General features: G+C 36.3%; 3 protein-coding genes and 1 pseudogene across 5 annotated transcripts; 3 read left to right on the top strand and 1 right to left on the bottom strand.

The window, feature by feature from the left end:
- The first annotated feature begins 62298 nt into the window (after positions 1-62298).
- LOC113053075 (serine/arginine repetitive matrix protein 2-like) lies at positions 62299-71469 on the top strand. Its single transcript, XM_026217740.1, has 8 exons — positions 62299-62430; positions 63999-64099; positions 64551-64743; positions 64835-64905; positions 65036-67504; positions 67607-68043; positions 69324-69410; positions 69636-71469. The coding sequence occupies exons 2-8, from the start codon at positions 64072-64074 to the stop codon at positions 69636-69638; spliced, it is 3288 nt and encodes a 1095-aa protein (XP_026073525.1). The 5' UTR covers positions 62299-62430; positions 63999-64071; the 3' UTR covers positions 69639-71469.
- Positions 71470-72100: 631 nt separating this feature from the next.
- Positions 72101-94941, top strand: LOC113053073 (calcipressin-1-like). 3 transcript variants are annotated; one of them, XM_026217739.1, is made up of 5 exons: positions 72402-72534; positions 91703-91995; positions 92935-93108; positions 93449-93608; positions 93745-94941. In XM_026217739.1, the coding sequence occupies exons 2-5, from the start codon at positions 91909-91911 to the stop codon at positions 93918-93920; spliced, it is 597 nt and encodes a 198-aa protein (XP_026073524.1). In that variant the 5' UTR covers positions 72402-72534; positions 91703-91908; the 3' UTR covers positions 93921-94941. The 3 variants fall into 3 exon arrangements, with proteins under 3 accessions (XP_026073522.1, XP_026073524.1, XP_026073523.1); XM_026217737.1 differs by lacking the exon at positions 91703-91995 and having other exon boundaries at positions 72101-72534; XM_026217738.1 differs by lacking the exon at positions 72402-72534 and having other exon boundaries at positions 91527-91995.
- A 2241-nt stretch (positions 94942-97182) lies between these two features.
- Positions 97183-105137, bottom strand: LOC113053731 (dnaJ homolog subfamily C member 28-like; annotated as a pseudogene).
- Positions 105138-112161: 7024 nt separating this feature from the next.
- atp1a1b (ATPase Na+/K+ transporting subunit alpha 1b) lies at positions 112162-122812 on the top strand. The gene is made up of 22 exons (XM_026217736.1): positions 112162-112316; positions 114337-114450; positions 114534-114593; positions 114683-114886; positions 114982-115095; positions 115245-115379; positions 115489-115606; positions 117133-117401; positions 117482-117790; positions 118078-118212; positions 118414-118609; positions 118699-118874; positions 118965-119101; positions 119186-119336; positions 120211-120379; positions 120451-120605; positions 120710-120833; positions 121128-121273; positions 121924-122054; positions 122157-122258; positions 122344-122435; positions 122591-122812. Exons 1-22 carry the CDS (start codon positions 112305-112307, stop codon positions 122617-122619), a joined length of 3078 nt encoding a protein of 1025 aa, XP_026073521.1. The 5' UTR covers positions 112162-112304; the 3' UTR covers positions 122620-122812.
- Positions 122813-144179: the final 21367 nt, after the last annotated feature.

The raw sequence follows: 144179 nt of genomic DNA, 5'->3' as shown, positions 1-144179 counted from the left end.
AAGTCCTCTCTGGGAAGCCATCAACATCTGAAAAGCTTTCATCTGCACTTTGGTCAAAGCTTCAACACCACCTTTTTTCTTGTTGTTGTGCGAGTGTTCAAGCACAGCATCTTTCGTTGGTCTCAGATAGACTTCAAGGCAAATCTCAATGTTGGTGAGCAAACACTCTAATATGGTTCATGGCCCTCAGCATCAAAGGTGTTAACTGCATATTTATACCACAGCATGGTTGAATGCTAAATTCTGATTGAAAAGAGGCCAAGCAAATTAGGTAATATGACAATCTGATCTTTTTTCCCTCAAGAAGAAGAAGAAGAAGAAGAAGAAGAAGAAGAAGAAGAAGAAGCAATATCCATGAAAAGCATCTCCCTCATGGCCACCTAGAGTGTACATTAATTTTAAATAGTGGTCCATCATCGATTATTCCTTGCACACTAAAGCAAACGATACTGAACAGCACAACAAATCAGTATTTACAAAGCAAACTACAATTGATGACAAACACAACACAATCAAATTAGCCCAAACCACAACTGAATTACCCCATAATATAATTTACCCACAATGCAATTGAATTTAACTGTGGCAATGATTTAACCGAGGTCAGCTATTTGTTGCCTTGCAACAACCATGTGCATCAATGATTTTGAGCAGACGTACTGATATAATAAATAAAAATGATCTACCAAGGTCTAAATCTAAATCTCACATATCAAAATGTCATCTTTAAAATAGTAGACAACAGATATTTATATATAATAAAAAGTAACCAAAAAGTAAATAAAATATTTGCATTAGAAAATATTTCGGAAAAAAAATTATACAATAATGATAATGCTTAATTTATCCATATTATAACATTTAATAAATAAAACTAAAAACCTAACTTACCTTAATATTAAATAAAAATAACTAAAATCCTAAAATATTCAGATGAATATTATTAATATGACAATAATAATAAATAATTTAATTAAAAATGAATAAATTAATAAGTAAAAAAAAAAGAACAGCGCTAGAAGAGCAATGCAGAGTTTTCTTGAATGTAACGTTCATTGTTAATTTAATTTCAGTCATACAACATGTTTAGCATCACTTTAATTTTTGAGAGCTGCATTAGATGCCTATACAAATAAGAGCTGAGCCACACAAGTGCAAGACTTGATTAACACTCACTGACTCTTCATTAAGCTATTCATAGAAATTTATGCAAAGATGCAGAATAACAACTCAAACCATAATCATTTCTAAATGACGAACTCTAAACGGGCCACAGATGCTATTCATAGTGAGATTAACTTTGCTGTTATAATTTTATTCATAACAGGACTAACAGCTACCTACAGTATACACACAGTTCAAAACTTAACTTCACTGTCAGCAAAAGTTTCTACTGTGAACACAGGTCAAAAACCAGCACGTCCTCATTCAAGTTCACTGAAAGCGATTTTCATTGTACATCCTGCACCCTCACTTCTGAAATCCCACAAAGCTTTGCACTTGGGCTGTGTCTAGTTCAGGGGCACAATACCAACATATATCAGCGCAATGTCAAAGACACACGGCATATGAAGACCAGCCTGATTTATTTGATTTCTTGCGTGCAAGAATGAGTAAAACCAGCCTCTTCCCTCTCTCCTAAACCAATTCCTAGTTTAACTACATTGCAAATCACTCCTCGCCGCCTCGAATCCTCTGTATGACCCCTTGCGCATATGCAAAACACTGCTGAAGGATTTCTGATGCCATTACACAGCAAGAAGTTAATCAGCAATTCAACTCCCTGTAGATACCTGTGAGCTGCCTTTCTATTACCAATGAAAATCTGGTGAATATTCAAGTGTTATGTTCCTGTAAACAGCAAAACATCACCAGCTAGGTGTCTGTGTACAATGCATTGATATAATCTTAGATGTTATACTAAAAATTAAGAACAGATGGGATGACAGGAGACAGATGTTGAATGCAAGATATTGCACACATTTTCCTTATCTTGCAGATTGGTTAAGCTTGCAATAACACAAGTCTATAAAGTTTAATTTCTGCTTTAATTAGTAATGGTCAGTGTTAATGCAGGGTTATTCAAATTGTATTGAAAAGCATTCAGAATAGGTCAGGACAACGATGTAGCAGTTTAGTAGCAGTTTTAGCAAAATGTAAGCCAGCTTTCACTAACAATTTGCACTTTGTGAATAAAAATAATAATAAATAATAAAATAAATATATATAAATAATAATAAAAATCTGGTTAGAGTCCTCAAATGTGTGACACTGGCAGGTTCTTATATCCAAGTTAAAGGGTTAGTTCACCCAAATAGCAAAATTATGTCATTAAAAACTTACCCTCATTTTGTTCCAAACCCGTAAGACCTCCATTTATCTTTGGAACACAGTTTAAGATATTTTAGATCTAGTCTGAGAGCTCTCAGTCCCTCCACTGAAACTGTGTGTACAGTATACTGCCCATGTCCAGAAAGGTAAGAAAAACATCATCAAAGTAGTCCATGTGACACCAGAGGGTCAGTTAGAATTTTTTGAAGCATCGAAAATTCATTTTGGCCCAAAAATAGCAAAAACTACTACTTTATTCAGCATTGTCTTCTCTTCCGTTTCTGTTGTAAGACAGTTAAAAACAAAGCAGTCTGGCTATCCGGTTCGAGAACGAATCATTCGATGTAACCGGATCTTCTTGAACCAGTTCACCAAATCGAACTGAATCTTTTTAAACGGTTCGCATCTCCAATACGCATTAATGCACAAATGACTTAAGCTGTTCACTTTTTTAATGTGGCTGACACTCCCTCTGAGTTAAAACAAAGCGATATCCCGGATTAATTCATTTACTCAAACAGTACACTGACTGAACTGATGTGAAGAGAGAACTGAAGATGAACACAGAGCCGAGCCAGATACTGAATTCATTTGGGTGAAATAACCCTTTAAAGGACTGAATTATGTTATTTTAATTAGGAAATTTGCTATAGAATAAGAAACTACAACAAATAGGTTTATTTATGTGCCCTGGCCATACATGCCTGTGGAATGTAACACAAAAGACGACTGCTTTTCAGAAGTTTATTTTGGTGTCTTCATGCTTTTCCAATTTTGTAACCTTTTGTACTTTTTTATTTTACTGAATTCATACTGATTAAGTAAACATATGAGCAATACAGTTAAATCAGCATTTTTTTACCAATAAGCAGAACCACTATTTCAACAAGAGAGCCAATCTGATTAAAAACTAATCAAGGCATGCCTTTCATTAAATGAACATAAGGAAGATAGGCTATTTAATGATTTTATTTTTATTTTTATGCACAAAAATATACAATTATCAAATAAGCAGTATTTACATGCATATAATTTCTTTAAAATACATGGAAAATATCACACAGGGACTTACTAAAACTGCAAATAAATCTTAATTTAACATGTTTATGCAATATCTGAAATCATTCAGGGATTTTCTATATAAATAATAATTATGTGATTATATGCAGTTAATCTAATGTACTATGAATTAATTATTGTATGCTGTTTAATTTATTTACATTCCTAGGTACTATAATTTTATTTATTAGATGAAGCTGTACAGTTGCCGATGCCTAAAAGGTACACAATGTCTGAGGTCACTGTCACTTGTATTTTACTCTCTGTGCATGCTCTGTGATAATTTTGTATCCTGTGTAAGATCTTGTCTTTTTTTTATTGATTATTTATTTTTACTTTGGTGCTTTACCCGTAAAAATTTGTTATGACGGAGTCTCTGCTACCCAATAAGCGAACCGGTTTCCTATAAACGCTGGGTGAATTGAATTGTTGATTCTTTTTGTTTGTTTATTATATGCTGCCAGAGATGAGTTTACTGCAAGCATAAAAAAATCGACTGGTCCTGTCCAACCCATGTAGAAATGTCGCTGGAAACAACAATCTCAAGGCAACAACAGTACTGAAGTTTCATTTTTGAATTAATCAGCTTGACTTGGATGAATGATTCAATGATTCATTTGACGCGTGTGGGCGTGGAGCGAATAGCGTTTTTGAATGAATCTCATAAACAGCTAGGACTACTTCACTGATTTCTGGAAGAATCTGAATTTTGAATGAATCACCTGAAAGTATGATGACTCAATAAAAATAGCCACTTGATAAATTCCCAAAAGAATCAGAGTTTTTGAACAAATCGATTGAATGAATGATCAGCCACTTGTCGCCGTCTACTGGAGTAACAATGTAACTTGCAGAAAGAGTCAATAATACTAATTTTGTAACCTAAATCTACCCTATAAATAATAATTAAAAAAATATATATATATATATTCTATCTACTTTGTATTGGGCATTCTATCAGTGATAGAAGGCATAACTTTTAGTGGCTGTGGTTCGTAATCCTGACACAAACAGATACACTTGGCACTCGAGCTGAAGACTGAAAACGTCAGTGCCCAATGGTTTCCTCTCCTCACAACCTCTCATTAACACAGGTCAGGTGTGGTGTGTCTGTGATCGGTGGTCCTGCATCCTTCGGTCCTTTTTATTCATTCTTCTCCGAGTCCCAGCTCTCCGGTTCCCCAGCCAGTGACATTTGTGGTTTCCAAAGCAGCTGTTGCTAATAACCGAGGTCACACACCTTCTGGAGAAAGCCCAGATCCTGACATTTCCTCCGCTGAATGTAATATCCTATCATACTGTCTCCAATAACACACAGGTCACCACCTACATTATTAAACAGGCTCTTAGCTTTTGTTACAAGCTCTCTTCTCAGAGAATCTGATTTTCAATAAAGATTTGTTTGCTATAAGAAGTGACCTGGGAAATGAGATGGCTGAGATGGTTAAAGGGAGGAGAAAGTTTAGTGTCCTTTTTTTTATAAACCATAAATCTATAACTATAAGAAAGTCATTATTGGACTAAATGAGCTAGAAATCATATAAAGATAAGTTATTATGATATTAGCATAAAAATGCAATTTTTAATGGGCTGTAGCATGCATTCAACCCAAATGTCAGCACTGTTAAGAACTCAATATTCAAATCAGTGGTTAAACGGCTTATCTGTGACATGTTCAGTTTAGATGTCGAGCTGTCAAGCACACCCACGCGCACACACACTGCAAAAATTTAAATCATGTTGCTTTCAGAAAGGTTAACTAGTTCTCTGTCCCCATCAATATTCAGCAGCTAGTCCGGCCCCTTAGATTAAACTCATCTGTCACTCAATGACCTGAGAAGAACAACCAAAAGTGCTGCTCCCTATACTAATCACACACATACAGAATGTAGAACTACTGTCAACATGTCCACAGTCCCCATAATTGGCATTATTATAAGTGGTTCTTCTCAGTACTTACCTTGATTAATGACCGCTGTTATGACCTCAGACCTTTGTTTCGAACTGCACTCTAATGCCGTGCGTAGTTATTTTAGTGCCCAAATGCACAGTTTGCAGCATTCACACTTTCCATGCAAACAGCATAGTAAATGTAGCTGCAAGATGCATTCTGATGCTGAGCCTGTTTTTATTGTGTTCGATCTATGTCAATATGTCTGTATTTCACATTTCAGCATATATCCAAATGTACACTATACTCTTCAAAAGTTCTTAAAAGTATCTTATGCTCATCAAGGCTGCATGTATTTGATTAAACATACAGTAAGAACAATGATGTTATATACAATAATGAAATATTACAATATAAAATAACTGTCTTCTATTTTAATATATTTAAAAATGTAATTTATTGCTGTGGTGGCAAAGCTGAATTTTCAGTAGCCATTACTCCAGTCTTCAGTGTCACATGATCCTTCAGAAAACCTTCTAATACGTTGGTTTAGTAATATAAAAAAAAAAGGAAATATAAATAAATAAATCAATACATAGAAATCCTGTGTAACAATGCAAAAATCTTCACTGTCAATTTTAATCAATTGAACACATTCTTACTAAATATAAAGTATCAATTCCTTTAAAAGGAAATATGCATCACTTTACAATAGGTTCTGAATTGTTAATATTAGTTAATTCATTAACTAACAATGAACAATATATATTTTACAACATTTATTTAAAATTATGTTAGTTAACTACAATATTCATGTCCATATTAGTTTATAGTACATTAACTAATGTTAACAGATATAACTTTTGATTTTAAAATTCCCACAAATTCTAATGAGAATAATATTTAAATTAATGCTTTTTAGAGGCCGTAAAAGACAAGTGAAGTGTGCTAAACATTTTCAAGATATAAGCTGTATATCGGTGCCACACTGATTATTGCACACCTGCACCCATTAAAACATTAATATTCACCATTGACATCATAATATGCACTGTTATGGACATTTTTAGTTTTGTTAATTTTGCATTGATTGCATTAATCCCATTTAAGTAACCTTTTTAACTTACAATGATCAAGGTAGCATATAAAGTCCATAGGGACATTGAGTTATTTTATATAACTTGTGCAAGTAACTGCTTTAGGTTGTAAAACAACATTTGGGGGGAGGCTGTGTGCCAGGTACGGGCAGTTTTGGGAGTAACCAGACATCTTCCATGAAATGTGCATGTGTTATGGGGTGATGTGCACTGAGCAACATGATTGGCTCAAAGGTCCTAATCTGTCCTTCAATGTATCTTTTTACATACCATAAAAAGTGGGCAGTGTGTCTGTGTGTTATCTCTTTGCACACAGACTCAAGCTGTGTGTAAACCAGATCATTCTCTGCAGAGAATTAAAGCAATACAAAGACAAAACTCTGTTTGTTTGTTTTTTCATTCATATATCCAGTTTACCAAGAAATTCTTATACGGATACCAATTCCTCAATCATATCAAAACATATTAAAAGCCACATAAAGTATACACTACAGTTTAGTTTTGAATATGCTCTGAATGTTCTGAAATGCTGGTTGATGTTTTGTATGCACCTGAACATGAATGAATAATTAAAAATGACTTGTGCATGTCAAAACAAGGGCTGTCACGATGGACTTGTCATTTACAGCAAACCTGTTTATAAGTAATTAGATAACACCTTCTCATGTAATCTCACAGGAAACATGCTGAAATGGAACCAGGGTGGCAGTACATGGAGACTGCACATAAATTATGTAAATTGGGTTAAATTGGGTTTGTCAAATAAACTTAAACAAATTCTTGTTCTGTTGTCACTGGATCAACATTTATATGTTTCTGTACCTCAACTGATACAAGCTAGCAATACAAAGTCATAAGTTCAACAAATCAACATAAAAATTGCATATATTGGACGTGCTGTGTATCACTTTGCATAAAACCGCCTGCAGTAAAAAATATTGTGTTGTACTGGCTGAGCATCTGGTATCAGTTTTAATGTGATGTTTGGAAAAAAAGAACAATTTATTTTGTCAGTGTAAAGTGATGAAATCAGACCGACAGTAGCCTCATCTTTCTGGCAGCCTGAACCCACTGTAAAGCTGACAGTCTGATGGGTGCATAACCATGCTGACCCTCTCCACCTGATACACTGACAAGCCAGCTGAAGCTGTCAGAGTCTCTCGCCCCGCTCTGACAATGAAAGCAGTGATTTTCACATAAGGAAACAAATATGTGTGCTTCGAAGGGAAAGGAAATGATAGGCAGTCAAATAAATCCCTCCATGGCCATCCATATTCAAACTCCAAGACTCTGTCCTAAAGTTTTGTGCACTGTCTATAAAAAATAAATAAATAAACATTTAAAGCATTAAAGACATGCTTTTGATGTAAAGGCACCTTATTTTGACTAAATGCTATGTATCCTTAGTGGAGCATGGAATTGTGACGGTTGGGTTTAGGAGAAACACAAGGAGAGGGTAGGATCCAAATGCAAGTATGGTTTATTGTAAAAAAGGTTAAATACAAAGTAAACAGTCATGAGAAACAAACTAAACCAAAACAAAAGAGGAAACCGGATGAAACGGGAACTCGGAGGAAGCGAGAAGGTAAGGGGAAGTCTCAGGAGACGAGAACAATTCACACATAGGGTAAGGACTCCATACAGACAACAGAGAAGGACAGCTCTATATAGGGAGACTAATGACAAAGGATTGTCAGCACCTGTGCGATTTAATTGGAGTGCAATTACTGTGAAGACATGACCAGACTAGAGGAATTAAAGTGCCTGTGATGAAGTGCCTAAGGAGAAGTGAGCCCACTAGGGGACACCCAGGAAAACAGAGACTGACAGCGTGACAGGAATCTCATAATAATTTGCAAAGTTCAGTGGAGAAAATTGAGGAAAGAGTGGGAGAAAAATACTATAAATGTCTCAGAAAAATGTACCAAATAGCATAATAATAAATAATAATTTTTAATAATGTTAAAATACCAATACAACATTTTTTTATATTTATATATTACCAATAATATAGTTTTTTTTTTTTTTTTTTTTTTTGAGAGAGAAAATAACACTTTTATTCAATAAGGGAGCATTAAATTGATCCAAAGTGAATGCAAAGACTTTCCAATAATTCTAAGAAAATGTTATTTTATGGAAAGAGCAGATTGCAAATGTATATGTCAGTTAGATGTGGAAATGTTGTTAATTGACAAATGTATTCTTATCCGACTCAAATGTTTTGTAACATTGGAAATGTTTAAATTAAGTAAACAATTAGATTAAGTAAATGAAATGACTGACAATGGGAGTTTGAAAAATGGTTATTATTGATTACAAAGGAAACCTAAACAAATAAATAATAATAATAATTATCATATATATATATATATATATATATATATTTGTGTGTGTGTGTGTGCGAGAGAGTGAGAGAGAGAGAGAGAGAGAGAGAGAGAGAGAGAGAGAGAGAGAGCTTTTAGCAATCAATATACTTCAATGGGAACAGCAAAACCTCTTATTATTAATTTTTTTTTTTTTTACATAAGCAAACAGTTTTCATTACATTTAGTTTGCTATATCTTATATACACCCTCCAACACACTCAAGCATGCAACACAAGCCAAATTGACCTTGATGCAGCATTAGCACTGAACCTTGACGGTTTGATGAATAATGATGATTGCAACTAACAAACTGCCAGTTTCAAGTAACATGATGATCTTTTTAAGATGAGAAGAGTTTCTCTCTATTTCTCTCTTTCTTCACACTATCTTTCACTTCTCCCCTTTTCTCACTTTCTGACCCATGCAAGACTTAAGTAACTTGTTACAGCGTTCATTTGAAGCTCTCACTGTTCCTGTAACTGAGAACATGATTATTGATTCTCTGTCTGGCATCTAAATCTATTGCTGAAGTAATCCTTTCCTATGTCTCCCCATATTGCATGCTGTGGGAATGAATCAACACAGAATCTTCTGATCATTGCCTCAGCATCTTTGCTGTCCTTTTAAAATTAATCTTTATAATCCTTTAAGCATTGTACTTAAGATTTGTTTTTCTGCTAATTACTCACTTTATTTTCCTTTAAATTAGATGTTATAAGACCAGTCTAAACTAAAATATTTATTAAAAATCAAGGATTTTTAAGTCTACAAAGTGAGGTAAGAAACAGTGTGAGGAGGAGGATAAGGACAACTCTTTAAAAAAAAAAAAAATGCTTAATATGGTAGATAGGAATGCAAGGCTCAACTTGCAGTTAAAAGACCCAATCACTATTTTGATAGAGGCCTGTTTATTTTTTTATTTTCTGAATTCTAAAAATCCTTAAAAAATGTTGTCACTTCAGTAAGAAAAATACACTGAAATTAAAGATGCATTTTCTGAAAAAAGTCTTATGCAGTGCTGCTTCTCAAGTAAATATATCTTGTTGGAATTATTTTTAGATATTGGACAACTGGAGAAAAATTATTATAGAACAGGACTTTAAGTATGCCATTCAAAATAGCATGGACGTTTCTGCAAACGGTTGTACAGAATATATATGAAAATGACTCACTGGTCAAATTAAATGAATGGATCAATGGAATATAGCTCAGAAAACAATGTGGAACATACGTTACGTGCATTGAGTGTTTGTCAAAAAATTATACTTATACAACTTCATTTCCACAGGAACTGATAAAGTTGTGTAAGACCAGGCAGATTAGTCATATAGTAGAGCTTGCCAGATAGAGAAAGTGCCTGCCAGTTTTGCATCAGACAGTTAGTGAACAGTCTGTGGGTGTGCCGTCTGAAACCCAGACAGACTGCACCAACTCTGACTGACTTGTATTTTGGTACCAATGACATGACTGATGTCAAGACAGGCCATTGGCTACTCTCTCTCATCCTCGTAAATCACAAAGCCATACTAAAATTAACGTCACGTTTTGCGGTTCATGGTGAGAGGAAACGATGAAAGTCACAATTTCCAGTGACATGGGCAGATTTACAGGCTGTGGGTTCAAAACTTTGCTTTTGAGTGCAGGCAAATACCATAACCTTCCCCTTATGGCATTGTTAAGGACTATAGCCGCCCGTTATATCATTTTGTTTATGGGTCTAAACATTTCCTTAATGGTGCGTTTGGCAGATGTGAAGGCCATCAGTCTTCTCATAGCCATCCTCATTTTGACAAAGTGCTTTGTGTGAGTGGAACAGCCTGGTTGAGTGTGCATTAACAGCATCACATCACATCACTGGTAAACATCCAGATGAAATGAGATGCGAGGCAAGGCTATGCATGTTTATAGCAAATGGAAGACTTTTAGTCTCAATGACATTGAGATGGTTTTGTTACCAAAGAGATCTTTATTCTCGAAGCAGTACAACAAAATAAACTAAATCTAGAACTACTTGACTTTTACTGTGACATGGGACTTTGCAATTAATTGCTATTCCACTAAGCAATCATTTCATTTCGTTTATGACTTTGGAAAGACCGATTCATCTTTCAGGCTTGAGGAATGATTGCTGGATTCATTTGTGAGTGGCTATAAATTGACGATCAAGACTTTTTCAGTCCAGCTATCTTAGCGGATCAGTGAAAAGAGCTGCTTTTATGCAAATGCAAATGGTCTCTGGAATAAGGAGGACCATTTGTTCCTCACTCATGAAGGTACACTTAAATATTGGATTTCAAAGAAATAATAATGATGAATCACTGTGTTCATTCATCCGGCCATTCTTGCTAAAAGCATCTTCACTGTCATCTCTGCTGCCCTACAGTCAAAGTCCATATTCTAGTTATTGCCATTTTTTGTATGTATTCCCTGTATTCTTTGTTTGTAAAAAAAAGATTTTCTTTTAAACTCTTTATACCTAACTTTATTTAAATAAAGTAAGATGGAAAAAAGAAAGGATTTTTTTTACATCAAACTCTAATATGGAAATAAATGGCAATTACAGAATTTATTAATTTACGTATTTATTGCTTGTTTTCACCATTAAAATGATTTCACCTAATGTTAAATAAAAGCACACACCAACAAAACATTTTCTCTGCTAATTGTGGAGGAAAATCTATGCAAACAGATACATAATGGATTTAGATAAAGTACAAGGTGTAAAACAGAGTTGAAATTACTCTTATTGTTAGCTGTAACTAGAAAAAAAAAATATGAATGAGATTTCTGTAAACAGATTTCTGCAAGTATTAGGATTAAGGAATGCATGAAGAATATAAACAAGACAAATATGTGTTTATCAATGTATTTGTAAAGTTCAAAACTATTTGATTTGATTTTACCAAGCACATTCTTAGACTTATATCTCTAATATTTAGACTTATTATATGTCTGTGCCCCAAAGTCTTTTATTTTATTTTTTTAAGCTAAATTAAGAAGGAAATATCAGTCTCACTCAAACAGAGTTAATAATCACATAATCCTTAATGCTTTAAGACATCTTCATGATAATTCTCTTTTAGGTACCACTGATTAAATTGAAATAATAAAACTATATTTTACAGGTATTTATTTATTTGTTTATTTTGCCTTTGCAAGTTAACATCAAAGATCTTGCTTCTCTGTAAAAAGCCATGAACTCTGCACAATTTCACAATGGTTTAAGATCCACCATTTTCTCTTAGAAATCATTTATATACAAAGGTCATATGAAATCATACAGAAATGCAAACGATGACAGAAACTGAAAACAGTCTGGTGAGATATTATTTTCCACTGCTAAACGATAACATAGGAATTGGATCAATGTTTGACCTTAAGGCATTTGATGAAATCATCATTAATTGCTTTTTCGAACAAAGATAAATTGTTTTCTTCCAACAAGCTCTCACTGTGATTTCCTGTCAGCTTTGGACACCAAAAATGGTTAAGAACTGACTTGCTTAAATTAGTTGTTGTAATCGCTGAAAAAAAGAAAAAAAGAAAAAAAAGAGCTCTGTGCTGGTAATCTCTCTATCTCATTTATTTTTTCCTGCTCTAGCTCTCTGTTAAAGTGTGTGAAAATATCAGAAAAGACTATTTTATAAACAATATTATTTTCAGTTCCATTTGGTTTCCCCTGTTACCAAAAAATGACACACTTACAATGATAAAAGCTAACATCTCATCCTCCTTCTGTCTCATCCTTATCCTCGCTCTCTCTCATTCTTTATATATTATTGTTGTTGTTATTATTATTATTATTCAATTTTAGATGCCATAAACAAACAAATAAATAAATAAATGTAATGAACTGCTCTGTACATGAAAGAAGTATATTATCATAGTTTAATAAGTGAACTCAAGGACAATCCAAAGTCAACCTTTTTATCCCTTTATAGTAAAATGTCAAGATTGTTGACATAACTGTATACAGTAAATAACTAATAACAGAAAGCATGAAAACAGTTTTTTATCTTTATAAGATGCATTTAAAAGTTTCACAACCTTGAGAACAAGTCTTGTAACTAAACTAAAGGCACAATTATATCCCACCGTGTATTTATTTAGCCTTAGAGGGCACACTACGCTTAACACCTACATCTCAACACATTGTTAGTTTGATTCAAAGCTTATTAAGATCTTTGATTATCATTGACTAAACATCTTTTTAACGAAATGGAAAAGGTGCCCAGTTCATAGAATGACCTGGAGGAGTACAGTACCACTGCAATCATTTCAAAAGAAAATTAAACCAACTTTTCAAATCTCAGTTTCAGAACAGTTGCTTGCCTGTATATTTCACACTTGAAGGTTTCCCCTGTTTCACTGCAAAGTAAATCAGTGGGGGAGAGAGACTGCATCTGAAATGAACCTCTTCCTAAAGCAGCAGCAAGTCATGAGAACACGGTGTGAGTGGCTTTTGGTGTTGCAGCCCCTGCTGAATAACACAGAAAGCTGAGAAGAGAAAAAGATTGGTGCTTTAATGTAACATCTTGAGCAGTGCCTCACTGACCCATCCCATCATGCACTTACACTAAGACACTCTCTAGAGAATCCTCCAGCCTCCCTCTGCCTCCCAAAGGCCTCTCCTGCCCTTGAATATAAATTGATGACAAGTATATTTAAAGCAGTTACATTATTAACGCCTCACATTTCACACTTCCATCCTTTTTTGACTCTATAGATGGCAAACCTGAGTCAGAGGAATGCCACGTCCTCCATGCCTCCGCATTTCAAAGGCAGTTTTTCTCATGAAACCTGCTGATCTACCGCCAAAGCTTCTGACTTCAAAGGCAGTGAGCAGCGCTGGCCTTCGGATTGGCCCGGATCCTCTGCTTCTGTGCAGCGATAAGAGGCCAGAGGCACAAAGGTGAGATCCAGCAGAAAGACTCAACGATAACGGTTTTGCAGGATAACCGGATGAGCTAGAGAAAAAACAAAGAATTCAGCAAATGACTGATCCCCATGACAGCACATGAAACATCTGTACATTAAGCAATCTGTTCTACTTTCATCCAAGAGCTGCTGACACTGGATAATCCTTATGCAAACATAATGTGTGTGTGTGTGTGTGTTCTTATCACACACATATACATGCATACTGGCTCATATGTAACCTTGAAATGAAGCTTCAGTAAGTGATTTTTTTTCCCTGTTGAAAATCTATGCCATATTAGTGACTCATTCAACAACACACACCTCTAGATAGCAAATCTTTCGGAACAAATTTCCTCCTCCTCAAAATAAAGAAATGCGAGAGAGTTAAAGATTTTTTTTTTTAATGTAATTAATGATATTATAATTAAAATATTAATTTGAATTAAAAAATATATATATATATATATATATATATATATATATATATATATATATATATATATATATATATATTTTTTTTTTTTTTTTATTGGCTGTTGTTGAGCATATAACTGGAAGATTGAATTGACTGTAAGGAAAAGACACATTCAGTAGTATAAAGAGTTTTATCTTATAAATGATTAATGATATTCTAAATGAAAACAATTGTCAATCATTTTACAAAAATGTTATTGGCTATTGTTGGAAATATGTGGTCCAATCTTGAAATGTCTGTAAAGAAAACTTTTGAAAATATTTGGTGATATATTGGAGCCATTGTACTTTTTTGGTCAAGCAGACTAAAATATTCTTATAAAACATTTTAATAAATGCAACTACGACCTTAGTTTATGTTACATAAATCAGGAGATCATAAAAAAACCTGTAAGATGTTCCTACATAACCATTTTTTGTTTATTTCTTTATAATGTCATGATTCTGCCTTCATGTCCTGACTGTCCTCTAGTCTTGAGGCAGGATCATGACAGACCAGTGTTTTGTGTACAAGCACATGGCCTTGTCTTTGGGCCATGTGCTTGTGTTGTCTCGTTCCCTTGCCCCGCCCCCCTTGTTATCCTAGTTTTGTCGTGATTGCCTTACCTGTGCCACCTGTTGTGTCTTGATTAGCTTTCCTATTTATATCCCCTAGTTGACTCTGTCTTGTGCGGTTCATTTTTTCTACATATGTGTTTCTACATGTTAGCTTGTGAGATATTGTATCATTGTTACCCCTTGAACAAGTTGTTGTATTACCTGTGAGTGTTTGTTTGTAGTTAGTGTTCTAGTGTTTAGAGTCTTTGTTTATCATGTCAACCTAGTCTTGTTTAGTTAATTAGTTTCGGCCCAAGTCATTGTTTTCCCCCTCGTGGGTTTTGTTTTCCCCTTTTTCCCTTAATAAATCCTGTGTTTTGTGCATTCCTGTCTGCGCTTGAGTTCATCCCAACCCCCCCCACATAACATATAAACTAGCTCAAAACTATCTTCTTTGATGCATGCCGGATCATTTGTTTGTTCTTTGACAAGTAAGGTGTAATCGATGCACGTCCTGATTTTGCCAAGTCCGATGTGTTCCTAGGTCAACATATTTTGTTGACCCTGGAACAACATTTTACACCAAAAATATATTCTTAACCATATCCCTACACCTAAACCTAACCTTAACCATGAGTAATCCCTAAAATCAGAGGAAATGATAGATGAATGACACTGATGTACAAGCACCAAACACTGATTTTAAGCATAAACTTCACAAAATCTATAAACTGGTTCTTCAAATCTGATTGGTTAATCACAATGTTGTTCCACGGACAACAACGATGTTGTCCCAGGAACATGTCTCACTTGGTAAAATCAGGTTAGGCGTAATCGATGTGGTGATTAAGATCTCATTTGGTGCAAGACTAACAGGTCGTGACTGAGCAGAGCGACAGATTAGTCCAGATCTGTTTTATCAAAGCCTGTTCCTGCTCAGATTGCTTCTCATTCCTCAGTCCCTGGCCAGGCTATGCCACTGTTTGATCAGTCCTGTCAACACCCAACACTCTGTCTAGCTAAAAAAAAAAAAAAAGCACATCCTTTTCCAGATATCTTCACAACTATCTTCAGCATACAAACTATGTGACAACTAACCCCATTTTCTGTAAATAGTGCAGAAGTATGTGAACTGGTACAGACCGATATTTGCTCCCTAATGGGTTCTTAATAGCTTCATAATGTCTGCATACTCACAGTGACACGTGAAGACATCATGCAGTCCTCATACACACTTTGTGACTCTCAATTCCTGTGAACTGTGAAAGGTTAATTGCCACTGTTAATTCCACCTAATGACTGTCTGAATGCTGTGAAGGTCATGGGGAGCTGCAGGAAAGATTTGGTCAGAGAGAATGATGGAAATTCCCATTTGTTGGCTGGTGACGGCACCTAAAAGCTCAGCCAGGCATTGTTAAGATGCAAGGAGAGGAGTATAAAGAATAACCTGCAGGAGCACAAGTCAGCTCTCCCACTACAGGACGGGGGCATCAATATTTTATCATATTGGCCTCTTCCTTTATTAATATGTTAGTGGATGTGACTAAAATAAACAGCTCTTTCATTTCCACTTTCTTTCTCTGGGGACAGAGTGTTTGTTGTTGTTTGTCATTGGTCGCAGATCGGAAGCTAGATTTGTTTATTTGCGCCGCAGCACTAACAGGGACTTGAACATCTGATGGTTAGTAGATGGTGATCCTCTTCTGATGACTCTTCATCCATGAATAATAGAGCAAGAACTCTGAGAGAGAAACTCAACAGGAGAGATGAGCAGGCAGACAGCTGTGAACCTCAGAGTCACACTGATATAGATAGAAACTCATCCTGTGCAAAACGCTTCTCAGTGTAAAAAAGAAAGCCTACGGAATTATTTGCACATGTGCATAAAAAATTCATACTTCTGTCAGTTCTTCCTCTGATGTTTTTGCGCATGCACATGCATTATTATACTGTATATATTCCTAGTATATTGCTCTCTTGAGATGTATGTACATGTCATAGAATATCTATAATTACATATTCATTAGTTTTTTTCTCAGTGTTCTATAAAGTATTGTCCTCTGGGGCCTCAAATTGTTCATCCACACATGCTTAGAATGTGTTGTAATATATATATATATATATATATATAAAGGTTCAACAAAAAATATTTTGTTTGATAAAATCTATTACCTATACTCTTTATGTGGTTTTATTAACAAAGTTCGGGAGAAGCACAATCAGATAATCATCCAATTTGGCACAGGTGCATCTCGTTTAGCTAATCATCTTAAATAGCACGCAAGCGTATATATATCCAGTCTTCCTACCTACTGTCCCACGACAGTTTTTCGGCAACCCTCCTCCACCCCAACTCCTCACTTCTAATCTATTTATCCCAAATTAGGGATAGGGGGAGTTATTTAGGTTCGGGCTATGCTCCGGGCCCGGACCCCTCCCCCAGGACAGCACGCCAAAATATGCCTACTATTTGCCTTCAGATTAGATGTAAGGGTGAACTCGTGAATGGACCATGCGAGTAAATGATGAAAGAATTGTCATTTTTGGTCATTTTGAACTATTTGTATGTATTGTATGTAACTTTAATAATTGATTTTCTTAATGTCATTATTATTATTACTATGAAAAAATTAAATGATTTCTTTAATGAAATGACACTCTAAATAATAAACTAAAACTGCCAGTAGGTGGTAGTAAATATCTTAATGATTAAGTCATCGAGTCATTTATTCATTCATTTGATTCGTTTAAATGGCTGATTAATTCAGGAGTAAATCAGAGAAGTAAATGGTTCTTTATGAATGGTTCATTGAATCATTAGGCTTGTTTGACTTGAAACCGGTCATTCCCATCAGACCGATCGGTGTGTGACATCAAAGTACAGTAAGAGCTTTAGAGAGCAGATGACTCCTTGTGCTTTTGAATCGCTCTCGCGGTATTTTGATGTAATATTGGCCTGTGCAGCGCTGCTTCAAATCCAACGCGACTATGGCCAATGGTTCAATGTGCCAAATGGTTCACCCAGTTTGTTCAAAACGTGGATTAAGAACGGAAATGCCACTGTGGGTTGCTTGGAGATTAACAGTTTTTTATCTTCTGGTTAAAAAAAATTGTGCAAAACAGACAACACTGTGTCTAAAATAACACAATATTAACTTCTTAATGAACTTTTGTATAAGATGAGGATCACATTTGCACTTGTGTGATATTGCACTTTCTGTAATATGTGATGTAAATATTAGACAAAATTTCAAACAGAGGCATTTTGCCCCATATGTTGAATTTTAGGGACATTCTCTAGGCTCCATCACGCAATAAGCTGTTGATCTGCCTCATATTAGTCATCAATTGACTGTATGAAATGGCAGATGATCCACAGAGGTCTGGGGCGGAGCAAGTGCGTTAAAGGCATGAATAATTTTAACAAGTCATTTTCTCCATAATTAATTAATCTTATTAACCATTAAATTACCAGCCCTAATATATGTATATATTTACATACACACACACACACACACACACACACACATATATATATATATATATATATATATATATATATATATATATATATATATATATATATATATATATATATATATATATAAATGTAACATATAAAAATCTAAACATTAAAAACTAAAAATCCAAATCAATATTTTAATTCAATGGTGCCATAGAATTTAAAAATCACTTTTATAAGGTGTTTGAACACAGTTGTGTGGCCGCAGTGTGTGAAAATAACCAGTCTATAATGGTAAAAATCCACGCACTCATTGTTTTATAATCCCAATAAGTCATAAACAATATCTCCACACTAGCAGTTCCAGGTTTCTCACTACAATGACAAAAGTCCCGACCATTTGTGATACTCTTTGCCCTATTAGCATATACACAGACCTGAGTGAGAAGCTGCGGTCCACCATTACTGTTCTCTTGTTGTAGCTGCTGTAGATACAATGTCAGTGCCATAGAGACATTGCAAGTGTTGTGTTTTGAGATGCACCAATTAACATAGGAGTCTCCGGTGAGGACACGTTGGTTAAATTTCTTTTTGTAAAGGAAATGTCCCAAGAAAAAGAAAAAAAAAACACAGAAGTCTTATAGGTTTGTGCTAACATTTTACACCGAACTGCCTCTCAAAAAAGGGCCAGTTCAACACAGGGAGTTGTACAAAGATTGCTTCTGAAAGCGGGATCAATACCAAGACTCCATGTGCAAACATCCAGACTTCAGACAAAGTAAGCAACACGTGTCATATTCTTTTTTCCAAAATAGCTTATTGGCTCTATATAAGGCTAATGTTGCAAAAGCTACCATTGTCTCTGCCTGTTTTCACTAATGCTACCTTTACGTGTTGAATGTGGTAGTTAAAAATTATTATTAAAGAAGCAATGTAAGGTCTGTAACACGGTCACCACCAGTTAAACTGTAACACTAGTATGCCCGCGAGCATGATTTCTTGAAACACTACACACTCTTCTGAAAAGGGAGGCGGGAGCACCAGCTCATTATCATTTAAAGTAGACAAACACAAAAAAAAAATACTGTGCGTTTTGGCTCATATCCTAAAAGTGGCAATTTCAACATGCTATAAAAATTATCTGGGGGTATTGTGACATAAAACTTTACATACACACTCTGGAGACATCAGAGAACAATTAAAAATATTGTATAAATCAGGGCTCCGAACCGGTTCAAGGAACGAAAACGAAAACCGGAAACGAACAAAATTTTGACATGAACAGAACCAGAAACAGAAACGAAATAAAATTTTATAGTTCCGAACAGAATCGAAAACTTGAAATGGCCGATAACCGGTTAATAACGTTATTTTATCGTTCCATTTGATATTTGAAATTTGCTGTCAACCAATCACAAATTCCATGTGAAGCTGAAGCCAGCGAGTAAAATGTCTGCTCAGCAGAGAACTCATCATAGGCCTCAATGACAATGAACCGCCTTCAGGGCCAGATTAAGACCAGATTAGGCCTAATGACGCAGTGCAAAAAGGGCCTTTTTTCTCGGCATTGGTGCATGTGCATTCGACACTCAAGCACCAGCATGCTTAGCCTTTCCTGCCCAACTGAGGGCCGCAGCTCTCTTTTGATTATTCCAAACTTTTAGAAGCTCCGCTCAACGGGGGCATTGGACATCATCATGCACAGATAGATGCGCTAACCAATTTCGACATTTGGAAACGTCTGAGAAAGATTCAACGATGACAAAAGCTCATATAAGCTCTGCTGATTCGTTCACAGTCACCGGTTTCTGAGTATGCATGAATGCAGCAAACTGTACCAGCTAATTTTGACCAGTTAATTATCAGTTAAACGGTTTAAAAGAGAAAAAAAAATATTTATTTCAGAAATGGACATAATGCAGACACAAAATGTTTACAAATAAACACTAGGCTATTTTGTATATTCATTTGTCATTTAAATGCATCGTGAATTCGTGAAGTTAAGTAGTTTTAGTTTGTCGTTAATATTAGTATAGCTTCTTATATTTGTAATTCTTGTTCTTTTCTAAATACTGTTAATTGAAATGATTTGTTGTGGGGGGATGGGAACTAAAATAGCCTAGCGGAGCTTCTCAAATTTCCCGGAAGCTGAACAGTTTTCATTTGCAATATTAACCTCAAATTAATTATTAGAATGAAATTTGGAGTCCAACTGTTTGGTTTTAACAGCGTTACTTATTATACATTTACCATTATTCTATATTATTTAGATTAAATAAAATGTTTGCATCCAGATTCATCGGGAACATGTAAACATTTGGATTCGTGCCGAAAGAGAGGTAGCATTCAGCTCACCTTAGATGAATTTGTTTTTGGATTGACGTTTTTATAGCCTAAACTAATAACTGTTTTTATAATGTTTTTAACATTTTGCTTTAGACTACAGGCATTTTAGCCTTTATTATTTCGAAAGTAATAGGGCTAATAAAATGCAACGTGAGCCGCAACTTTTTCTTTTTTTTTTACTCTCAAAACGCAATCTTTTAATGTTTTTTTTATTATTATTTTAACAATGCAGAAAACATTTTTAAATATCTTAAAAAAGATTAAATTCAACAGTGTTATAAAATTATTCATATTTTTAAATATTAACTTTTAGAGAGTGTTAGATAATCAAAATGTAAAAATAGAGAAAATAAACATGCACAAATGAATATTCAATATCAATCAATACTAATTAAACTGATGATGCCAATATAATGTGTATCTTTTATTATAAATGATTCTGTGCTATATATCCATGTTTTATTTTTTATGCTTATTTTCATCCCTTCAGTTAATCATGCCTCCTCTGAGAAAACTGTGCTGTAGCAGTATGTCTTAAGTATGCTGACACCACAGATGCACACATGCCAATTATCACTAAGATCACAGCAAGGAAAACATTGCAGGGCATGCCACATATCATCAGCGAAGTTCATAATGAGCTGTTAATACAGCTGATGTGTTTGTAAAACCACCGGGGTAAGACCTTGTTTCTGTGTGTTTACTGACATATTAAAACAATGTAAAGTATTAAAACAGCAAACAGCTGTCTAACTGCCCCCCTTAAACTTATATTTAAAGGTCAAACCACAATTCAACCAATCGGAGCCCAGATCTAAAGGTTAATTGTCCACCCCAATTGCCTTTTTTTTCTAAGCTTGTAGATGCAATCAGAGGAAGCCCACTGAGGCTGAGTCGCTCGCTTACATTGGAACCTTTCATGAGTCCATTAAGCAAGACCAAAAATAGCTCAGGCCACATCTCCATAAGTGACAAAAGGCTTCTTTCTTCGTAACAGAGCCTCTCTTTAAATAGTGTGCAGACTTTTTGTGGTGGCTGTCTAATGTTCTGTTTTGAATGACATTTATGAATCTTTCATGCCTACAATATAAACCTTCCTTGATGTCATCTCCTCATGCATCATTAATGCAATAAACCAGACTATGAGACAGATGCTATAGTGTACAGAAGGTGTAATTGCTAGTCTCTGAGGAATAATCATTGTGAGGTGTATGGTTTGCCACCGAGGAAGGAGACTGATTCTGGCTCCTGGCCTGAACGCATTGATTTTTTTGCATCCAGACTATGTTTCTTGCTATTTGTTCATATTTATTTACTCAACGTTGACAACGTCTACACATATTCAACAAAACCGCATAAACTGTTGGCTAAGTGATCACAGTATAAAATATTCATGTTGCCCCCCTTAGAATCTTTAATGTGTTTAGAGATAGGATAACTGCTTCGCTTCTGTTGGCTACCAGAGGCCATTGAGTTGTAACAAAATGTGGCAAAATAATAAAAAAAAGAACATCTGAGAATCATATATGTTATTCTACCTCAAACAGCGAATATTTTGGACAGTCTGAAAGCATCAGGTACATTTCTGAACGTCAGATTCAAAGTAGTTTCGAGTGACATTCTGTGCTATTAATTAACTCAGCCCAAGGTTTCTTAAAAGCTGTCCTTGGAACTGAACGATTTTCAGTAACTGGCATGTTTGACTGCCTTTAGAATTCATTGGCCATATCTGACTTAATTGTTGGTACAGTATATGCCGTAGGTAAAGTTACTAAAGTCATAGAAGTACCATTGAAATGCCAATGGCTATACACTGGTTATTTTTCATTTATTAAATCCAATTATGCAAAGATGATGGTAAGTGTTTGGTAGTCAAGGACCTCTTTCATTCAACTGAATGCTGTGTTCCTTTAAAAAGAATGTGTTATAATTCAATGAAGCAAAAGCTTGTATTCAATACTCAGAGATGCTTATTTCATTATGTGATCAACCCAGGCCATTACACCTCCACTGACACTTGAAAAGGAGAAACAAAGAAAGTTCACCCTTGTTATTGTTTGAAGCAAAGAGTGCTTTAACGCAGATATGAATAACCTTAAAGGATTAGCTCACTTTCAAATAAAAATGTCCTGATAATTTACTCATCCTCATGTCATCCAAGATCTTTACGTCTTTCATTCATCAGCTGAGAATAAACTATGGATTTGATTAAAACATTCCAGGATTATTCTCCTTATAGTGGACTTCAACAGCTACCAAATGGTTTGAAGGTAAAAATGACAGTTTCAGTGCAGCTTCAAAGGCTCTAAATGATACTGGTCACCGTGATTTTGCCAAGCAAGACATGTTCCTGGATAAACATCTTTTGATGATCCTGGATCAACATAACTGTCCAAAATATAGACTTAACGCAATCCCTACACTTAAACCTAACCCTATACCCACAAATTATTCCTAAAATAAGTGGGAAATGATAGCTGATTAACAAGGGTATAGAAGCACCTAACCCTGACTGTAAGCCTAAAAAGATATTTCCTGAAAAGTTATATCTCTATTCTGATTGGTTAACTGCAAGGATGTTCCAGGATCAACATGGATGTCGATCCAGGAACATGATGTACTTGGTGAAATCACACTCACCGCATGATACCAGATGAGAAATACGCTTTTCATCTATCAAAATGATATTTTTTCCTTTCTTTTTTTCTTTTTTTGGAAAACATTCTCCAGTGATCAAAACATTTCACATAATAATAATAATAATAATAATAATAATAACAACAAAATATAAAATATATATTAATTTATAAATTAATATATATTATTAATATATTATTATTTATTTATTTTTTTTACATCTAGGTCTCAAAAATTTGTTTTGGTGTGAGACGCCGCTGCAGATGATTTAATGTCCAAATGAATCAAACTGAATTGCAAACAATCCCAGACCTTTTTGCAAACCTATTTCACAACTGATTTGAAAAAGAGTGATTCCTTTGCATATCTGGTGCAAAGATTTCAGCAGAGAACAGAATGTACAAGGATTTATCAGTAATATTTTATTGGGGCATAGTGGTATTTTGCAATAGGCTTCTGCTCCAGTAAAAAGGGTTTAGTGATGCCCCTGCTCCGAATAAGGTGAGAGGGCATGAGCTAGCTCACAGTGAGAAAAAGTAGTGCAAAAGTATCTCAATCATGTTATTTTCCATGGAATGAAACAATGCAAGTGCACAAGTTACAATGACTTATTACTGCAACAAGTTTTGACCTTGATAAATCACCTTTGCTAAACCTACAGGAGCACAAATCTGTCATCCAGTGTCCAATCAAATATAAAATTCTGTATATTCAGTCTGACCTCATTGATAAACCCACGATGAAGTGCTTTTAGGCTGCTGGCATCTTCTTCTCTGGCTCTCCTCTCGAGGGATACCATAGCTTAGTTGCATGCCAACTCTGAGGATTTCAGAAACCACGCCGACGCTCAACACATCTCATGTGAATAATGCAGGTTGCTGACAGCACCAGACTGGAATTGAAACACTAATGACACCAGCCAACACATTTCCACATTTTTATAAAACCCCATAATGCAGTGAAGAGCTATGGCCTGTGTGCAACTGTGGCATTTTAGAACAGCTCAAGCACTGAGACAGGCAGCTATGAAGAGGTTTTAATTGAGTGCCCTGCTACCTCAAACTGCTTGAGAGACAGAACTGCTGCTGGCAGAAAGAAGCAGTTCGATGTCTGCTTTGTAAAGAGAAAGAATGCCTGAGAGGCACTTTAAAGAGCTCAGTGTTGGAAATGATGCATTTTATCAAAGTTGGATGAAGAGTGCCCATTGGTAAAAAGGAAAAGTTTCAATGAGCACGTTTGAGAACTGCCCCTGCTTTTATTGGATCCATCAGTTTTTTATCAGTCTGAAGCTTTTAGATAATATTCTCAGTCAAAATAGGGTTATCAAAGCTATACAGCAGGGATAGGCAACTCCGGTCCTGGAGGGCCACTATCCTGCAGAGTTTAGCTTCAGCCCTCATAAAAACTCACCTGCCTGTATCTATGGCCTCGTCCACACGGAGACGGAGCTTACCCCAATCCAATCTTTTTTTCCTCGTCTCAAGAAATATCCGCGTCCACACGAAACCGCAAAATGATGTAGAATACATGCCAGACCAGTATGTGGCGCTGTAATTCTGCCGCAGAGATACACTAAAACCAGAGAAGAAGACTTGGACTATGCTCGTAAACCTTGCGCGTGTTACACACGAACATGGAACAATACATTTATTAATCAGTGTTAATGTTAGTTAATAAAAAGACAATCGTTCAGTGTTTGTTCATGTTTTTGTTACTGTTACATGACGTAGAGGTGTCTGACTAGGGGGGAGACGTGAGCTGATGACGTCATCGTTTCAGAAAATATATGGATTAGCCGTCCAGACGAAAACGCAAAGACGGCGTTTTCAAATTTATCCACTCTGGGACCTGGTTTCACCTTGCGAAAACGCCGGATCCGTGTGGACTAAACGCCTATCCGATAAAATATTTGTGCGTATTCACAGAAACGCGTCTCCGTGTGGACGGGGCCTATCTAGTAATCCTAAAAAACACTGATTGCCTTGTTCAGGTGTGTTTAATTAGGGTTGGAGCTAAACTCTGCAGGATAGTGGCCCTCCAGGACCGGAGTTGCCTATCCCTGCTATACAGTTTTGTACAAAAATGTACATTCTCCCAAGTTCATTCTTAGTATAGAATATTACGCATCAGTTAACAAGTTATACTTAATCATTATATATATCTCTTGCTTTCCATACTGCACTTTTGCTTCGATTTCAATTATCCGCCCACATCAGTTATCACCTTAAAATATATAAAGCACCCTTAAAAAGAAATAAAAATACGACAGATGCTTTGCAAAAAAAAAAAAAAAAGGGGATGCTAGTGCGGGAATGTGAATTAATTTACATGTAAATGAGTAATGAGGGATTGTGTAGGTCATAAATAGTGTTTCACATGAATGATAAAGTGCTCTGCGCATTTCCATTGTATTAATGTCAAACTGGAAGACAGAGAAAGGTCTCTGGTAAAATAGAATCAGGGGTCTCTCCAGGGTCATTGAACGCGGAAATCAGGTCGTACATATTTAAAACTTTGAAGGCCAAGCATGGATGAAGGACTCTGGCAGTCTAAAGGGAGGAATGTAAACTCCAAAACTGCAGGCAGAGATCTACTGAGGGTCTAGAGTCATTAGATACTAATGGCTGGTTGGTCCACTTAGCTTTGGCTCTACCTCAAGTCCAAGTCGGTTTCAGACTTTTAATTGATGCTGAATATTAAATATGTACTGATGCTGTGTTGTCATTGGCAGATTAACCATATGACTAATTGGGCAAGTGCCCAGAGGCGCTATGTCCAGGGAGGCACCATGCATATTTTAACAGTCTCTACAAAGGAGACTGATGTCAGTGGACACACTGATATTAATCTACTGTATTGGCAGATTCAAATGTGCTGCATGAGGATCGCATTTTTAGTTTGCACCCTACAAATACATTCAAACTGGAAGTGTATCTCAATGGATCTATCGATCACTGAAAGTTTCTCATGATATACTTTTCCTTTCTAATTAAATTTTAGTTTAAATTATAATTCAAATTACATTTAGATTCTCCTTTATTATGTTCAAATCAATGCAATTTTTATATCATTAATTTTTGTTAATAATTAAAATTGTATATATTATATATTTATTTATATTTTTACAATTTAGAAATGCAGTTTTAACTTTATTTATTTTTTATTTTCTGTTGTTAAATATGTCTAAACAGCTTTTTATAACTAAAACTCGATTATGTTAGTTTATTTAGTTTTAGCTATTTTAGTACTCAAACTAAATTAAACTGCTAAATGTTGCCTTCGGAAATGCTGAATTAAAATTGTTTGACATTTTTTTAAGTTTTATTTGAATTTAATTCATGTTGATTATATGTCAAATAAAGACATGTTATGGTTTTAGTTTTAGTTAACAATAATAACACTTATAATCTGAATTATAATTTTGTATTCTTTTTGATTCACAAATTCACATTCTCAGTTCAATTCTGAGTGGTGCACAGCCCTGTTAACCAGAATAAACCAGCCTTGACTAGCATTTAAATGTTTGCTGTTTTAAATCTTTTCAGTTGGTGTATTAGCCCACTGCACCCTAACATACCCTCTGTCCTACACCACTCAACCCTGCCCCCTGCCCCCTGCCCCCTGCCCTAATGAGGACTACACTACTCAAGAAAGTACCCAATAATCCTCCTTTCTGCTTGTGTCAGGGCACCGGATCATGTGCAACTAAGAAGCAGAGTCTACAAACCCACAAAGGCGATTATGGATTTATCCAATTTTACCTCCATCCCTGACTCAGACCCCTATCCACCCCCCAAAAAGATGATTTGATTGAGTCAGTGAGGCAGTAAATTTGATAGAGTTTTGAAAGCCGGTAATCTTCTGATCTAGGTTGGATGAATAACAGGCAGTGACCATGTTTAGAGTAAATAAGACAAACACATTGTGAAGTCTGCGAACTCAGTGGGGGATTGCTGTGTTATGAGGGACTTTGCTGCTAGTTGGGTCAAGGTGACCCAAACCGCTGTGCTGTACGCCACAGACTCATATATCCCAGGGGTCTACATGCTCTCCACACTTCTTCCAGGCAGCAGATAGGAGGTTTTGATCTTGATTTTAAAGTGTGACCGACATTCTATTGGGATTACAAGCATCATGCATCTAGTGATCCGACACATAAGTAAAAAAATAAAAATGTCAAACTCCCAGTTGTGTTAGTAGTAGGCCTAACATACTAAAAGAAGCAACAGTACTAACGTAACTACATTTTTTATGCATTTGGAAGGTGCCTTTATCCAGAGACATGTGGTGTGGCTAGAATGAAAAGACTTCAAGGTTCTAACTATTTCTAAAGATTGAACCCCCAAGGGTCAACTTACCAGGCGACAACCACGTTCTAGCACGCCGAACGATCACGCTTCCTTATTGTTTGGTATAGTTTGAATCCCAAAGCCTCCGGCTACATTATGGAGCCAGAAGAGTCTCAATAAAGATAAATGCACACAATACAGTCACATATGCACACATAGGATTCATACATGCACACACATAATTCATAAATACACACACAGGATACACAAATGCACACAAAATTCACAAATGCACACACAAAATTTAAAAAGCACAGAAGATTCACAAATGCATACAAAATTCAGAAATGCACACAAAATTCAGAAATACACACACAATTTAGAAATGCAAACAACATTTACAAATGCACTCAAGATTCACAAATGCACAGGACAAGATTCAGAAATGTATTTCTGATGCACACACACATATATCTTGATTTACAAACTGCTTGTGGTCTGTGAACTTCACTGCATTTGTGTGTGAATTTTGAGACTCCCTTGACTTGGCTCGACACACAAATGCCTTTTTTTTAAACAGGGAGTGATCTGCAACCAATCAGATATCTCCCTTGTTTTAGCCAATCACAAGAATGCACCCCACGTGGGGGATTGTTTACTTATAAGCCAATCAGCGAACGACTCACTTTCCTCACGCAGCGAACGACTCACTTACCTCACACAGCCGGCGACTCACTTTGCGCAGCCAGCGACCCACTTTGCGCAGCGAACGACTCACTATCCTCATGAGTCACGCAGCGAACGACTCACTTTCCTCACCCAGCGAGCGACTCACTTTCCTCATCGAACGATTCACTTTCCTCACGAGTCACGCAGCGAACGACTCACTTTCCTCACCCAGCGAGCGACTCACTTTCCTCAGCGAACGATTCACTTTCCTCAAGCAGCGAAGTTGAGCGAACGATTCACTTTCCTCACGCAGCGATCAACTCACTTTCCTAAGCGAACGACAGCCGGAGACCCACTTTTCGCAGCCAGAGAGCCACTTTCCTCTCGCAGCGGACCACTGACTCTCTCTTCATGTAGGGACTGAATATTATAATTAAAGTGACTTCTATATTGCATCCAAAAGAATATTTAGATATATTTAAATATTCAAAAAGGTTTAAACATTTTTTTTTTTTTTTACTTTCATTAAAATATTTCAATAAAATGAAATAATTGCCTATTGCAAATTTATGAATCCATGGTTAACTTTTTTTCTGCAGTCACTGGGCTATATGTATTGAGACATTTTTAAATTTATATTTAGTAAAAAAATAATAAAAAATAAACCTGAATTGTAATCTAAACATCTGTATTTTCATACAATTTAATACAATTGCTGTGTGAACACGTTCATGTGATTGGCTTATAAGTAAACAATCCCCCACATGGGGTGCATTCTTGTGATTGGCTAAAAGAAGGGAGACATCTGATTGGTTGCTGATCATTCCCTGTTTAAAAAAAAGCATTTGTGTGTCGAGCCAAGTCAGGGGAGTCTCAAAATTCACACACAAATGCAGTGAAGTTCACAGACCGCAAGCAGTTTGTGAATCAAGATATATGTGTGTGTGCATCAGAAATACATTTCTGAATCTTGTCCTGTGCATTTGTGAATCTTGTCCTGTGCATTTGTGAATCTTGAGTGCATTTGTAAATGTTGTTTGCATTTCTGAATTGTGTGTGTATTTCTGATTTTTGTGTGCATTTCTGAATTTTGTATGCATTTGTGAATCTTCTGTGCTTTTTAAATTTTGTGTGTGCATTTGTGAATTTTGTGCGCATTTGTGCATCTTGTGTGTGTATTTATGAATCATGTGTGTGCATCTATGAATCCTGTGTGTGCAAATGTGAATGTAGTGTGTGCATTTATCTTTATTGAGACTCTTCTGGCTCCATACTACATCCATTGCATATACCTGAAATATGCTAAAACGATATCCACACTAAGAAAATGATAACACCCACAATATATCAAGCCTTAAAATAAAACCAGAGAGAATCGGCATTAAAACAAATATATATATATATATATATATATAAGGCTTGATATATTGTGGGTGTTATCATTTTCTTAGTGTATATATATATATATATATATATATATATATATATATATATATATATATATATATATATATATATATATATATATATATATACACTAAGAAAATGATAACACCCAAAATATATCCAGCCCCCACAATATATCCAGCCTTATATATATATATATATATATATATATATATATATATATATATATATATATATAAATAAATAAAAAGCACAGTCCGAGTGAAGTCGAGAATGACAAAACGTACATGGGATTCAATCAAGTAAATCAGTTTGTCATAAAATAATAGTAGTTAACAATTGCAAAGATTTGTGAGATACAATGTGAGATAAAGTCACACTTGTGTGGGGGGGGGTTGTTAAAAAACCTGTGCCACACATTGTGTTTGTAAAAATGCAAAAATCCACCTTTATGTAGTATGTTGTTCCTTGGTGTTTTTACTAGTCTAATTTCTACAGATCTGACCAAGGTACCAGAGCTCTATCAACCAACAGCAGTGGATGTGAAGCTGCAGTAAATGATGCTATTATATGGTGCTTCACATTGAATTAACTCCCCCAATGGATTTACAGCTCCTAGCATAATGAAGCCTGAGAGCAGACTCTCCTGCACAGTAAAACACCTGATCTAATCGCTCACTCTCTCTCTCTCTCTCTCCTTCCACAGTGTTCATTCACTCCTTCTTTTTCATTCACCACACTTGCCTGGTGATGTTTTGTGTGGCTTGCTCTTTGACCAGAATTTGCTGGCAATCACCATTGTGATTTTTAATACACAGTTATGATTGATTGAAGTGCTCTTTTATTGAGCAAGTGTGCAAGTCTGTTCAGAATAAGAATGACTATTTGCTCAGATGAGAATCTCTCTCATTCAAACCAACCTTTGCAGCCTCCTGCTTTTGTCAAAATAGTCAATAAAGGATTTCAGAATAATGATGTTAACTTTGACTAATGATCAGTTAGAAGGTGGGGTGACGTGACGGAGCATACGTGAACCGAAAAATATGTAAACCAATCTTCCAGCACAGCACTTACGGAAAGTCTGAGTGACTTTATGATGAAGTCATTCAAATTAACCTTGAATAAAAGCAATAGCACAAAAGCATACTAAAAAAACTGCTTCTTTGTTTGAAAAATTGACTCTGTGTCCTCTCTTAATTTCAGTCCATAAAGGCAATGTGAAAGGACACTCTAAAAGTAGATGATCAGGGGTCTTGAGCATATGGACCACATCTGTAGGTTCATAACAGCAGTCACTCATGACCATTGAGCGCAAATAGCAGTAAAGTGCTATTGACACACACTGTGAATAGCATGATGTGACCATTTTCAGTTAGAGTGAAAAACATGATTATAGAGAATTAATTTTGTTCAAATAGTTTCTGCCTGTTCATTTTCATTTTGGGCTCTCTGTGCTGTAAAAAAGGTACATTAGGCCAACTATGTGTAGCAGAAATGAGTCAAATCAGACAAATCAAAGAGTCTATCAGAGCTGTGTGCATTGAAACATGAGCTGAATTCCTCAGGAAGTCATAAATCAGTTCTAGTGCCACAAGAACCAAGCAAGATAACCAACCAACCAACTTGTTCACACAACAGCTTTCAACATTAACACCAATAGAACAATTATTGACAATTTTAATTCGAAGAAGAGATTGTCAAATTTATTGTTCGTGATTGGAATGACGCTGGACATCACATGTAAACCCAGGAGATCAAGTTAAATACTTGCATTGACTTCCCCCCCCCAGCCAGTGAAACCAGACTGAAATTCCTAAGGGGGAAGGGCTTTAAACCTTTGTCTTCACAGAAAAGTCCCTTTGCCAGAGAATGGCAAAGAAACTGCTTTTTATACATTATATATGGACCAGAATGAACTCAAAAAAGACTTATGAATGAATCATTCCATTGCTTAACTCCATATTCATTTACGTGTAACCCACACATTTGACTATCATGTATAATCACTTATTGTGTATGTCTTTTGATAACTATAGGATACCTAGTCATGTCTAGTATTCAAATAATCACATTTTCTTGCTTGATATTGTCCTGACAATAATTTATTTGTAAAATATATCATAATCATGTTATAGGAATCATGTCCAAAATTAGACCCTGTGAGGCAAGAACCACATGCTTGGTAAGATAAACAATGATTTATGATACCCCAGACCCCAGGACCATATCTGATTGGTCAAGGCAACATTTGAGGGGTGGCCAACAAGGAAGTTTAAAAACTTTGGACACGATTAAATCTTGCTTTTAGTTCTAGTCTAGCTGCTGCTATTAGCCATGTCGGCTTTTAGTTCCAGCCTTGCTCGTGCTATCAGTCATGCCTGCTCTTAGCTTGTAGCTTTGCTACCTAGCTTTAGCTTGTAGCATCTAGCCATGCGGTTAGTCATCATGGTTCTTTGAGCGCGGTTCCAGCGTGCCTGCCTGCTGCTACTTATGCCACAATGAGAAGGAACACAACCTAGTCTCGTCAAACTTTATTTCTTTCCTTTTCCGTTTGAGAGTTTCGTGTTCTGAGTTAAGTTTTGTAACGTCCATTCAACTTCAACCAGCGTACACGACTCTGCACTTTCAGCCAACGCCCAACAACCACGGGCTTCCCAAGACGTCACTTCACTACTGAACTTCAAGCCAATCAGCGACACCGGGATACCCCTTTCAACTGGAGTCCCTTTCACAGCAAACTAAGGCAACGTATTCCCAGATATTTGTTGTGCTGGTGTATCTAATATAATTTTAACCCCATTGAGGAACTCAATGCGAGTGCTAATTACGTGATTGATGGTTGTTCATGTCTATGCAATTTAACGTATTGCTGTAAACTTGGGATTCCATATTTCCATTCTCTTAAACTCATCTTTCCTTAACTTTCGACCTTCCTGCAACTTGTGTGAATGTGTGTGTGCGTGCCTTTATGTGTTAGATTAGTTTATATGTCTTAGATTTATCTAATAAAGCCTTATTCATATTGAAAAGAGAAGTATCTTGTGTTTTGTGCTTACAAGTTAATGTCTTAAACTGCCGATCTTGTTACTGTGCTAATTGATAGTGTTTTCACTATAGTTTGGATATTAGTATCCAGCGCAGATTTGATGTTAAACGGCTCGTTCACTGAACCGCAGGCGCGTCTCCGTGAACAGCCATGAAACAGTGATTCTGTTCAAATTCCCTTTAAAATCTTAAATGATTCCCTTTGAGCTAAATTGACCTGTTTCGCTTACATATGTGAAGCCATGAAAATAATAATATATTATGCGTCTCTTATTTTATTTTTAAGTGTGCATTTGCAAACTGTATTGTAAGAATGACCTCGTGTAAATGTGCTTTTTCTGATTTGTAACTATAATCTTGCAATTTACAACATTACACAATAGCTTTCTTAAAAAGCAATGCTCAAACTTTAACCTTCATTATGACCCAAAATAAAGAGATTTATTGTGGTCTCTTTTTTTTTTAATGAAAATGTGCGTGTGAAATGTTTTGAATTGAATTATTGACATCTTTAATAGACAACATTGTTAAAATTCAGCGACTAAAAATGCAAGCCCTGAAAATTCAAGGCATAAAAATGCAAGCACTGTTAATGCATTGCATTATTTTTTCAGTTAGTGTAATTCAACATGCTTTTTTTTCAAAGGTATTTATCATTATTTTTCTTCCATAGATTTGATGGATGAAATCACGCATCATTTGAACTTTTTTCATGTCAAAAGTGATAAGACTTTGGATGTCACCATATTTTCTGCTCTGAATTTTACCTGGTTAAGGACAATGTAACTTGTATACTTGTGTTTGTAATATAAGTAAGATGTTCACATAGCAATGAAGTCCTGTATCTTCGTAACCCATAGGCACTTTTTAAGAAAGAAGAAGAGGCTCAAATTTGGCTTATTTGTGACATATATGAGGCTCTCATTCGGTCAGCAAAATCTTTCAACTTTCTGTTCCATACAGTAAAAATGCCAGAGAACATAACACAGATGGTATGCCATCTCTTCTCTCTTCCCATTTCTGCTTCTAACTCTTTTCCAACAGATGGATGGTAGATTTGACATTCTTCAAAATACTTTTAAGTTTATTTGAAGATAACTGCTCAAGCTTACTGCTCATCACTGTTTGCTTCTGTAGACACAGCACCATTTACCTCAGAGCACTTTACTGTTTATACTGTTTATATCAGCAAAATCACATACTAGTGTGCAACTACCTGGAAAAGCTGTGCATATTACTGCCAAATATCACATATTCTGTATTATTATAGAAAAGTTCATATTTATGAAGAATTCCAGTGCTTTAAAAAGCAGTTTCCTTTGAAATAATACAAATAATAATTTAAAGATGTATTTTCATTATTGTATTCATCTTTGAATCTAAATCTTTAATTGTCTTTATTCCAGGATTTTTCACAGAAAATAAATAAATAAAATGAATAAATACAATGATACAAAATAATAATGTATGCAAATAATGAAATTAATTGGGATTTCATAAAATTTATTTAATGAGCATTTTAATTGAATGGCAGCCTGCAATTTAATTTTTTCACTCTGAAATCTCACTGAAGCTGAAATACAGGTAGAATGTTGATGTAGGTAATGTAAGGCTGTCAGTTTAACACAGTAATTTACTGTGACATATTGTAAAATAAGAATAATATATTTTAAAATGTATTTACAATTATTTAAAATATTATGAAAATATATAATCTAAAATATATTATATCATGTCATTTTTTATATCATATTATACATTTTTGTAATGATTTCACCTTTGAATTTTCTCTGTAAATGTTTCATGTTCAAAAATAAAATTTCTCTGATTGACTAATTTGCTGCATGTATAATTCAGAATGTTTAGTGTCCATGGTATGAAAATAATCACTGTGAGACACTTCTGAAGTGAACGAGTCTTCAGAGAGCTGTGAGCGACAGTGTGAGACGCAGCCTCCGTGTTACCATATCCAGCTATTGTAAGCAGTTTATGACTCATTTTTTCAATTGATTTGACACTTTAGAAAGTTAAAAAATATGAAATAATTTAAATAATTTAGGTTTATTTTATTTATTTATATTTTTTTGTTTATTTTAATAGCAATATCTGGCAACATTGCATCGCCGGCATTAACCTGGCAGTAATCAAAAAAGGCAGCGGCTATTTACACTAAGTGCAAATAGCAGCATTTTTTTACAAAAGTACAAATAGCTATACATGTTAAAATAGCATGGATTTTCTGATTTTTATAATACCTATTGAAAATAGTGCCTATTATCTGTACCTCAGTATTGTAGTACATTATAAAACAGTATGCAATAATTAATGAGTGTAAATTTTTATTTAATAATAATTTTAATTCTAATTATTAAATGGATGCCACCTTATTGGGACAATAGACCCCTCCCTACACCTACCCTTACCCTACCCAATACATTACTTTCAACTTTTTGATTATTTACTTGATTTTCATTGAAAATAAATGCTTTTCTGATGTTATTTGAAAAGGGACAAAAAAGTTGTCCAAAAGGTGGATTCGATCCTTTCTAAATATATATGACACACGGTTTATATTCCGCACCACTAGAGGCGATGATCAGTGATGGTCTAAAAAAACTCCAGTGACAGGGACATGGCTGACAGTTATGACATTTGGTAAAGGAAAAAATTATGTATTACTTGTCACAAATGTTATCATCTCTATCAAAACGCTGTCTAACACTAGTGCAGGGATCTGTAGAACAAATAACTTGAAATACGCAAACACTAGCCATTGAGAAGTCAATGCTATGTCATTCAGTATAGTAGTTAACCTTTCAAAAATCATGCTATAAACATTCATAAGAGCACTAGACAAAGTTATCAGCTATATATATAATGGTTATAAATAAAAACAATAACAGCAATAATAAACAATTGATAAAATTATCCACCGCTCCTCTTATGATCAGCGGGACCAGGGGCGAAAATCTCATCTAAATGTTGGGGGGGCAATAAACATAACCTTTCTCATGAGCAAGTTTTGAAGGGGACACCAATAAAACAGGCAAAATTGTACTTAAGGAAATGTGTACAGAGAGGAAAGCCTTACTATTGCATGGAGAGTGTTCCATTATCCTTCTTGTCAACGTTTATTTATTGTTCAATGAAAAAGCTGACTAAATTGACGAAAACATTCTTCAGCCACCAAAATAAAATGGAATTTGAACTTAACTTCAACTTTTATTTATTTATATAGCACATTTAATAGCAATGTTGTTGCTTTACAGTTATAATTAAAACATGCATACTGTATATAAAAATATTTGCCATGCCTAGCAAAATTAAGGCATACACAATCTTAGACATACACCCTCACACAACTGTATAGTGAGATCGGTATAGACGTGAAAGACGGGAAAAAAATTAAAAATAATTATTATTTATTACGTCAATGACTGATTTGTTCAAAAAGTGGATTCAATCAGTTAGGAAACACCTCCTCAGTGTGTTTCTCAAAGACACAATTAGTGCTATAACTGCTGTAGCTTAGTTTTCAACTTTTTTCGTTGGTGAAATAGAGCTAAAACAGGCAATATGGTGCCTAAAATGCACTTAATATTAACTTCTTGCTTATTCAATTTTTATAAAAATCTAAATCAAATTTGTTATGCTAATATCTGGAGAACAACTGCGCTCTTAGTATGATGTTAAATTAGAATTATATTAAATTAAATAAACCGACCAGTGGCGGCTCGTGAATTTTAAAATAGAGGAGGCAAACTAATTGTTTTGGTCTGGGGATCCCTGCCAATTGTTATTATTATTATTTGCTTAACCACTTTAAAATGGCTTTTTGGCAGCTTTTAGTCAGAAACCATAAAGAAAATCTATTAAATATCGCTACTCATTATAAATACTTGGTAAATTATCAGCCCAGCCGCTCCGGGAGATGTTCAAACCATAGACTGTATAAAATCAGGTTCAAACTAATAGCACTTAATTTACGTCTCTATGATGGACGTAAATAAATGAACGCGGGAAAATCTAAATGCGCACCCGCACTAGTCTAATCTAACATACAAGACTTGTATATGCGTAGGCTACACTATGGGTGTTTGTAAGACGTTATTAAACAAGCTAGGTAAACGCCTGTATAAAAAGCGTTATAATCGCAAACAGACTTATGGAGTTCCACAACAACTAAAACACGTTGTTTTCTCGCACCCGACCGGACTGTGTGTATGTCAGTAGTGTAGAGGTAAAAGGGGAGCAGGCAGTGGACCAAAGCAATGTGAGGCAAAGCAGGGGGAACTCGAGATGTTTACAACTTTTTTTTGTTGTTGCTCAGTTTGCATTTGTATTGTTTTACTACTTACACAATTAGTTTAATTATGTATCATTATATTATTTACAATACACATATTTCAATTATATTTTAGGGGGGCGACAACCCTCAGATAGGGGGGGTCCGGACCCCCCCCCCCCCCCCGACCCCCCCGCGATTTCTGCCTATGAGCGGGACCCCTGTGGAGAGGGTGAGCAGCTTAAAGTACCTTGGTGTAAACATCTCCGAGGACCTGACTTGGACTACTCACATTCAAACACAGGTTAATAAAGCCAGGCAAAGACTGTACCATCTGCGACAGCTGAGGAAATTCAGGGTCTCACCAGCAATCCTGAAAACTTTCTATTCTGGGGCTATAGAAAGTGTATTGACTCAGTGTATCTCAGTGTGGTATGGGAATAGCCCTGGGTCTGCTCTCCCCTCTCTGCAGGACATCTACCTCAAACGCTCCAGAAGTAGCGCTGCTAAAATCATCAAAGACTCCACCCACCCCAGTAACCATCTTTTCACTTTGCTGCCATCTGGTAAGCACTTCCGTAGCTTGATGGCAAAAACCGAGAGACATAGGAGGAGTTTCTTCCCCCAGGCCATCAGGCTCCTAAACTTAAACCAGCCTCTTAACATCCTCATGCCTCCACTTAATGTACACTCTATCAGTAAGATATTCATCATTCACTGCCTCACATTGACACACTGACAGTGTCACCCTGTTTGCACATCTGCTTCTTGTACATTCCTGTATATCTTTATATTTAAGACTACAGTTTACTTTCATGCACATTATTTTACATTCTATATTTAATTCTACAATATACATCTTTTTTATATTTTATTCTTATATTTTTATTGTTTACTTTTATTTCATTCTTACATAGCTATATATTTGTGTATATTTTCATCTTTGTTGTTTTCTTTAATAATTGCACTGTCCCTGGAGTGGACCTGACTCACATTTCACTGCTGGTTATATATGATCTATATAATTGTGTATGTGACGAATAAAAATCATGAATCTTGAATCTTGACAAAAAGTATTAACAAACTTTGATGCCATCAATAGGGTATGTTTTAAAAATGAGCATCCCTCCAAAAACATCTACATTTCTGTTTCTTTTCAAATGTTAGTGTATATAATTTGTTGTATTTATAGGGGTTATTATGACATAATTCTATAATAAGAGGGTTATTATAGAAACCCCCTGGACCACTAATTTTCAAAGCCTGGCTATGGCCATGTATACAAGCAGTGTCTTTCTCTCTCTGGCAGTCTCTCACCCTGCCTATTTTCCCCTTGGGTGGTAGCAGAGGGAGAACACACACTGAAACACTGTGTTCTGAGCAAAGTGAGACTGACAGCTGCTGCAGCTCACCTTAAACACACTTTAATTGAATTACCAGCCAAGCACATAGCCAGACACACTGTATGCACTGACTGAAAATGTGGGGGACAATTTCTAATTTCATTTCCTAAGCGGCACAGAAAGCTCTGCCTGATGAATTTCATGAGCCATGAGTTCCTCATATACATTGCATTCAAGTAAGTAGACTTCTTAGGACTTGAAAATCACTTTCTCCACTGAAATTATTACCTTGTTCCCTGAGTGTGCCATGTATTTAATATAACAGCAGTTTTGTAATGACTACTGCACCTGCAGACTCGCACACACTTCAGAAGGTCTGTAAAAATTATATATGTTCTGTTAAGCATTTTATAATGCTGTGTGGTAATGGAAATGATTAGTTATTATGTTAATGCCATAGTTACACATTCCAAAGTGTTAACTTGCTTGTTAAAATAGACATCTGTTTTATGTATGTACCATGTGGTTCATTATCTGTGTTTTGCAGTGAAATTGCTTTATCTAATACTCTGAACTTAGCTGAACACTTAAATGTATCACTTTATTTACCTCTGATGAAGGGGGATAATGTTCTTAAATGAAAATTCATAATGATCTGAAAAGTTTTATCTACTACTCTAAACAAAAAGCTGCATTAATTCAATAAAACTGCTATTAAGTGAAAAATCTGTTAAGACAGCATTTTGAACAGATTCCAGATATTGCACAGTGAATAAAATAGACTTGCCGAAATGTCACAGTTTTCACACTTGTGCAGTATCTGTGTTCAAACTGCCTATACCGTATAACATTGCATTATTACCAAATAATGCAAGACAACTTGACTTCATTCTTTCAATCTTAATTTCAAAATTTAAATGAAACAAGAAGTTTCCTTCATAATTACTGAGTCCAAACGATTGGGCTGCTGACTTGTTGCCTTGCTGCCCTATCAATGACTTTGCAGGCGTTGTTTATGCACAAACATGCCTGCAGAAACTGATTTCTGTCAGATTTCTGAAGCAGCGTAATAATGGTCTATGACAAAATAAAGTGCTTTAATGGTAACTGAATACAAATTTAATTACTACAATGCTGATTTCTCACTAGAGATGAAAAACATTTACACACCAACCACTAAATTTCAGAGAATTTATTTTTCAGCTCAACTGTCATTCAATGCACAGCATAGTGGGATATCATAAGGATACATAAAAAATGTTTCACATGAAAGCATCGCAGCAGACAGGATATTACACAATCGCTGGATTCAGACATGCCTTGTTGCCTTCCTAACTCTGTTTCTCAGCCTTCAGATGCAGCCAATGTTTTCCACTTTTTTTTTCTTTTTTTTTCTTTTTTTATAGCTGTACCCTTCCTTATTTGTTCACTGGAATTTATCATTACTCTGATGAAAGGGGAGTACTCTAATTAGATGTTCTCAAATGCAAATTCGTAATTATCAGAAAACGTGTTTATTATTTTTACCTGTCAGAAATTAGGTATTTCATTTTGGTGCCTATTAACTGAAATTATGCTTATTATCAAAACTAAACAAAGTACACTCCATAGTTCTCAAATGCAGACATCATATTACCCAAAATGATGGTTGGCAAATTACACAGCTTTCTTTAAACAACTTGGTCAACAATTATCACACATATATAATACAGGTGCATCTCAATAAATTAGAATGTCGTGGAAAAGTTCATTTATTTCAGTAATTCAAATTGTGAAACTAGTGTATTAAATCAATTCAGTGCACACAGACTGAAGTAGTTTAAGTATTTGGTTCTTTTATTTGTGATGATTTTGGCTCACATTTAACAAAAACACACCAATTCACTATTTAAAAAAAAAAATTGCTTAACAAAATTTATCCATGTCTTGATTGGACAGTCTCACCTCTCACTGTGGCCTCATCACCAGACCATTCCCTGTGTTGCAAATGGAGAAAGCCCCTACAGCAATTCTGCAATCCTTTTTCTATACGTATATGTGTCAACCATCAAGCCGAATGACTGCATCAGCCACCGGTGACTCATGTGTCTTCTAAAAAATATCTGCCCTAAAGAAGACTATAAGAAACATATCCTGTCAACACAAGTTATGTTGTGCCGAGTTTGAAACTCTGAGGAAGATGCTTTTTTTAATGCCCCTACTCTTTGGAAGTGTATCAGGCCAATTCTGCAGCACATAAGTCAGACCACTGCCTGGAAAGAGAGACCACCAAAGCTTTCTGGGCTTCTAGACAGAGACGCATCAAAAAGGTAACTGTGAAACAAACTAGATGTCACAGAAAAACAAAACAAAACTAAAAATATATATAATTTTTTTAGCATATATTAAGAATGACCAATTAATTTGTGATGTCAGTTTAATGTAAATGTAACGTACATTCACAAAAAAAAATAATAATAATAATAAAAAAATATATGTAGCTAACACATTAATCTCTTAATTTAATCTCTGTGAGTTTTAGGAAAATATGTGTGGACAAAAATGATCTGATTTCACAATAACTGACAAACCAAGAATGTCTAAAGGGATAAAAATGAAGATTCTTTCATCATTTACTCACCCTCATGTTCCAAACCCCCTTTATTTTTCATTAAATTTCTTTCTTCTGCAGAACTTAAAAGATATGTTAACTCTTGTGCTATGCTGCACATCCTTTCAATTTTGTGTTCCTGGCCTCCCTTTAGCAGCAATTACATCCACCAAACAATTTTTGTCATTTCATTACAGTTTCAGTTCAGCAAGACAGATATACTTTTGTAAACTCTTCCAACTGTATGCAAGTCAACAATTCTCAGTCTTGGGTGTTATTAGGTGTTTTGATCAAAGCATAGCTCATATGAGGCAGTGCTTTCCGTGAATAGCAAATTCAAAATGTCATAGTGTTTTAGTGCACAGCACACCTTACCAACACCTCAGATCTCCTCTCACTGATTGGACTCTATGTTAGTAGACTTCTGACTCCAAGTTCTAGGAGAAGTTTTTACCCAGTGATTCACATTTCCACCATGCACCTATTTCTATTTTATGAGCATCTAATGCATAACTTGTCACATACTTTTCCCTGCAGTGAAGTGATGTTGACTGTTGTTGAGAAAAAATTATTTGTTTTTTATGTTCAATATTTTCTCATTTCACAGGTATGGTTTTGTTTTCAGTAAATGCATAGAATTTGGCCACATTTAATATAAGAGGAGCATTGAGCACGTTACAACTGTTCTCTCAGACACAGTGCTGAAGATCACATCGGAATTTATCCTTTCATCTGAAACGGTTTGATTTCAAAGCTGGTCTGCAGATTATTTCTGCAAACCTCTGAGTTGTCTAGGACGTTGGTAGCAAAACCTGAAGCAAATTTTGTATGTTTTGAATGATTTTTGAAAATTCTCTCTAGACATTGCTGCAGGCTGCTTCAAAAATATGATTATGGCCTCTTAACTTTGAAATTCTGACCTGCTATTGTCTGAAATTACATTTTACCACCTCTCTGGACCAGATGTTATTGGATTAAATGTAAGTAGATTTATCGGTTCAATCTTCTCAAAAACAAACAATGTGGCTGGTCCACATTTTTTGTTGACATGTAGGCACAAATAAATCACAGTAAATTAATTGAAGCTCAAAATAAGATGACCTTGTCTTAAGAGAGACAGGGATTGATCAATACCTAAACTAGAAGGTCACCTCCTACTTTAAGTCACCTGGGCACCATCTCTTCAGGGATGTGTGCTGTACATCTTAATGAGTGGAGCATGTGCTTTCCCATAGAACTAATGACATCAGCTTCAAAAATATCTCCCTTGAAACAATCCGTCACAGCTGGGGCTGAGCACAGTTCAATCTGCATCCCGGTTTAGAAGTTTATTTCTGCTCTGGCTCATACACCCTGGTGACTATATGACTGGCATTGAGCGTTCAGCACAGCTATCAATCAAATATGTGCATAGAGAGACCAGCACATCTGTCAATAAGCGGAGAGCTGCACTAGTCTATCAGTTCTCTTCTAATGACCCCAACCTGGTGTAAACATAGAGACTGACTCGACTTGCTCCATCTGGTTCTCTAATGGTGTGGACACTGGCCAGCTCAGTGGCATTCCATTAGAAGTGCATTGCACCTTCAGCTTTCATCCATCTAAAAGGCTTCCAGTTGAAAACATCTAACATCATGCAATAATAAAAAAAATTAATAACAATAAAAAATGCCATAGCGAATGTACATGGGTAAATCCACAAATATCAGTACTTCAGCTCAAACTTACTGGTGGTTTCCGAAAGATGAAAACTGCTGTAAACAGAATTAGAAAGGCAACAAGACACATCTGAATCCAATGTGTGCCTCCCACCGTCTACTAAGATGACTTCAACTGGATTTTAAAAGCACAGATCTTTTGCTGCCTATGATATACCACAATCCTGTGTATGAGGCTCTGTGATTGGTGGAAATAATAAAACAGCAATGTATTAAACAGATAAAAAAAAAAATTACAACTATTGATCATATATTTATGTATTTAAACATTATATGAAAACCACGATTCAAATGTCTGAGGTTGGTAAGATGTTTTATTTATTTATTTATCTTTATTTATTAAGTCTCTCATGCTCACCGGGTCTGCATTTATTTGGTTAAAAAAAATAAAAAATACTGTAAAAACCATAATAATGTGAACGATTATTATAATTTAAAATAACTTGTTTCTAATTTTATATATTTTCAAATGTCATTTATTCTTATGATTAATTTTCAGCATCATTACTCCAGTCTTCAGTGTCACTTGATCCTTCAGAAATCATTCTAGCTGATTTGCTACTCCAGAAACATATCTGAATATAATCAATGATTAAAACTTTTTTTTCTTTCTTTTTTTTTTTCGTAAACTTTGATATTTATTGTTTGTTTGTTAATTTGTTGATGAATTGAACTTTAATTAAAAAAAAGCCTTTAATATTTAAATAGATCAATTTAAATCTTCATACTTTCATAACTTTCAACCACTTTCATAACTTTCAACCACACACAAACTTTTCCCTGCTAAGTCACTGACACAGTCTTTTGTTAAATGCCTAATCGCCCAAAGATAAAATTATTAATTTATTTTTCTTTTTGCTCTATATTTTCTGGTATAAAAGTTAACTTCTTTTTCTGATCAAAGTGACAGCAAAAAGTAAAGAGAAAGTCTATTTTACTATTACTTGATCAATTACTCAGTGATCTAGAGTGCTTTCAAAAGAGCTAAACGGATCAGTACATTAGCATCAGAATGAGGTTTCTCACCAGTATTGATACACAAACACTTTATATTGCCTAATAAAAGTCATCATACTTCCCTTCATCACATCATCTGCCCACACTATCCACAAACAGTCCTAACTTCCTAAAGACTTTCGTAACCAGCAGCAAATGCTGCATTCAAAAAACAATAGGACATTTTGTTGAGCACCAATTTCAGTTCAGGCACAGTGCTATACATGCTGTGGACATAAAAACCATTATACAAGTCACATTATCTGACATTAAAATTGTCAGCTTTATCACTGAAGAGGCGTCACATCGCAGTTTAGTATAGCAATTCAAAATATGTCACAGTATGCACCGCTCCATGTTATTTCCAAAAGGCCTGGGCTTTACACAATTCAGAGTCTCCATTAATGTCCATTAAAATACAGCCAGCCAAGAGAGGGTGGTGGAGAGATTGATGGATCTGTTCATTAACCACGCTGCGGTGTTAAAAGCATGCTGGCAAGAATAGTGACAACATTGCTTGTTTAAACAAATGCCTCGCCATTCTTGTTTTCCACTTCTATTAAGAACAATAAGGGCCAAGGCATTTAAAAAAATAAATTGAAAAAAGACACATATGTGAGGCAGAAACAGTAGCAGCATCTCTTCTTCTTCAACACATTTGTCTCTCTAGAATCAATCAGCTATGCTGTTGTGACATGACTACACAGGTCACTGAGGGAAAGATTATTTTTAAGAAAGCTTGTTTCTTATATTCTCTCTTCCTCTCTACATAAAGTTTAACTCGGCAAGGGACGCAGCTCTGAAAACAAAAGCAACATCTGGTGTATTCCCACTTTTGACCTTTGCTTCCCATCATTAATCAAAGATGCAGCTTGGGCCTTTTAATGCAGGAAACAACACACTCTGTACAACTCTGCACTGTGGAGAAAATAATAATAACAATAATAAAAATACAGTTCTGTCTAGCTAAAAAAGTGTGTGGTTGCATCTAAAATTTCTAGTTGACTTGTTAAAATGGTGTAAATATCAAGATGGATGTTATTACCTGGTGATTCATGTATTGCTTTTATACAAAAGTTCTAGAACAAGAACCAAATATCAAATTCCTCGTGCTTTTGCTTGTGTGATATTGTTTAATTTTACATTTGAGGCATATCTAAAGCAACTTTTAAGGTATCACATCCGTATGTAAGATTGTAAGTCGCTTTGGATAAAAGCGTCAGCTAAATGAATAAATATAAAATGTAAATGTAAGATGATAAGAGTAAATCTGAATGTTGCATCTCATATTTTCTGTGACACATGCTCTTTAGGTTCCACATATGCAGCAAATATAGATTGTTGTGCTGAAATCATTAACAGGCTTACTCACAGTAATTTTAACGAACTAAAATTACCAAAAAAATATATAAAGGGTTCCCACAGTTTTTGACCAATAGATATCCATGACTTTTTCATTGTATTTTTGTGGTTCCCTGATAAGGTATTTATTTATTAGTTTGTTTGTTTGTTTACATTTAGACTTGTTCAATAAAGATTTATTAAAACCTTGAAAAGAAATAATGTGAAACAAACTGATTTAAAATAACTTTTTAAAATATATATAAAACTACTACTAGTACTACTAATATTGTTAATAATAATAATAATAATAATAATAATAATAATAATAATAATAATAATAAAAACAACGGATTAAAAAAGACAAACCAATACACTCACTCCAACAAAGCTATTTAAACTATGAGACCAGTGTTTAGCTAATTAAATGTTTTCAATTATGTTAGTTTAATTTTTGAGTATATCATAACTAAAAGGACTGCTGGCTATATTCATTTAAAAAAAAATAATAATAATAATTCATATTTGTATATTATTCATAGCGAAAAACCTTGAAATAGAGGTTTTCAGCCAGGTCATTGTTTCTTTCACAGAACAACACATTGGATGCTAACCAGTCATGTTTCAGAAGTGGCCATTCAACTGAGACTGTGCTACTGTCAGTCACGGAAGCCCTGCGGATTGTAAAAGCTGATTCCAAATCATCAGTTCTTATTCTGCTGGATTTATCTGCTGCTTTTGACACATCAGATCCTCCTGTCTGCCCTCGCATAACTGGGCATCACAGGGATTCCACTTCGCTGGTTTGAATCCTATCTCACTAGGTAGGTAGTTCTTTCAGTGTGGCTTGGGGAGGGGAGCTATCCAAAGCACATCAATTAGTCACTGAGGTTCCTCAGGGTTCAGTTTTAGGACCCCTCCTCTTCTCCATATACACAACGTCACTGGGTCCCATCATACAGGCACATGCCTTCTCCTACCCTTGATATGCTGATGACACACATCTCAATCTTTCATTTCAAGCAGATGATCCAGTGATAGCTGCATGGATCTAAGACTGCCTGGCGGACATCTCGGCTTGGATGAAAGAATATCACCTACAGCTCAACCTGGCAAAACTGAGCTTCTTGTCTTTTCTGCCACTCCAACTCTACAGCATGATTTCACCATCCAACTCGAACCTACAATTACCTCATCAACTTCATTGAGAAATCTTGGTGCATCTTTTGATGACCAGCTGACCTTCAAAGACCACATTGCAAAGACTGCTCGATCTTGCAGGTTTGCATTGCACAACATCAGAAAGATCAGGCCCTTTCTAACCGAGCATGCTGCACAACTTCTTGTTCAGGCCTTTGTCATTCCTAGGCTGGACTACTGCAATGCTCTTCTGGCTGGACTTCCATTAAGCAAAATCAAACCTCTACAAGTGATTTAGAATGCAGCACAAGACCAGTCTTCAGTGAGCCCAAAAGAGCCCATGTTACACCTCTCTTTATCTCCGTGCACTGGGTAAAGGTTGTGGCTTGCATCAAGTTCAAGAGATTGATGCTTGCATATAGAACAGCCGCAGGCTCAGCACCCACCTACTTCCACTTACTATTACGAATCTATATACCCTCCAGAAGACTGAGATCCACTAGTGAGCGACGCCTCGTGGTACAATCACAGAGAGGATCAAAATCACTTTCCAAAACATTCTCGTTTACCATTCCTGCCCGGGGGAATGATATTACCACCCCTATCCGGAATTCTGAATCCCTGGCAATTTTCGTGCGCCAGCTGAAAACTCATCTCTTTTGAAAAAAAGTATTTCTCTTTATTTATTCCATCTCTTTCTTGCTTGTACTTATTTGAACAAATGCCTAAAACCCGGTATTACAAGCACTTCCTGTGTTTGTTTGCTTCTTTATTCATTTTATGTATCCCCCAGTTGTAACTCTTTGGATAAAAGGGTCTGTAAAAAGACTAAATGGAAAGATAAATCTAAATGTATTACTTTGTCAGATTTAATTCAAAACAAAATTTTAAAATTCCCTGATATTAAAAGGTTTTCCATGACTCTGGGCTGCCAGTGCATAATGATTGATAAAACAGGATATAAATATCCTATTACCCCTTTCATTCATTGTATTGCACCAATACTTCTTTCTTATATTCCAAGACATTAGACTTTTACAGCATACACTATATAATCCAGCACTGGTCAGCCTGACCCACAGCGAACCCTGTGCCGGACCGACCACCGGACTAAATAAAGTTGAGCTAGTGCCAGAATGATTGTGATTTACCAAACCTGGAGATCTATGAAAACACTAGAAGACACCACACACACACACACACACATATGCGCAAGCGATTCTTTCCCCGCATGTCAGCATACACATCTATACACTCCAATAGCTTCTCTAATACCTTGCATTTTCTGGTTTGCAAGAGAGAGATTGGATTCTAGCCTGAGCCTTTCTTATGAGTTTGTGCACAAATAAGATTAAAAATTGTATCCGCATAATTCCAGATTGCATTACAGCAAATACATTGTGTGCTCTCCTCAAGGGGCTATTTCTCAGAATATCAATGATCATGTATGGGACAGTTTAGAAGAATGAGACTCAGATACAAAACAAGAGGAATACAGGATACAAGAGGAAAAGAGTGAGGAACCCAAGGAGAATCTCCAATATCTGTAGAAGAATGTGTTCAATTTGCTCTCCAGGAATGCTTTGAAGTGCTCCAAGACCAGCTGTGAGAACGTGATCTGTCAGTGGATCATGGTGAAAGTTCATCGACTGAACCCACTATGCTTAGTTCTCCAATAAGAAATCGGTCAACACCACCAGAGACACCCTGAAACAATGAATGGGCTCAGAATCCAGCACTTTCACTGTTAATCTTATAAACAATTTATTCCCACCCACATGCTCTCTTGCTTTTCTCCTCAGTATTGTGGGTTGGGCATTATGGCTGTTTGCTATTCTCATTGTAAACGCATATGTGAAACTGAATATGCCGAGTTTATATGCAGCTCAACAATTTTTTTGAACAGCTATATTGCTTTCGCTTTGCAAAGCCATCACTGCCATGTTAACCTAAGGTACAAAAAATAAAAACGATCTCTTTTTAACCTTATTTGCCCCTAAATGGTACATTTTAGCCTATATTTGTACCTTTTGAAAGGGAACCTCTTAAGTGATAGTCCTGTACTTTTTTTTTTCTTCGAATAATGCATTCATTTGAATATGTAAGTTAAACATTATTTGCCTACACAAATATTATTATTATTATTATTATTTTTTTTTGTCATTGAAATGTACAATATGGATGTATTGACAGAATCTATGCTTTAGTATTTGTGTATGCCCAGCCCTATAAATGTAAAATCCTTTATGAATCTTTAATATTCTAAATACACTATAGTGCTTAAACATTTGGGATTTTTTTTTTTTAATACTTTCAAAACATTAGAACACTAAAAATTTATTTAAAAAGCACGTAACTCCACCAGTACCTTTTCTCAACAATAAAACATAATATATATATATATATATATATATAAATAATGAAGCTTCTGTCTTGGCTGTCCTCTGACATGAACCTTATAGAAAATGAGTGGGGTGAACTGAAAAGAAGAAGCACCAACATGGAGCTGTGAATCTGAAGGATCTGGAGAAAATGCAGAAACGATAAACTATTAATCTTTTGTCCCACGTCTTGTGAATTTATGCAGCCCTGGATTTACTACACCATAAAAAGTGCCATATATCTATTTACTGGGGCATGATGATTTCAGGGTCCTGGCACTCTTGTATGTATGTTTCATCAGAAAATGTGGTGATGAGAGGTTTTACCACAGTGTGTGGATAGTCTTGATTTCTGGTGGAAATTTACACCAGGACATCCTCAAAATGTATTCCTGATACTAAGCAGCCTAAAAGTTAGAGCCTTTTTAAGAGCCCAAGGGAGAAGTGAGATCAATAGTAGAAGCGAGAAAAGAAAGTGAAAGGAAGAAAGAATAGCTTTGAGCACTTTGAGCACAATACAGGGCCTCAGACTGAGTTATCTAATGGATGCTTTTTGGCTATCCGAACAGAGGAAAAAAGACAGAACAGTCCATCCTCTGTAGTCATTCTCCATGATCTGATGGATTTAATGGAAAAGGGAATTCTTTTCTACTGTTTGTCCATGCTGAGGGACCAGGACATAACTATCAGGATGAGCTGCAGTAATGGGGAGCTGGATGTGATGAAATGTCAGGTCAGACTCCTTCTCTAGAGATGTCGCAAGACTTGTCCTACTGGTATTGCTGGTGACAGGACCAGTGGGCTGCACCCTAGCAAGAGGCTGGTAATGGGACTGTCCTTGGGCGAACAAATCACAAAGGTCTCACTAATTCTAGTGCAGAAAGTCATGGCTGCACAATTGGTACTTGCTTATTTGGAGTGTAGGAGTGAACAAACAAAGGCAAGAGGGAAAGTGGCTACAGCCATAATTTCAATAGCAAGTTCAAGTTTGCAATCTGAGATGTGGGAGGAGTGTGAGACATAAAATGCATCTGGAAAAAAGCTTCAAAATATGATTTCAAAATATAAATGCAGCTGCGTTAATGCTAAGGTGGGTGGCCCCAGATAAAAGCTGAATGAAGAAAATAGCTGAAATGTCAATAGAATATCCAGATGAAGGAATGCCATCAGAGAGGTGAAAAACAGCATCTGTACTTGTCGAAATGCATTTCTATACAAAGATTCACACTTATGTGTCTATATGTGTGTATTCAGTATACTTTCTTGTATTCTACAATACATTTCTTTATTTTTTTAATCATGTCTTCTACATGTACATCCCTATTTAGTCTCAATTTATCAACTAATTAATCATTAGAATAATTTATCAAAACGATACACCTCACCTAGTTTCTGTGCACAACAATGCGTAACACCAACAAATTAACAAATGGATAATGAAAGCAACTTTTTTATACAAATTATTTGTATCTGTAACAGATATGCAGGTCAGCGATTCATGGGTTAAATTCTGTTTTATAAATTCAGACTGTTGGTACTAAATGCCAGCCTGGCTGGACTTAAACTATTTACGATGCCCATGCGAGCTTCAAAGAAGAAACGAAAACCCCCAACCCAAATTCTTCCAACACTGGAGACAAAGGAACTTTTCGTATAAGTTCCTTACTTTCATTTTATTATTAATATGTATTTTAATTATGTTTATGGATTGCATAAAATGGTTAATCCTTGTTATGTGAAGAGTATAAGTTGCAAGCTCATACTTTAGGAAATGTCTCTCCTCACTTTAACTTTCTCAAAAGGAAATGTTCTGCAACCCCCACACTCCTTGGTAGCTACGACTACACAGGACAGGAGAGAAGCCAAGTCACTGGCTTCTTTTGAACAATGCATTCTATGGAATGTATTCATTAACTTTCTGTTTTCATGTTTTATAAATGTATTACGTATTCCCTTTTGGTACATTTAGATGTTTCCCAACATCTGCAGTGTTATCATGTGTTAAACAAATCTTTAAATGTGTAATTCGATCTAAAAATTAGATCTTTGGTCATATATATATTATGTCTAGTCTTGTTCTAATCGTCATGCTTTGACAGACCCATTTATCTAGAGCAAAGTAATGAAAAATGTATTTAATCTGGAATAATGAACTTGCTTTAATATTCCTGATGAAATCGGACAGGCCCTAAATCATCAGGGGGTTGTCTCAACCGAGACAAAGGAACTTTCCCTCCGCTTCAGATCGCGGACATTCATTGGATGCTCCCTCGAAAATGGGCGTGAACTATTTCAAGCTATAAGAATTGACCAAACAAGGTCCACCCTCTCTTCGCTCTCTTCTTGCTCTTCTTTCTCTTCTCCGTTCTCGGACACGCTGCTCTCCAACGTTGCTTCCGCGCGGCCGTAGGCCGCGCTCATAGCGCGAACCCCCTCAGCACAGGGGCTGAGAGAAAAAGCCATTTTAATGGCTCCTTTGGAAGCTTTCGTTTCGTTCGTTTTCTTTTCTTTTCTTTACTAAGTTTATTAAACTATTCGCCTCTCCCACGCAAGGAAGACGAATTCTGGAACAATGTTTGTTGAACCTTTCAAATACCGCGCGAGGACAGAACAAAGGACCACGTGCTCCACGCTCACGCCAAGCGCAGCGTGCACGCGCGTCACATGGCCTCCGTTTCATGGCACATGGCTGTTTCAACGCGCAAAGCTCACAAGCTCGACGCCGATCTCACGTCACACTCACATGGGACACTTCTGCAAGTATCACTTTCTCTATGGAGATTTAAATGCTGGTTTAAAGTGTTATTATGATCTGATTTGTTGTTGGTTCCACTAAGGTTTACTGACTGATTTTCATACCTGAGCTCATTCTGTGATCTCTCTCGCTTTCTACACTTCTCTCTCTCTCTCGCTCTCTCTCTCTCTCTCTCTCTTTTATTTGGATTCCGTTATGTCTTGTAAATGTTTATTGTCTGTATTTTCGTACGCATATTTACTCTGTGTGATTTGTAGTTTGATGTATTACTAGTTGAATTATTAAAAACCCATATATAAAATGATTGGCTTTGGACTCCACCCCACTCACATTACGAGTCACTGAGATGTGTCTGATCTAAAGCTACAAGCTCTAAATTTAGAAACTAAATTTATCATAAGGATAGGATAATATTTTCATGGCCAGAGAATACTTTTCCTTGAATTATAAGGCGTGATAACTTTATTGAAAATTGATAGGTCTACAGTGGTGTGCTGGACATACCACGGTTTGATCTGCAGTAATTTACAGTAAGAGATCACAATAATTGATATGAAGAATGTAATATTGACATATTAATGAGTAAATTACAGTGCCCTGTGATTAGTATTGGTATTGGCAATTGAGCTATTTTTCATAATCAATAAAATTAAATGTAACTGTCATCTGAGATATATATTAATCAAATTCTTGATTAATTATTCAAATTCCCTATATATCATTTGAGTTAATTACTATGTAAAACTCATTGTTGTTACATATCTGTAAAAATTATTTGTATTGTAATTATTTGTATATAAAATTCCAATATTTCTTCATGTACCCTCACCCCCATGTTGCTTGAAACTTATGTTCAGTTACAATTTTGCTTAATTTATTGGGGAAAAAAGCAGTTCAGTTTTCAATCTCGGCAAAAACTTTACCACATTTTACACTTCCATACAGAACTATATTTTAGTACAACTGTTTCTGGTTTCTGCTCAGTGTCTCTCATATCCTTTTGTTTCTAGACCAATAACTAATACAATTTTTACCATATTTCATCAGCATCAGATACAGTGGATGTGATTCAAAACCCAGCGAACTACCTTGCCGTCTACTGCCAACGCTGGTATCATCTTAACTGAAATGTAACCTCATAAGTGATTTGGAATAGTCTACATATTAAAAAATTAACCATTAATGGAAACCACACCCCATTATCACAAAGAATATCGCTAAGCTAATGACACAATTCTCTAAAAAGCAGAACACATAAATGTTGGAATATAATGTTTATTTTAATTGGACTGAATTATATAATGTTTATTTAAATTCATCATCTTGCTATTTGTTTCACTTTAGCGCTTCCACAAAATGTAAACAACTCAAATCAAAACCATAAATATACTTGAACTGAAATAGTAATATTGAAGAAGTGTTCCCTATTGTCACGATCATTAGATGGAGTGCCCATGAACTTCAGAAGAGGGAACTCCACTCAGGACCATTCCACCCATCAACCACCAGATGTCACTTGGACACTAGCACCTCTCATACTGTTGCACCACACCCAAACTACATTCCCCACGAGTCACTGCAGCACAATCACCTTACCACACCTGCACCTCATTCATCAGCCAATTTCCTTGCCACACATGCACCTCAATTACACAAACGCAGCACAAAAGCAGCACAATCACTCTCACTCACTGTGAAGTCTTGTTTAACCTGTCTAGCATTTCCGAGCGGTTTCCCTTGTGTTTGTTTTTCCCGTGTCTGATCTTGGATTGTGTATTTCGACTCTGATTCTCTGCTGCCTGCCCCAATCTCTGGTTGGTTCTGTTTTCGATTCTGGTTGCCCCTAACATACCTGACGCCATTCCTGATTTCTGCCTGTCTGACCATTCTTTGAATAAAGTTCTGCACATGGACTCCTCATTACACCTATTCTAAAGGGTGATACCATATATATTTAAAACTTTAAAATGATTTCATTTCAGCTAGTTGCCAGTGCATTTTTATTTAGTTCAACTTGATGTACTTAGAACTAAAATAACAAAGAAATAAGACTGAATATGTATGGATATTTAAAAAATAAAATCATTCAAAATATTAATCATTATTATATTACCAGTGATAGGCAGTTTGAGTGGAAAGGAACTTGTATTTTTGGGCACATTAGATATACTGTATACAGAGACACCATCATTAGAATACGTTAATCAACGTGGGAAAATAAATGAATCTTATAAGTTATTAAACTTCGAGTGGCAGACATGCATAAGCACAAGACCATACTTTATCATCCCCTGCATTCTTCTGATTAACTACTAATACAACAGTAAGCAATTAGTTTATTGTGTATGGTATCTGTGGCATTCCAAATTCCAGTTTTATACAGTAAATGTGCTTCTTTATTTATGATTACAGACTCCTTTTGTCTTTCTTTTTTTGTATGTGTGTAACCTGACCCATTTATAACAGTCTTTCAATCGTTATACAATTAGAGCCTCATTTAACTAACGATTCTCTGCACCAGAAATGTCATTACCATTCGCCTCATACCTCATGCGCTAAGCTTTCAATTTTTATTTTGCAAAACTGTATGAAAAGTGCACTTTAATCTCCTGAAGTTCAGTTCAGTTCATGAAAGCAGGCTTTTGGAGATTGCTTAGATTGACTTAGATCTCATTTACATGCTGCTGTCAGAAACCCAATTAAAATGGCATAAACAAACAGAACAATTTTTAAAGGTTTCATACCATATTGAATTTTAATTACATTTCACTTGAATATCACTTGAATATTTCATCAGCTCTGAACAATGTTATGCTAAATGATGGCTAGAAAAAATATGACTTTATCACTGCTAAATTACAACAAAAAAAAAAAGCAATTATGACCTACTGGTAAGCTTGCAATGGCTCACTCTGATGCCCAATATAAAAAATTATATCAGACTTACAGATTTTACTTGCATCAATAACAAATACTGACACTTACAAATGAAAATGACTAAGAATGCTTGAAAATGTTTAGAATTCCTGTTCTGGGCCAAGAACTGCAAGCAATAAATGACAAAACAAAGGATTGTGAGTTTGCTCCTCTACAGTGAATGGGTGCCGTCAGAATGAGAGTTTAAACAGCTGATAAAAACATCACAATAATCCACAAGTAATTTGCATCTTGTGAAGTGAAAAGCTGTGTGTCTGTAAGAAACAAATCATTCATTAAGGCATTTTAATTTTAACTGCTTCTGGTCAGAATACAAGGCCAAAAGACTCAGCTTTTCGCTTCATAAGACGTTAAGTGATGGACTGGAGTCATGTAGATTACCATAATGTGCATTTTTTATCAACTGTTTGCACTGTTATTCTAATAGCACCCATTCATTGTAAAGGATCAGTTGATGAGAAAGTGACGTAATGCTAAATTTCTCCAAATCTCTTATGATGAGGAAACAAACTCACCTGCATCTTGAATGGCCTGAAGGTGAGTATGTTTTTGGACAATCTATTCATTTAAGGTAAATATGTCCTCAGTCCTATGCTTTTATTGAGCTGACCTTGCCTTGGAATGAAATTTTGGAATTTAGCATTCACTAAGGTTATGACGTTTTCACAACAGTTTTCTGCGCTCTGTGGGGTTCTGGTGGACTTCAAAGAGGATTAAGCTCTTATAAAATGAGTTGATTCTGTTCTGATACAATCAGAGGTAGGGGAGGGCTTCAAATAGAATAAGTTAGAAAAAAAGTGTCCGATGGGTAATTAAAATTTGACAGATGTGAGCTTGTTTGGGTTTATCCTTTTTGCTTGTTTGTCTCAAAAACAACCTGGGCTATTTTAATAAGCCTTAACTATTTCATAAATACAAAAATACACACTTTACAATAGATTTTAATATACAGTATTAGGAAGATCACACTAGAATCAATGAAGGTCATAGGACACACACTGATTCCATCCGTCTCATTTGTTTCCTCTATCACAGATCAATAATGTGTAGATTACAGTCTGGGAGGGATCAATACAGCAACTTATTGTTATCACTAAGGCTTGAGATTGACATAAATTGTACATACTTGAGTAAAGCCTCCTGTCTGGCCTTTGTTGCCGGGTGAATCAAGCAGAGACTATCTATCAATCTAATTTCGTATGGCACCTGTGTTGTATAGATTTTCCACAAAAACTTTAATAATAGACCACAATGGAAAAAGTTTATGACAGTTCTGTTAAATTAATAGATTTATTTTACTGCCTTAATAGAAGATGTTTTGTCTGCAGAACTGTGGCACACACAAAAAAAAGGAAAAGAAATTGTAACTAAACCACACACACACACAGCAATAAGAAACAGTCTGTATAGACCAAAATTAACTATCGGTATCAGATATAAGCCTGAAGCCGTATTTTGCAGACTCTGAGGGTTATATGTTCCACTGATAAACAAAATGAACTGCCCTCCTTGTCACCGTGAGTTAATTGCCTCTGGGTTCCAAAACTGGACCACAGATGTTTATGTGTTTTATGTAGTTAGCTATCAGTGTTTATAATTCTCACTTTCCCAGTCCTGAAACAGATCCCAATGTTCCATAAACCCTTGAGGGTCAGGGGTGAGATCGTTGCTATTTTCTTTCAGCATGAATATATAAATGAATAAATAATTGACCCATTTACATAACATTTAGCTGCACCAGAAACATCACTCCACACACTGTGCTTAAAAAATGTTTGTGAGCATTTATTTTTTTTCTTTATTTTTTTTTCTATTGTAGTTAAACTACATATGAGTAATTCATGTCTGTTGAAAGAGATGAAGAGGGCAATGCTGAACAGAGCTCACCTGATTTGAAAAGCATTAGTCAAACTCAAGTTTTCAGAATTTGATTTCATTCAATTTCTCATATATGAATGCTTCTTAAAAAAAAACATTCAACACACAAACACACACACACACACTTTCTCTATGCCTATGCTTTCATCTCACTATCATTATCTGCTTAAAAAACCTCAGCTGTACTATATGAGGTACATGAGAACATGTGGCACACATCTCTGTGACAGCACCAGGAGAGACGTGCTCGACAGACATGTTTTTATGAAGCCATTAACATCGGCCCATCTGCTACAGCCAATGATCTCAACAGCAGAAAGAAGTGCAGGTTTATGACCTCATACAAAGCTTACAGCACTGAATACAAACAAGTGTGAGAGAAATAACCTGCAGGTGATGGGAGAAATTCATCTGGCAAATTCATCCTTTGAAAACTTGGTTTAACATTTTACAAACTTACAACATACAGATGAGGTGTCTTGTTTGACTTTTGTGACAGCAGTTTCAACATTATGCACTATATATATATATATATATATATATATATATATATATATATATATATATATATATATATATATATATATATATATATATATATATATATATATATATATATATATATATATATATATATACACACACACTCATCTTAAGGATTATTAGGAACATCATACTAATACTGTGTTTGACTCCCTTTCGGATTTTTTTATAGGATAGCATCTTGCAGTTGATGGAGATTTGTGGGATGCACATACAGGGCACGAAGCTCCCATTCCACCACATCCCAAAGATGCTCTATTGGGTTGAGATCTGGTGACTGTGGGGGGCATTTTAGTACAGAGAACTCATTGTCATGTTCAAGAAACCATTTAGAAATGATTCGAGCTTTGTGACATGGTGCATTATCCTGCTGGAAGTAGCCAACAGAGGATGGTACATGGTGTTCATAAAGGGATGGACATGGTCAGAAACAATGCTCAGGTAGGCCGTGGCATTTAAAAGATGCTCAATTGGCACTAAGGGGCCTAAAGTGTGCCAACATCCCCCACACCATTACACCACCGCCACCAGCCTGCACAGTGGTAACAAGGCATGACGGATCCATGTTCTCATTCTGTTTACGCCAAATTCTGACTCTACCATCTGAATGTCTCAACAGAAATCGTGTGTGTGTGTGTGTGTGTGTGTGTGTGTGTGTGGGTGTGAGAGAGAAATGCTTTGTTATCACACTACATAATTATCTGGACAACTTAATTTTAATAGAAGCAAATTGTGGGCAATAAGAACACAATGACCTTTTAAGCACTATTTCTGTTTCCCTAAAAAAGAAGTTAAGAAGTTAATTATCTGTTCTGCAAAATGACAAAACATCATTCTATTTTTGAATAACATTTATGCTCTGCACCCTGAACGCATAACAGAAATTCAAGACATTCTATCCTGAGGAACTTTAGCCTTGGAACTTATACGAAACACTAACTGCTTTACATCAAAAAACAGCGACAGTAATGGCCTCTGTTAAAATATAATGGCTGATTTGTCAATTCTAATTGGAGTTACGATTGTCTGAAATGGTGTCACCATTGCAGTGATTAGAAATGATACACCACTCACCCCCTTGACCTTCCTCTACATACCACACATGGTCTCTCTTTTTACATGGCTTAATTGCATCTTGCCCACTGAGGATGTGGGTAATTCAATATAACGTCATGTTCTCGCACTAGACTCGTCTGGATTAAATGTCCATCAAACTACTGGAGTTCATCACAATATATTTTGTCGCCACAGACTACTCTAGTATTACAGAAATGATCTGTTCTATTCCAGCCAGAAAGGTTTCAGAGATGAAATGTAAATGTAGCGGATCAAATAAATCTAAATGTGTCACAAAATAATAAAACTGAACCCATATTCCATGTAAAGATCTGTCCGAACCAACTGAAATGAATTACTGCCAACGCTAACTGGCTCTCTGTATTGGTGTCTAAATCAAATAATGTCATCAATAAAATAAACAGAGTTGTACAGCAGAAATACGCATTAAATCAGGTGTCAAATGATTCAAATACTGTCATCATTATTTGCCTCCATTTGTGGATGCCAACATCTCATAAAAGGTTATTTAAAACATCATAAACCAGAATTTATAGTTTGCTTTTAATCACCACTGCAGATGCAACAATAACAGTCAACATGTCTTCATCTGATCCTAATAAACATTTACACTACAAGTCAAAAGTTTGAACACAATTGACTGAATTTAGGAGCTGAAAAACTGTTTGATCTAAAGGCTTATGCATAAATGATTGAGATTATTTTTGTACACAATTATTATGTATATTATATATTATTATCTTCTTTACAAACCCATTTTTAATGAAATATAATACTGGGAATTTGGGGGATGAAATCATATTCTAATATTTGGTAGAGAAATATATATAAAAATAGATTTAGATTTAGATTACATAATTATTTATAATTTATATAATTTACATAAATATTCTAAATAATATGTCTTCATTCGTTTTGGGTCAGTATTTGAAAATCCATAGCTGTGGTCCCTTGGAGCTCCCCTGTATTTAAAAATTGAAAACCTCTGGACTACGTCACTTACCTATATTGACATCCTGCTAATCATAGATAGTTAGTTTGTGCTGTTTGTACTGTAACTTGCAGTGTACGCTGAGAAAATTTAACAGCAAAGAGATACCAAAACATTAATTTAACTTTCTTTGACAAATGAAAAACTTTCCCTTCTTCACAGTCCTAGTGAGAGGCATCTGAAAATAGATGCAAGATGTTACCAAGCAGTGTTGACTGATCATGAAAGCAAGTATGACTCTTTGACCGTAGAATCATGTGGTATGATGTGAGCGTGTAATTCACTAACACTAATTGCCTAACCCGTGTATCAGTTCCCGCAGGCAACAAAGTGTTTTCAGAACAGAGCACCCAGAGCCATTATTTCTCCTGTTTTGCAGATGAGCACAGAGTCCCACTGTACATTATTAGTGTTGTCAAGTTACTATGAGGTGGTTTAAAAGCACCCTTTAACACGCAAATAAGTGGCACTACAAATATGAATATTCTGCAAATGAATAGTGAAACTGTGTGACAGATATTTGTATTTAAAGAGTCTTACTGACATAAATTACTTCTCAGGTATAAAGGGATTTAGAGCAATGGTTGAAGTCTTACAGAACATCATGGTAAACTAAAGGGTTGATCAAAACGCAAATTTTTCTTTAAATGCAACTGTCATTATGATACTGATCGGTTTATAGGCAGTACTCAAATTTCTGACAGGTTATTCATTCCAAAAGGTTACAGTTTGAGAATTACTGTCAAACTGGATGGACTGACAGTCCCCTGCAGTTTACTTAGATTAGGCCCCTGTGTTGAGCATATATGACTCAGAGAACAAACCGTGTTTGCCCTATGTCTAAATGACTCCATGTTGTGTTGAAGCCCTAAAAGCAAGTCATTAATGTGCTATTTGAGCAGAAAACAACAGAAAAAAAAGTCTAAATGGAATCTGATTTAGCTCTTGGGTGCTTTACATGCTGTAAAAGCAACTTAGTGGAAAAAAGATGGCCTCTTCTAAAATTGCATCAGTTAATGCTTCCAGGAATTAGTCATTTGTTCAAAACTCATTTTCAGAGGCCTACTTAAGACTTTAAATAATCTGTTCTCCTCTTAATTTTTCAAGGACGTCTGATACATTGGCTGCATGATGGTATGCATCCTGAAATTGCAGGGTTGATGGTGTATAAAGATTAAGAGCTTGTTCGCGTAGACACTAAACATCTGCGATTTGTCTTCACAGACACCTGAAGTACTTGTCTCTTCTCAGCAAATGGGCTAATGAAAAGCATCTTTGTGCTCCTAGTCTCTATATTGGTAGTTATTGAGAATCTTTCTCTGTGCAGATGTTGCCAAAGGTTTTTTTTTTTGCGATTTTTCACCTCTGAGACTCTCATAACACTTGAATGGCTCATCGGAGAAACTCAAACTGTTACCTAGGCAACTGCCGCAATACTTAGAGATAAGTTAACAACCTCACCAACCTTAACTATTTAGTGAAATCCAGTGCATCATCACAAGTCACCTCACACTTTAAACATTGTTCCTTTTTTCACCTAGCTAAAATGATTAAATTGATTAAAATATTAAATTACATGCTTAATGCTATGTTCTGATTAGTTGTGTCAGTGAGCTCATAATTGCTAGAGGTTTTGTTTGTTTTCATTCAGAGGAAGAAGCAATGTTAAAGCACAATGCAAGTGCTCCCTCGGTTGATTTTAAATGATACTGCATGTCCTTGCTTGCTCTAAGCGTGCTTTGCTTTTTATACAATTCGTTTACATATCAGCAACACCCCACAAGGTTATTACAGACGCATCATTAAATTGTTTTTTTGTTTTGTTTTTGAGAATTCTCAATAAAGTTGTCCAAATATAACCCAAAGTATACAGTATTTGAGAATACATTTCAATTCCAATTACATTACTAAAATATATAATACAGAATTGGGTCATTCCGTGTCAAATCAAGCAAAGCTCAATTTTTTATTTTGTTAAGACAAATATAAATAATAATGAAAGCCAAAATGTTAAAGGTCACAGATATATATTTACTGAGTAATCCATGGAGAGTGGGGTCAAAATAATGATTTGGAGCCAATTCATACGGATGTAAAAATTACTTTAGTAAGCTGGCAGCATCATTTTATTTTTACACAGATATTAGCAAAAAAAGCATGTCTTGTGTCTTTGTCTTTGGTTTGCATGCCTGTACTCAATGAGTATTTACGATATCTTAAAATACTTTTGGATTCTTGTTCTTAACAAATGCCCCCTTTAGTATCTTCACTTTAAAGGCCCTCAGTGATTCAGTCCCAGAGATATGGAGATTTGAATTTGGCTCCATGAGTAAATTGGTAAATTGTTCACATTTTCAGTGGTCAAAAACTAAATATGGGTGTTTTTTTTTTTAAAGAGAAATCTCAGAAGAACACGTTTAAAGTAGAAATGTAGCTGCATCTCTTTTTTTTTCTATGCAGCTTTTTGCATAGAACACACCTATCTGAGTGTCATAAATATTATTAAAATTCAAAAGAATATTAACAAAATGTAAAAATAAAAAAAAATTAGCTGGGGACTTCTGTTTGAGCTGACGTGGAATGACCCAATTTCAGTTTGAATATAATAATGGACTGATGAATGGATGGATCGATGGGCAGACGGAAGGACAGATAGATTCTTCAGGACAGAATTTTGCACAACCAGTAATTTTTTTTTTTTACTTTTACTGCGAGAACATATTAGTGCTTGTGCACTTTATATGAAGCAAGATTGCTGTGCTGTTGTTGAGTAAGGGATCTCATACAATACATGTTGTATGAGAGATGTGCTGAGTTAGCAAATGCCTGGCTTCTCTCTCCTTCCCAAGTCTGACAAGACAGCAATCTTTTGCTAAACAGAAATAGTCAAGATCTATTTAGAGGCTACATACAGATATGCATCACATGTAATTTCAGCAATAAAGAGAAGAGCTGCCAACACCAGCGGGGCCCTGAGTAATAAAAGAGCGTCTACTACACCTCAACAATGTTTAGCTATTATAGTTCACTCAGTGTGGTCTTATGCTGCCCTCTGCAGGAAACTGCAACATCATTTTACATCCTTAACAAAAACACACACACATTCACATATAATTCATGAATAGTTGTATCAAAGAGAACCAGAGGCAAAAACATCAACTATCTAAGAAACGTTTGATGTTTAATTGCCTCTGTTGCTGTTTTTTTTTTTTTTTTTTTTTTTTCAAAAGCCTAAATATTATTTAATTGACTTTTTATATATCAAATGAAGAGTTAATTCACTTGTGCATATTGCACAAACTAGATGCAGAAACAAACTAGAAATCTAAAAACTAAACTAAAAATGCACTGAAATGCACAATCAGATATGTAATTATATAGCACGGGATTCAAATCCTGAATTGACATTATATATATATATATATATATATATATATATATATATATATATATATATATATATATATATATAATGCAGGTTTAACTTACAGGGGTAATAAATACTTTAAAAAGGTAATTTAATGTCACATTAAAAAAAAAAAAAACTGAAGGTAGATACAATGTACATGAAAAGGTTAATGTGAAACTGTAAAATTAGAATATATATCCCCCACCACAGTATCTATCAATAAATCGAAAAGGTAGTAATATAATATACTTTTATATTAGCCTTTATTATTTAACTTCCAACAGTACTGTAACTAGTCAAATACGTAGTGATAAGGTAATGCGAATCCATTAAGATGACACTAGATGCCGCTGTTCTTTTAGCTACACCGACAGGCGAGCGAAGAAGTCTTGTCCTGTTTCGTGTGTTTCTGGGATACTGGCGGACTAAGTGTGCTCTGAATGTCATGGCGACCAACAGCGAGCAACTTTCCCGAGGTTTCGTAACGGATAAAACTGAAGAAATCCACAACACAGGTGAGTAAATGTGGGTGAATATCTCTCAAGAATAATGAGGGCGAAATGTAAGAATATGACCGAAATGGCCGTGCGTATGGCTGTATATTTGATGTTAAGCCGGTTACGAGCTGGATGCTAAGCTAATACAAGCTAACGAGTCTTTGTCCGCGTGTTCTGTGAGACGCTTATTCAGCCGTGTTTATTATGTATTGTTGCTTCCTACGCCTACATAACTTAATAATATCACAGGAAATATATATAATTATATTACACATGTAAATGAGCTGGCATTGTAGTTGCAAAGCACGTTTGTAAAGTTAGCCTGTGTAGCAGGCGCGTGGTGAGTTAACGCGCGGGAGCGCATCTCCATACTGTCTTTTTTATGAAGCAACGTGTAAAAAAACGAAAGATGTACTATATGTGTTTATATAAATGGTAGGTATGTTTTTGTTGTTTATTAAAATAACACTTACACACAACAATGTTATCTCTCCATGAGGTGCATAAAACCAAAACAATCACACGAGGTGTCTCGTGCGCCCGCTTGACCGTGTTAGCCGGGTTGCTTAACTGTCGTTTACGTACAAATATATATTATACAGTTACACAAATGTAGTATCTATGTTGTTTGGACTGAAAATGGGTAAAAAAAAAAATGGTACCTAGTAACAAATTTGTGTAATGCTTAGGGGTAATTTGTCTGCATTGTCGGCAAGTGATAAGACCTTGAGTTGAGGGATGCATGATTTAATCAGCTAACATAACCATCACTTAAAGTAAAGAATTTCCAGTCTGCCAATTTACCTGCTATTAATTTGAGAAATATTAGTCTCTATGAGAGTTACAACTACTGTAGCTACTGTCCTAGTCACACTGATTCTATGTCCTTCTGCAACATCATAAATTATATAAAAATCGGGACTGTTTGAATAATTAATATTTTATAATCGTATGAGCATCATAAGTGATTTGCCAGGCTGATGTTATTATGCAACAGCTCTGTTGATTGAGTGCAAATAATCTCTATGTGCCAAGTGTGTCAGATATTATGTAACTAGCCCATAAAACATATGTTCATGTCTTTATGTAAGTCGCATTATAAGTATTTTAATTTTTTTTCAGGGCTCAATATTAAGGTTTTTTGCCCATAGTCATTCAGATTTGTGCTTACAATATTTTCACTAGCTGCATTGCAAAGCATTTTTTAGCAACATTTATATGAGGCAAACTATATTTAATTGTGCCTTAATAAATGTTGTTTTCTTTACAAATAAAAAATAAAATAAAAATACTGTAAGGGCTATGTAATTGCATAAAGGTATAACTTCATAAAAAACACCAATGACAATTGGTGATTTGATTAGTTTTCAGTCTATCTTAACTGATGCATCCAAGACAATCTGAATTGTTCTTGCAGAATCGTACTGCTTTGGTGGCATAAATAAAATTCAAAACATCAATGTGTCACAGAAAACAAAATGATTGCATAAAATGTTTAGGATCACCACCATCCTTTTTTATTTATGTGGTGTTTTTTGGTTGGTTTGTTGAATTTATATGCATTTCTGTATTTGTTTTAAATGTAGAGTGAGAAAACGGGGTCAGAGCAAAGACTACAGAAATCATCACAAAAATTAAGATTGGGATTCAGTTTTTGAAATGGAGTGTGCAGTAAACACTGGTCCTGGTAAGTTACAAAGTCTTAGTCCTTTATACGGTCACAATTGTAGCATTTTGCTTTAATCATGTTGAAAATTGGTAATGGCAGAATGATTTTTGGAACAAGTGCTTTAAATGATATCATATATTCATACATTTTCAGAAGTGCCATATTATTAATTTATCTGATCGCTTACTTAAGTATATAATTTCTTCCTTGCTTTTCTCACAGGTAACATGACTGATTTTCCCAGTATATCTTTTTAGATCTAAGTGTGGCATTTGGGGTTCACACTGTTAACACCAACTGTTATTATTTAGTTATTGTTGGCCATTTTTAAGGTGTAGCTAAGTCTGCATTATAATTATGTAGCTTATTTGTATACCGTTTATTATAATGGTTAGAAAACACTTGTTTCATGCTGTGGCTATAGTGTTCACATAAATTAGTTTGTAAACATTTTATGTTATCTCTACAGATGATGAGCCATCTGATACTGCTGTTCCGTATGAAGTCGTTACTGTAAAGGATGAAAGTGAGACACCAAAAAAGAAAAACAAGAAGCATAAGAAACACAAAAGTAAAAAGAAACGTAAGAAGCGTAAGGGTGAAAAGGAGAGTAGCTCTGAATCAGGAGTTGACTCAGATGGTGATTCCCAAACCAGAACAAGGTGAGTTTTAGTTGCTTGACAATGCCGTTTTTTTTTTTTTTTATGCTTTCAGTTTCTTTTTCATTAAAGCAAATATGTTTGTTTTTTACAGTGTGAAAAAAGATGGCTCATCTAACCCTGAGGCTGATGATCATGCGAATGCCACAAAAAACTGTATAGAAGGTATGTTTGTGTTTTCTCAATTAACAGATGATCCAGCAAATTATTATTATACATGTATGCACAATTTAAAACCCAATTTACTATGGGTTTTTATCTGAAATTTTGAGCACAATTATATGTGTCTTTACAGACCTCAGTGATGTGGAAGCTGATGCCAAGGTTAAAAAGCAGAAACATCGTGGTGGGAAAAAGAAGAAGAAAAAAAGACGGAAAGAGGAGGAAAAGCAGGAGAAAAAGTCCTCCTCTCGCTCAAGGTCAGCGAGTACCTCAGTGTCAGGGTCAGACTCAGAACCAGACTCCAAACAATCACAAAAATTGGAGGTAGCAAATTTAAAGATGGACAGAAAGTCACCTATCACTGCAGCTAAATTTTCAAAAGACAAATTTAAAGATAGCACAGCTCAGTTGGAAGATAAAAAGACAGAAATTACTTCTGATCACACTGAAGAAGCAAGTTTAAAATTAGGAGAAATAAAACCGATGTCTCCTGAGATTGCACATGCAATAATCACAGAGATGGACATGAAGGTGGAAACTGTTGGGGAACATGAAAACTTTGGGAAAGCTCAAGAACTTCCTGATATTATCCCTAAGCAAGAGAATGTGCACAAAGAGCAAGCTGTCCAGAAGGACATTTCAAAGGAATCAAATGGGAATCAGAAAGAAAAGAAAAAACAGTCCATCTCCAGGTCAAGGTCAAGGTCACGATCGCTTTCAGACACTAAAGGGAAAAAATCCAAACACAGTTGCTCTAGAACTCCAAAGAAGTCATCTGGTAAATCAGGACGTCATAATGACAGATCATCTTCAAGGGACAGGTCTGTGTCTGGCTCTGGTGGGAAGGATAGAACAAAACGTAGAAGATCTAGGTCTCCAAGACGGTCCCCGTCCAAAGTAAAAAAGAAAACTGGACGGAGGTCAAGGTCACTCTCTGGAAGAAGAGCATATGGCTCTGACTCGAGGTCCCACACAAGGACCAAAAGATCCAGGACCAGGTCTCCACGACGTGGTCATCGTTCAAGATCTAAGTCAACTGGAAGATCAAGACGTTCACGCTCAAGATCAAAACAATCTATTTCACAGCGGAAGAATCGGCGCTCAAGATCACGGTCCAGATCTGTACGGAGAGGAAGACACTCAAGGTCCCGCTCTCGAAAGAAAACTCCTCCTCGTTTGAGGCGGTCCAGGTCTAGATCTGTCCGAAGAGGCAGGCGAACTCGCTCAAGATCCATTTTGATCCTTAAGCGTTCTAGATCACGCTTGAGAAGAAACAGAAGATCTAGATCAAGATCTGCTCGCAGAAGATCAGGTTCAAGAAGCCCAAGACGTCAAAGTAAGTCTCGGTCACCTCAACGCACCAGGCCCTCTGCGTCACGTTCTCCGGCAGCCTGTCAAAGGAGGTCAAAATCTAGGAGCCCTCATAGCACAAAGTCACAGTCAGCATCTCCTCAACGACATAAAAGATCAAAGTCACGGACATCTTCACATAATTCAAAGTCTGAATCCCCAATATTAGGAAGAACTAAAAAGCAAAAAGGTACACCGTCAAGATCAGTTTCTCCGAGATGCACATCAAGATCAAGATCCATTTCTAGGGAGCGACAGTCATCAGATAGAAGTATATCTCCTACCAAGAGGGCACACTCTAAATCTCCGACTAAGGAGGAAAAGTCCTTAAAGGATAAGATTTTGAAAGATACCTCAGAGACTAAACAGCCAGTTTTAGATCCTGTGGAGGAAAATCTAGAAATAAAAGGGTCAGCAGGGTTAAGTGGATGGAAACCAGTGTCTACTGAATGTACATCTGTGCAAAATCCATCAAATGAAGATGTAAAATCATCAGAATGTGAAACACAAAGTAAAAACATTGAGCAAGAGCCCGAACATCCCTCTGAATGTGAAGGGAGATCAAACCGATCCAGATCTTTGTCCTCAGAGCCAGTTCCTCAACATATTACTGTAGGGACAGATCAAGATGATCGCTCAGGGAGCTCACGATCACCTTCACCGAGTAAAGTTAAAGAATCAAAGTCCTCCAACAGAACATCACCTGTTCGTAGAAAGCGCTCCAAATCAGCTTCTCCCACACAGAAAAGGCGATCCAAGTCTAAATCTGTCAGTAGCAAGAGGAGGTCAAGATCTCCTGTACGAAAACGCAAGTCCAGGTCTCCCTCACATAGTCGTAAAAAGAGGACAAAATCTCGGTCTCCTGTTCGGAAAAGAAGATCAAGATCAACCAATCGAAGGGCAAAATCACGATCAAAATCTCACACAAGAGCAAAGCGCTCAAAATCAAAGTCCCCCAAGCGGAAACGGTCAAAGTCTAGATCGCCAGCTCGAAAAAGAAGGTCCAAATCACGTTCCCCTGCTAGAAAGAGAAGATCTCGTTCACGGTCAAGGGCTCGTCAGTCACGATCCAGAAGGTCACGTTCTGTTTCACGTCGGAGGAGACCAGCATTTCGTGGACGATCTTTTGATAGACGAGATCGATGGAAACGTGAACCAAGTCATTCACCAATTTTGATTCTCCGTAAGAGGAGGTCCACCTCAAGATCCCGTCGCAGTTCTAGCAAGACGCCACCACGTCTCACTGACCTAGGTAAATATGCTCTTTGCTCGGTTTCCCCTTCTTGTTGGCATTAATAAAATTAAGTTGATTTCAAAATAATGTCAACATAACTTTAATTGCCTCTCTCCTCAGATAAAGATCAACTTTTGGAGATTGCGAAGGCTAATGCTGCTGCAATGTGCGCTAAAGCCGGAATGCCCATACCTGAAAGTCTCAAGCCTAAGGCAATTCTGCAGTTACCTCTGCCAACCCCAGCTCCAACCCCATTGTCTTTGCCTCTGCCACTTCCTGTGCCCAATTTACCTATGAATCTGCCCATGGGTATACCAGGTATGACTGCAATGCCTAACATGACAATGAACGCTGCCATGGCAAGTATGACTGCAGCGACAATGACTGCTGCTCTCTCCAACATGGGTGCTCTGGCATCTATGCCACCGATGGCCCCACTTCCTACCATTACCAACAAGCCCCCTTCAGCACCTACACCTAATCTGGCTAGTATTGAGGAGGTGAAGAGGAAAGTGACTCAACAAGCTAACAGCATTAGCATCAAAGAGTTTACAGAGGTAAGATTTAAGTTCTGTCCCAGTTGCTAAATGAATAATCATACATTTTATATATATATATATATTTATTGATATATGTGTATATATACTGGGTCTTAACAAAAATCTCAATGGATTATTACATTTAATGGCAAAAAAATTATGTTTGAAAATGTAAACTGACATTTCCTTAAAATCATTTTTTGTTGGCGAAAATACTAGTGGCCTAAGACACACACACACACACACATATATATATATATATATATATATATATATATATATATATATATATATATATATATATATATATTAGGGCTGGGCAAGTTAATGTTATTATCATGTTAACGCATTAATTGATTTTTTTTATTGCGCATTATCGCAGTTTAATATTATTATGAAAGTCCGTTGCTCACTGTTTCTGAAAACACATACAGACAAATCATGGGTCACAGGAGGGGATGCTCCAGATCAGATTATTTTGTTTTACAGGTCTATCACTTTTGTCACTCAAAAATATTCACACAATCATGCACCCCATATCAGATGTTCTGCACTCCGGCACGGTTAGCGCTAACACTCACTGATCTATAGTCAGGGACTGCTAAACGGATTGATCACACTAGTCAAACAAACCAGGCTAATAGCAGCAGGCCTATTTTTAAATTAAGTGCACAATACACTACTTTTAAATGCAATATTAGTTTTGTGCATAACAATGTGATTAACTGCGATGAATCAATGACAATAATGTGATTAATTGTGATTTTTTTTTTATGTAATTGTTGCTCAGCACTTGTATGCATGTATATATGTGTGTATATATATATATGTGTGTATATATATATATATATATGTGTATGTATGTATCTATATATATTATGAAATTAATACTTTAACACAGATACTTTAATCAAAAGTGACAAGTAAAGGCATTTACAGTGTTGGAAAATATATAAATATAAAAACAAAATGTGTTTGAGCACCAAATCAGCATATTAGAATGACTTCTGAAGGATTATGAGACACCGAAGACTGGAGTAATGGCTGCTGAAAATTCAGCTTGACCACCTCAGGAATTAATTATTTAAAAAAATATATTCAAAAAGAAAACAATTTTTTTTTTTTTTTCACAATATTAAATTTTCACTGTAACTTAGATCAAATAAAAGCAAGCACCATTTACGCTTCTTAAAACATAAAAAAAAATTATCTTACCAAGACCTGATATATCCATTTAAAAACAATACTTATATTGTTAGTACTCTTAGTATTGTTTTTTTTCCTAATCTTTTTTTCAGAAATGTAAACAGATTGCTGAGAGCAAGGAGGAGATGAGCATTGCACGGCCACATGTTTCAGATGATGATGATGATGATGAGAGACGGGTGAGTATTCATGCTTAAATTTAGAGCCGCAAAACATCTCCATTTTTAAACCAAGTATGTACAAGTTTTGAGAGAAAATGATTGGTGAAATACTGCTTTTGGCCAAAACTTTTAATTGCAGTTTTTGGTCTCCTAGAATTAATCATGTTCTAGTTTTAACATTTTCTATCGGTTGCCTGTATTTACTTCTTGTTAATGTTTTTTTATTTTTTAACTCTTTTGCAGTAACCCACTGTCCTTCTGCTGCATCTCGAATATAGTCCTGATGATGGACACCTGCGGCTAGTATTTAGGATGGATTCTGCTAGAGGATTGCATTCTTCATGTAAATAAAGCTTTTGTTTGCTCACAGGAGAAGGACATTAGAGCATCTGGACACTTGAAGTTACACTGTTTTCAGTCATCTTTAAATTATCAGTTATTGGAACAGCTGCAAGCTACAGGAACCTTTTTTTCTTTTTCTTTTTTTACCTTGGACTACAAACTACCACATTGGACCATTCAGTATGTCTAAAAGTAGAACAAAGGGGGTGAAGTGTTGAACAGACATACTACCTGCCCAGACTGACAGTGAAATGTTTTGCTTTCAGGCTTGTTTTTACCTTCACTACATATGGTGCCTCTTGATGCCATTGAAGAAGGACCTCTGGTAGATTTAATTCAGATTTATAGGTGTACTTAAAAGAAAGAACTGATTTTGTGGTGTAGTTTAGATCACAGGTAAGGTCTGTTGGTACACACTTTCAGAGCTTTCTGTTAACGTACAGAGACATGATCATTTTAGAAGGTTTTTTTTTTTTTTTTCCTGTCATTTTAAAATTAATGAAGTGTTAGTCACTTGTTTAAATACATTAAAGATAATTGTTTTTGTTCATTAACACTTTTGTGAATTTTTAAAGCAAATTAAATGTTGAGTTTCAGAGTTGTGGATGTACTTGAGTGCTATACTTAACAGATGATGTTTGCATTGATGTGCATTGTAAGGGTTCTGACCACATCCTTTATTAACATTGGTTAAACCTTGCTGTCCTGCTTGATGGTAACTGGCATTGTGGCAAAATTCACAGAGAATGACTCATTGATGAGATTAAAGGTTTCTATTCTTATTTTTAGTCTTCTCATATAGTGCATCCTTGTATATGACAGACCACGTTGCAGTTGTGTGGTATACAATGCTGTTTTATCTTTGTGACTGAAATATTTGACCCAGCATAGCTGCAGGGTGGGATGCTGTATTTTCAGGAGTGAAAACATCACCCATCACTATTCTAGATAAAGGGTGATTAAAATGCATAAGATTGTTTAGACACATGGGCTGTATATTGTGTAGGTGTGTGTTTTGTCTGAATTATTATTATTATTTTTTACCTCTCCACCTCTACCTCTGTGTTCTATGGTGGAGACCACTTTACCGATTTATCTAAAAAAAAAACATGATGATGGCACAGCTCCTACTAATTAACTTAAAAATATTTAACTCTTTAAGGTCGATACATGAAGATTCATTGTTAGAGTATGTTTAACAAGATGGAATTTTCCACACAAAATAGTTGATAGGTTTGTCACAGTATTGTTGTCCACATTTAAGAAATGATCCGAACTTCTTTACAAAATTTCTTTACACTCCATTAGATTAATTAACAAGCATTGGGAATTATAATTATTTCGTTTTGCCAGTATTGTTTATTTTAAGGGACATTTCACCCAACAGTGAAATTATTGTCACCATTTATCCACCCTCATGTTGTTCCGAACCTGTGTGACTGACTTTTTCTGCAGAAAGGTTTTTGTTAACATGAGGATGAGTAAATGATGGCAATTTCCATTCCTGGACTATCCCTTCAATTAGAAATCTCTCATAAAAAAAAATAGGATGGCCATGCTGAAGTTTTCTTAAGGATAGTATGAAAAAGGTACAAGCCCACATTCCTTGCATAAAATGTGAAACATCCTCAGTTTTGACGAAGCATTTTAATCCTTTCCATCACATTGTGAAAAAATAATGGCACACTTTGTATATAATGCAACTTCAAATATTAAAGGAAACAATCTACATAAATTGAAAATGTGTTTTCTTTTCTAATCAGTTATATTGGAAAAGAATTGTCACTTATGAAATCTTTAGAAAAATCACTGATTTCATCTGTTTTCATTTGAGAAAAAAAAACGTACAGTACAATTGACATCGACACTTATCAAATTTTAAAGTTTTCATTGTTCTTTTTTTTTTTTTTTTTTTTTAAGAAGCTGGAGATAATTTATAGCTTGACAATCCACACCTGTCAGATTGTGATTCCAACAAAAAGTAGTGTTAAGACTCAATAAAAAATCTACTTATGTTAATAAAAGATCACATAAAACATCTTAACAATTAATAATTCCTATATCTACAATATAAAAAATGGAATAGCTCTGTTTGAGTGGTAGTATCTAGAATTGACTAAGTTTAAAAGATTACAAGTGAAAAAATGCCTTCAATAAGACAAAAACGTCCTGATAGTGTAATTTGTCTCAAAGGACTAATCGTCTCTCCAATTCCAGCATTAGCCGTTCAGTCTTTGAAGTAAACGGGCAAGCAATAGTTAGTTAATAAATTAACCGCTCAGTGATTTTAATCATAATTTTTATGCAACCTGTTTATAAATACAGTTATTTTCAAGGATATCTTACCGCCCCCTGCTGGAATCATTGAATATGTAGAAATTAAAGGAAACGGGAAGTAGTCGAATGCAAACGTCGATTGCTGCTTTCATTAGTAAATGAGGTTACTTATTCTTATAATACTCAGGCTAAAGGTCAAACATATAGTTTACAGTTAAAAGAATAACTGTACACGTCAAATCGGTTCCCAAAGTGAGCGTGAGGCTAGTGACATTTTCATACAGTATGGACAGATAGCTTAGCTTGTCACGCCATATGCTTAATACCAGTAACGTTACAGGAAGAATTAAACTTTTTTTACGACCTGGGAGTAGTTTCTTATCTGTTCCCATAATACATGATGCAGCAGTCGAGTAATGAGGACAGCGAGGCCACAGTGGACGTGCATTTTATCGACTTGACTGATTCACTGGTGGCCTGGAAAGTTCCTGTGGATGTTTTTGCCATTGAAAACCCTTTAAGAGTGAGTAATAATGAATTCACACTCCTGTATTCCTCTCGAAAATCTTATTTAGGCCTGAAATGCATGAATAACTAGGATATATAGATTCAGATATCAAGATGCATTTAATTACGGCATATGTTCATATATTATCAAAACAATTTTAATATGTAAAATCATTGCATTGAATATCAAATAATCAAACCAAGTAGAATATATGTTAAAGAAAGAGCACCAGCACACTTTTTAAACAAAACATCTCACAAAAAAAAAAAAAAAAGAAAGAAAGATGTGTTTTATGTTGTAAACCAATAGATCAACTTGGACACTTGTCAAACATAAAGAAAAAAAAAACTATTTGGACTCTTTCTTGTCAAACATAACGGACAGATCCATATTTAATGTGATGAACTACACATAAATTGCCATTTGTTTTCTTGGTTTAAAAATAAAAACATGCATATTGTATATTTATATCATGTTTATATGGCTGCATATTCATGCTGCAAATGTGTCATACCACTTTGTTCAAAAGATGCTCTGTTGGATTGAGATCTGAGATCTGGGGATAGTTGCATAAACCTACTGTAGCCACTATGTTAAAGACCGTGTCTTAAAGGGATAGTTCACAAAATAAAAAAAAATTAATAAAGTTTATTTGCTTACCCACAGGACATCCAAGATGTAGGTGACTTTGTTTCTTCAGTAGTACATAAACTAAGATTTTAAGTAAGGCTGAACGATTAATTGCATTTGCGATAATATCGCGATATGAGAAAATGCGATTTTCTAATCGCAACGTGCGCTATTTGAGGTGGGCACGTGACGCGAGCGAAAGAGCGGAGAACTCGGCTGCAACAACTTTTCATCCTGTCAGTTCATCTTTAACCTGTAGCGCAATGGCCTCTGCCTCGACGGAACAGTCAGTAACTGACACAGCTGCGACTTTAATCTCAAAGAGGAACAGCACGTCGGTGGTGTGGAACTATTTTGGTTTCAAAAAAGAAGATGTTGCACAGCTTCAGGTGTTATGCAGAGCATGCCGTGCTCCCGTTGCGACTTCACGGGGTAACACTACAAACTTGTTTCAGCACTTAAAAAAATACCACAAATCAATGTATGACCAAAATGCCGAGCACCAGTGCGCCAGACAGGCCAAATACCTCAAGACAGGGATCACTGACCGAAATGTTCGAAAGTGTCACTCCGTATGAACGTAATTCAAAACGGCACGGGGAAATCACTCGGGCAATAACCGAGTTCATAGCCAAAGATATGATGCCTCTCAGCACGGTGACCAAGCCTGGATTCGTGGCATTGACATATACGCTTGATAAACGGAACAATATACCCTCCCGTACATACTTCAGTCAGACTGCCATACCGGAGCTGTACAAAAAGTGTAAAGAGAAAGTCGCCGCGGAGGTTAAAACGGTGGAGTTTTTTGCTAGCACTACAGATATGTGGTCAAGCCGCACAGCTGAGCCTTACCAGAGTACCTGTACCTGCCACAAGCGCTCCCTCAGAGCGTCTTTTAGCCAAGGAGGGAATATTGTGACTTGCACTCGCTCATCCTTGAAGCCAGCAAAAGTCAATATTCTGGTTTTCTTAGCAAAAAACCTGTGAGCCACTGAGAACAAAACTGTTGGATCATTATAGCTGGCAGTGCCATACTCGTAGTGAACTTTAGTCTGTGTGGTGTGTTATTGTTGTGTACTTGATAAGTGAGGTTGATCTATTCCAAATTATAATATTCAAATAGTTTTTGTCTAATTTAAAAGTGCATTTCTCCATTTTTTTATTTATAACTTTATTTATTTTGATTTTACTAAATATTTTCAAAGCAAATGCTGTTGCAGTTGTGTGAAATGTTACTGACTTTGGAGCAGTAAGATAATTATTATTTTTAATTATTTTTTTCTTCAGACTGTAAATTTTGCACACAGTGTTTACAAAGTGCGCATACCTTTGTTTAAATTATTGAAATGCACAGTGGCAAAGCCATAGATGTTTCTGTAACGAGCAATTCAATAAAAATGTCATTTATTTCAAGTCATACATGTTTTAATTTAATTATAACAAATAGGCCCAGCCTATGGGAAAGAACATTTCACACTAAATGCATCTAATATTGTGTTGGTCATATTTAAATAATTCATTACGTTTTGTTGGGGAAAAAAGAGGATAAAAAAAATCTTTACAAAACAAATCGCATATTAAATCGCAATCGCAATATTGGGGAAAAAAATCGCAATTAGATTATTTTCCCAAATCGTTCAGCCTTAATTTTAAGCTCAAACCATTGCAGTCTATCAGTCTTATAATGTAAGTGGATGGGAATCACGGCTAAACATTCAATAAAATAAAAAAAACACAAAACCAAATTAAACCCTGCAGTTCGTGATGATACATTGATGTTTAAAGACGGAAAAAGATTGGCAGATTATGGCGTTTTGGAGACTTTTAAGCGCATTAACGCCACCTTTCTTTCAAGTGGACCTTTGACATTCCTAATTGAGAATTTAGATAGTGTCAATGGTCCATTTGAGAGATAGGTGTTGGTAATGCACTTAAAAGTCTGCGATCTGCCATAAGCAAATAGAAGATGCCTCACACGCAGGCTATGTTTTGAGGAGGCGCACAGTTCAGACAGTTCAGACACTGCAGTGCATTAGAGGTAAAACATTACATAAATACTTTTCATTTTCTTCTACAGACTGATCATTTTCTATCTTTACACATCGATGTATCATCACAAGCTGCAGGGTTTAATTTGGTTTTGTTTGTGTATCTTTTTCTTTTTTTTAGTTTTATTGAATGTTTCAGCCTTGATTCCCATCCACTAACATTATAAGACTGATAGACTACAAAGGTTTGAGCTAAAAGTCTTGGTTTGTGTTCTACTGAAGAAACAAAGTCACCTACACCTTGGATGCCCTGGGGGTAGGCACATAAACATAACATTTTCATTTGTGGGTGAACTATCCCTTTAAGAACAAGTTTGACCAACTAGCACTTAGGTAAGGGGGGAAGAAGTCTTATTTTTCAGATTCAAGTTAGACAAAGCAACTTTTTAATATAAACGTTTAAAAAAAGTTATGACCAGTCTTAAAGAAAAAAAAAATAGATGACTAACTTTTAAGACTAGTCTAAGCCTTTTATGCAACCAGACCCAGTTGACAGTGAGCTCATGGAACCAGAGATAACTTGCTTTGTGACATGGGACTTTATACTGCATAATCTTCACAGTAATCTTATTTAATGAGCCGTAAGTAGATATAATCTTTTTCCTAATGATAGGATGCAAGCATCAGATTTGATGATTAGGCATTCATGAGATGGTTGAACTTGAACGACTGTAACTGCGAAAAAGACTGGCTTTTCATTGGTATAAAATAAATTCTGTTTACCAGGTTTTTGGAAAATTTATGCAGAATTGGACATCAGTGGTGTGACTTTAATTTATTTTTTTCCTAATCAAACAACATAATCATTTTAAAAGTTTTTGTGTCAGTTCAGAAGTTTTGTGTGGTTTTGTTTCTTATTCTTCCAAATGAAGCATTTTAAATATTTAGCTATTTGTCTTGAAAGTATAACCTTACATACTTCCTCCATAATTTGTTTAACGTCAGTTTATGATGTATTGCAGTAGCCGTGCTTTCAAGAAATGGAAACTTATTATATACCCGCAGTGTCCCTTGAGCTTAGGTCTGAAATATTGGAGTACTTTACAAGTCAAGTAGCTGAGTAAATAAACATAGCAATAAATAACAAAGCATGTTGTACTAATTTGTTTGGCATTTTTCTACAAGATGATTGTGAAATTCCAGTGGAGAATAGGTGTGTTTGTCTTGGCTGAATAAATTTTCCACTTGACATCACCTTTGTTGAGCTGTTACACAAACCGTGGCCGTCAGACATCCTTAAGTCAAGTTGTAGACATTGTTATTATAATGTAGAACAATGACCTGCTGTTTCTTGCTGCTCTTTTTATATAGTTCAACTCAAGATATTGATTTACCACAGTGATGCACAACAGGTTTTGTTAGTTTGTCTCATGGTAAAGGAGTATTTGTTAATGAGATTTTGGTATGTAATGCACAATTAAGCAAGCACTTACTGTATATCCAAAGACTAAAAGTTGTCTATAGTATAGCTAGGTTAATTCTGTTGTCTATAGTACAGCTAGGTTAATTCTGCGCTTAGGCAACAGGTCTCTGGCATATGCAGGTTTCCAAACAGGATGGAAATCTTGAGTTAAATGGAAATGGGATGAGAGCAAAATAAAAGTGATAGGAAAATAGTCTGCTGCTGAGAATGGAGAAAATTTAAAATCTATTCCGTTGTGTTATGCAGTGTGGAAACAGGAAGCAAGTTCTAGGACATGTATAATGTGGATGCCAATATATGGTTAGAGAAGAAGGTCATATAATCACCACCAGACAGACCAGACCAGAGTGGGGGTCAGCCTCGCAAAAATTTCTTTAATACTCCGTTCTCCAATGGTAGATTATTTAACATATTGGTTTTCTCTTCTGGTCCCCATTGACTTCCTTAACATATTTGGTTAAATGGCTGTTGTTGTTTCGTCTACACAGTGGAAGTTTAAAGTGGTCCTAGTATTCTCTTTTACAGTGTCTTGAATTTGTTTTGGGGGTGTACTGGAACATGCTCTTATGCCTGGTGGTTAGAAAAACGCATTATTTTTTATTTTATTTTTCAATACATTTTCCCCATATATTCAAGCCTAAAATTCAAGGCTTTATTGAATGTAGTAATTCAAGCATTGGAAATATTATACGAACATTCTGCTGACATTTTTTTCTGCCGGTGCGACTAATTTTTGTTAGCGATTGCACTGGCGCAACCACCATGTTGCCCAACTCTTAAGCTCTGCCATTATAGTTGTATTTGAGAAATTTCAAAAGGCAAATAAAATGAAAGTGAAACTAAACTGCACTACGTTTCAGCTGCACTGCGCGGACCGTTTATCAGCTCGAAACGAGATGTAAACAAACTTGTCCAAACTAAGGACAGCTTTACTCAGGAGCCAAAGTTGATTTCACAACACTGTTATGGCACAGACAGATGCAACAGTGCTGCGAGATCCAGTGAGAGACGTTTGAATTTGTTTCACAATGATTGGTTACTCCGAGATCTAGTGAGAATCATTCAAACTCTGCAGAGAAATCTCTGTTATAAACAGTGCTGAAATATGTCAGGAAACCAGAAGTGTAACGCTAACTGTAACCATGGTGTTGAGGTAGAAATAGGCGAATGCATTATATCATTCATTCCAGGGTTTGTACAACCTTTCAAGCATTTCACACAACAATTTCCAGCACTTTAAAACTCGAAGATAATCCAGTTTGAATGTTATTTTTAATGGGATGAACAAAATAAAAGTGACGTGACATACAGCCAAGTATAGTGATCCATACTCCGAATTCGTGCTCTGCATTTAACCCATCCAAAGTGCACACACACACCGTGAACACACACCCGGAGCAGTGGGCGGCCATTTATGTTGCGGCACCCGAGGAGCAGTTGGGGGTTCGCTGCCTTGCTCAAGGGCACCTAAGTCTTGCAATTGCCGGCCTGAGACTCGAACCCACAACCCTAGGGTTAGGAGTCAAACGCTCTCACCACTAAGCCACGACTTTATGCTTAGTCGTTAGTAAATATAAACAAAGTAAATATACTTTGTGGTAAACAAACATTTGTGTAAAATGTAAAAATGTAATCAAATCACAACGTTTTGGAAAGAACAAAACGTAGTGTTTACAACTGTGATGACGAGCGCTTATCAGGATCAACTAAACGCTGGGTTTTCAAAAGTATGCAAAATATGTAAAGGTTGCGACATAGAATCTTTAAAATATGTCAGAGAGTTTTACACACCGGTCTGTTATTGTGGCGATATTTGCAAGCCCCGAAACATGCCGCTGAACGAAACGAACTGTGTTTGGTTGTTTGACGTGTCAGTCAGGCAGGCCTTAGCCAAAGAAAGCTGCCATGAATTCTAGACCTTTAGCCGTCAGTATGAAGGGCTACGCAAGACTACCCAGTGCTACCAAATCTGCTCCTGGCACCACCATCTGTAGAACTTAGTGGCGCTGGTGCCACTGCTCTCAAATGTCAGTCTGGAGCCCTGCTTTAATAGTTGATTTAGTTTTACTAGTAATCTTTGTCTGGAGTATTTTCTACTGGTTTCACGGTCTAATTTTTCTGGAGGCAATAAATGTCAATGTTGTTCCTTTTTTTTTTTTTTTTTGTGGAGTTATTCATAGTCAGCTAATTGTCTCCTGATGAAAGAATCCACTTTGGTTGCTACTTTTTGTGGAAAGTCTGGAAAGAGTTTTGACACTTGCTATATGCAACCTGGGTCCTCAAGCCGTCATAAACTCAGATGGGTGTCTAGTCAGTGGAAAATGTGAGCTGTTCTCTTTTATAAGTGTCAGATGAATTGACATTCCCTCAGCATTCTGATATCATAACCACAGCCAGGGTCTAACAAAACACTGACATTTAGAAACATGCAACCCACTTCCTGAATTGGTGCTTCAAAACATGAAGTGTGCATTTTAAGTGGACAAGTCGGTGATATCAGCCTGTAGAAAGTAAAGTCATGGTCATACTTGTCCCATGACCCATTTCCCAACTTTGCACATATTCCTACGATGACCTCATTTGCCATGAAATTGAAAGCAGATTCTTTTTTTTTCCATTACATTGATGACAGATGATCACTTCATTGATGATTACTATGACAGAAAATAATGACTTCATTTACCCTTACATTGGGGTAGATAAGTTTTTAATTTGCCATTTGTCTAGATAATAATTCAGTTTTCTGATCTTTTACATATTAATTTGATCTATAGTCAGAGGTGCACATAATTTCTTTAGCCTGGTTCTCATAAGAGAGAACCTGGAGATTTGGTTTGGTTCTCACACTGCATATAGCGTGGCCCATTAAATGCAACTATAAAAAATTTATTAATAATAGTTATAATATTATTACACTATTTAGTTTTTTATAAAATTAAATAATTGTAAACTAAATAATGGTGTGTGATATTATTAAAAATAAAAAGCAGTCCTAGTATTAAATACAAATGCATTTATTTTATAGTAAATAAACGTAAAAAAAAAAATGCTAATATTTCCTACTACTGTGTTTGCCTCTTTAAGAAGAATCACTTTATGTATTCCCCGATTTTTAAGTCATTTTGGAAAAAAGCGTCAAAAAAAGAAGCATTTTCATCATATTCAAACTTAAAATCAGCAGGCTTTTATTTTGGCGGGTTGCTGGCTTGTAAGTATACTCGCTTCCGGATTTAGCACTGCTGCTGATTAAAGAGTGTCAGTGGATGAATGTCACTGTTTTGTATTGTGCTTTGAAATGATAGGCATAGACTGGTAATTGTGCATTAACAGCTGTCAAACATGTCGGTACGCAAATGCGCTGTCAGTATATATATATATATATATTACGCATTTTTTATTTTGGTCGCACATGCGGACCTGCGGACCACTTATGTGCATCCCTGTCTATAGTGACATGACAGTAGAAAATGTCATTTTCAAGTATTTCAGTTATGAATACGTAGATGATAAATATATGAATTTAATTGACTTTATACTTACCGTAAATTAAGTAACAGTAAATCAAATTAATGCAAATTAGGTTAAACTATTATTATATTTAAAATAATTATTTTAGATTTGTTTTATAATAATTATATATATATATATATATATTATATATATACTATATTTTTGGCTTCTAGCTATGTAAAGATGATGAATTCAGCTGTTTGTGTTGTGTGCTTCTAAACAGAACTGAATGTTTTGTATGCATAATAATACCATTGCTTTCCACTCGTGTAAAAGCATACACCAGATACAGCAACAGAACTTAATGCTGTTCTGTTCTCCATTTTCCACCCTGTATTCCTTCCTCTTTGTCATAATTTGGTTTCAGGTTTTTGCTTTTCCATACCCTATGAGAAGCCTTGTTCCACTGGAACTGGATTCCCAGCTTTTGGACTAAAACATCTGCACATATGACTGACATATGCTTATAGCTAGTGTAGACATCTCTGTGCTTATCTCAGACAGGAAAGCTTTTACCAGATAGATGGGAAAATTTGAGTGAAAGAGAAAAAAGATAGATAAAAGAAATGTGAGTTTCAGAGTTAGTGCCATCCAGGTCAGTGGTATTTATTTTTTCTTTTCGGAAAGTAGTCTTTTATATTCACCACGGCTGCAATTATTGTATCAGAAATGCAGTTAAAACAGTAATATTTTGAAATATTATTAAAATCGATAATGATTGTCTTCTTTTTTTATTATATTTTTTAAATGTAATTCATTCCTGTGATGATAAAGCTGAATTTTCAAGTCAAGTCAAGTTGTCATGATCAAAATGTCGTGCCTCACAGGACCACGGTGCTACATAAATACAGACATATAACAATGAAGTAAAATGGTATAAACTAGGGATGTCAAATTTCGATTATTTCCATGATCGATCGTCGTTTAAATTAACGATCAATTAATCGATTAATCGTTAACCATAATACTGCAAAATGCGTCTATTGCAGGCACGCAGTCAGCGGTATGACAGGATGTGCAAAAGCCACACACACACACAAAACGCTTTCTCACTTGAATTAAAGAGGTTTTAGTCTGAATAAAATGCTAGTAGCAGGATTAAAAAATGAATAGATGCGATTATGATCATTTGATAAAATGAAGAGAGCGCGCCATACTTTTGAGGTCATTTTACTTTGTTGACAGTTTCCAATCCCGCACGGAGAACGCTGAACGCGCCTCTTGAAATGGTTTTGTGGTGCTCGTTGTTGTATTTTAAAGCACAATTGCAATGTTTTCAACTGACATTATTGTATAAAATTATCCGAAATGTGGAGCGCGTGTGACTGCGCTGCACATTAAGTGAACTACATCGGCGCTGCTGCACCAAAACACAGTTGCTCACATTAATTTGATCCTGCTGGATTCTGTCCTAGAAAATGTCAGATTTTTAAAAATCCGGCATACAGCGCATTAGATCGTGACAGTGCATGCGGGCACACGAGGATGAGCGAGCGCGGCTTTGGCTAGATTTATTTGGAGGTTATTGCTCATGTCTCATTCGGCACAAATCGAAATGTTTCCATATTCGCAATGTATTTGAATGTTAAACTATTATTTATAATGTAAACTAGGCTTGTACTTAACACGCATTCGCATATAGACGGAAAAGATGATCCTCTTCATATGAGCAAAAACGTCCTTGGCATAACAGCAGAGTGGACCGGTATACTACGGTCTATTTAAACTGACCAGTGTAACCTTTTAATGTTTAGTTGACATTTTATTTTGATAATGAACAGACTGCGATATAAGTTTGAATCGCTAGAATATAGCTACGTGTGCAGCAGGCTCCAGCGCGATCGAAACAGCTGAGACAGAAGAAAAATATATATATTTTCCGCAAAAGTGTTTACTTTCATTTGTGCACACTCACAATAAAAACAGAAGATTTGGCTCTTGTAAAATAAAGCAAACAAACAGAATGCGTTGTCATCCTTTTTGTTTTGTTTTTTTGTGAACTTATGGAGCGCCCACACTTCTGTTTTAAATCCGTTAATCTTAATTATTTAAGTCGGATATATTTCGCATAGCCTATTTAAAAAAGAAAAAAAAAAAAAAAAAAAAAAGCATGAAAACAAATTGTTATTTTTATGTTGGGCCTATTACTTAGTAGGCTATAAATTTTCCTTAAAGCATCCCATTTTGTCCCAGGGCTTAGAACCTGTGCCATAGTCAGGTCCATGCAGAAACTTGTGAACGATGCTCGGCGTCACCGTTTAGTGACAGCAGTGAATGCTCCAGGAATGTGTCGGTCACAGCGCCTATTAATCACTGTTTTGAATCCAGCAATTATTTATTTAGAAATGATAAGATCTGATTATGACAAGTGTGGTATAAAAGCTTTGTTTATTAGAGGAATAATAGGTTAACTGGAAAATGTTAGATCGCGACCATGATTTGGACCCCATAGTCTTCATTCACTAGTTCACGCTTACATATAATTAGCTGAGGTATGGTATGCGTATTTGGCGTGCTGTCCGGGGAAGGGCTCCGAGCTCGGGAATTGCCCGAAACTAGAGTACCCCCCCTTCCCCGTATATTGTAAAGTGAACTTGAAGTGAGGAGATGGGGTGGAGGAGGGATGCTGATAAACCGTCAATGGATAGAGGTAAGTCAGCGATATTTATACTGTGGGATTGATTACTTGATTGTGGTCCACCTGTGATGATTAGGCTAAGTATCTGACGCGCTCCTCCCGAATCTTCATTGATAATTACATTTCACTAGTTCACGCTTACATATAATTAGCTGAGGTATGGTATGCGTATTTGGCGTGCTGTCCGGGGAAGGGCTCCGAGCTCGGGAATTGCCCGAAACTAGAGTACCCCCCAAAAAGGCAAATGTACAAGAGGACAGCCGCCAGTTTAAAGAATGCCCCCCCAAAAAGCAGAGTACTGGCGGGGGCTGATTTGGTTTCTGAGAAGTCATCTCGTTGGCAGGCTGGAAGGGCCTACGTACTCCGGAGGGAGCGACTTGGGAGTTGGGAGAGTAGGCCCTACCGGCTGCAGCTAGTGAACTACGTGGTTGTTGGCGCCCGGTCGGTAGGGCTCGGGCCGATGCTCAACTGGAGCTTTTTGGTGTTGGAACGGTGAGCCCTACCGGCCGATGAGGAGGAGCAGCGTGGTTGTGGTGCCCGACCGGGAGGACCCGAGTTGCCTCGACCGGAATAGGTCACGGTGTCGGCGTACGGGCCCTACTGGCTGATAGCCCCTGCTATTCAGTGGGTGAAGGGCCTAACGCTGACCGAGAGGGCCCATGAAGCCTCCGACAGGAGATTGAGACTCAGGATGACGGACGTCTGGGTCCTCTCGGTTTGGCAGATAAAAAGCTTTTGGGCTAGCCGACAAGGAGGACTCTGGCAACATCCGAAGGGAGATCCCGACTCACGGCATCGGATGGATGAGACTCGCTTGCGGCTGGCAAGCATAGGCCCGTCCGGGAGACTCTCGCCAGACGTCTGAAGGGAGCACACGCGACAGACGGGTAAGCCTCGGCGGACGGGGAGGGTTGGAAAGGAAAACCCGACTGGGAGGACTCTCGCAGCATCCGATGGGGCCTCTAACTCAGAACATCGAACGGGTAAGCCTCGCCAGACGGGGTTAAAAGATGTGAGAGTAGCTGAGGGTAGCTTTTTTTTTTTTTGCAGGATTTGGCGAGAGGACGAGACTCGTAGCGTCGGACGGTTAAGCCTCGCCTACCGTCAAATGGAAAGGTAAGTTGCGTGGCCGAGAGACTGTTACCGACGTCCGAAGGGAGCACACACATCGAACGGGTAAGCCTCGCCGACCGTAGAGTGGAAACGTAAAGCAAGTCTGTCCAGGAGGCTCTCGCCAGCGTCCGAAGGGAGCACACACATCGAACGGGTAAGCCTCGCTGACCATAGAAAAGGAAAAGGTAAGGTTGTCTAACCGGGAGGCTCTCGCCGGCGTCCGAAGGGAGCACACGCATCGAACGGGTAAGCCTCTCCGGATGGCGGACAGAAAAGGTAACGATAGGTGGCCAGGAGGCTCTTGCCAGCATCCGGCGGGGACAAAACTGGGTGAGCCTCGCAGGCCGTAGGATGGAAAAGGTAAGTTTGTGTGGTCGTTAGGCTGTCGTCAGCGTTTTAAGGGAGTTTGCTACTCCCGGCAAGAGACGGGTTAGCCTTGGCGACCATAGGAAGGAAGGAGAGTTTATTGTGTGTTTGGTACTTGCAGCATTTGAACAGCTTGCTTGTAGGTTTGTAACCTAAACCACGCGGTAAGGTCGTGGTTGGCTGGCCAGGAGGCTGTCGCCAGTGTCCGATGGGAGCACTCGCATCGGACGGGTAAGCCTCACTGGCCGAGGATGGAAAAGGTCAGGTTGTCTAGCCGGGAGGCTCGGACCGACGTCCGATAGGAGCTTAGCTCCAGGAATCGAACGGGTAAACCTCTCTGGCTGAAGGACGGAAAAGGTTGTCCGGCCAGGAGGCTCTTACCTTCGTCCGACAGGAGCTTAGCTCCCGGATAGAACGGTTAAGCCTCGCTGGCCAAAGGACGGAAAAGGTAAGGTTGTCTAGCCGGGAAGCTCTCACCTACATTCAATGGGAGCCCTGACTCCGTGCATTGGATGGGTAAACCTCTCCGTACGTAAGACAGAATGGCAAAGCAGGTAGCCGGGGGCTTTCACCTACGTCCGAAGGGAGTGTGAGCTCCTGGCAACGAACGGGTAAGCCTTGCTGGCCGCAGAATGGAAAAGGTGAGGTTGTCTGGCCGGGAGGCTCTCGTCAGCATCCGATGGGAGCTCAAGCTCTTGGCATCGAAGAGAGAAGCCTTGCCGGCCATAGGATTGAAAAAGGTAAGGTTATCTGGTCAGGAGGCTATGGCCAGCATCCGGTGTCTTTTTATTTATTATTTATTTATTTATTTATTTTCTATATTTATTTTTATTTATTATATATATTAAAATTTGCGACACCAGATGGGTAGTCTCTCCAGCCATCGGAGGGAAAATTGAAAAATTGAGAATTGAGAAAATTGTTTTATCTGCGAAGAGTCCGTTAGTGTTCGGCGAAAGCGTAACTTGCGGTATTGGATGGGTACATCTTGCCATCGGAGGGAGAATTTGTTTGGGCTGCAATGTACTCATTGGTGTTCGATAGGTAAATGTCGCTTTTTTTTTTTTTTTTTTTTTTTGGTTAATCTGCCTTTTTTAATCGGGTAAGCTTCGCTGGTGGTCGGATGGAAAGTCCAAGATTGATTAAGTGGGAAAGCATCTGGCAGGATTTTAATACTTGCGATGTCAAACGAGTAAGCTTTGCTGATAGTAGAATGGAGAAGGCAAAGGTTGGTTCAACCGGGAGCCCTCTTGCAGGGCCTGGCAGGGAGTTCGATACTAAGGATGATTTATTTGTCTACGAGGGTAGACGCTGTGAGGCTTACTTGAATAATTGTTTAGCAAATCCAATGAGCTGCTTCCGATAATGAGTCCGAAAAATCTTGGTGCAGTCATAGTATCCGAAATTAAGCGTGCAAAAATAAATTGGATTTCCTGTGCCAGTGTACCCCAAATAGGTGCCATGTATCGGCAATGTGGTCATTGTCAGCACGTGAGATCGATGGTACATATCGACGATGTAGTCGTGCATGGGTGGAGTAAGAGAAAGATTCTTTATACTATCTGAGCTTACTATTTACCATTTTGCCCATGCAGGTGCACGAAAAGAGCCTATGGAATCACCAATAATCAAAAAATATACTTTCGGACGTACTGATACACTGGTATTAAGTATAAATACTATATTTAAATACTGCTAGTTCATGTAGTCGGCACTACGGTCATCTCGCTTGTCCAGTGAATTTTTTTTTTTTTTTTTTTTTTTTTTACCTACGGGCTCACATCATCCTTTGAGAGCAGGGGCGAGCGGGAAATGCAGTGCTGAGATGGGATAACGGAGCGGTTTGATAGCCGAATTAAGGTAGGCCGCCTAATGATTATTTTAAAAAATGTTGGTTGGAGAATGGGCCTAGTATCGTCTTGACTATTGTCGATACATGATGCTATCACCGCGACCTCGTATGCATGGCATGCCTTTAGGCGGAGGTGATGTGTGGTATTTATTTATTTATTTATTATTATATATATATTTTTTTTAAATATATATTTAGGTGTAGGAAAGGCTCCCGGGGGAGCAGACGCTGCTACAGCAGTGGGGAGAACGGGAAAGGCTCCTGCGGGAGCAGACACTGCTACGGCAGTGAGGAGGTGTAGGAAGGCTCCTGCGGGAGCAGACACTGCGCGACAGTGAGGAGGTATAGGAAAGGCTCCTGCGGGAGCAGACACTGCTGCGGCAGTGAGGAGGTGTAGGAAGGCTCCTGCGGGAGCAGACACTGCGCGGCAGTGAGGAGGTATAGGAAAGGCTCCTGCGGGAGCAGACACTGCTGCGGCAGTGGGGAGAACGGGAAAGGCTCCTGCGGGGGCAGACACTGCTGCGGCAGTGGGGAGATACGGGAAAGGCTCCTGCGGGAGCAGACACTGCTGCGGCAGTGGGGAGATACGGGAAAGGCTCCTGCGGGAGCAGACACTGCTGCGGCAGTGGGGAGATACGGGAAAGGCTCCTGCGGGAGCAGACACTGCAGCGGCAGAGGGGAGATACAGGAAAGGCTCCTGCGGGAGCAGACACTGCAGCGGCAGTGGGGAGATACAGGAAAGGCTCCTGCGGGAGCAGACACTGCAGTGGCGGTGGGGAGGTACAGGAAAGGCTCCTGCGGGAGCAGACACTGCTGCGGCAGTGAGGAGGTACATAAAAGGCTACTTGCTTCGGCTGCTGTAGATGTTGGCTGTGGGAAGAGTAAAAAGTGTTAGTAATATTTGATGGGGCAAGCTAAAAATGGATGGGTAGCCTACTGTGTTACCAGCTTAGCAATTGTTGCCTGATTTGACAATTCCTCAGGCCTTGTCCACCTCATTATGTTCCTGTTGGAAAAGCATCGTTCCTCTCATTTGGCCTCCGGGCTCTTTAGACGGACGCCCGAGCGGATACGTTTGGAACGCTGTTTTCACGTTGTATTATGGACTGTGGAAACAGAGGCTTTTGGAAACGATTGAGCATGTTTAGTCTTGTAAGGCGTTGTACCGAAAGACATGATTATAGCAGTAACGTTAACCCCTTACCAGACACCCCCCATTTTTGGCATGGAGGCAGAAATTATATACCCAAAATAAAGATGTTTCTGTTCATGATTCTTTCTGACTAGATCCATGATCAACATTTGTCCACAAGCTAACACTTTGACGTTTACAGTTCAGGAATAGGAATAGTTTTCCTGACATGATGGAAAATTAATCACTGGAATTATGTTTTATCGAAATATTGGTAAAATATAAAAGCCAAAGTCTTTGGACTTCAATTGATGCGCGGTTTATCCAGATCAAGTAAGAGAGTGATGTTTAACGTGCTGTGAAAATAAAACATAGACTGGGGCCGTTGGAGCAAATGGGTTAACAGCAGTTATGTGCTATTCGCTTCCAAGTGGTTTCTAAAGAGATTTACTTTCCGGTTTTTTCGTATTACGGTCCTTAAAAGGCGATGGTAATTTTACTCACACTTGCTATCCTGCATCAAAACACGAGGGCAGATGCGTTTTAGATTAATTTGGAGTGCTCAAGCCAGAGAATGGTAAAATAGGTCCCTAAATGATTTGGTCCTACCAGAAGACTTGCATGGAAATTAAATTTTAAATTAAGCATTTAGCAGGCGCCCTTTTTTTTTTTTTTTTTTTTTAACTTATTTCTGTATCATTTCGGCGAGGTTTAAACGTGCGCGGTAAGGCGAATGTAATAATAATGCATTTTATTTGTAGGAACAAACGCCAAAAGCAATACAACAATCCATTAAAGACAGACAGTCTTGAATAAATGTGACTTAATCAACTTTTTAAAATCGCCCAACATAGGTGCATATCTGATGTGCAGAAGTACATTCCATAGCTTAGGGGCTTTATATGAAAAGGCTCTTTCCCCCATGGTCTTAGCTCACATTATGGCTGGTGAAGTGAAAGAGAGTTAGTAGAGCGAAGAGAGCGTGATGGAATATCAGGACTGATGAGTTCACAAAGATACTCCGGTGCAGTCCCGTGAAGTGCCTAGTATGTTAAGATAAGAATTTTAAAATCGATTCTCACGTTTACGGGAAGCCCGTGTAATTGTGAAAGAACCGGTGTAATGTGTTCGCGAGGAGAAGTACAAGCGTGCGGCAGAATACTGAAGCTTGCTCAACGATTTAGCTGGAAGGCCTGAGAACGAGGCATTACAATAATCTAACCTAATGCCTTTGACTTCGTGGTTAAAAAGTGGCATCATCATCCGACGGAACGGTGGATCTGTAGTCCCGGATAAGCGGGTGGCGGTAATGCACCTTTACGTTGGTTGGCCAAAACCGCCATAAAACGCTACTAGAATTAGACGGAACTACGTCAAGACGTAGTTTAACAAAACTTTAGCCGCAAACTGCTTTTAGATGCAACACTTTGAATGCAAACTGCCGTAAAAATCCAATGAAGAAAAAAGAAGAACCTGTTTTTTAGCGTCTTCGCCTGGAAATGTATTAGTCTGCGCCGCTAGAGGAAGCGGCCCCAAACTGCCACTCGGCCGGAACGCCGTGGTGAAAGACTGAGCCGTGGTTGGATTCTTTCTGCTGCAGTCCAGCGCTCGACGAGAGCTCGGTCTCGGGCGGCACGATCGTGTATCGAGCAAGACGAGCTCGGAGTTGCACGGTCTATTGGCCACGATGTGTGGCTTGGCGAGGATAGCAGCTGTCGCGATGACGCTTAATGCTGCTCAACGGCCGTGTTTGGCTGGGTAGAAATGATCTCGGGTCCGGAAAAAGCAGCAGGTCTTATAAATCCCCTGTGTAGCGCTCTTTGTTGGTACGAAAATTGGGTCTGTGATAAGGTGACTGACGAAGCGAACCAGCATGCTGATAAACCGTCAATGGATAGAGGTAAGTCAGCGATATTTATACTGTGGGATTGATTACTTGATTGTGGTCCACCTGTGATGATTAGGCTAAGTATCTGACGCGCTCCTCCCGAATCTTCATTGATAATTACATTTTACGCGGCTTTGTTCTGGTTTGCCGGTTGGTCACGAATTTCCACAAATTCAGTATATTTAGGCATTGTTTCTTTTCCTAAATCTTCATAGTCTAACCCTCTAATTTCCCAGGTTTATTTTATTATCTTTCGCTTTTAATAACTGTTTTCGCATCTCTTACTGTGGTAAACATGGGAAGGGAAATTAAAGATTTCATGAATTAAGAATTCGTTCGATTTATTAATTTGTTCCCTTATTTCACTTAAATCATGGGTTATTTAGGGAACAAAATTAATGAAACATGGACAATTGCCACATTTATAATTCGTAGGAATGAATTAACAAGTTGTAGGAATGAATAGACTACCTGTCCTGTCACTGTGTCCCGCAGCCCTGCAAAGCGCACGATATAAAACAGTTATCTGATGAAATGATTAGTAACTACATTTCTATTGCTTTTAATGTTGAAGAACTTTTATGTTGTTTCTATTTTAATGTACTTTAAAGTTTAAATCACATTAAAAGCTTAATTTGTACATTGTGAATGAATGATGATGCTTTTATATATCGTCACCGTCACTCACAGCCGCTCGCACGTGTTGAGTGCGCATGAGCCGCACGCAGCCCAACATTGAATCGGTTAACCGACCATCGACAGCCTTAATCGATTGCATCTCTTATCGACAATTAATCGATCATCGATTAATCGTTGACATCCCTAGTATAAACCTATGAACAACTAACCTACTGACAGATTTTGACTGTAAATATACTATATATATAAATATTTACTTATATGTAAGCTAAAAATACAGACTATATGAATGCTTTCACATAATACTATACCTATAAACAGCTAGCCTCCAGACAGATTTTGACTAATATATATATATATATATATATATAAACAAAAAAGAACAAACTATACAACTGCTACACATAAACACTTAACCTATTCACAACTAACCTCCTGACAGATTTTGAATATGAATATACTATGTGTAAATGTTATAGTAGAAATGTCAGCAGCCATTACATTACTGATCTTTTTTTTCATGATTCTTTGATTAATAGAAAGTTCAAAAGAGCAGCATTTATTTTCTATTATATTTTATGAATAATATATATATATATATATATATATATATATATATATATATATATATATATATAAATATAATATACACACACACACACACACATATATATATATATATATATATATATATATATATATATATATTAGTAATTGCAAAAAAATATAGCAAATTGTGATGACCCAACACCGTACCAAAATGTGTTTACATTTAGCCTAGATGTTTAAAATGTCAATCATTACAAAATACATAAAAATTTATGTAAAGTCTACAGTTTGCTCAATTTGTCAAAGTGTTACTATTTGCATATAGCATTATTTTTTCCGTCTGCTGGCCACTAGCCACAGACCTGTGACCTATTTTTTGGATTGACAGCGTCTGTTTAATAGTGTTATTAAGCCTGTAAATGTCTAATAAATAAAGAGTAATAATAAATAAATAAATAAATACAAGAAGCCTGTAAATGTTTCCAGTTAGTTTGAAAGGCCACACAGATGATGTTTATTTTAAAAGAGAATAACAGTTCATCTCTTTGCATCAGCTGCACTTTCGTCAGTTTCAGTATTTGGTGATAACAGTGTGTAGTACAGGAGGGTGAGAGAATATGGATTGTGTTCGTATTGCTTGCAAGATTCTGAGATAATAACATCATGCAGACATGTTACAAATAAACCTGATATGAAAACCGAATGCCGCTTAAACGGATAGAAACTGAAAAGCTGCTCTTCAATAACAACAGTACAAATCCGCTGCCCCTGGAGTCAGACAGGAGAAAATGAACACCCATGGAAAGTATGCTGTGGGGAGCTTTTGATAACACAGCTGCCCTTCTGCCCAGCTCAGCTGATTTAGATTTTCCATCACAATGGGAGGGGCAGCATGAAAGAGACCTACAGTACTGTGTGATGAGCGATACAGATCATTGTTTTACCACACTGTTTGTCCTGATACGGTATGACTGATATGAGCAGAGATTGGCTGAACTGGATCTGAGCTGCATGGAAAGCAGTGGCACATAGTTTCCAAGACTTGCACTTTCACTGTGTTTGTGTGTGAGAGAGAGTCTTTGATTAATCAGTAGAGCCATTCGTTTCGGTGCAGAATGGTAAAATGGGGCGGAGCCTGCTAGCTGAGTCACCCCTCCCATGCAGTGGGTGGAGCATGTTGTCGTGCGGCTGAGAGGGGCCTTTATATAAAAGGACACGGATGAGTGAGATGCAGTCTTAGAAAGCTTGGTCGGTGGTGCAGGAGCACAAACTATTCCAGAAGATTCTGTCTCAATAAAATAGCGTTACGTAACCACAGTACGCGGACACAAGGGGGGGTTATTTTCTGTGCATTGCTCAGTTTGACCTATTTCCTTTGTGAAAATGCTCTAGGCTCTCTGCTGTACTGAGACCGTCTGAGAAGGACAGGAAGAGAAGCAGAAACGAAGAGGGCGATTTCGAAGCATTTGTTTCCTGAAGCAGGCTTCATTCGCGTCCTCACGCTGGGGAAGGCAAAACGGACACGTCTCAGCCCCTCCTGCCCTTTACATTCTCTAACCTCTCAAGTCCTCCGGAGGATCCGTCAGCGGGCTTCAGTCATGCATCTGAAAACCTTGAAGTGTAACCCTTTCTGCCTTATCGCTTCCTTAGAGGATCCAGATATGTTTAACAGACCTGAGCAGAGGGTAAGGCTTCACTGACATGGTGCCTTACAGTATCAAAATAGCTTTATGCTTCAATTAAATACTAGAATAATTAAGTCAAACTGCTAGAATGTATGTGTTTCAGCCATTAAGAATGAAAGAACGGATGATAGAAAGCTATCCAACAGCTCTCTGAATTCCCATGCAGTCTCTTGTCTTTAATTGATGACTTTAGTTTGTGCTTTCTGGGTGGTTTGTGTATTTAATTACCTACTTCTGTATGATTTATGTATTTAGCTAATTGACCTAGTTGGTTGGTTGTGGTAGTAGTGGTTAGGTCATGGAATAAGATGCTGTGGGAACATTTAATGAGTGTTTGGCTGGACAGTTTGGGGTTTTTGTATCTGACGTAAGCTCTTACGCACTCAACGCCAATGCACAATAACAGGATTTGTGGATCATACCCTAATAAATCTCTGCATAGTTTGAAATGGTAAATCGGGACTCTTTCTGTCAGGTCCGGCTGCGTGTTCACAGCATGCAGGAAATCTCTGTTACCTTGGAAACCAATATCTTGCCGAGCACTGACAGACGTGGTCATTTTTAGGATGTGCATTAGATTAGGACTATGTGCGTCAGTACGGTTTAATATAGAAGGGTTTACTGAATATCAATCTGGCAGCATCCCCAAAAACAAGCTAAATGGATTCAGCACTGTAATGTCTTACGAGCGCAGGCTCACCGCCACGGATGGTTGTTGATCTAGTGGTTTAGACTTAAGGCTGCTTAGAAAGGTTGCCAGTCTTACTCCGACCCTAAATGGGGGCACACTTAACACTTGAGATCAGATTGCGCCACAGGAAATGTTTATTTGGATACTCCTGAGTCCCACGTAATGTTCATTTCCTAATTTCTGTTTCCATGAAGATACATAAAGTCAGGTATATTCATTAGAGATTTATTTTTCCCTCTCATCCACAGGCAAGTTTTGAGGATCTGTTCCATGCCTTTGACCGAAACGTCACCTTCCAGTACTTTAAGAGTTTTCGTCGGGTGAGAATTAATTTCACCAATGCTCTGGCCGCTGCAGAAGCAAGAGCAAAGCTGCACAAAAGTGATTTTAATGGCAGGGAGGTGCGACTCTATTTTGCCCAGGTATGTCACCTTAAAAGTAGCCTAATACATTAATATTCTTTCATATTTTGTTTAAAATGAGATCTATATTGTGTGTGTATGTGTGTGTGTATATGTGTAAATATATGTGCAGGTGCGTGTGTGTGTTTAAAAATATTATTTCCTGCAAAACTTTAATGTCTTTTCACGTTTTCGTTTTGTAGGCTTTATTTTGCGATAATGACCAATTGTGACTTTACATTATTCTTTAATTGTTACTGTTTATTTTATCACGCCTAGTTAGGCCTACAGTGTACTGTTTATCACCAAAAATAAATAAACAAATAATAATCTTTCTTTTTCCACCTTGCCTTCTTTCTAGTCTGTGCACATTGGAAGTCCACACCTGGAGCCTCCTAAACCAGATAAGCAGTTCCTCCTGTCCCCTCCTCCATCACCTCCAGTTGGTTGGGAGCAGTCAAAGGACGCCAAACCTGTCATTAACTATGACCTACTGTGTGCCATCGCCAGACTAGGGCCAGGTACGAAACATGTTTCTAAATGTAATCCTTTTTTTCTGAATGTACCATTAACAAAAAAAAATAGGTCATTGCATAAATTATTCATTTAATTTGACCTGCTTTCAACTTCTAATAATAAATTCTGTCTATTCGACAGGTGAAAAGTATGAACTTCAACCAGGAACTCCCACGACTCCCAGCGTGGTTGTGCATGTTTGCGAAAACAATCAAGAAAGCTCAGGAAATAAGGAGGATATGGATGAAGGCAGAAGTCCACGTCCAAAAATCATCCAGACCCGTCGACCAGAATTCACTCCCTCTGTCATGCAGTGATCCTAGGGAACCTTTCATTGTGCCATAATCTTTGCTTTACTATCACAGGACCCTCTGGGGGATCTGCCGTAGCATGCAGTTGGTCCAACAGACCACCAGAGGACACCTTAAGACAGAACCTCAGCCCTGTGGAGGGAGGCATAATGTAAATTTCCACCATCAGGGCAAAGGGGTCATTGCATGCAGTGGTAGAGTGACTCATTTTTTTGCAGATTGGGGGTTTTTAAGAGTGCTTCATTGGTAACTGTGGACATGGAGAACATGAGTCTCCTATTGTGTAGTGTGTGTTTTTTTTTTTTTTTTTGTATCTTGGGAAGCATGTTGAATCCCAGTCAGTGATATGATTAGTTTATATTTCTATTTCTGTCATATGATTAGTTTATATTTCTTTTTAGTTTTAGCTTGATATTTTCAGGCTCTTATTGAATCAAGATTACTGGAACTCGATGTAGAATAAATACTGACTATGAAGTAAATATTTTGTCACAAAACTTGGGGGGATATTTTTCCCATTCATATGGCAATTGTAAATTTTGTTCCACCATGTGCCTCAGCATGTTCCTAAATTGAAGAATCACGATTAAGTGTTCTCGTTGTAAAACATTGTTTTAATTTGACTATATATCTACAGCTTAAGACTTGGCTTTTTTTTCTGGGGGAAGGAGAGTTAAACAAGAGTCCATTGTTTAAACGTTGTTTTAAAATCCTAAGGATGTACTGAAAGGTAAGGTCCTTAATTTCATCTGCTTGAGTTCTTTGTAGGACCATAACACTGTAATTAGTTTTGATGGAGGACTGTTACCCTCTTTACCAGGATGTACACCAATTGATTTTATTACATTGAGCTTAATAATGTATTTCTGATGCCTTTTACTGGTTATGTCTGTATATAATAGTATATGCAGTTTTTTTTTTTTACTTTATTTTGAAACTGTCACTGGTTTGACAAAGGCTTGGGTGTTTGTCCTGTCAAACATGAATAACAGCCATAACATGTCATTAAAACAAATTTTGTTCTTCATTTGTGCTCTCCGTTTGACCTTTTTTTGAAGTGAAAGGGTATTTTAGTCTGTGAAATTGTGAGTGTTCTGATTTTCAGCCCACATGCCTCTCGAGTTTTATGCATTTAGCCATTTTCAAAAGATGACTCAGCATTCATCCAGTATGCTGGAAGTGCAGTACTGACGCAAGTCGGGGACTTTTCAAGGTGATGCCTCTTTTTTTGCCTTGAAATAGAATCTGTGAGCCTCATGCCTGGCTGTCTCAATGTAAACCATTGTTCCCACTTGCATGTGGAGTTATTCAGCATCAAGTTCAAGCTGGCAGAGCTGATAGAAATATCTACAGTCCACAGTGACTCATGGCCATCTCCACCAACATATCTTTTAACTAGCTTGTTAAAGTCAAAATGATACATTCAAAAATATAATTATTTCCCATGTGAACTGTTAATTAGGCCTGGGGTTGAACAGCACAGGATCTGACCACGTCATTGGTCAGCTGGCCTTCTCTTCAGACCCAGACTTTTCCCCATCAAGCAGCTGATGACCCTGACTTGTTTTAGATTCATTAAAGCTGTTGACATCTTGAGAGGGTTGGATCATTGTGAATAAGTCTCTGTGTTCATAATGGGGTGGAACCATGATCTCAGATACTGTCCTGTCTTCCTTTAGTGATTTTTTTTACTAGCAGAGCAACAAGGGGACTAGCGGGAAAGATCCTCTACAAATTTATTTTTGCTTCTTCTGCATTAAACTTCCTATTAGCACCAAAAACTAAAAGGTATGTCTGTTACATTGATTTTATAATATTTATGTCTTTAATTTGCTTAAATATCAGTTTGTATATTTATATTGTATACTCGACACCTGTTGGCAGCTTTGCTTTACCCTTGATGTTAAACTTGACAACATCAAGTCTCATATATGAGAACAAAAATCAGTCAAGAGTCTTCAAACATTTGATTGGTTGTATATATCTGGCTATATAGTGTTCTTTCGAATAAATTAACAAAGTTATTTTTTTTAATTTTTTTTTTTATGCACAACACTGAGTTCACTCTCTATATCAACAGTGGAAGATGCTAGAACAGAACTTCACAGATGTACATGCTCTGCTGGTATCCTGGTTGCAGCACTACATTAATGAGACATGGCTGGTGGGAGCAGCTCCGTACGCGCCGCCACATCATCCACATTTCCATCTGAGTGGAGCTCCGGTCCAAGATGAAGGTCACGGCATGATCTACATCTGTCTGATGGTGGGACTCTTTAGTTTCTTTACCTTTGGCATTATGTTCAGCTATATTCGCTCAAAGAAGGTGGAGAACTCGCAGGATCCATATCATCAGTATATAGCTAAAGACTGGCCGAGTATAGCATCTCCTGTGGTCATCAGCAACCCAGCTGCTCTCGGACACATTCCGGTCTACAGTGGAAGAGAGCAGGAGCAGGCTTAGATAACTCTCAGTAACTTCTGTCATTTCTTTGTTTGATTTCCTGCTTTATTAAATTGAATTCTATATATTAAAAATAAATCAAACAGTTGAATTCTGCAGTCGGTTTTGTTTTATAAATGCCACAGGTTCATCTCAGCTGCAGTCTTATAAGGCTAGTTCACAATGTCTCAACAAACACAAACCTTCAGCAGTTGTGGGATTTTGTTGGATCAGTGTTTTATCTGTTGCCATCTGTTGTCATGAAATTATCATGTTCAATTGGCATTTATGAGGTCATGGAATGTTTAAGAAGGTTTTCCAAGAATACCTCACATGCTTGATCATGAATGACAATGAGGCAAGTTTTCCTGCCAGCTCCACAGAAACAATAATTACTCTGCGCTCTGGAGACTGTGCACACACACTCACCAGTGTCACATTTTATTTTCTTTTTCTTTTCTTTCTTAATTAAATTAATTTGTATTCCTTTTTAATCAGAGATTTTAGACCTCTAGACTTTAGACAATTTATACAGTATCAAAAACGCCGAGCCTCCTTATTACTATACATGATTACTATATTACATTAATATTTATATGCCAAATTATTTAACTGATTTGTTCATAGTAATATTAAAGATCACCCAAAATAAAATAAATACTGGAGTAATGACATCACGGCAATCAATTACATTGTAAACAAAATAAATATATAAATGAAACATTTAAATTATGTAATATTTATAATCATTTATTCTGTAATTAGAAAATGTATTTAATAACAATTTTATTTAAATAATATATTTAATAATATGTGGATGGATGGATGGATGGATGGATAGATATTTATTGCCATTCATTTTCTGCTAGTTTTTAATAAAACAAGACAATACTTGTTTCATACTATATTACAGTTATAAAACAAACAAGGAATGGGCAAAATAATCTTAATCACACTGATAATAGTCCAACATGTGAAATCCAACTCCACATTTTAATGCAGCCTTAATTAAGTAGATTCTGAATCCATGTGATGAGTCCTTGTCTGGTGTGCAGAGATGTTGTCTCTATCTGCTCCTTTCCTTCCTTTCTTTTTCTCTTTCCTTCTCCTGCCTGAGCAGCTGATCAGTTTTCAGTATTATTTCCAGCTCCCTCTTCAGGCTGTAAAACACCATTTGGCTGCTAATGAGAGGCATAATCAGGTTGTCCTCTTAAATTGTCCACTTTCTTGTTGAGTTTCCCCAGTTCATCTGCAAACGCAGCACAGTGCTCCTATCACTGAAGGGTTTCTGGGTGTCTCATGGGATATCCCAGCCTTGCCCTGACCTCCTGTAACCTCTCCCTCATTCTGGCAATGGTTTCCCTGATCTCTTTCCATGCCTTGATCCATTCAGGCTGGTAACCATTGTCAATGAGGATTCTGTTGAGGCTGTGCATCACGGGGTCCATATAATGAGGTCCTCAACAAACCTCTCCACTGCCTGAGTGATTTTGATCTGCTTGCTGCATAAACATGCATCTAGGGTCACCATGGCTCCTTCATCTGCTGCTGCCTTCTCCATCTCCTTCGGTCGATACTCCAGAAAACAGAGTTGTGTCTGCCGTGGGAGCACCGGAATCTGGGTGGTAGATCTTGGCCATGCGTAGGTAAGCTTCCTTATCCTCTGCGGGGTCGCTGGCTCCATCATCAGGCAGCTGCAGTATACAGTAACTCTCTCTCAAGCAAATATCTCCACGGAGAACTGAGAGCTCACAGGCTGAAGGAACAGCAGCACAGAGGCAGAGAGATATCTGTGGAGGTCCCCGTTGTGCAACCGTAACAACATCCAGCGGCTCATTGTGCCTAAATATGCAAAAAAAAATACATAAGGAAATTACAAAATAAAGCTAAACTGAGTTGAATTACAATTACATTTGAGTAACTCTTTACTTCTTTAGAAATAAATTATCAAACCAAACACCAGAAAGTGTCAAAATACTATAGATATTTAGAATTTTTTTAAGCTTTAGAAATTTAAGCTTTTCAAAATTATTTTTGTGAAATATTTTACATGTAAAGTATTAAAGTGCTAATTTTACTAGTACTTTCAAGAAAGATGTAAAATTGTAAAATTAAAATACAACTGTAAAATTTGCAGTCTTGTCTTTGCAGTTTCAAAAGTTAAACCATTGCGCTTTTATTTTGGCGGAAAAACTGCCAAGGGCTCATTTGTATTTCCATTTTGACTTCTTAGATCATATTCGTTTCTTGCTACGTCAGATGTTACAAATATTTATCAGTTAATATCTCGTGGGCAGTAATGTCTCTAAATGGTTATATTAGACATGTTTGATGATGATTTATCCACAAAATACTCCAGTGTGTTAAGTGTGTAGTAGCATAAAAGCTAATGTTCAAAACTAGCCTGCATATAAAACATGAACACTTTCGATAATGCGGAATAAATACAACACGAACAATATATAGTAAGGGCATTCCTCACTGAATTAGCTCGGATTTCTCCACTGCAGAGTGAGCTATGCAAGCATGTCTTTGTGTTACGAATAACACAGTTTTGAATATGTGTACTGGGGTTTGTTGTTACATATTAAGGGAGAACAGAATGCGGGGAAATTTGGGGGAAATGTGGTCACCGTTTTCAGTGCAAAGCGCGTTGTAGAATTTGTCCTTTAGGTGGCGACAAATCTTAACAGCCACAATGCAGGAACATTCATAGCTTTGGCTTCTTTCACCAAGATTCAGTTTGAAAATTCACTGTTACATCCACTGTGCAATATATAGCTGCTGCTATTCTCTTTGCACAGTAAGGTAAAAGTCTGCCTGTTCTGTGAGACAAGACAAGTTCAGCAAACCATTCAGGTCGGTGTGTGTGTGTGTGTGTGTGTGTGTGTGTGTTTTCAGGAGAGTTTTCGCCACCTAATTGCATAAGTGATATTTATTATGTTAATGAAATTTTATTGCAATTAATTAGTCAGACCCAAAAGACGCTCTCTTTCTCTGCATCATGGACAAGGTTAATGTGTGTTAATGGATGGCCTGAAAGTGATTGCAAGTCTTTTTCCATTTTGCGGTCACATGACCTTTCCTAGATTTTACTGTTTTAGAACCCAACCAACCAACTCTAGAATTATTTATTTATTTGTATGCTTTTATTTATTTTTTTAACCGTTATTTTCAGAATTAATTGCTTATTCCCAGGCTTTTGTATTTGTTTATTTATTTTTTAATCCAGGTTTCAAATTGATCTTACATTTTTGGACTCCAATGTGCATCCCCAATTTCAGACCTCAAGGCTGGATATAATGATATATAATATCATTAAAATGGCCTCTATTTGATGTTGTTTCTGATATTAGTTTATATTAATTGGATATATTCAGACTGGCATAAAGGTATAATTTAGAAAGAAGTGGGATCCAAATGCATGTTTGTATAGTCCACTGGATTAAAATGAAACCGGTGTTTACATTTAAATTTCTCAATGAATGTGATCTGCCATGTGAGTAAGCAACTGGTGAACTCATTTGCCCAGAGGACCATCCAAGTAAGCAACAAAACTGTCAGCTATATCCTTTACGAAATGAACAGATTTTTCAATACACTACAATATATGCATTGACCATGTATGGCTATATATTTATACACACACACACACACACACACACACACACACACACATATATATATAGCAATAAAAACAAAACTGTAATACATTTGTACTTTTAATAGCTTTATTTAAACACTAATGTAATTCATTTTCCTTTAATGAGTCAACATATGAGTTTGAATAAAGCTGAACACATTCATAAACTTTTATCTTCATTATTGGCATAGTTGGATGTCTTGCTAGCAAGTCATGGAACATAATATAAATTTGAGTGTGATTTATAATATATATATATATATATATATATATATATATATATATATATATATATATATATATATATATATATATGTGTGTGTGTGTGTGTGTGTGTGTGTGTGTTTATATATACATATATATATATATTATGAAGTGCTTTGATTAATATTAAATTACATAAATATAATGTCTCATATTTGTCAATATATATAAAAGCTACAATTCCCCAAGTAAGAATCAAAGTATTTTAATATATTAACACAAAATATTAATCTGTATATTTTCATGTACATTAAATCATTAAATATATTGACTGTTAAAATGTAATTTATTATATTTTCTTAATGTAAGGGTAACATTGTTTTAACTGTTGTACTGTAACATGTAGAAGTAAATGTTTTATTGGTAAAACTGTGCAGCTGATTTTCATTGCTCTGTGTATATGCTAATAGATTTTTGGCTTATTTTTGAAGGTGCTCACACCAACTCTGTTCCTGATCTTGGTGTCCCTACAGGGCTTGATGGGCTACAAAGAGAGGCGAACACGTCAGTGGCGGTACTACACACAGAGCGGGTCTCATCTACTCTCACCAGTCCGTGAGCCAGAGAAGCTCCACCAGTGACAGATTCAGGGTGACATTGTGCCATCCAAGGTAGTGAATATCTTCAAAGAGCATCTGAAGGCATCCATAAAGACCTGCGGACTAACAAGTTAAGCGTTTTTACAGTGTCCACTTGTTTACTCAAACAGAACAAAATCTTTTTTTTTTATTTTTTTTTTATCTATTTTCGAATCAATTTTTCCTCAAGTTGTCTGATGAATTTTCAAAAATCTCCATTAATCTCACTCTACTGATATGCAACTCTTATGTGATAACAGATTGATTGATTTCCATTACTAGCAACTAGTGCTGTCAATCGATTAAAAAAATTAACTAATTAATCGCACAATTTTTTAAAATTAATCGCGATTAATCGCAATTAAAAGACTGAAACTTTTTGGATATGTTAATGTAAAATGTAAATAATGTAAACTCAAGACAAAGAAACTATTTAAATTCAAAATATGATTGTTTATTTGAATTTTTGTTTAACTTGTAACACAGATTTTCTCATGTAAACAACATACCTGCAATAAACCATCAATATCCTCCAAATTAACTGTTGGCTTGAAAGCCATATTTATTACAGAAATAAAAACACAGGCATGTAAGTACCATTTGAATTTCAAAACAATCAATGCCAATAAAAAACAAAAATGATTTCCATGTTGAATTCTAAGTGGACTGCAAAAAAATTCCAAAGTATAGTCATTGCCAGTGCTTTAAGTGGGCTGGTATGCACTCAGTACCGCCACTTCCAAATATAGCTCTTGAGCGTACCGCCACCTCTCCGTGCGCCCAAAACGTGCATGTAGCGTACCGGTACGCTCATTTGGACATCTGTTTTAATAGAGGTTTTAATCTTTTACCTGCACCGCCGATTTTCAGAGCGCCCTTCACAATGCAAGCTTCCTAATTCATCCCACCCAGAGCAGAAACTACATTACCCATTCACCCTTAAGTTATACAAGTGAATAGCGCATGTGTCGCTTTTCCCACTGTTAAGTGTCAACAACTCAACGTGGCCGGAGAAGGTGTGTGAAACTCGTTGTGAGTTATACTAAAGCAAAATCTTGAGTATTTATTGTCTGATAGACATTAAAAACTGTCTGCGGAGGTTGAGTCGTCCTGCAGCCCCCGCTGGCTGTTCATTGGCTGCAGCATCTTTTTTCTAAGTTCTAAAAAAATACCGTAGACGGCAAGGCACAAATTTAGATATTCATTTATCTAATTAATCTATAGCCTATGCACAAAGACAATATGATCTTTGATGAAGAGAGAGAGCGCAAGTTGCTGCAGCTGAGGAGGACAGTGATGCACGCGTACAGGAGTGATTGACAGTTCGCGGCACCGTGTACAAAAAATACTCCGCTACACAATTATTTCTTTATTTTCGTTTAAGCTTATTAACGTTAGCGTTACAGAAAGGTCTGATTTACGCACTGTTACAGTCATACAGTCATAATGTTTCTTGTGGCAGACTGAAGAGTAATCCGGCAGAGTTTTATACTGAAACTTTCCGTCTAAAAGTCCTTCCTTGGTCTTATCCATATTTCTTTGCACGATGAACATACATAGGCCACAACTGGAAATAAAAAAAACTGCAACCGCGTTAATTGCGTTATTTTATTTTAACGCGTTAAATATTTCAAATTAATCGAATGCGTTAACGCGCTAATTTTGACAGCACTACTAGCAACTGTAACTGAATTTGCATGAAAACCACAAACAAAGTATTAAGGGTGTGAGCAGACAGTGGTAAAATACTTGCCGGTGTCTATATAATGATTCATATAGAGTATTGCTTAAATTCACATCGACAATCTAAATCAAAAACATAATTTCAATCTAACCCGGAAGAATTATGTCAAATGAATGAGAAGTATGTTATGTATTTTAATGTAATATATTCTACGTAATATACAAAATTACTTAATAATTATATATTTACGTTAATTAGTGACACTGGCCACATTAACTGCAATGTTGAATTAAACTAAACTAATATATAATTGAATAATCTGAAAGAAAATCAGTAAATCAGTAAAAGCTTGTTTGCAGCTATAAAAGGGGATTCCATGACAGAGGATGCGTATTACAGCTGGTGCAAAAGCTACATAAGTGTGTTAGCCAGCATTATCTCCGGCATTACTTTGTACGGTCCCACAACCTCCTGAAATATAGCAATACTAATGAGCTTGATGACGTGGCAAAGAAGATCAATGATTTCACATTTCTTGGACTTTTGGACAACCCAGGAAAATTCTTTCATTAGAAACTTGTGGGTTATATGGCATAGATCCATGTTAGCTGTGCTCTGTACTGACTGCATCATATTGATGAGATGATCATGGAAATAGGCTGTGGTTGGCTAAAGTAAGTATGAAATAATTTCTTTATGTCTGTCTCATCCTGAAATGTTCACCAGAATTACAAGGTCAGTTGTTATATATATATATATATATATATCTCAAATGATCAATTCTTTCTTTTTTTCTTTTTTTTGGACAATCATGGTCTGCTCAAATAAGACATTTGAGTACTTTAAATGCTGATCTCTAATAACATACTACAGGAACCCTTAATTATATTGTATTCCAGCAGAGGGCACTGTGATTACAGCAACACGTGTTAAAAATATCCATAATAAACATGACGATGTAATAGCACAAGTCAGTAATAAAGAACTATTATTTTCATTTTCAGCTAATTATATGTTTTGTTAAAAAAAAAGGAAAAAAAAAAGAAGCTATATTCACCTAGTAAGATGTCATAATAGTTCTGAAAGTTCTGTAAGTGATCTTGGCTCACATTTAACAAAAACCCACCAATTCACTATGTCAACAAATTAAAATATTGTGACATGCCAATCAGCTTATTAACTCAAAACACCTGAAAAGTTTACCGGAGCTTTCAAAATGGTCTCTCAGTTTGGTTCACTGGGCTCCACAATCGGGAAGACTGCTGATCTGACTGTTGTCCACAAGACAATCATTGACACCCTTCACAAGGAGGGTAAGACACAAACATTCATTTCCAAAGAAGCCAGCTGTTCACAGAGTGCTGTATCCAAGCATGTTAACAAAGTTGAGTGGAAAAGAAAAAGTGTGACAACCAACTAAGGGAACCGCAGTCTTATGAGGATTGTCAAGTAAAATCGATTTAAAAATTTGTGTGAACTTCACAAGGAATGGACTGAAGCTGGGGTCAAGTCATACAGACGTGTCAAAGAATTTGGCTACAGTCATATTCCTCTTGTTAAGCCAATCCTTAACCACATACAACGTAAGAGGAATCTTACCTGGGCTGAGGAGAAGAACTGGACTGTTGCCCAGTACTCCAAAGTCCTCTTTTCAGATGAGAGCAAGTTTTGTATTTCATTTGGAAACCAAGGTCCTAGAGTCTGGAGGAAGGGTAGGGAAGCTCATAGCTCAAGTTGCTTGAAGTCAAGTGTTAAGTTTCCGCAGTCTGTGATGATTTGGGGTGCAATGCCATCTGCTGGTGTCGGTCCATTGTGTTTTTTGAAAACCAAAGTCACTGCACCCATTTACCAAGAAATTTAAGACCACTTCATGCTTCCTTCTGCTGACCAGTTTTTTGAAGACGCAGATTTCATTTTCCAGCAGGATTTGGCTCCTGCACACACTGCCAAGAGCACCAAAAGTTTGTTAAATGACCATGGTGTTGGTGTGCTTGACTGGCCAGCAAAATCACCAGACCTGAACCCTATAAAGAATCTACATGTATGGGGTAGGCTATTGACAAAATTAGAAACAAGAGACCAAAAAATGCAGATGAGCTGAAAGCCACGGTCAAAGAAACCTGGGCTTCCATACCACCTCAGCAGTGCCACAAACTGAACACCTCCATGACACGCTGAATTGAGGCAGTAATTAAAGCAAAAGGAGCCCCTACCAAGTTTAAAGTGCGTGTACAGTAAATTAATATATTTCCAGAAGGCCAACAATTCACTAAATGTTTTATTTTTTTTATTTGTTTTACGAAGCATTCTAATTTGTTGAGATTGGTAGGTTTTTATTAAATGTGAGCCAAAATCATCACAATTAAAAGCACCAAATACTTCAGCTACTTCAGTCTGTGTGCGTTGAATTTATTTAATACAGGAGTCTCACAAATTGAGTTGAAATACTGAAATAAATAAATTTTCATTCTAACATTCAAATTTATTGAGAAACACCTGTACTTAAAGTAATAAAACATACTTAATAGTTGCTGATTCTGAAGCACCAGATTGTCATAGCGAAGTCAGAATTACCTTATCTCCAAGGTTCACGAAACGGTCGTATATAAAATGCATCGCTGTTCTGTTGTAAGTAATCTTAAAGCAGTGGTCTCAAACTCAATTCCTGGAGGGCCACAGCTCTGCAGAGTTTAGCTTCAACCAGCTCCAAATAACACCTGTTTGGAAGTTTCTAGAAATCCTTAACAGTTTGATTAGCTGGATCAGGTGTGTTTGATTAGGGTTGGAGCTAAACTGTGCAGACCTGTGGCCCTCCAGGAATTGAGATTGAGACCAGTGTCTTAAAGATTCCTAAATGCATCTACTTTCAGAATACCAAATAAAGCGCTTTTGCTTTTGCATAGATATACACACAGCATCTCCCCGACATGGCTGCTTCAACACTTAACTGCTTAAACCATGGCTTCTTTCTTTGCGTGAACATTTGGGTGGCATTGCGCATATATTTCCACATAGTGACGTAGTCAGTAACACAACTGAGGTGTCCTTGAGCAAGGCACCTAAACCCCAACTGCTCCCTGGGCGGTGCAGCATAAATGGCTGTCCACTGTTCCCAGTGTGTCTTTATGGCATGTGTGTTCACTGCTGTGTGTGTGCACTTTGGATGGGTAAAATGCTGAGCACAAAGGTAAGATTATTACCAACAATTGACCGAAATGTATACGTGCAGCTTCATTCGACTTTGTGTGTTTGCGTATTCAAAATGCAATTCCCACAAAGGACGTGAGGTGTCTGCTGCTTCAGTTGTGTCATGAAGCAGTATCCGGTTACTGGCACAGACTGGCAACCGATTTACTTGTGAACACCTTATGGTGAGGTGCTAGTGCACTCATACTGTAGACATGGTCTAAGGCTGTCGCTGAGGAGCCCCAGGCAAACACGTGAAGCTGGCCCCCTCAACAACATATAGAATTGGGTGGGGGAGGGAGCATTACGTCATGGGGGCCACAAGTAAAACACACATTCACGAAAACAATAACCGATATTATAACTAAAATAGACCAAGTTTTACACTACCAAACTCTGGGACAATCTACTTAGCATTGTTATTGTTCTGAGGCAGTTTAAATCCAAAGCCCATCTCTTTAACCTGACATATACATAACACACAAATCACTTTTCTATAATTCAGAACTGTTAAAGGATTGTTAGGCTGCATTAATTACAGTAGGTCACCCGGAACTGGGAACATGTCCCATAACACCCAATGTTCTTGATAACATCGTAAGAACAATGCCATTTGTGCTAATATTAATCTGTTTTATTCATATTCTGAGGTCAACGTAGCCACCCAGATCCAGTCTGTATCCAGATCAGATGGTCATTGCAGTTACCAGGATACAGTCCATATCCAGTTCCTGAATGTCAACAAAGACAATGTCAACTAGACAAATTCTAGATACAGGTCCCCTGTGAAGACCTCGTTCACCTAAAAACCACGAGAACCATAGGTCTCTGCTCAATCTGCAGCCTGGAATTAAACCACACCATGCTGGTTTCATCTGGCAAGAAGAGACTGAGCCTGGTTTCTCTCAGGATTTTCTTTTTCATTTCCGTCACCCATTGGAGTTTTGTTTTTGTTTTTGCCACTGGTGGCTTTAGCTCATTCATTTGACACATTTTCTGGCTACATTGTTGACTTGACTGCACAGACACTATTGAAAAAAAAGAACTGAACGAAGCTGGACAGTGATATCACTGCATCAACAATGGACTTACTTTAAAGAATATACTCACTGTTTTCTATTGTCCTCTTGGATTTTCAGCACAAGTTTTTCCTGTTTGACACTGTGAAGCTGCTTTGACTCAATCATATCGTATGAAGTGCTATATAAATAAAGGTGAATTGACTTGACATTTCTGTTATAGAGATATGCAAGCTGTGAGTAAATGCGTTGCAAATGGACCCGTTTTAGCTACTGACTAAAAAAATATAAATAGTTAGAAGTAGGGGCTTACTTCCAATGCTAATCAGACAAACTTTGACCCCCTGGCAAAAAATACATGATATAGTTCACTCAGCTGTTGTGTGTTTTACTTGGGTGGTCAGTGTTTAGCCTGTTAGCTTCAGCCATTAGCTCCTTCTGCTAGATGCCATAACTACACAATTATGGCAGCTAAAAGCATGTTTCTCTTCTTCATCAGCCTTCATCGGCAGAACTGAGCATCAGTAAGTCCATCAGAAAACATATACTGTAAATAGCTGTTTTAAATAAATAAATAAACATGAAACATTTTTAATGATGCCAAACTTCTAAACAGTGTGTTCATGGTATGTACGTTTCAATTAGGATTAACTTTATGCAGGATACATTTAACAAGTGTCTTCGTAACACTTCTGGAAAGACTAAACTTCCTCACTCTTCTCTTTCAACCATATTGGAAAGTTCTGCCCTTTAGGCCAGTTTTGTGCATATAGCTCCATTTGTGTTTATTTGTTGTGCCCTGTGTTTTAATGCAGTCTTTTTCACTAGCAGTAAATTTCAAGAAACAAGCGGCTCTTTGTCTTGTGTGCCAGGCACTCTCTCATGCATTGCAATAGATTAGGAGACCCTCATCTTCCCTCTATCCTTCTTTCACATTTTCATGTTCTCTCTATCTCCTTTACTCTACTAATTCTGATAGTCTGATTACTGTGATAACACTGGTATCCAATAAAAATCAGTCACATTTTGCATTATGTGCTATTAAACATGAATTGCCCTTGAGGTAGGTTGAGCTCAGTGAGGGCACTTAAGCAAAGGAGAGCACTGCAACTGCCTCAGTAAATGAGTGAGGGAACATTCCCTTGGATGGCGGCATAGTGACCCTCTCTTTCACTCTTTGTTACACGCTTTCTTTCACGCTCACTTTGAAAAGGGGCTATTGTGCGAAACATCCTGCTGGGAAGATGGCATAATGGTTTCAGTGTGAGGCAACATTCTGTCATGTTGGTGGCAAGGGTTATTATGTTAAGGCTTGAGGAATAACCCCGTTGAAAAATGTCAAATGCAAACATATTCTCTGCTTCTACTCAACCACATGTAGTGTAAACATTACCACTGAGTGCAAGATATATAAACTAAGCTAGAATACAAAATAATATTGTTGCCCAAAATTAAAATTCTGTCATTATTGAATCATCTTTGTGTCATTTAAAACCTGTATGCTGCATTTTTCATCTATAAACATCCATTCAAAGAAAAATGTATAATGATGTTGGATGTTAAGCTATTAAAAGCTCCAAAAAAGCAGAAATGCCATAAGATTTGTCTATACAATTTGTATGTTATACTCCATGCCTTTTGAAAATGCATGTCATATATATATATATATATATATATATATATATATATATATATATATATATATATATATATATATATATATATATATATATATATATATATATATTTAAATTTCAAATGTCAAAATATATTGCACTGCATTTTGTAATATGTAATATGGTGGGAAAAAAGACATTTCAGATCTTAAAATACATTTTGGATATATATGTTTTGGTTAAATTTTGTTTATATTGAAAATATATATAATTGGGCAAGAATTTTTTTTTTTTTTTTGTGGAAATGCTACAACTAAGTTAATTAAAATATATATAATATAATATTAAGTAAATAACTTTAATTTGGTTATACAATTATAACATTTATAGAAAATGTTTATAAATATCTTTAAACTTTTTTGTATATTTTACGTATACAGAAATATATTTAAAAGTATATCTGAAAATATATATATATGCCATATGTGGTGGACTTGAAATGGAGTGCATGATTCACATGGACTGCTTTTAATAAAAATTGGATATATATTTGTGTGTGTGTGTGTGTGTGTATATGATAACAGCATACGGGTTTGGAAAAATGAGAGAGTGAGTAAATCATGACAGAATTCTCAGTTTTGGGGAACTATTCCTTTAATGGGAATAATGTGACTGTCTGTTATATTCAGTTTGAGATACTTCCACATCTGTTGCATCTTTCAGAGCTGGAGACGGAGCTAACATCAAATGGCTTAAATCGAAGATGTTTGGCATCAAAACAAGATTGAGTGGCACAGTCTAAGAGACAGATAAGACATCTGTGACAGGTGCTCTGATAGAGAGAAATTCATGGAGTTTGGTTGTGTGCAGAGGAAAGGAGAAGGGCTTGCGTGACAATGGGACTGACGTAAAGATGAAGTGTCTACCGTTGACACAGATATAGACTGACAGTTACAAATACACAAAGACAAACAGAAACTAAAGGAGTAAGCAAGGAGTATGATTACTAGAGTATGACATTTAAGTGAGTGCTTTGGGAAACCCAGTCAATGTTGAAAGAGAGAAATATGGGAAGAGATTTTTTTTTGTTTATGCTTTGTTTTTGAGCTGAATATTTATTTTCCTGAATTTTAGATGCAAAGATGTCAAAGTCTGTAAAAAATAAAAACTCGAACATTTCTTATCAGATTCTTCCAATAGCAAATTGTAATAATTGTCTTAGCTCTATATATACTTACTATGTCAACAACTGTCTTATTTGTATTATTACCTCGGTATGTTTGTTGAAACATCTGATATAAAGTTAATACTGTACTTAATAGTTAATAAAAAGTGTAGTTTACCCATAATTAATATTCTGTCATTATTAAATTATAAACTGAATGTAAAATCTAATTATGTAAAATATTTATTTTTATTAAAAGCATAAATTACAAATGTATAGCTGTAAAATATAAAGTTATCCTGTAATATCTTAAACAATGTCACCATATTTCTTTATTTCATGCAGTATTTTTATTTTGTATTTTTTTGCAATACAGCCAGTTATCCACTGTCAATTTAACAGGATACTTTTACCATGAAACTATGAGCAATAAAATTCAATGCTGACATTTTGTATCCAAAATCATAAAGCCAATCAACATATTTATGCCTTTGATACAACGTTGTCTCTTTCCCATTGTATATAAAATAAAAAATGAATAGTAGTTCCACTATATGCAGATTTAAGCATCTGTTTTGCATTCATAAAGATGCATTTTGTCAAACCAGATGTTTGATATGCCATGTAATATGAAGTGTCATTCTCTTTGCTGTCATGGGTCAGGTCACATCCCCAGTAATTCATTTTCTTATTGTCTGACAGGATTTGACACGTCATTACAAAACGGCATCAGTAAAGGGAGGTCATTCGATCTCAGACATAATGCCCAGTAGCACTGGTGCTCTTCTAGGAAAGAAGAAATGGCTTGTCCATCAAATGACAGAACGTAACAGTGGCCATTGTATCTTAGTGCAGGTGGAGGGTGTTATCTGAAACCTTGTCCATAGCATGACACATTTGTGTTTGTTTACTGTATAGGATCCATTTAAAAAGGTGTGTGTGTGTGGTCTAAATTTGGATTTCTAAAGACATCTGAAATGGGGAGAGGATGAATGCGACCTAGACGGAGATCAAGAAAGAACAGCGGGTCTTTGATATGGCCCAACAAGAGAAATACATTTAATGGATTTGTATCAGATCAAAGGGACTGAAAGGGGAGAATTACAATGCATTTGTCTAAGGTAGCATCTGTGTCCTTCTGGCATAAACAGATAAAACAGCACAGAGAACCATTTGTAATCACAGGCTTACACACAAAATAAAAGCAATGCATTAAATGAAATTGGAAAACTCGTCAAAATGGTCTCGCTTCAAATCATCCGCAGCTCATTCTCTTGTGTGTGAATGATTTTTCTCAGGCATTTACGAATGCTTGGTGTCAGAAAAGCGCAGCTTAGCTATATACACAGATTACTGCCAAAGCTCTTGCATAATAGGTTGTAAGACCTAATTTTAAGCTTTCAGATTTACAGAGCAACGGCTTTAACATGCAATAGTATTTAGACATAAGCTAACAATTCTGACGTTGCATAATACTTATAATGTTATAGGACGAGTACAGGACTGAACGGCAGCTCCACTTTGGCTCCACAGTATACAGATCAACAGCAGGATTGTATTATCTTTTTGCCACTTGAGGTTTCCTGGCGCGTTTCTTGGTTTCCCACATTGTCATGGTTTCCTCAGAAGCAGTGTAAAACATGCAAGGGAGAAAAAAAAAAAAAAAACAATAATGGAAAAGCATTGGATTTTAGTTTTTTCTGCAATTTTGGCACACCTACTAAATATATATTATTCTGCGCGTGTGTGTCTGTGTGTGTTATATTTTTTTTCCAGTATTTTTTGTTCATTGCTGGATTTGTATTAATTGTTTATGGTTATCACTCCTTATACATCTTTAATCATTTAGTTATTTTTTGTGCATCATAAAAAAGCCTACATAATTTTACTATTCTTATAAAATTATTTCTCAAAAGATTGGAATAATTTATATTTATATTTTTATTTTTTTATTTATTTATTTTTATTGTTCACCAACTAATAAAATCAACATTCAAATAATTTATTGAGGATCTTGTGACACTTAAGATTGAATTAATAGCTGCTGAAAATTAAGTTTTGCTATTGCAGGATAAATATCATTTTAATATTTTTATTTTAAATATAGTTATTTTTAAAAAAAAAATTATAATTCAACAGTTCTTCAAAGTTGGAATAATACTTCACAATATAACTATTATATATATATATATATATATATATATATATATATATATATATATATATATATATATATATATATATATATATATATATATATATATATATATATATATATATAAATGCAAGTAGAGCAGAAGAGATTTATTTTAAAAACATTTTAAAAATATATTAACTTTAACCGTTACTGCAGCCTATAGGCTACTGTAATAAATGAAATACAAACTTTTTGGTTAATTAACATTTGATTAACATTAAAGTCAAAGTCGATTTTATCCGGGGTTTTTTTTTTATTTTTTTTTATTTTTTTATTCCAGGCAGGCAAGCTACTACTGTGAATTTCACCTAACTATTTAGAGTAATAAAAAAGAACGTTGTCTCTCAATGGATTCAGACCTTAGAATTAGACTTCCCTTCTGCGCGCACACACAGACACACAGGCTACACAAAGAATTTGCTGCTATTTTCCTATTGGTTGTTCCGTTTCTACACAAACGTGTGATTGAGACTCGCATACGGTATATGAGTTGAGCTGCAGCAGACCCGCTGATGATCTGATGTTCTGCTCTACACACTTGAAAGGGGTTTTGAAAGTGAACGTGAAGTAGCACAGCCGCCGTTCACAAGCGAAAATGGGAGTTGGGGTAAGTAAAATATGTTTCAATAACTGTACGTGCTTAATTTGAAGCATATATTTAGGGAGATGCACTTATGACGGATATTTTCAGAAATATAAGTATTATATTGAGTATACGAAAATCGCTGGTGACAAATATCAGCTGTAATAAATAACTAGGCGTTACCACGAATTTTGTATAACTTAAACGAAAATATTATTAATATATTAGGCTATATTTTATCTTAAATGTATGGCTGTTATAAAATTATACACACAAACACACACCAAATATGCATTTATGTACATAAGACCAAAAAGTCTGAAACCAAATTGAATATATATAAAAGGCTGTGATATTTGTGGTAAGTGATCTATACATATATATTTTAAACAAGACAAAACATTTTTTATGTGTGTTTCAGATTCAATTTTGTGTAATTGTGCGGTTGGAGTTTTCTAATGCTATGATTGCTGAATGAAAAGTAGGAGTGTAGTAGGCTGCAGTATGACCTGTGCAGTACTTGCCGTTCTCATCATTATTCATCACTATTTATAGCTTTATTTGCATACTTGTGGAATCAGGAATTAGTTTTGCTAATAACTTTCAACATTATATATATATATATATATATATATATATATATATATATATATATATATATATATATATAGATAGATAGATAGATAGATAGATAGATAGATAGATATAGATTTGTTCTTGTGTAGTGTAGTATTTAGGCTTTTCCCTTACTTCCTAACTATTTCTTGAGCCCCAGGTTGTTGTTTTAGAGTGATGTTTTCACTCCTTCCCTTAAGAACATGGTGTGATTTATCTAGGTCAGTGCTCCTGAATTACCACAAAACTTTACTAATCCTGTGTAATAAGAATAGAGGAAATACGTCAAGATGCAGTTACTTTATGCCTCCTAATGTGCTGCAGCTGTTTTCATAATGTCGACTTAAAGGTTCTTTCACAGTACAACCAAACCGCTGTGTTAATTGGGACTGTTTACAACTGGTGAGAATTTGTTTTGAGGTCATACAATGAAATCAGATCCAAACAATCCTCAAATTCATTTTTCATTCTCACAAACAGTTGATCCTATCACACTCCTGTGTGTGTTGCTACTAAGGTGGCTTAACGTGTTTGCCTAAGGCAACAATTGTACTCTGAACTGAACAGGTGAATAAAACATGAACACTTTGTGTGGGTGTTTATCTGTTGCATGTTTGCGGATATGTGAAACTAAACAGATATTCCGAGAAAAACGAATGATACTCCCAGCTTTGCTTACTCGCGTTCTCTTTGGGAAATTAAATGTACTGAGGGAAAAGGCTTTGTTGCTTCTGCTTATTTCTTTTGATTGGAAAGAAGCCAATGTGACATGGTTCCTTCCATGTCACTAGCTGAGATTGGCCCTCTGCCACAGAACATTATTAGATTTGTGCATGCTATGTAGAAGATCACGTCAAGAAAAAACTGATCACTTCGAAATACATAAAAGATCCTTGACAACTCAGGAGCTTGGCAGCAGTTTGAATATGTTTTAGTAATCAGATAGTTGGGCTTGCTCTCATATTCACCACAGGAGGTACAATGTAATAGGTTCAAGATTCAGAAAGTATGTAAAGCACAATAAAGGCATCATAAAAGTGATAACTTGAAAAATTTAGTGCACAAATCAATTCAGTTTTGCTTTTTGAACCTTTTTAGAAGCTTGAAAACTTGAAAGCTTAAAATTTAAAGCTTAGAAACCGTGAAAAATTGTTAGCAGCACAGTCTTTAGAATTTCTCATTGTATGTACCATAAAAGAAAGTAAAATGGGTTTGAAACAACATGAAAGTAAGCACCGACTGAATTTAATTTAATTTAATTTAATTATTTTGTTTCATTTTATTTTGTTTTGGGGTTATTTTATTTTATTTTATTTGTTTTAGGTGAATTATTTCTTTACCTTTTTCCACAATATTTACTCCATAAACAATTGACTCAGTAACAAGATCTTACAAGGTTGTTATTTGATGTTTCGAACATCTATTTCAGGATGGACGGGACCAGTACGAGCTGGCGGCAACGTCAGAGCAAGGAGGAAAGAAAAAGAACAAAAACAAGAAAAAGGAGAAAGATATGGATGAGCTAAAAAAAGAAGTGAATTTGGTAAGACTTTACTTAGCTTTGGTCAATATGGTACACTGATAATTTTTCCAAAACTGAGTCTTTCTGTATACAATCTATTTCAGGATGATCACAAACTGACTTTGGAAGAGCTCCACCGTAAATATGGCACAGACTTGAGCAGAGTAAGTTCACCAAATGTCTCCAAGTGTGTTTTTCTTTTATGAAATCTAGTGATTAATAACTAACATAGTCTTCTCTTTGACTTAACCAGGGTCTCACAAGCGCCCGTGTAGCAGAGATTCTGGCCCGTGATGGTCCGAATGCCCTCACTCCACCTCCAACCACCCCAGAGTGGGTAAAGTTCTGTAAGCAGATGTTTGGAGGCTTCTCTATGCTGTTGTGGACTGGTGCCCTTCTCTGCTTTCTTGCATATGGCATTCAGGCAGCAATGGAAGATGAGCCAGCCAATGACAATGTGAGTGGATGCTGAAAAAAAATATTTAAATGTGTGTTCTGCTTCCTAGATATGTTTTAATTACCTAGTATTGTTTATCCCTTTTTGCAATGCAGCTGTATTTGGGAGTTGTGCTGTCAGCTGTGGTGATTGTCACTGGCTGTTTCTCATACTATCAAGAAGCTAAGAGCTCAAAAATTATGGACTCTTTCAAGAATTTGGTTCCCCAGGTATTTTTTATTTTATTTTTTAGTTTAGTTATTTTTGCTATTGAATTTTTCTTGAAATCGAATAAACTAATGTATAATAATGTATAAATAAATTGTAGTTTTATATCCTTATGAATGTTTGGTTCAGATTAATCTTTTTTCCTTTCTAGCAAGCATTGGTTGTCCGTGATGGTGAGAAGAATCATATCAATGCTGAAGAGGTTGTAGTTGGTGATCTGGTGGAGGTAAAAGGTGGTGACAGGATCCCTGCTGACCTGAGAATCATAGCCTCCCATGGCTGCAAGGTTATTACGAGCCGCTATATCTGGCCTGATCAGTGTAGTGTGAACATCACATTTCCTTGCTGTGGCAGTGACATTATATAAAAATAGCTCTTAAATTGGGTGTTTTAAGGTGGATAACTCTTCTCTGACTGGAGAATCAGAGCCTCAGACACGTTCCCCGGATTTCTCAAATGATAATCCTCTAGAGACCAGGAATATTGCTTTCTTCTCCACCAACTGTGTAGAAGGTATTTTATATTCTCATTCACTACAGATGTTGAATAAAGTGTTTTTACACCTATTCTTAAAAATCTAGTAGACTTCATTATAATTACATTTATTTCATATTATTTCATATTTTTATATTTATACTTTTATTTTATTATTGCTCACTTTGACATTAGGTGGTGACAAATGATTGTCCTGAAGGGATAGTTCACCCCAAAATGAAAATTTTATGTTTGTCTGCTTACCTCCAGGGCATCCAAGATGTAGGTGACTTTGTTTGTTCTGTAGAACACAGATTTTTAGCTCAAACCGTCGCAGTCTCTCAGACTTATAATGTAAGTTGATGGGAATCACAGCTAAAACATACAATAAAAAACAAAACAAAAAAAAAACAAAAAAAACAAATGAAACCCTGCGGCTCGTGACGATACATTGATGTGTAAAGACACAAAACAATATATTTTTTTTTTTTTACCTCTGATTCATGCAATGTCCGAACTTTTAGAACTCTTCTAAGCATGTGGACCATTGACACTCTTATCTAAAATCTCAATTAGGAGTGTCAATGGTCCACTTGAGAGATAGGTGGCAGTTTTGCACTTACAAGTCTGCGATCCGCCATAAAGCAAGAAGAAGAAGATGCCTCAGGCGCCTGCTGCTGAGGTCGCGCACAACAGGACACACTTAGAAGAATTCTAACAGTTTGGACATTGCATGAATCAGAGGTAAAAAATGTAATTAATACTGTTCAGATTCTTGCACAGACCGATTGTTTTGTTTCTTTACACATCAATGTATCGTCACGAGCTGCAGGGTTTAATTTGGTTTTGTTTGTGTATGATATATATATATATTTTTATTATGTTTTAGCCATGATTCCCATCTACTTACATTGTAAAACTGATAGACTGCAACAGTTTGAGCTAAAAATCTTGGTTTGTGTTCTACTGAAGAAACAAAGTGACCTACATCTTGGATACCCTGGTGGTAAGCAGATGGACATAAAATACATTTTTTGCAAATACATTTCAATCAGTGAGTCAATGACTCAACCTATTCAATAAAAAACACTGATTTGCTTATAAATGAAACAATGTAATGCCAATGATTAATTCTATGGTGTTGCTATTTCTACTGTATTTCTATAGTTCTAGCTATTTTCAGCTACGTTTGTTGGCAAAACAAAAATAGACAAAGTAACTAGAGATGTATCTAAAATGAAAATTATTCAAAATTCACATATGCAAGTTATATCACAACTGAAATGTTGGAATATATAATATTGTTTAATATAAAGTTCAGAAGAGCAGCATTTTGAAATAGAAATCTATTGTAAAAAGCGTTTTTACCGTCAATTTTGATCAGTTTAATGAGTCTTTAATGAGTCACAGTGTGTGTTTACTTGAATAGATTAAATGTAGAGCAGAAATTCCAAATATAGGACACCCATTCATATATGTGTCTATTTTACATTTGAAATTTTTGAATAACAGCCCGATGCTTTGGTGTCCTCTATTTCTCATCTTACACTTCACATTTGTTATAGGTACTGCACGTGGCATCGTCATTAGCACCGGAGACCGTACTGTAATGGGACGAATTGCCACACTTGCGTCTGGACTAGAGGTTGGGCGCACCCCCATCTCCATTGAGATTGAGCACTTCATCCATATCATCACAGGCGTGGCTGTCTTCCTGGGCGTTTCTTTCTTTATTCTGTCTCTCGTTCTTGGTTACTCCTGGCTGGAGGCTGTCATCTTTCTTATTGGCATCATTGTGGCCAATGTGCCTGAAGGTCTTCTCGCTACAGTCACGGTTAGTTAGTTTAAACTTACTTTGTTTGAAGATTACGCCCAATATTTGCATGACACCTACTCTCTTTTTTTGTTCTTTAGGTTTGTCTCACCCTCACAGCTAAACGCATGGCTAAGAAAAACTGTTTGGTTAAGAACCTTGAGGCTGTTGAAACACTGGGCTCAACCTCAACCATCTGTTCCGATAAAACTGGCACATTAACGCAGAATCGCATGACCGTAGCCCACATGTGGTTTGATAACCAGATCCATGAGGCTGACACCACAGAGAATCAGAGCGGGACCTCCTTTGACCGCAGCTCAGCCACCTGGGAATCATTGGCTCGTATTGCTGGGCTCTGCAACAGGGCTGTGTTTCTGGCAGAACAGTCAGATGTGCCAATTCTGAAGGTTAGTTTTTGATTTGATGCACAGCAATTATATGACTAACATGTGTCACAGGGTGTAGGTCACTGCAAAAGTTATATGACTTTTGGTGGGGATCTGCTTTTTTAAAGATGCAATTTGTGTTTGTCAAAAAAACATATTAATTTATTTCTGAAAGAACAAATATATAAGGATATACATTATATACATTTGTCCCCTCAAATAATGTCACGTATGTCATCTTTTCATTTTAGATATTGTTTATAAAATATGTTTTTATATACTTCTCACTTGTGTGGTTAAATGTTTAGAGAGATGTTGCTGGTGATGCGTCTGAATCTGCTCTTCTGAAATGCATTGAGCTTTGCTGTGGATCGGTGAAAGAAATGAGAGACAAGTACACCAAAGTGGCAGAAATCCCTTTCAACTCTACAAACAAATATCAGGTACTGGAATTAGGATCTTGCATCGCTACTTATAATACAAAAAAAGGTTTTCATTTAGGATGTCAGTCAATAAAGAATTCCAATTCAAAAATATTAAATATGCCATTAACTTACAAGTTAAATTGACAGCCCTGATACTACTAATAAAAAACATCTCTCATCTTTATCTGAGATTATATGGTGCTTTGCTTGCATTGGCAGCTGTCAGTGCACAAGAACCCAAATGGTTGCACAGAATCTAAACACCTGCTGGTGATGAAAGGAGCCCCAGAGAGAATCCTGGACCGCTGTGCTACTATATTGTTCCAAGGGAAGGAGCAACCTTTGGATGATGAAATGAAAGAAGCCTTTCAGAATGCTTATCTGGAGCTCGGGGGCCTTGGAGAAAGAGTTTTAGGTAAAATAGAAAAAGCTGCTTCTTCAAAGAAACGTTGTGAGTTCACATGAGAACACTGTGAACTGATCATTCACATTCTTGTCCAACAGGATTCTGCCATTTCTACCTCCCTGATGAACAATTTCCAGAAGGCTTCCAGTTTGATACTGAAGATGTGAATTTCCCTACTGAGAATCTGTGCTTTGTGGGTCTCATGTCAATGATCGACCCTCCACGTGCTGCTGTACCTGATGCTGTGGGCAAATGCAGAAGTGCTGGAATCAAGGTAAAGCAGAGATGCAAATCCATTACAATGTCCTGAAATTATTATATAATTAAAGTTTACATATGTTTACATATATTTCTCAACTGTTAGGTTATCATGGTAACTGGTGACCATCCAATCACTGCCAAAGCCATAGCAAAGGGTGTTGGGATTATTTCTGAGGGTAATGAGACTGTGGAAGACATTGCTGCTCGCTTGAATATCCCTGTCAATGAGGTCAATCCCAGGTATTGTGTTAGTTTTACTAAACATTTTACTCTTAATTTTCCCTTACATTAAGCCAATAAGTCAATAAAATGCTCTCTTTTCAGAGATGCAAAGGCCTGTGTGGTTCATGGTGGAGACTTGAAGGACCTCACAGCTGAACAGTTAGATGATATTCTGAAGTACCACACAGAAATTGTGTTCGCCAGAACGTCCCCACAGCAGAAACTTATTATTGTTGAGGGGTGTCAACGTCAGGTAATCATTGAACCTCTGAATAAATCTAAATAATGGACTGTTGTGTACTAAATACTTCAATTAGAAATTTCAGAACAGTGGTTTCCTAACTTTTTGATTCCAAAGATCACCAAATATGATCCCCCTTGTGAGGAATCCCCTTTCTAAAATAAAGAGGCAACTTAAATATTTTTATGTACTTTACAGAAGTAGATTAATACTTTTATTCAATCCTTAAAGGAACACTCCACTATTTTTTGAATATATGCTCATTTTCCAACTCCCCTAGAGTTAAACAGTTCATCCGATATCCAGGTCTGGAGGTAGCACTTTAGCTGTAGCTTAGCATAGATCATTGAATCTGGTTAGACTGTTGGCATCTCGCTCAAAACTGACCAAAGAGTTTTTATATTTTTCATATTTAAAACTTGTCTCTTCTGTAGTTACATCGTGTACTTAGACTGACGGAAAATGAAAAGTTGAATTTTTTTAAGGCTGATATGGCTAGGAACTATACTATAATTCTGGCATGTCAGCATAGAAAATCACAACTTTTAATTTTCCGTCAGTCTTAGTACACAATGTAACTACAGAAGAGTCGTTTCAGTTTTAAATAGGAAAAGTATCTCTTTGGTCATTTCTGAGTGAGATGCTAACAATTTAAACAGATTCAATGATCTATGCTAAGCTAGAGCTAAAGTGCTACCGCTAGACCCGGAGAACGGCAGAAGGGATTCGAAAACAGTAAGTGTTCTTTTAAAAAAAGTGTTTCACAGTTTTCATGAAAATATTAAGCAGCAAAACTGTTAGAAAATGTTTAGAAAATTGCAATTTGGGGTTAATGTTAAGCATACATGTATACATACATAAATATATAACCATTTCTGTTCCAAAGGGAGCCATTGTGGCTGTAACAGGGGATGGTGTGAATGATTCTCCAGCACTGAAGAAGGCTGATATTGGTGTTGCTATGGGCATTGCTGGCTCAGATGTGTCCAAACAGGCTGCTGACATGATCCTCCTGGATGACAATTTTGCATCAATTGTCACAGGTGTAGAGGAAGGTACGGGAGACCTTTTTTCATGTCTTCTCAATGTTGTTGACTCCTTTATTAGTGTTTTCTCTCCACACTAGGCCGGCTGATCTTTGACAATTTGAAGAAGTCCATTGCTTACACCCTGACCAGTAACATCCCTGAGATCACACCCTTCCTGTTCTTCATTATCGCCAACATCCCCTTACCTCTAGGAACTGTTACCATTCTGTGTATCGACCTGGGAACAGACATGGTCAGTGCAGAACTCACTGGGTTATTTTTTTTTCTTCACACTTGCATTTGGTACTTTATCTCTACAAGTGATGACAGTTAATCATTTTGTTTTGTTTGTGCAAGGCTCCTGCTATTTCTCTGGCATACGAGGCTGCTGAGAGTGATATCATGAAGAGGCAGCCCAGAAACCCTAAAACAGACAAATTGGTGAATGAAAGACTTATTAGCATTGCATATGGACAGATAGGTAGGTGCTATTGTGTGGCTTTGTTTCAGTATCCAAAATGGTAGAGCATCGCTCTAAAAGTAAAAACAAACAAAACAAGTTATGAGTAAATTTCCTAGAGAACACATCCAAGAAGAATTTTCCAGAATCCATTCATTCATTTTTAATGAAATTTGATCAGGTGCTAAATTAGTATGTTGATCCAAGTTTTTCCTGACTAACATGGTATCATATAAAAGCTATTCATGTCAAAATGTGAAAATGGCTTCACATTTTGAAAATAGCTTTAATGCAAGATTTTATCTTGTTGTGCAGGTATGATTCAGGCTCTGGCTGGATTCTTCACATACTTTGTCATTCTTGCTGAGAATGGCTTTTTGCCATCAAGACTTCTAGGAATTCGTGTATATTGGGATGACAAGCATATGAATGACCTGGAGGACAGTTATGGGCAACAATGGGTAGGTACTATGAATTACTTCACAGCTGTGAACCATAAATTTGCTACATTTTTATTCTAAAGAGCGTTGTTTTGGATAACAAATATGCTTAGTGCAAGTGCAACTACTATGTATTCCCAAAAGAGGAAGTGCTTTTAAATTCATACGAAACTGTTTAGGATGGGTAAAATTATTAATGTTATTTTAAAGAAGTCTCTTCTCATGTTCACCAAGGCTGTATTTATTTTTATGCAATTTATTCCTGTGATGCCAAAGCTGAATTATCAGCAGCCATTACTCCAGTCTTCACTGTCACATGATCCATCAGAAATCATTCTAATATGCTGATTTGATGCTAAAAAAACATTTGTAATTATCACTGCTGTGTTGCCTAATATTTTTGAGAAAACGGTGACACTTTTTTTTCCCAGAATTCTTTCGGAAACAGCATTTATTTCAAATAAAGGTCTTCTGGAACATTATAAATGTCTTTACTGTCACTTTTGATCAATTTAATGAATTCTTGCTGAATAAATGTATTCATTTCTTTAAAAACAATCTTACCGACTATTGACCGGTACTGTATATCAGCTAAAATTGAATGTAGTCAACAGTTAGTCAATTTAGGTGTGCATTAGCATTTAGATCAAAACAATGTTATGTTTTTTCAGACATATGAACAGAGAAAGATTGTGGAGTTCACTTGCCACACAGCATTCTTCGCCAGTATTGTGATCGTGCAGTGGGCCGATCTGATTATCTGCAAGACCAGGCGTAATTCTGTCTTCCAGCAGGGAATGAAGTGAGTCTGGAAGAACAGATGAGCTCCAAATAAGTGTAAACCATGTGTTTGAGGAGATTTTCTTTTATTCACTGTCTGTTTACTGCATTTTTGTCCTACAAGGAACAAAATCTTGATCTTTGGATTGTTTGAGGAAACAGCCCTGGCGGCTTTCTTGTCTTATTGCCCTGGCATGGATGTGGCTCTCAGAATGTACCCACTCAAGTAGGATAAAATATATTTGTAGAAAATAAATATGCAGTTTGTTCTTGGCTGCTTCTTTGGTTTATATTCTGTGCTCTATCTACAGGCTCAATTGGTGGTTCTGTGCCCTCCCGTACTCTCTTCTCATCTTTATTTATGATGAAATCAGAAAGCTCATCCTTAGACGGAACCCCGGAGGTAATCAGGAAATTGCAACCTTGTTTTAAACCAGTTTGTACTGTGTTGTAGGATACAAATGAATAGTATACCAATGTATGTTTAAGCACTGAATGAGTACATTGTTTTATATTTTTCAACTGTAAAGGTAAAAATAAGTTTTTATTTCTTTGCAGGTTGGGTGGAAAGAGAGACATACTACTAGACCATCATGTTAGCACTACTTCACTGTGTTATATTTGTGGTGTAACAGTAGTTTTGCTGTTCAGAATTTAACATACACATTTTTAAATATTTTTATATAGAATGATTGTAGTGCTAAGAATTCTGCTGACTTGCTAAATATAGTCTTGAAAAACTTTTTAATTGTGGAATTTGAATAAACTGTGTCAACTTCACAAAAGTGTGGTCTCATTTAATAACTACATTTTTAAACTTACATGTCAGTTATCTTGTTAGTATGGAACAACTTATGGACCTTTAAATGTGCCAGTGATGTTTTTGTTCAGTGTTGACTACATTTCCAAGTGTAATTCACATAAGAAAGTTAACTTATACTTGCGTATGAATGTATTCTTAATGTTTATAAATGTTTTTAATATACTTGAAAGCAGTGGTGTAAAAAAAGAGAGACATGACAAGGATAGGTAAGGTTGCTTGTTATATAGTTTGTACTAGAATGTGTTTGTGTGTGTGTGTTATAATTTGCTCACTGGATTTCGAGATGGCTAAGAGCCTAGTAACCCAGAAGAATAGAATCATGTTGGCATGGATACACAGCAGTAGCCCTAAACTATTTCATTCAGAGTTAAAGGAACAGAATGTGCCTGTGTTTTCCTCTCCGTCCTTATTGGAGCCCATTGGAATGTTAAGCCACTCTTCTTTTTGTTATCTTCTGTAGTGGTGTTCCCATTGATTTGGCTAAACACACACACACACCATTACTGAAACGAACCACTCATTTTCCCACGTAAGATGCACAGTAATTCAACCACTTTTTATCTTCCAAATTGTGACTATATTGTCTACTGTATGATTAGTTTTGATCATGAGCAGCATGAAAGGGCAGTGATGCATGTCCCTTTTCCACTTCTAGATAAATACTTTGTCATCATTTATTCAGTCTATTAGTGCATGCAATTTTCTTTTTTTTTTTCTTTTTTTTCAGTCAAATGAAATGCTAAACATTTATCTCAGCCAACTTTGTTGTGACTGTGGGTAACAACATTAATTTTGGCATAGTGAGTCAGTAGTTGAATATATACTGTTAAGCTTACATATTGTTCAGGAATACAGATCAAAAATCTTAAAATGCTGAAAGTTTTGTGTGAGGGTTATTTTTCGGAATACTGCTAGGGTAATGGGATAGAAAATACAGTTCGTACAGGTTAAAAAGCATTACATTTATGAACCAACCCCATAAAACACAGAAACCCAATGTGTGTGTGACTGTTACCGACTATAAACCGACTATAAAATGAGGACTACAACAAGTAAATCAACACAGGAAGTGCTCGTAATACAAAGTTTTAGATTTTTTTTTTCAGATTACTACTAGACAGGGATTAAGGAAAGAGAAAGTGTTTATTTATTTATTTCCACTTTATTTAATTAAGGCTCCTCATATGTTTATGCCAAACCCAGCACCTGACCCTAATCTGGCAGATCCAGATCCTGACACAGCCAGATGGGTCCACGGTCAGTATTACTCTCATTCATGTCAGTTCTGTCTTGTTTAATTGTCTTTTTTACTTGCATGTATCCCCTTGTCAACCTTCTTGTTCCACACCTGTGCCTAGTTAACCCATTGAGTGTTTTATTCACATGCAGTTTGTCCCTTTTTTAGTCAATGTGTATCATATACTGTAGGCATTTCCTTATATTTTGTAATAGTTTTCCTGATTTCCTATTAAAATAAATATTTTGGATTTTAAGTAGTCTTAAATGCTGCACTTGGGTTAAAATCTTAGGTTGCATTCTCAAAGCATTAGAAGAGTCCTGCAGAGATACGAGGCATGTGAGTGACAGGCATGGATGCAGCATTTAGGTTATCATTAGATTTATTTATTAGACATATTTATTTGATTATTTATTTTCTTTTTTTTAAGTATAAAATGCACTAGGAGCACACAAAAAACTGAGAACTTTCCACACAACTCCATCAGTGTGTGTGGGTGTGTGTCTGTGTGTGTGTGTTTGTGCATGTGTGTTTTCCCATGCAAAACCTAGAAACCTATAAAGGTTCTATTGTTCTATCATATCCACAGTTAAATAAAGCCCACCAAAATTTTAAATATTGATTTATTTACTGTGGAAATGTAGGACATTAGTAAATACAAATTATATGTAGAATTACAATTTGCAATCTAAAGAGTGACTGAGGTATAGGAGACTTGAGGTACAGTAGGCGACCCTAACACATAATGATAACCAGCCAATTAATTCTCAAAAGTGTTGAGCTCCTTTTTCTCAGATCTCCCTCACTTTTATACCCCCAAGTATATACAGTGATAACAATACACACCAGAACCAAAATCCTTAGAGTTTTAGTTTATAGAATGTAAACAAACAAATGCTTTCAAGCAGCACTAGATTAAAATGGCAGGGAACAACTAGCTTACTTAACTATCAGTCTGTTTTTCAGTCTGAAGTAGCAAATGACTGATATTGAGGCTATGCATAGTATATAGTTTTTTTTTTCTTGCACAAAATTTGCAATTTATATTAATTGAATATTATTAATAATTAGACAGGCCTGTATAGCACATGACTAATATGTACTGCTGGTATGGTATTTTTGGTCTTTTTTCTGTGGTCACGCTGAACTGTTGGTGTATGGAAAATGGAGCTGCATGATGATTCTTTAAACATTCTTCTTTTGTGTTACTTTAAATTTGAGAAGGACAGTGCAGTCAAGGCCTAGAAGGCCTCAAGAGCTTTTTTTCCCCATTGTGTCGGTCAATACCTTTATTAACCCAAAGCACTGAGTTTAAGCTCTAGCTTTTTTCCTAATCAGAATGTCGTATATTGTTTCCCACTAAATGTGACTTGGCGGTAACAGCATCACTCCGCTAGCCTAGAGAGAATAGAGCTTTTGTTGGATTGAAAATGGGACTTGATTCAGAGGCCCATCGCTCCGTGACAAGAATGAAGTGCAGCTCTAAGCAAAAAGCTCAGTGGTGAAATTCTAATTTATTTTCTCCGCTCTCAGACAAGCACATAATCAGGGGACAGGAAAGCAGTTTTCTCATGACGTTCCTGTAATCCATAATTGACGTTTTGATAATACTATATTATTAATAATGCTGCTTATGCTTTGAACGATTGCCACTGGAGAGTTAATTGAAAATTTGAATGTTGTGCTTCTATGCAATAGGATTCCTGGCAGTATATTTGGTTATTTCATTATTTATATTGCCTTTTGACTTATAAATGTGAAAATATGGTCTGCTGAATGGTTCGCAGTGTAGGATGAGGCAATGGAAACGTCTAAGCAGTACAAACTGCAACAGGTTTCGTGGGCAGGGTAAATTTAGAACTTGAGCAGTTCTGGAATTATGCGTATTGATCATATTGATATTGAGCATAATAATTTTTGTGTATTCTTGAAAGAAGTATCCTTTGTTCACCCCGGCTGATTTTATTTGATTAAAAATACAGTAAATTATGAAATTATGTTACAGCAACTGTTTTCTATTTTTAATTCTATTAATTAATTATTTTTTATGTTATTTATTCTTGTGAAGGTGCAAAGGTGAATTCTTAAAGCAAGGGTGTAAGAATAATCAAATTGTGTCTCTTCTTCAATGATTGTTCATTGTGTCCATGGAATTCTTGTTTTTGTACTGTTTGTTCAGCAGAAGTCAAACTGTGCTATTACACACTGTCCTCTTATTATATATAATTTGAATGGGCACATTAAGTTTTCACTAAGTTACATACGAGATAAGATATGGAAACAGTATGTGGTCTTTCTTTGCTTTGGACCTGTTGTTTTCAGAAATAAATCCTCTGGTTAAAGTATTAGTTCACACAAAAATGTAAATTCTGTCATCATTTACTCACTCTCGCCATTCCATCCAAACCCATCACACTTTTTTTTTTTCTGAAACACAAAAGAAGATATTTTGAAGTGTTTGGAAAATAGTTTTTACCCATATGATGAATGACAAAAAACTTAATTTTTACAGTTCAATCCTTGAATTTTTGATTTTCACTTCAGTTTTCCTGTACAGTTGCACTTTAAGTGAAAATGTTGTATTGAATTCTTAATAATAAATAAAATCATAATATTGGATTATTTTCCATTATACATGGTCATGCATGTTCATTTTAAATTATATTAAATCATGGTGACATCTTCAAGGTTTGGGTAAGGTGGACATAATTTTGGCTACTGGTAGTTTGTAAAAAAATATATATATATATATCTTGCCTTATTCAGTTTTTTTTTACACTCTGTTGCCCTCTGCTGGCGATGGTATAGCCTATTATGTATTCCCTGTTCATAAAATAGAACGTAGATCATGTCTCGATGACATCTAATGAAGACACTGTTTTCATTCACACATTCACCTTCCAGTCTAACATACGCTTGCTTTTTCATAGCTTTCAATTTCACAGATATTTGAATGATTTGCAGTTCACAAATAGACATTTTAATGTGTCAGTAGACGCTATGAATCATCGACACCCTCCTTGAATAAACTCTCCGGGACAGAAGGAGGTATCATCAGAATCCTTCAGATCCCAATTACTTTGAGTTTCACACCCCCGGTGTGAGCTGAAGAGCCTGACACATCTGCAACGTAGTTATCTTCTGAAATGATACTTCCAGAGAAGTCATTTCCTGTTTGTTAGAGAACAGACGCTAAGGAATTGCCGGTGGATGTCAAACTGTAAACAAACACTTATCACCTAAACACACAGTCATTAACCTGTCAGGCATTAACATGTGCTTGTTAGCAGAGCAGAGAATTATCATAAACTCAGAGAACAGCTGAGGCACAGAGATATTACAGTGTACATTACAGCTTCAAATCCTGACTAATAGAGCTGCTCGTAGTAAACACCACCGAAATGCTTAATCGTCTAACTGCTAAAAATGCTAAAGTTCAGGAAGCTCACTGTTTTATTCAAATAAAGGTGATATATTTTTTCACAGCAGGTAATTTTTCAAATGTGACTATGCCTTTCTTGCAGTCCAAGTTGCACCCTCAAAACATAATGTGTAAATAAAGGCAATTATTATTATTTTTTTATATAAAGGGCACATTTTCAGGCTGTGACACTTTTATATTATATATTTAAAATTTGCATACAGTACATGACCCAATGTAATGCACACAGATGCTCAACTATAATGACATGATAAAGAAGTTAAATATTATATATCATGTGTTCAGAACTGCTGCTATATGAAAGAGTTCCTGACAGACTGAACAGAATGAACATTGCTAGCACATTTCTGTTCATTTATTTAATTTCATTTAACTGGAAGTAGCTGAAGGGAGATTCACAATTAAACAAAAAGATTGAGATATTTACAGTATATTAGTTGTATAAAAAGATTTTAAATTGTGATATTTGGCTGCCTTATATTTATACAAATGTATGTTGAACAGGGATATACTTAGTCTCCCCTGATAAAAGATTACCAGATAATGTTTATCAAATGTAGACTATTTTCTTTTTACCACAATAAAGTCTTTAAGCTTTTTGAAAAAAATAAATAAATAAATAATAATAATAAAAAAATAAAAATAAAAGACTAATTTAAGCTGTAAAGTCCACCGATTTTACAACACTTTCATTATGAATTTACATTTAACAGTATAACTGCAATAGAAATTCCACCAAGAAAAGATTTATTGTTATTGTATATATTATCTATATCCCTTGAACTGGTGGGCTGATGCAGTATGGAGCCATTACGGTTATATGTGATTGCCTACCAGGAGCTGTATAAAATCACACATAGTTTAATCAAGTTACGTCTGTAGTGTCCATTATGCATATTGAAAACTCAGCAGATGTGAAGAAGGTTATGACAACCTGAGGCTACCAGCCATTACTGCTCTATTGTAATTTTCAATTTATGATATTGCCTAGGATTTCCTGACAATAAAAAATGAAACGGAAATTGAATGAAATAAAATGTATACAGCCCTATTGTAGTTTAGAGAAAAAAAAAAAGAATAAAAATAATCAGTTGCTTATTTGTTGCACCCTCTTCTGGTGAAAGCTAATGATAGCACTGACAATTTGATTGCTTTATAAAACTCATATATCATGCAGACAAATGGATGAGGAAGGCTACAGTTCTCATCTTCCTGGAACACAATTTATAATAATTGAAAAGTTCACTCCAACATCCAACATATTCAAGAACGTGGGATATGGAAGTACAGGAGTGATCTGCTGCCAATATTAACTACAATCCATCAATATCAGACATTAGTTAGTAGATACATTTTTTTCTGAGATTAAAAAGAGCTAGTTTGTTAGGGTCGAGTGTAATGAGAGGAGAGGAGAAGCAGAGAGTGTGGCAATAAAATGTAGGGGACACATTATGTGTAATAGGATGCATTTGATGAGCAAAATGAGCCAAAGGCAGTTCTGCACCCTCACAACAAGCTTTGATTGGTCTCCTTTACACTGCCAAGAGACAGAGTGACTGAACCATAGAGAATGAATGCAATAAAACAGCAACTGTGAACCCACCAAAAATCCTTTCCACTAAAGAGAGAGGAGAGCCAGTAAGCCAGCCTCAAAAAGTTGTACTTTTTTTCAATTAAGGCCTAATCTATTAGCACATATTCAGAAGCACAAAGCTGTTTTAGAGATCTCGAAGAACACAAAAAGGCTGTCAGGTGAACAAGAAATTCTCTTTAGCTCTGCCTCCTTCAATGGGGACGGAGAAATGAATTGTGTCAAAATCAGAACCCCCTTGATTACAAGGGGCAGGCTTTCACGAAAAGTGTCATGCAAAATAAAGTGGGTAGACTGAGATTATGGCCTTGCTGTGAATTAGAGGTCTTTCATGGATTTGCGTAATGCCTTTGATTATGTTTAAGTGGTGGAATGGGAATAGAGCTCATCTGGAAAGCTGGAGGCCGTGTGGGATGAATGTGATTGAAAAGGAGAACTGAACAGCACGCTAGAGGAAAAGCACACATAAAAGCAGACAAACGTGCCATTGTGGATTTCAGTAATTGCTGTGAGACAATGAGGAGGCTTATTCTTTAGAAACCCGCTGCTTTTTAGAGCAAGAAATCTATGGAATGCATGACATGTATTGGTTAGAAAGGCTGGCCTGCAAGTGACTTTAATATTAGGAAACTGATCATTTAAACAGAGGTCAGAGCTCTAATGGCAGATCATTTACTCAAGATTTATTGAAGATATTATAATGCATGCTTGATTCGGGTCTACGTTTAAGTGTATGCATATGTATGGTAGTATGAAATTATGTCAGTATGTGACATAATTATGTAAGTAAATATATAAATAAATGAAAATACATATGTAAATATATATACATGTACAGTACAGACCAAACGTTTGGACACACATTCTCATTCAAAGAGTTTTCTTTATTTTCATGACTATGAAAATTGTAGATTCACACTGAAGGCATCAAAACTATGAATTAACACGTGGAATTATATATTGAATTACATACATAAAAAAAAGTTCATATTGTAGGTTCTTCAGAGTAGCCACCTTTTGCTTTGATTACTGCTTTGCACACTCTTGGCATTCTCTTGATGAGCTTCAAGAGGTAGTCAACTGAAATGGTCTTCCAACAGTCTTGAAGGAGTTCACAGAGAGATGCGTAGCACTTGTTGGCCCTTTTGCCTTCTGTCTGCAGTCCAGCTCACCCCTAAACCATCTCGATTGGGTTCAGGTCCAGTGACTGTGGAGGTCAGGTCATCTGACGCAGCACCCCATCACTCTCCTTCTTGGTCAAATAGCCCTTGATGCCTTCAGTGTGACTCTACAATTTTCATAGTCATGAAAATAAAGAAAACTCTTTGAATGAGTAGGTGTCTCCAAACTGTGTATGTATGTATATATATATATATATATATATATATATATATATATATATATATATATATATATATGTGTGTGTGTGTGTGTGTGTGTGTGTGTGTATATATATCAGTGTTGTAGTCGAGACCAGCTCATTTGAGTCCGAGTCCAGATCGAGTCCAGAGAGGGTCGAGTCCGAGTCAAGACCGAGTTCAGAAAGGGTCGAGTCCGAGTCAAGACCGAGTTCAGAAAGGGTCGAGTCCGAGTCAAGACCGAGACCAGAGAGATTGGGTCTGAGACAAGACCTAAAGAAATCTTCAAGAGTATGTCAAATGTTTGGTGGAAACAATAAAGGTTAAAATGGCCACATAGTATGTGGTGTAAAGGTAATTTTATTAGTATTATGAAGTGTTACTTGTCAATATTAAGTGCTCATTTTCACATAACATCGTTGTACCACTATACACATCCATATCTAGTACACATAATATTACTGTACGACTCTATATTGTAATTCTATATAACCTTTCTAGTACAAGTAACATTACTGTACCACTATACCTGTAAATGTTCAACTGTAACAGCTTTTACATAACTTTTAACCTTGAAGCTTAACTAATGACTGCTAATATCCTTACAATGTCTTGGATTATGTGCACTTTAGATGTTGTGAAGATTACAGATGGGCATAATTACTTTTCAAAAAAATAAGTGAGGAGACCATCCAGCTACCCAACCAAGCACGATGTGGTCTCATGATCAATCCACCCCAACTAAAAACTCTCTCTACTGGCGCAGAGGAAGCGGGGACTGACAACAGTTACCATTTCATCACTTTCTGTAACAGCAACGGATAATCTAATGCTAATTTCCCTGGATGGTGCGTTTTAATGCAGGGTAAAATACACACTAGTCGAAGTTTTTTTTAGTCTGGAGGCAGGAGGGTAACTTAAGGCCGGTGACACACTGGCTGCATAGCGTCTCTACTGCGTGCCAGAAACGTGGTGGCTGCTTCGCGTTTTCTGTGTCTTTACACACCAGAAGCGTGCATGCACGCGGCGCTTGGCGCGCTGCAGCGGCTGTAGGTGACATAGAGGGAGGCCGCCAAAAAACCAGGCTCTTTATTTTTTTTATTACAATATCAAATTTATTTTTTTATTTTTTTACACACCTACTGATAAGACACCGTCAACAGTATTGACGGCATAGAGTATGTTTGACAGGTGCAATATTTGAAAATCGATCATTATTAATTTATTTTTAAAATTACATTTATATCTGAATTTATGTCAACCTATAGACTTTCAAATATCAAAATGTCATGAATTAATATGTATTTGTGTACAAAATGACATATAAACATATTTTCCTAGTATATTTTGCCTGGAAACGCTTCCCACATGCACGCGTGTCGCGTGAAAAATAGGCGTCGGTTCTATTTCTATCATGCGCGCGTTTTCCGCGCGGCTCGAGTCGCGCCTGGGACGCGCGTCTCACGCAGGCAGTCTGCAAGATCTAACCTGTTAACATGGGAGCCGAATTAAAAACAGACACGCCACGCAGCTGAGGCGCTTGCGCCATGCATCCAGTGTGTTGCTGGCCTAACGTCTCACGTCAAAAGAAAATCACCAGTCATTGGATGTGTCAATCATACATCAATTTAAATAAACATTAACATACAGTAATAATCATGAAATATTTGGATTGGGACTCGAGTGGACTCGGGCATAAGTCCAATTCCTAATATGTTCGAGTCCGAGTCAATACCGAGTCAAAATGCACACGAGTCCATGACAAGACCGAGACCATTAAAATACGGTCTCGAGACCGAGTCCAAGACCGAGTCCGAGTCTCGAGTACTCAACACTGATATATATATATATATATATATATATATATATATATATGTGTGTGTGTGTGTGTGTGTGTGTGTGTGTGTGTGTGTGTGCAAGGTATTTCAGAGGCATACAGTAATCTTAATGGAATGGTTCGCTTGAAAAATGAAAATTTGCTAAACAAAATTTAATAAACATATCAGTCATTATGGCATTCTAACTTCAAACCATTGCTTCTATCCAAAATATGAGTCCATAATAACACTTCCTCAAAATCTTTGAAGAAACAAAATGAATCTACATCTTGGATGGTCTAAGGGTAGTCTCTCTAATAATAAAAACATAATGAATGTCATTGCATTTGATAACAAAATATAAAACAGAATATAATTATTTGTTTTCAAGGAAAACACTGTATACACTATATAAAATGTCACCAGTCAGATTACAAGTGGCTGGTGTTGTTGCAGATTCTTCAATCTTCCAACCTTGTGTGTGTTCACTTCTCCAGTCTACCTACCAACTGAAGGAGACATTGTGCATGGCTGGTGTAGTTTGATATATTCTGGAGTTTTGATGAACAGCAACCGGTCTAATCATCTGAAGTATTTACCTGGATTCCCCTACCTGCCCTTCTGCCATCTGGAGTTCATTTGTTATGATATCCTTATACATGCAAGGACAAAATAAACCTATTATCATGAGAAGTCATTTGAACTCTTTATTAAAACTGGACCCTTCCCTGAGTTTCTGTTTCGAATTCCCCATTGGAGTTTTCGGTTTAACTACCCTGCGAAAGCAGCAAGTACTGTGTTAAGCTATCAATGTTATTATTAATGTCTGGTCTGAATGTGCCTGCTTCAGTTTCCTTCTGCTGTATAAATAAACATATCCCAGTTAAATTAGCTGTGCTCCTCCTGATCCGTTCTGAGACCATATACATAATGTTATATTCTAGGAAAATATATATCTTTTAAAACATTTATCTTGTCTTAACGGAAGCTTTACTTTACTTTACTATAGGGAACTAGGGTGATTAGTAATAGTATTTACAGTGGAAGAAAATGTGTAAAACCTTTTCCAATATTTTTAGTACTGGAAATAAACCACTGTCTTACAGTGCACAGTATACCAGAGAAATGGCATTTTATAATGTCACGGATGACTTTTCTCTCCAGTCAGGTAAGTAGCTAGTGTTACAAGCTTCATTGTTCGTCTGCCAAGGCTGAAAGATGGTGTGTTTGCGTGAGTGCGTTTTCTCTTTAAAACTCCATTGAGTCATAACAAGTGGATAGAAAATTTTGTTCTCTTTGTGTCTGTTCTTTTTCTCTGCTCTGACACATTGTACCCGGTAATCATTCATCATGCAATTCAGTAATTCATGCTTTTATGACAGATGAAACCCTTTGGAGACACCAACTCCTCAGCAGTCATGCATGGTCTGTGGACCAAATTAATTCTGAGCCGATAGCTGATCATTATTTTCAGGAAAATCTGTCTATTTAATAAGTACCTCATTTAAATGGACATGCCCTTTTAATCACACAATATCCATAACTCTGTTGTTGTCTTTTTTTTCTTGAATGAGGTGCACGTTGGATCTCCTGATCAATGCTCGAGAGACGGAGATACACTTAAAGTGATGCCACTGCTGCTAATTGCTAGGTGATTTTAATTAAACTACAGGCTCTTTAAATGACCAATCAAACCATTTTAAATGCCCATTCATGACAAGGCTTGTGTGTTTTGCTCATGCAAGCATTTTCTTATGAAAAGGATGCTTAAGAAAAGGACCAACGGTGAGTAGAAGAAAGAGGAGTGCATTGATAACTACTCTGGCTAGAGGAGTGCTAGGTCCACATTTCCCCAGCCAGGAAGGAGCAAAATGCAAAAAAACACTAATATGTGGGAAATAGACATTTTTGCCTCCCTTAAGACATTAGTAATGTCCTGAACATGGGATGTTAATCCATGTGAAACTGGCTCTGAAAAGAAAATGACAAAAAATATGAAAAAGTCTTTCACAAGCAAAAGTACCATAAAGGAATTATATTGTATTCTATTCTCTTTTTATATATTTGGAATTTGGAATAATATTTCTCATGAAACATGACTGATCAGAAATCATGAGATTGTTTTGATTATTATATTTTATTGACATATAATCAGTATACACCGTTACAAAGTTTTGGGTCATAATGGTTCGTAAATTGTAAAAGTTACTAAATCTAAAATGTGCACATGGGTGTGCAGTATAAACCGTAGTAAAATATTGTAATACTTTGTGTTTTTTTTGTGTGTGTGTGTGTGTGTCAGAATCAGCATCTACTGTAGAAAGCAACAGTTCATGTTTTACAGTGTATATTCATCTGCTTTGAGCTATGTGCATGTCCGGGTCCATCCTGTTTTTTTTTTTTTTTTTTTTTTTTTGCCTGCATTGGAGGCAGCTGTGAGTTAATGCAGGAGTATAACTGCATTCAGAGGCCGGTTGAATAGTAAATGACTGGAAAGTTGTAATTTGCAGAGTGCAGTCTTGCCGCCTGATGGCAGACACACAGCATTCTCAAATGCAGCATCATGACTCATTACAGGTTTTTTTTTTTTTTTATTTATTTTTTTAAGACTGACAAGAATTCATGTGTCAAAACCACTACGAACCCTTTAAGTCAAACTTGTGGTAATTTAATGGTAATATATTTTGGTAATTTCATGAAGATATTATATTCCTGTTCTTTAAATAAAAATTATTTTTGTGTGACCCTAATGTTGTCTTAATATCACTGTCTGCAGTTACCATTAAACATATTATGAGTAGAGCTATGCAAATTAAATTGTAATGAAATGTGCATCGGTCTTAGTACATGATGTCACTACAGAAGAGTCAAGTTTTAAATAGGAAAAATATCAAAACTCTCTGGTCATTTTTGAGCGAGACACTTACGGTTTAATCAGATTCAATGATCTATGCTAAGCTAAGCTAAAAGTGCTACCAGCAGACCTGAAAGCCTAATGGATAAAAACCCCTAAATAAATCCCTAAATGGATAAAAAAAATGGTAAAACTGTTTAACTCTAGTGGATTTAGAAAATAATGTAGTGTTCCTTTAAGACACTGCATATAAAATATCAGTGTTATGACATATGTCTGATACCTCAACTGAGTTCAAAATCACTGCACTGAATTCATGAATATCTGTACAATGCTGCCAATAATAAGTAACAACTATATGTTTTCTATCAAATCAACATCAAATGCTAAATGTAAATGATGCGCAAGATATGACACAACAAATGCTGTGGTATAACCCTGTTTGGACATTTTATTGTGAGTTTTCAGTTCTGATATATATATATATGTGTGTGTGTTTTTTTGTGTGTTTTTTTTTCATGAAAAAACTATATGACAATAACAGAAAACTACATTGTCTGCAAATTAATTAAACCCATAGAAAATAATGATGCTGTGACAAATATTCATTATGGTGGTATATTTGGTCTCCACCTTTTAATAATTTAATTATTAAAATTTAATTAATAATTTTTGAATAGTGCTTCTAAACCCTGATCTAAACAGTTACATCTTAAATCAGAATATGTTAGAGTATTTTGTATTAACTGTTTTAGTGCAAGAGGGATGGCTCTACACAGTATATTATATTCTCTAAAGGAACATTTTATCGCAGTATTTCTCCATGAATGTATTATAACTGACCATAATGATATATCAAATCAATAACATAAAGAACTTTTTTTTTCCTCTAACCATGCTTTTTTAAATTGCTTCTTACTATTTATTGTATTAATTCTATAATTCCACAAGGTAGCTCCATGTGCCGTAAAGTTGTGGGTAAATATCATTTTCCAGTATTGCAATATCTGTTTGTGGAAGTTTGAAAGCAATTTAGAAATCTTAAAATCATATTTAAACATAATTTTAACCCACCAACTCTTTTAAATATAGCATTTGGTATATGAAATCAAATGTAATTCAGTTGTGTTTAATCCAGATCAGTGATCAGGCAAGTTTAATATATGATGGTGGTCTGACGGTGAGGCTAAAGTGGTGGTCTTGTATCTGGATATCTGATCTTACTATCTGGGCTTTTGCTTACAGTTTGGTTTCGCCATTTTGAAAATGTCTCATGCGCCCCTGAAATGACATGATGAAACTGGAATGCCCCTGTTCTACTCCACAAGCCAATCAGACTGTCAAGTCTGCAGGAGTATGCAGTGTGGTTGTGTTTAATCTGATTCCAATTCGTTTTGACATTCACAAAGAATAAGATTCCTGTAAAGTACTGAGAGCACTGTAAACTTTGAAAACAAAAAGACAAAATTAATTTCTTTCAAAGCTAGCTTTTCTCCCCGACAATGTCAGTCACTAGGTGCTAAGAATGCATAAATTATTCATGACACTGCGGTATCCTTACACATGTTGTAGGGACAAATGGAGTGTTAAAAAATAGCCTTAAGCCTAGTTAGAGAGTTCCGTTGCTTATCGAGAACAGCCATCTGTTCTGAGCAGCCGTCCATCAAGTTCCTGACAGACAGCATAGGTTATTGATTTTACAGGAAATGCTCGACCGGGATTCTAGGACTGGCATGGGGGAGATCGAAAAGGGTCCTACTGCTCCACACCTACATGCAGCATCATGCTTCACTTTCCTGTCAGGTTGAGATATACTTGAGTGCGGTGGAGGATGCCAGAATAGAGCCAAAGGTTTTTCACATAATTTCACATGGTTTGAAAGCTAATTCCAATTCTGAGCATGCATGTGCAAGCCAAATCATTCCTGATAGGATATACATATTACAGTAGGCTATAAAATACCTTATATCACTTAATACATTTAACCCCTCATATATTTCCGGTCAAAAAAATAAAATGAGACATCTATATAGGAGCATGTTATTGCCAGGGTCACTCAGTGTTTGATGTCTGAGTCTCTGTTTCTCTTCATGCACTTCCCATTTTACAGAATAATGTGTTAAATGTACTTTGTATTCCCCAGGGTATCATCGCCAGAATTCTCTATTTTAAATCTAAGTGTTTTTTCATTCTATTGTCTTGATTATGGCCTTAATGCAGCCGTTTGCACTCCCTGAGCAGGGCAAAGCACCACAGGATAGCATAACTGTAGTATCAGTTGTGGGCAAGTCAAACTCAGAAGGTTAGTATGCATGCTTTCTGTGTTTGTACCATTTACAGTACACTAATATTTTGTACCTCTGTTAAAGAGAAAACCACTTCAGTTTATTTACACTTTCATGACTTTAATCATGTCATTAGTCACGAGCAAACATTTTGCTGGTTGCTTTGTTTATATTTCTTTTTGCATTGTACTGGCTATTGGTAAGATCTGTTGTTAGTAGCAGTCAAATGTCTTTTTGATACAAGGATTTGGTTCTCTTGCATGTAAAACCGAATTTTTTTGAGGAAAATCAGAGGGAAACATTTGTAGATTGCATTATGTCATTAGTAATCAGCAACTTTTAATGCTAGAATTATTCTTCTAATATTTTCATTAAGCAGAGGCTTACATCGAGGGCTGCATGATTAATCAAAATGAAACTAAAATTGCAATATGGCTTAGAGTCTATCTATCTATCTATCTATCTATCTATCTATCTATCTATCTATCTATCTATCTATCTATCTATCTATCTATCTATCTATCTATCTATCTATCTATCTATCTATCTATCTATCTATCTATCTATCACCCGGCTCTTTTATCCAGTTTTGAGCAACATCTTGATCCAGGGAGGGTCTGTATTGTACCAAATAATTTCCACTTAATACTTCACTGTGCTTCTAGGCATTGATAAAGGTTTATATATACAAATATATATATAATTATTACACCTGGTTGAGGGAGGGATCCTTTTTCCAATTCAGTGATTCTGGTTTCTACTTTTTAAATTCTACTTTTTATTTTAACTTTTTTTTTCTGACATGTTGGTGTTATAGCTTTCACTTAAATATTTCACTATCTTTCACAGTAAATACAGCTGGATAAAACAAACTTTCCATCTTAATTTCAGGCCGCAAAGCAACAAACTATGATTATTGATTCACTTCACTACTTCACTACTTCACTTATTCTAAAGGGGGGAGATTCTCTTTATACCCATATATATATATATATATATATATATATATATATATATATATATATATATATATATATATATATATATATATATATATATATATATATATATATGTGTGTGTCATGTCTGTCAGAGTGAATAATCACACATTTTAGTAACCCAAATGTAAAAAAAAAAAAACATTTAAAACTATTATTATAATTTCTTTTCCTTTTTTTTAGAAAAATCACAATTATTTTCCCCCAAATCATGCACCCCTGCTTTCACCCAATGTGACTGACAAATTAGAAAAAATAAAGGCACATTAACATAACTATAACAATAAAGTTTTGCTATTCGTTCTAATTTTCTTAAATGGGGGGAGTCCACACCACTATGATGCCTATTAAGACACAGAAAAACAATAACATTGGAATCGCTTTCGTAATTAAGAAATTAAAAAAATAAAATGTGCTAATCAATGATAAAAAATTATGAAATAACTAATCAAAATCCACAGGAGAAGTTTAAACTAACTTTATTTATTGCTGGAACTTTCCCTTAATTTCAGTGCAGTTTCAGCCATTTCAGATTATCAACACAAGCAATCCAATTACTGAGCACATCACTTAAATGCCCACACTCCACTTATTTGTCTCTGGTTTTTTTAATGGTGATGTGTCTGAATGCATCAAAGTCAAGTGCAATAGCTTTGCAATTCCCACTCTGGCGCACAGAACAGCAATGGAATATCAATACCATTTCAGTCATTAATACAAAGAGAAGGATATTCTTAAACCTGTATTAGCATGTGGGCAGAAATTTTAAACCATTGTGCAGATAACAGGCTGCTTTACATGGCTTAGAAGAGTTGCATGTACCCAAGGGAAGATTAGAGGGCAGAAGGACAAGGTCTGGACCACCTCCTCAAAGCCACACTAAGCCAGATGAGGACATACCTTTATCTTTATGTAAACACACACTGGGAGTTGGGATTAAGAGTGGTTTATAAGAGTCATACTACTCTAATACCAAGGTTAAATGAGAATCTGGTGTGACTCTATGTATTGCTCTCACTGGCTTGTATAATGAAGATAGTGAGTGTCTATTGAATACCGCTGAAGATACTAAAGGTCAAGCACTTTTATGGCTTTTCCTTGACCTGTGCAGTGAAGTTGTGTTATCTGAAGTTGTGATGTTATTTGTATTCTTGTTATTCAATTGTGTAATTTTATATATATATATATATATATATATATATATATATATATATATATATATATATATATATATATATATATATATATATATAAAATTTTTTACATTTTTTTACCAATTGTAATGACAGCCTATATAAAATGCATGTTTTTGTGTAAACTACCATTCAAAGTTTGGGGTCAGCATATGAGGAATGTAGAGCTGTTAAGAAGTCTCAGGATATTACTAGGTGGATCACTTCTATTTACTAACCTTTTGATTTATTCAGGATATTTCTTAGACTCTTTCACTTATTTTCTACCCAAGATATTCATCTTCTTACACGACATGATACGAGATGTTTACACATACAGTAGTAAACAAGTTTTTCAAAGACATGCCATGAAATAGTCTGTGACATATACACCTGTTGTTTGTGGTTTACACCAAACACTCAAAAGACTTCATTCATCTCTTAAAGCAAAAGACCAAAACATCAGTGCTGTGACATTTGAAGCTGCAAATGCAAGGGGGCTCTTAGGAAAGCCCTGCAAGACGGCCAAACCTTTGAGCAGTTAATTTGTCGGGGAGAGTGAGCTGGAATGAAACAGGTCCATCTTATACAGCAGAGGTCATGTATTTTCTCTAGAAGTCATGATGTGTGGTTATGCTCTCTCTAGCTATGCATTAACCCACTGCCCATGAATAACCAGCGTTTGTCGGCGCACGCCAGCGCAGACACATCAGGCACATTCATCCTCGCTTTCCACATCCTGTTTCTCAAATGCACCATAACCTGAGCCATCTAAATGGAAATGACTTTTAACACCGCTCCAATCAGAATGCAGGACCGGCAAAATCATATGAGGTGGGAGTTTAGTCAATGTTCTGAGGCTATTATGAGTGAACTCATGTTACTCTCCCTAAAACTTTCTTCTCCGTCTCCATAATAGTTAACAACTGGTGTCATTAATAATTGTCGGCTTTGTCTGAAAGCTGGTTTGGGCGACATGGGCGTACTGGGGTATGAAAGGTTGGTGCAATTGGAGTGTTTGAAGGAAGAACCTGGAGGCCAAGAGTCAATCACTGTCTGAGCACAGATGGTGTTGTGCACTGTGATGGTAATTAAATTCGGCATTCTCTTTACTGTTATCCATTGAGAGGAAAAAGCTACACTACCAGGTGTAGAAGTGATATAAGGTTCAGTAGTGTTTTCTTAGTATTTACCCTAACTGGAAGATGATGTAACTACACATCTACATTCTAAAAAATGTTACGTTAAAAATAACCATTTCTGGGTTATTTGGTAACCAAGCGCCGGTTAAATACTGGACAGAACACATACTGGGTTATTTTGACCTAGCTGGTTGGGTTGATTGTTTAATGCTGGGTTGTTTTATTTAACTCAACTATTGTTTAAAAATTATTATTTTGCTGGATTAAAATGGGTTGGAATTTAGAAATCACTCAGAGATTTACCAGATGCAACAGTAATAATCTGAAGTTTAACAATTATTTATAAGCAAGAATACCCTTGGATAAAGATATTTGAAAAGACAAATTTATTTGGATAAATACATGAATACCATTTACAATATTACATATTTGCACGTGTTTAACAAGCATTTTAGAATAAAAAATATATATACTATACGTGACTATATAGTGCAGATGCCTGGTCTTCCTGAGAATTATGGTAGTTTATTCATTTTTCCCTCTGTATTTAGGTAAGTGGTTGGTTTTGTTTATTTTATTCTAATTATTACTGGATTTGTATGCAGATTGTAGTCTGACAGTTTTGGAAGCATACAGATTTTGAGTTTTTTTTTTCCCCTCAATTTTTCAGTGAGATTTTATTTTAAGTTTGCATACACTAATATTACTCACTGACAAATTCTTGTTCACAGGAGTAGGTTCTGTTTGTGTTTGTACGCAGCTGTACTGGATATGAGTCAACCATTGTGTCATTTCTACCGTGCTACTTTTTGCATTTTTGTGAGGGTCATCAGGAATGTTCATCATGTTTGTGCATGGCTCGTTTACTGGAGGACATTGAAAATTCATGTCCGTCTGTTGTGGAGTTCTCTCTACAAGAAAGGGTGCAAAGGGCCAAGTTTATTAAACATGTAGCCTCTAACAGAGGAGTTCAGTCATCAGTGATTGATGCACACTACCTTAAATGAAAAGGGGAACATTCTCATTGTCAGTGAGAGAGGACTGTTTGAGACGGAAAGTATATTTCTTTGGGGTTTGTCTTCGGCAGAACCTGGCTTTTCTTCCCCAGGTTCTCAATCCTTGCACAATAAATCAGACAGTTGAACTTGCAGCCTTGAACTTGTAGTCATTCTACTTGGAGTCTGGCAATATCTCAGGCAGCACTGAAAGGGGTGGAACTTCAATATATGTGAAGTTGCCTCATGGAACTCACCTTGTACCTTTGCCAGGTATCACAGACTCAATGATCCGGTTTCTTTTGAGTCTGCAGTTCTGCTTTCAGCTTCTAAGCAGGAATGTAGAGAAGGAGGAAACTCTCACCCCTCGTGATCTTGATGGTGCCATTCATCCAAGGTAAGACCGTGGTGACGATCTGAATGAGGTCGAAATAGATCGTAATTTATGACTTTGACTGGATCTATGAGACCGAATGATGTCTATCACCATCATCTCTTGTCACTCAGGAAGAACTGCAGAGTTCCAAGCAAGAGGAAGTGCTTGGTTCACCCGGATGTTTTATAGTGAACCAACCACTCTGTGTCAGTCACCTGACTTTGTTTACATTAGGTCTCGGGAGGGCAACAAAATGGGATCATTCAAGGTAAGAATGTAGTTTATATACATTTATCGATTATCTCAACAAGCTCCACCTGTGCTGAATTAGTTGATTATCTGAATGTGCTCCTCCCAAACTTTTTTAATAAAACATCATATGTTGCATTGTTTAAAATACATTGACAGCACTTACAAGACTTTACAGATGAAATAAAATGTATACAAATCATTATTGTTATTATTATTATTATTATTATTATTATTATTATTATTATTATTTTTCACAGAAGTACACTAATTAGGCAGCGCTGATGACCTCTCTCTCCTGAACAGGATGCAAAAGCCTTCTCCCTGACTGTAACTCAACAGCTGCAATGAAGTAACCCTGTGCTGAGTTGTTTTGTCATAGAGAGTGGAAGAGGTGAATAGTTTTAGCTGTCATTGAGATTGATCCAACCACTAACCCAAAGGCTGGGTAACACCAAAACTACCCAACACTGGGAAAAATACCCAACAGGCTCAACCCAGCTGTTGGGTAGAAGAAATAACCCAGCATTTTAGCCCAGCAGCTGCAAATAGCTTTCTGCTTTGATGTACATTTGATTAACTTAATTAATAATTAAAATATACACAATAATTGCATACTAAATGTCTAAAATTGAATACTTCATTAAGGAAACAGTATTTAAATGTTTACTTAGGAACAATTATGTAGAATTTGAAACTTTGAAACCCTTTGGTGTGTATTTAGAAATAGCGCCCCCCCCCCCCACCCTCTCATAATGTAATAACAGTATAGTCAAACCACTACTTTCAAATTTATGAAATATTGCATCCAAAAATCTAAAGCTTTGTCAGTGCACAACAAGTAAATTTATATTTGCAAAATATATTTGTAAATGATTGCTGATTGTAATCTGAGTGTTAAACATGAGTCAAATTTTACACAAAAATAAGTAAAAAAACATGGTTTTAGTGATAGTGATATTTGTGTTATTCAAAATAGCACTTACATAGTATAGTCCTGTTGCTAGAATTGTGTTGCACTTTCAGGAAGCAAAAAAGAAGAAAACTATTTATGTAGATACCATCCCCTGATACAGTAACTTCAAATGTATATTTCGAGGGCATGGCTGAATAATGCAATTTATGGATCTATAATCCTTCCATTTTTAATTGAATTGACACCACACAAAGCTTTTCCACAGGTATAATAGTATAAAACCATTTGGGCCCATCTTGTGATGGTTGCTAATGTAAACCATTTGAAATGTCAAGAATCCTCAAATGTTTTCAACAGAGAATTTGGACACAAAGTTTGTAATCGAACAGGCTCTCATAGTAGCTTGTTCGGAAAACATTATTTTACACATATTTTACATTATTACAATACCTCTCTCCCCAGTCTGGCATGAACCACTTGAACAGTTCCTGTATCAAATGAAAGCCCTCCTTCTGAAATATGAAATATGCTGTGATTGTTTAGCTGGGCCAGTGTGTGTTGTGGTTAGCAGCACTCTGCGCCTGGTCGGGAAATGTAATGCCCCTTACCATAGTTGCCTGTAAAAAATCCTTTAAACCCAATTTAAACTGGTATGAGTGTAACCATTCTAAGTTTGTCTGCCTTGGGAAAGCTAGCGTGTCTCCGACATAGTGATAACCCTTGTTTCAGCTCAACCAGGTCCCATCCCATTCGTCTGTATTTGTGATATCATAAATCTCGGAAGATATGCACAATTTGGTCCAAATAAGTCGTTCATTGTAGTTTTTCAAAAGTTATTTCTATTCAATAATATATCTCCTTTTGAGTTGGACTTTGAGCTTTGAAACTTTGC

The sequence above is a fragment of the Carassius auratus genome, chromosome 34 (assembly GCF_003368295.1).
Source record: "Carassius auratus strain Wakin chromosome 34, ASM336829v1, whole genome shotgun sequence".
In the NCBI taxonomy this organism is placed as follows: Eukaryota; Metazoa; Chordata; class Actinopteri; order Cypriniformes; family Cyprinidae; genus Carassius; species Carassius auratus.
This window is presented reverse-complemented; position numbering and strand designations above follow the sequence as displayed.

Excerpts from the sequence above, each read along its gene's own strand:
- LOC113053073 (XM_026217737.1), top strand. The coding sequence starts at position 72,409 with ATGATGCAGCAGTCGAGTAATGAGGACAGCGAGGCCACAGTGGACGTG. Across the intron at positions 72,535-92,934 it reads CCATTGAAAACCCTTTAAGA|GCAAGTTTTGAGGATCTGTT; the intron begins GTGAGTAATAAT and ends TCTCATCCACAG. Across the intron at positions 93,109-93,448 it reads TGCGACTCTATTTTGCCCAG|TCTGTGCACATTGGAAGTCC; the intron begins GTATGTCACCTT and ends CCTTCTTTCTAG.
- atp1a1b (XM_026217736.1), top strand. Across the intron at positions 114,451-114,533 it reads TAAAAAAAGAAGTGAATTTG|GATGATCACAAACTGACTTT; the intron begins GTAAGACTTTAC and ends AATCTATTTCAG. Across the intron at positions 117,402-117,481 it reads GTCTTCTCGCTACAGTCACG|GTTTGTCTCACCCTCACAGC; the intron begins GTTAGTTAGTTT and ends TTTGTTCTTTAG.
- LOC113053075 (XM_026217740.1), top strand. The coding sequence starts at position 64,072 with ATGGAGTGTGCAGTAAACACTGGTCCTG. Across the intron at positions 64,744-64,834 it reads GATTCCCAAACCAGAACAAG|TGTGAAAAAAGATGGCTCAT; the intron begins GTGAGTTTTAGT and ends TGTTTTTTACAG. Across the intron at positions 68,044-69,323 it reads GCATCAAAGAGTTTACAGAG|AAATGTAAACAGATTGCTGA; the intron begins GTAAGATTTAAG and ends TCTTTTTTTCAG.